This window comes from Gossypium raimondii, chromosome 4 (assembly GCF_025698545.1).
Source record: "Gossypium raimondii isolate GPD5lz chromosome 4, ASM2569854v1, whole genome shotgun sequence".
Lineage (NCBI taxonomy): Eukaryota > Viridiplantae > Streptophyta > Magnoliopsida > Malvales > Malvaceae > Gossypium > Gossypium raimondii.
Genome location: NC_068568.1, coordinates 2,712,286 through 2,842,671, shown reverse-complemented (window position 1 = coordinate 2,842,671; position 130,386 = coordinate 2,712,286). Strand labels below are relative to the sequence as shown.

At 33.1% G+C, this 130,386-nt stretch overlaps 11 protein-coding genes, 1 long non-coding RNA gene and 2 pseudogenes across 13 annotated transcripts; 4 read left to right on the top strand and 10 right to left on the bottom strand.

Moving 5' to 3' along the window:
* Positions 1-21,560: 21,560 nt before the first annotated feature.
* Positions 21,561-31,592, top strand: LOC128040625 (uncharacterized). The gene is made up of 2 exons (XM_052629882.1): positions 21,561-21,920; positions 31,398-31,592. Exons 1-2 carry the CDS (start codon positions 21,561-21,563, stop codon positions 31,590-31,592), a joined length of 555 nt encoding a protein of 184 aa, XP_052485842.1.
* Positions 31,593-40,538: 8,946 nt separating this feature from the next.
* Positions 40,539-41,755, bottom strand: LOC128040547 (BURP domain-containing protein BNM2A-like; annotated as a pseudogene).
* A 25,146-nt stretch (positions 41,756-66,901) lies between these two features.
* LOC105780433 (organ-specific protein P4) lies at positions 66,902-67,742 on the top strand. The gene is made up of 2 exons (XM_012604762.2): positions 66,902-66,999; positions 67,091-67,742. Exons 1-2 carry the CDS (start codon positions 66,955-66,957, stop codon positions 67,487-67,489), a joined length of 444 nt encoding a protein of 147 aa, XP_012460216.2. The 5' UTR covers positions 66,902-66,954; the 3' UTR covers positions 67,490-67,742.
* Positions 67,743-78,234: 10,492 nt separating this feature from the next.
* LOC105779538 (SWI/SNF complex subunit SWI3D) lies at positions 78,235-83,820 on the top strand. 2 transcript variants are annotated; one of them, XR_001129032.2, is made up of 8 exons: positions 78,235-78,734; positions 79,482-80,020; positions 80,450-81,112; positions 81,320-81,483; positions 81,561-82,249; positions 82,585-82,769; positions 82,863-83,314; positions 83,452-83,820. XR_001129032.2 is itself a non-coding variant. In XM_012603331.2 (7 exons), the coding sequence occupies exons 1-7, from the start codon at positions 78,305-78,307 to the stop codon at positions 83,235-83,237; spliced, it is 3,045 nt and encodes a 1,014-aa protein (XP_012458785.1). In that variant the 5' UTR covers positions 78,235-78,304; the 3' UTR covers positions 83,238-83,820. The 2 variants fall into 2 exon arrangements, 1 of the variants encoding a protein (XP_012458785.1); XM_012603331.2 differs by having other exon boundaries at positions 82,863-83,820.
* Positions 83,821-85,549: 1,729 nt separating this feature from the next.
* On the bottom strand, positions 85,550-86,331 carry LOC105779541 (dirigent protein 4). Its single transcript, XM_012603335.2, has one exon. The coding sequence runs from the start codon at positions 86,285-86,287 to the stop codon at positions 85,736-85,738; it is 552 nt and encodes a 183-aa protein (XP_012458789.2). The 5' UTR covers positions 86,288-86,331; the 3' UTR covers positions 85,550-85,735.
* Positions 86,332-86,624: 293 nt separating this feature from the next.
* LOC105779137 (probable CCR4-associated factor 1 homolog 11) lies at positions 86,625-87,833 on the bottom strand (annotated as a pseudogene).
* Positions 87,834-89,104: 1,271 nt separating this feature from the next.
* On the bottom strand, positions 89,105-89,893 carry LOC105779540 (dirigent protein 4). The gene has a single exon (XM_012603334.2). The coding sequence runs from the start codon at positions 89,819-89,821 to the stop codon at positions 89,270-89,272; it is 552 nt and encodes a 183-aa protein (XP_012458788.1). The 5' UTR covers positions 89,822-89,893; the 3' UTR covers positions 89,105-89,269.
* Positions 89,894-90,316: 423 nt separating this feature from the next.
* LOC105779138 (probable CCR4-associated factor 1 homolog 11) lies at positions 90,317-91,388 on the bottom strand. The gene is given in 2 exon segments (XM_012602883.2): positions 90,317-90,382; positions 90,579-91,388. Coding segments are annotated over 2 exon segments (876 nt in total).
* A 3,210-nt stretch (positions 91,389-94,598) lies between these two features.
* On the bottom strand, positions 94,599-95,903 carry LOC105779139 (probable CCR4-associated factor 1 homolog 11). Its single transcript, XM_052629881.1, is given in 2 exon segments — positions 94,599-94,715; positions 95,094-95,903. Coding segments are annotated over 2 exon segments (927 nt in total).
* Positions 95,904-102,056: 6,153 nt separating this feature from the next.
* Positions 102,057-104,450, bottom strand: LOC105779539 (eukaryotic translation initiation factor 4B3). The gene is made up of 2 exons (XM_012603333.2): positions 103,299-104,450; positions 102,057-102,391 (listed from the first exon to the last, which is right to left on the bottom strand). Exons 1-2 carry the CDS (start codon positions 104,369-104,371, stop codon positions 102,352-102,354), a joined length of 1,113 nt encoding a protein of 370 aa, XP_012458787.1. The 5' UTR covers positions 104,372-104,450; the 3' UTR covers positions 102,057-102,351.
* Positions 104,451-115,032: 10,582 nt separating this feature from the next.
* On the bottom strand, positions 115,033-115,884 carry LOC105780990 (peptidyl-prolyl cis-trans isomerase 1). Its single transcript, XM_012605545.2, has one exon. It carries the CDS (start codon positions 115,790-115,792, stop codon positions 115,271-115,273), a length of 522 nt encoding a protein of 173 aa, XP_012460999.1. The 5' UTR covers positions 115,793-115,884; the 3' UTR covers positions 115,033-115,270.
* Positions 115,885-117,130: 1,246 nt separating this feature from the next.
* LOC128040528 (uncharacterized) lies at positions 117,131-120,436 on the top strand. The gene is made up of 2 exons (XR_008195091.1): positions 117,131-117,498; positions 117,653-120,436. It is a non-coding gene; the product is annotated as an uncharacterized LOC128040528 (long non-coding RNA).
* Positions 120,437-121,934: 1,498 nt separating this feature from the next.
* LOC105779915 (peptidyl-prolyl cis-trans isomerase) lies at positions 121,935-122,730 on the bottom strand. Its single transcript, XM_012603913.2, has one exon. The coding sequence runs from the start codon at positions 122,652-122,654 to the stop codon at positions 122,133-122,135; it is 522 nt and encodes a 173-aa protein (XP_012459367.1). The 5' UTR covers positions 122,655-122,730; the 3' UTR covers positions 121,935-122,132.
* Positions 122,731-125,643: 2,913 nt separating this feature from the next.
* LOC105779914 (proline-rich protein 4) lies at positions 125,644-128,261 on the bottom strand. The gene is made up of 2 exons (XM_012603912.2): positions 128,053-128,261; positions 125,644-126,666 (listed from the first exon to the last, which is right to left on the bottom strand). Exons 1-2 carry the CDS (start codon positions 128,225-128,227, stop codon positions 125,861-125,863), a joined length of 981 nt encoding a protein of 326 aa, XP_012459366.1. The 5' UTR covers positions 128,228-128,261; the 3' UTR covers positions 125,644-125,860.
* Between the last annotated feature and the right edge of the window lie 2,125 nt (positions 128,262-130,386).

Below are 130,386 nucleotides of genomic sequence, written 5' to 3'. Positions count from 1 at the left end.
TTATTCTAAAGTCTTCCACATAGATCTTGTATATGAAAAAAACCTTCTTTGGTACCAGATTTCTTTCATAGAGCCTTTTTGGGACGTAACTACGACAGAAAAATTTGGGTCTTCCTCTTTAATCTGGATAAAATCCAACAACATCTTGAAGGGATGGAAACTCGACTTTAAATGGGCAAAGCTAAGCCGACTCAACGAGAGAGGCATTGCCCCGGCAAAAAATTGCATCGTTCGCACTATAAATTTCTGACATCGTGCTATTGTGCAGGTTTTATTATAAGAATCGAGGCATACCCTGGTATGATCATACAAAGACATCTTTGAACTCTAGAGGTAACTCAATAAGGTTTTGCTTCGTCTCTGTGGTTAGGTCAATTCTAGTCTTCACCAAGTTCACAAATCCTAATGATTCCTTGAGAGGTAGAACCTGTTTATCCTCTTATTCTACCATCCTCAACAAGTCCAAAGATAGACTACAATCTATGTCATCTTCAAAGGCGTGAGATCCCTCTAAACACATGTCTCGCTCAAAAGGAGATTCTAAGTCTGTAACAGTGTCATTCATGTCGTTGATATCCAGGGACCTACTGTAGGTGCAAAAGAATATACAAAGAATGTATGAATTTAAGAATAATTATTTATACAATATGATTATGAATGAATGGATGATGTGGAAGAAAATCCAAAAGAAAAATAATCAGACATAATTATTCAAAAAGAATGAAAGAATATTGGCTCAAAAGTGAATGCAAAGATGTATTTTATTAGAATAATAACGTTCAGACATTAGCCTATTTCACAAAGGAATTTCTATCGCTTTAGGCTAAAAACAACAAAAATGTTCTGAACATTACTCTAAATAAGCCCTGATAACTACAGGGATTTCTTCTGCAGTCTAATTGTTTAGAACACTCCCAGGGTTATAAGGGCGAATATCTAACAATGTCCCTTTTCCTTTTTGTCTTCATGTATGCCATTGGTTTGAACACTTGCCAACATTGCTTCATACATCCCATTCATCCCGTTGTCAACATGATTGGGTAGATGGTTTTTTGCACTAGATGAATCACCCAACTTGACAATACCCATGTTGATGAATTTTTCGACTAGCTTCTTGAAGGCAATGCAATTCTCTATTGAATGCCCCGTAATTCCCGCATGGTAGTCACATTGTGTGTTCATGTCATACCATTTGGGATACGGGGGTTGTAAAGGCTTCAAGTAGAAAGGGGAGACAACATGTGCGTCAAATAAACTCTGATACAGCTCCTGGTACGACATTGGGATTGGTGTAAATTGAGACTTCTTAATGCTTTGCTTAGTGCCAGATTTATGTCTTGGGGATATCTGATGGCCAGTAACAACCGACCTTTGCTGACCTGCGGTAATCGGCTTTGAATAACCCTCATTATGCCTACCAGCATTGCTCACCTCATTTTTCCTCTTCCTCGAGACCTTTGAAGTATTGTTTTGGGAGTTCCATTCTTGCCCTTTCCGTTTGTAATGATCTTCGAATTGTTTTGAAAGCTCTACCCTTGCCTGTTTTGTTCCCGCTAGATCATCAAGGACAGTAGAATTAGTTAGATTGCCCCTCAGATTGGAACCTGAACCTGTCGCGAAATTCACCGGTGTCGAGGTATTGGTCTGGATGTTGACAGTTACCCTTTGTGGATATGTGTTTGGTTGTACTTGGATGTCGGTTGGAGTAAAGTCTGGAAGATATGCAGGACCTTCATTATCATTCCCAAAGTGGACCACTGGGTTTTTTCCTTTCTCCAACCTCATATCCAACAACTGGGTTAACTGGCTCATCAGATTTCTCTGGACTTCTAGCATCTGATCCTTCACATCTTGTTGAAATTTGGCCAATTGCTCTAGCATCTCAGATTCGCATTCGCTCTAATCTCTCCAACCTTTGGTCCATTCCTTAGTTTCTATTCGGGTACCGCAAAAATGTTGGTTTTCCAGACTTTCTGAAATAATTTTACCTAATTAGGGTCACTTCGTGAAAATCTAATACATATGATGCAATGTAATGCAAATGCATGAAATGAATGCCTAAAGAGACGTTGATTCTGATTCAATTACATTTAGGAAACTTTTCTAGAAAGCAAATTCCCTTACACAAAACGGATACATGTACGACCTCACCCTCATATTCCAAGAAACAACATCGGTTTTTTTCTTCATCTGCATGCTTGAGGTAATCTCGCCAATAGATGCCATTGCTAGCTCATTTTCTTGATCTTGGTCGCGATCCATCATCTGCCCATCTTCATAAGGCTCATCAACTTGTCGAAGGCTTTTGGACAATCGTCTCAAACCCTTAGGCCACGAAGTAAAGATCACGAACTCTTTCATCACCCTTCTTGTGTTTCTCGAAATATATTTGGGAAGTCGTATTGTTTTCCACTTTATCAAGGAATTCGTATTCCATGACAAGCTTTCTAATTTAGTAATCGGACTTAAATCAATATCTCTTTCCTAAGATGCAGATGCAATGCAATCATAATCAAAGCACAATAAGAAGGGTTAGTACAAAAACAAACAAGGAAAACAGAAAGTATCTAATCGGGTGACTACTAAAGTTTGGAGTGGCTCTATCTAGGTTAAGTTCCTAAGTCCACTATATGAGGTTTAGTTCTAAAGTAAGGGTACCCGAACCAGCAGATTCCTCGATCCTCACCCATTATAGGCTTATATGGACCAAGTTTGGTTCAGGGGAATACATTTCCCTATGGCTGCATGGAGATGAAAATCTCACGAAGACATAGGTACGGATGTATCCCGAAAGCGATCCACTATCCTGCACGGAGGTGAAAACTTCACTAAGGAGTAGCTTCTCACTCCCACTTAAAAGGTGTCACCAGCGGTCATGCAATGCAATGCATAAAGATATAAAAATTTAAAATACAAAACATGATAAAAACTATAACTCACAACAAATGAAATGCAATGAGAGGATCGTATATTTAAATCAAATTTTCAACTTTCGACAAAAAGACAAGAAATAATCAACTCGTGGCTTGACTCTCTTATTTAAAGTCCCCAGCGGAGTCGCCAAGCTGTTGACACCATTTTTTTGATGGAAAACGGGGTCGACTTAGATTTTGAAAATGAAAACGGGAGTCGCCACCAATCATTTTTGGGGTGTGATTGGATCACCTTGAAAAGTGGTTGTTTTTAATAAACGATTTAATTTTATTAAAACAACGATTTTGGTCCACGAAATTCAAAAAAACGGGTTCGGGAGTCGGTTACGCACGAGGAAGGATTAGCACCCTCGATACGCCCAAAATTGGTACCTAGTTGATTACTTAATGTCTTAATGTCGAAAATTGAGAACTTTGAAGAATTTTAAAAAATACGATCCTTGTATTAAAATAAAAATAGAAAAGAAGCATATTTCACGTTATTCGAGAAAGAGAATCGTATCCAATGAGTTAGGACACAATGTCTCGAGTTCCGATACGCGAATAAAAAATGTTTATTTTAAAAATATTTTATCCATCTCAGATTAAAAAAACGAAATCACGACCAGTAAGTTAGGACGAGGTTTTTTTAATCCCGAGATCATTTAAAATTCGAATTTAAAAAGATTCGTGCATTTAGATTTATCGTGAAAATCGAAACCCAGTAAGTTAGGGTACGATCCTCTCGAATCTAAACACGAAATATTATTTGTTCAAAACAAATTTTGTTAAATAAAGTATAATAAAACACGAAAATCGTAACAGAAATGCGAAAGCAAATTACATTGTTGTTATGCATGGGAAAATTATAATGCACGCAAAAGTATTATAGCAACAATATAAAATAAGATCGAACCTACAACATCCAAACAAGTAAAATATAAAAACGAATAAAATTAAATCATTCATTCAAAATAAATAGTGAAAATGAAATAAATAAAGAGTAGATACAATAAAAAACAAAGAATTATATATGTGTATATATATGTATATGGACATAAATTAAAATATGTACATATATATTATAAGAAAGGTATACATAAATATTGCAAAATATAGGAATATATGCATATAGATGAAAAGATATATACATATGTGGAAAATAAAATAAAATGAAATGACATAATATATATAAACAACATACGTATTTTAATATATATAAAACATATATATATGCATATAAAATTGAGTAGGTATATTAAATAAGTTAAATATATATATATATATATATATATATATATACGTATATGTATATAAAAACAATTGTATAATAATAATATATTAAAACAAATATATTTAAAAATTTCATGAGTGAATATAAGAAAACATAATACTAACAATAGTATCAATAAATATAATAATAACAGTAAAGATAATAATGATAATGATAATAATAACTAAATAATAAAAAAATTGCTAAAATATGGACTGAATCGAAATAAAAACAAAAGTATTGGGTGAAATCGAAATAAGAAAAGGAAAATGGGACTAAATCGTGTAGCGCACTGAAAGAAGGGGGACCAAAATGGTAAATACCCCAAAGCCCCAAAACGCTGCACTTAGATGGGGACCAAAATGAATCAAAATAAAATTATGCAGCAAAATTAAAAAAACAAAAGGGATTGGATCGAGCTATAGCGCAAAAGCGGAGGGGCCTATTGCGCAAATAGCTCCTCCGACGAAAACACGCGGATCCCCAAGGCCATCGGGTCGGGTCGTCGTTTTGGTCTCTGAACCCTAAATCCAAAAACGGCGCCGTTTCATAGGGTTATTTAAACCCAAAATTTCTGGTAACCCTCATTTAGCCACCCTCTTAAAAAAAAACTTTCAAAAACTTTACTTTTTCTCTCAACCCTCCGACCACCACCGCACCGTCGCTGCAACCCAAGGCCGGCGTTGCGCAACACAGGCTTTGTAGCCTTCGTTGTGAGGCATCCTTGAGAGCCATAGCTCTCTCAACCCGCCTGACCGAAGAAAAAGGATTTCCAATCCCCCCAAGCCCAAATCGGACAACGGAGAAGAAAACCTCCGACGGTGAGATCGCGGCCGGCTCGGTAAGCCCCTTCTTTTTCTTTTTTATTATTTTCTTTTATATATATGTAAAACAAAAAAAGATGAAAAAACGAATAAAAAAACTGAAAAGAAAAGAAAGAAAAATAAAAAATCACCTTGAAACTTAGTTTATATTTTATTTCTTTTTGCTAATCTCTGTTTTTTTTTGTTACAAAGGGTACTCGAAAAAATGAAAGGTTACATTTTGTTGGCTTTTATAGCCGATCTTTGTTACTGTTTTCAGTCTTTTTCTTGCTTCTTTCTTCTTTGCAGATGCAAGTGGCGATGGGACGTGCGGCGGTGACAGAGCGGTGGCCAGCAAGTGGATGACCCTAGGTAGAGCGGCGCCAGAAGACCAAGAGTCAAAGCATGCGGCGCTAGAGACGGCGCCTAGGGTTTCAGACTGAAAACCCTAGGCAGATATTTTTTAGAGAAATCGGGCCTGAGCTAATGGACTCCGGGTTTGGGTTAGGTGTTGTAATTGGGTAGTTGGGATTTGGGTTTAGTCTAGTTGGGTATTGGTTTTTGGGTTTTGCATTTGGGCTGGTCCATTTAATTTTGTAATGTAATTGGGCCGTTTGGGCTGAGGTTAAAATGGGTCTGTACAATGGAGAACAACAAAGAACAACCTGATGGGAATGTGACAGTCACCTCATGATGATAATTTTGTGGATGTGGTCGGTGTGGGTGTCGGATATCATATTACTATTTACGATCACAAAATAGAAGAATTATACCTTTCCTTTTCTCTTCTTTTCGCATAAAAACATTATCCCCTCATTTTTTCTACATCTTTATCTTTAGGTTGTCGGTTGTGCATTATTGATGCAGTGGATCTTTTTAGAGTTTTTGACGGTTCTTTTTGGCTTATACTTTATTTAATAACTAAAGCCCAATAAATCTTAACGAAATTAGATCACTTTTAATTTGGACTAATCTTTATAATGGTAAATAATAACATGTAATTACTATTATTATATATGTGATGTCCATATTTTCCAAGATTGTATTCAAGAAATTTTCAAAAATTATAACTTTTCTTTCAAAGTTATCAATAAATTTTACTCCAAAATTTTAAGTAAACTTTCGACTCAAAATTTATGCGTATATAAACAAACACACATCAATGATAACATGAAATTAAGCTCAAATACGAGATCACAAATAAACAAACTAGAAATTTACATCACAACACTACGGAAATACAACACAACACCTCCACACACACATACATATATTGCCATATGACCCAATTTGTGACATATACATTGTTGCTTGTTAGGGATCGACCCGATTAAGCAACAAACAAGTAAAAATAGCAGAAGAAAATATTTACATTTTGAGGGTTCTTTATTTTTCGGGTTTTCGGGGTTTAGTTTTATCTCCACCTTTTGTACTCTTCGTTTTTTTGCCATTATAGTAAAATTATCTTTGCCCGTGGTTTTTTATCCTCTTTGGAGGGGTTTTTCCTGTTAAATTTGTGTGTTCATCTTCTCAATTTCTTCTGCTATTTTTACTTGTTTGTTGCTTAATCGGGTCGATCCCTAACATACATAATGCAATTTCAAAACATTTCATTTAAAGTTATCAATAAATTTCATTCAAAATTTATGTTTGCATAAACAAATATACATCAATGATAATAAGAAATTAAGTTCAAATACGAAATCAGAAATTAACAAACTAAAAATTTACATCACAACACTATAGAAATACAACACAACACCTCCACACACATGCATATATTGCCATATGACCCAATCTGTGACATACACATAATGCAATTTCAAAACATTCATATGTAGCACATAACTTGCAAGCCATATTCATGCACAATGCAACTACAAAGACCTATTCTTTATCTATCTATATCTATATATTATATCCATGAAGTCATGCACAAGCAATCAAATATTGAAATAAAATAATTATTGATTGTATAATGAATATAAATATTGCACAATTCATGCTTTTGAAGACATATCAAAAGTGAAACAATCTACAAATCCTGCAACATTCTAAGGCTATTCGCAAAAATAGTTGTTCCTAATTCCGAAATAGTTGTTAACGCTATAAATTTGTCTCCAAAAGTATTCATGCAAAGAATGACATTTCTCAAAATTATTATTGATTCAACAATCACTAACAAAAACATGTAAGCAAAAATCACGGTTTAAACAAAAATTGAAGCAGCGAAAAAATCAAACAGAAATATCTTCAGCAATTGTCCAAACTAAAATGTCAAAATCGAGACGTTGTAGCATCACTTATTGAGCGTGTAAAACAACGGACAAAGACGTCGTATTTAGCTATACGAAAACATAAAATTTGGAAAACACCAAAAATTACCAAAGCCTTCTAAGCACTCAAAAACCTCATTAGATGTAATTGTTTTCAAAAAATGTTTTTGGTGCATGGGGACAGGGGTGAAGCCAAAAATATTTTTTAGGAGGGGCCGAAATGAAATTTTAATTTTTAATAGTCCATATCTTTATAATTTTTAAATGATTAAATTAAACTTTTTATAATTTTTGGATAGCCAAAATACAAATTTATCTTTACTGATTTAAAATTTTAAAAAGTTTTCCAAGTTGCTACGCCAATCTAATCTCTGTCGTGCAAATAGTGAGAACAAATAAGCCTCCTTTTTTACTTGGATCTTATTCGTTGATGCATCAAAACACATTGATATCAGTACAACTAATATCGAAACTAAAAATAGTTTTCTGGGTAAAACACTGACTATACTAATATCCAATTTCCATAATTGCAATAATTATATAGTTGGGTCAAATCCAGGGGATTAAAATACATATTTCTCATATGTTGAAAGAAATCAACATTTTTGACAGATTCTCTCCCTGATTTGGTTTCTGTTTATGACAACGAAATCTGTCTTTTTCCCGAGGACCTAAATTATTGTGGATATAAAGACGAGATTTTGTCCAATTTATTAAATGATGGGATATTGTTGTAATAATTAGATCAATAGTTAAATTAATTTATTTTGATGAGATTTATTTTTTTGACATAGTCTTTTTTCAATCCATAAATAAGAGGATAATGTACATTTCAGCGTACTCGAACTCACGTCCTTCTGCATTGGTAACAATACACATGCCAATCAAGCTAAGATGCAATCAGTAATATAGACAATATTTTAGATATATATGATAGAGATTTTATATGGATTTAAAAGTTATACAAATATATAGATAAATTCAATAGTTGAATTGTTAAAATATTAATGGTATAAAAATTACAGAAAGTTGTAAAACCATTTAAGTTTTACATCGAATAAGTGAATTTTTCCCCATGTTTTAATAATTCGATTGGTAGTCAAATAGGTTAAACCATCTATTTTAGTTCAATTAGATTGACTAACGATTCAATAATTAATTAATTAATTAAAATTTTAAAATTATAAAATTATAAAATTATAAAATCAGTTCAATCTTTTTTTTTGATTTTGAATTTTTATAATTTTTAAATAGTTTGCTTAGAAATTGGCTCAACCCTATATCAAAATCAACATACAAATCAATTTCTGATCCGACTAATCCAACTAATCCATCTGATTCGATTGAAATAATTCTAATTATTGCTGATATATTTTTAAAACTTGTAATTTAAAAAAATGTTTATCAAGATTCACGTGTTATAATACATATATAAAATCTTTCATTAATTTAATATATTTTACATAACAATACAATTTTCTCATCAAATCAAATCTTTTATATCCCATTTCTCCCGTCACAGATCTGATTCAATTTATTCTCGTGTCATCAATTATAAAAAAAATTAAAAATTATAAAAACTGAGTTCTACGAGCATTTCGAGATATAAAATCATTAATGATAATATCAACATCAATATTCTTTAAAAAATCTTCTCAATTGATAAAATTACTTTTGATAAATATAGTTTTCACTACACCAAAACAGGCTTTTAGCGGCATTTTTAGCGGCGTTTGGACAAAAAACACCACTAAAAATCGAGCATTAGCAGCGCTTTTATAAAAACGCCGCTAAAGGTAGAGAATCAGCGGAGCTTAACAGAAAACGCCGCTAAAAATTAGCATTAGCGGCGTTTTCTGAAAATCGCCGCAAAAAGCCTAAGCCATACGACACCGTTTTCTGAGTTTTTGGGGCCCTTAGCGGCGTTTTTTAAGAAGCGCCGCTAATGCTCGCCTTTAGCGGCGTTTTGAGTAAGCGCCGCTAAAAAGAGATTAGCGCGCTTAAAAACGCCGCTATCTCTATCCTTTAGCGACGTTTTTGAAGAAGCGCCGGTAATGCTCTGGCCTTTAGCAGCATTTTTGAAGAAGTGTCGCTAATGCTAAGATCTTTAGCGGCATTTTTGAAAAAGCGCCGCTAATATATTTTTTATTATAAGTTGAAAAATTGATATTTCGTTGTATTCATTATATAATAGTCAAATTTACATTTAAATGATAACAAATAATATTGTTTAATACAAAATGTTTTTATTAAAGAGAAGTCCTACCTCCTAACTATTTATTATTATTTTCAATCATATAGTTTATTTAAACTACTTTACTAGAAAAATATATTAAATTATGAGTAAAATAAAATATCATAAAACTTAAATTGATAGTTCGATTAAATAAATCAAATAAAGTAAATATAAAACACCAAATATGGTGTTTATGGATTAGGGTTTATGGATTTAAGGGTTAGAGGTATAAGGGTTAGGTTTAGATTAATTAGTGTGTTTTAATTTATATATTAAATAATGTTTAGGGTTAGGGAATCTGGATTGGGTTGGGGTTTAGGGATTATGGATTTAGGGTCGGGTTAGGATTTAAGGTTTAGGGGTTAGGGCTAGAGGTTTAGGGGTTTAGGGGTTAAGAGCTAAGGATATATAGGGTTTCATGGGTCGAGTTAGGGTTTTGGGTTTAGATTAATTTTTTTATTTATATTTTAAATATGTTTTTAAATTTCATATATAATTGAAAAGGATAAGATAACAAATATTTTAAAATATTTAATTAATTATCATTATAGTTTAGGGTTTATATGGCTTAAGGTATATGGTTAATTTAAGATTGAAAGCCAGTTTAGGAGTTACTATTTTAAGGTTTGGGGATTATATATGGATTTAGGGATTATGGTTTAAGGTTTAGGGATTAGGAGTTAGGGGGTTTAGGGGTTAAGAGCTAGAGATTTAGGGTTTCAAGGGTTGGGTTAAGGTTTAAGGTTTAGACTAATTAGTTTTTTTATTTATATATTAAATATGTTCTTATATAATTGTAAAAGATATAATAATAAGTTTAATATATTGAAATTATGAGTATAGCTTATATTATTTAAGAGATATATAATAGATAGACTTTATATATGTATATTGAATGGTTAATTTAAGATTTAAGGTTTACTTTAGATTTGTTAAATGATACAATTTTATACAATTAATTAATGCTTTTATATTTAAAATATTTAATCTAAACCATTTGATATATTTAATACGGATAGATAGGTAATTATTTAAATTGGATAGGACCAAATTATAAGAAAAATAAAATACAAAAATAAAAATGGAATAAAAATAATTCTTTATGTAATTATTTAATTTAGATAGGACCAAATTATAAGAAAAATAAAATACAAAAAAAATGAAATAAAATTTTTCTAATTCTTTTAAATATTACTTAAAATTATAATAATTCTTTATGTAAAATTTATATGAAAGATACAATAATTGAATATAAAAAAATATGAAGCTTAAATGGCGTTTTCAAAGAAAAACGCCACTTCTATGTATTAAAATTTCCTAAAAGCGGTGCCGTTTGGGTAGAAAAATTTAAATTTTTAGTGGCGTTTTCAGCAAAAACGCCATAAAAGGTAGATATTACCGCGTTTTGTGAAAACGCAAATATGTATTGCAATTTTTAATAGGGTTGAGTTTAGGTAGTGGCGTTTTTCTTTAAAAGCATACAAATGTGGAAGAAAATAAAAGATAATTAAAATAGAAAAATAAAATGAAATTTAAACACTAAAATGTTAATTTTATCTAATTTATTATAAATATTACTTAAAGGAAACTAATAAATAAGTTAAAAAATTAATATATAACATTTGACAATTTAGGAGAGGACCAAATTAACAAATGGAATTAAATTAAAATAAAAAATAAAAACACTAAAATTTATAATTTTATCTAAAATTTATAAATATTAGTTAAAACACTAAAATTTATAATTTTACTACTATATATTATAAATATTACTTAACAAAACTATGGAATACCTAAACGGCGCCTTTCAATATAAAATTTGATTTAGTAGTGGCGTTTCCACTAAAAACGCCATAATAAGCGAGACATTAGCGGCGTTTGGAATAAAACGCATACAAAATTCTTAATTTTATAGACAAACGGCGTAGCTTTAGTCTGCGATTTTAATGGCTTTAGCGGCTAGGAAAAACGCCACTAAATGTGCGCATTAACACGCATTTATAAAAACGCCGCAAGGTTGGGCATGTTGTTTAAACAAAACGTCACCGCTTTTTGTGGGCATTAGTGGCGCTCTCAGAAAACGCGCAAATTTTCAATTATTTCGCTTCCAAATCCCTAAGCGGCCGTGCCTCTTCCTCTTCCCTTTTTTCCCAATCCACCTCCACCGATCCACCTCCACCGATCCACTTCGGTCCTCCACAGCTCGCCCAATTCGAAATCGAGGTTAGCTTAGAGCGGTGCTTCTACCGTTTCTCGTATTCTACCTTTGAATTTCAAAGGTATGTTAACTTTATTCCTTTCCTTACATCGTATTTCTTCCTCCTTACACTTGATCCATCAATTTTCTTCATCTCATCTTCCAATCTTTGAAGATAATCCGTAATCTTGGATAACCTTTGAAACCCATTTTAATCTTGAAACTTCTTTGAAACTCGATATAGTTTTCGTACATAAACCAAACTCAAATCCAAGCTTTGAGGACCAAATCCAAACTCAAATCGTCGATAACCAAACTCCTTTCTTACGCTCTACCATGCGTTTCATTTATTTATTTTTTAATTTTATTTTCGAGGTTTGGACATACATGGCGAATCTATATAAACAAACAAGAGATTAACGCACAGGTACTTTGTTAGTTGCCCCTTGCATTTTTTATTAATTAATAATTGAATAAATAGTTACGTTCCATTATTCAAGGCGATTTGAGCATTGTGATTCTTGTCATATTCTACCACTCTATAATTTGGTGATGAATCGACATTGTTTTTCGCTCATTTGATTTTTCATGCTCGACTAAACAAAAGGGTGTTTTTAGCCCTTTTTTGCTAACTAAAATGAAATATTAGGTTGCAAATGCTAGTGCTTGCTTCATTTTGACCTTGTACAGTTATTTTCAAATTTAAACTACAAAAATTTTAGTAATTGAAAATGCATATAGTTCTCATATGCTTTTCCATGTATGTCTGAGCATATTTTTCCTATCTTCATTCAAAGACTCTCTTGGTGCTTAGTTCCTTCCAAAGATATTGATTAATTGTAGAAGATAGTATAGTTTGGTCTTTTTGTTCTCTTCTTTCCTCCCATTCCTCCTTTGATTTTAAAGTACTCAAGTCGTATGTTGTTTGGAAAAACAAGGCGAGTATTTCTTGAATGCAAGTAAATGATTGATATTGATGGCGATGCTAGAAAGTTGCATAGCTTGGTTTGTAGTGCATAATGCCTATCGATTCCTTGGAGTAGTTCATTTTTGCCACTAATAATTTCTTCTATACCCTTCATTTTGCGATAAAGTGGGCCCTCAAAACATTCTTTTGCATATGTTGAATGGCTAAAAGAAGATGATGATTTTAGATATACTAGTTCGACATCTCCAGCGTTTAACGGGCATGCCTTTCCCAAACCGAAGTCGCGATATAAGCCTTCACTTGTACAAGTAAGCAATATGTTTATGTGTCGCATGTCGTCCTTGCATATTTGTTTAATTGTATCCAAATTTGATTTATTCCTTTTCTTTTCTGCTTTTTGGTCTTCATAATTGTATTGTGTTCTTTTTCGTGATGCGGTATACACATTTGCCTTTAGCTAATTACTCTTGTAAAAGGCTTACATATTAGTTGTAACTGCTTAACATAGAATTTCTTGATGGAATGTTTAACTGTTTTAATTACTCAATACTATTACACTCCTACCGGTATTTAAATCCTAATGGAAGAAGCATATTAATTGTAACTTCATAATTCATAAAATAGCTACCTTTAATGTAACCTTACTACCTTAGCATGCATGCTGTTGATATGCTTCATAAAGGATTCAACAAACTTAGAAAGATGAAATTAGGTGGAAATTACAGGATGAAAGGTACAAGATTCAAAGCTAAAAACACCCTCACCTTGTGTCTTCAACATTTAGGTGAACCTTATTTCAAGTAAATAAAGGAACACTATAATTTTTAGAACTTGGGACTTCAACTTGGAGGATTTGGATTCAGATCTTGTAAAGGGAGGCTAGGTATATGGAATGTGAAAGAGCCATCTTTTTTCTATGATTCAAGTCGACTGGCTTCCTAACATCTTGAAAGGATAAAATGTTACAGTTAAATCCCTATTCCTTGTTTTTCTCACAATATAGTTCAACACTTCAACTGGTCAACTTAACGGTATCTAATAATCCCTAGTTGTCCTACATATTGTAGCATAAACTTTAAAATTGTATTTGTGGTCTAACTTTATGGATCTGTGTTCTTCCAAATTGTTCGTAAGCATCGATTTCATATTAGGATTTTACTTATGTTTAGGATGGCACTATTTGTTGAACTTGCATTTGATGATTGTAACTATAGACAATTTTTCATTAATCTCATTGTTCTTTTGATGTTTGGGCATTTATATACCTTATTTCTGTCTCTCTTTTACTCATCCAATTCAGTTGAATATACACACACAAAAATGCTATAAATACTGAGGTTGATTGCAATTACAGCAAAGGCGGTTGCAGCTGATATGAACCCCCAAGTTTTGGTTGGTATATATGTTCAATAAAACTGTGAAGTATGAAATGGTAGTTTTGGATGACTTTTTAGTAAATTTCAAACAATTGATTATTGAAGACAAGTAAGCTTGATGCTTATGTTTTGTTTTTTTATTATAATGTTGTTTATTTCGACTCATGCTATTTACTTGGACTTTTACTTATGTTTTTTATTATAATCTTTTTGTATTATGTTTGTTATTTATTTGGAATCATGTTGTTTATTTGGGTTGATGTTGTGTTACTTTTATTTATTCACTTATTTACTTCAATTTTTGTTGTATGATTATGTTTAAAAACTTTAAAGAAAATTATTTTTGAAAAATTACATAAAAATAAACAACAATAATTTTATTTTATTTTTAAACTTAACTCGAACAAATAATTGATTCGATTCGATTCGATTTCTATCTCACTCGATTCGATTCGATAAAATTTCAAATAAAGTTAGGATGATAAAATGGGATTCGAAAACTCGATTAACTCGAAAATTTTCGATTCGATTCGATCGAATGCTCACCCCTAATAACAATCATATCATAACTTATATATACAGTTACATAATAAAATTTGATAACTCAAATTTATCAATCATATCATAACTTATATATACATTACATAATACATAACTTAAATAAAATTTTATTTATTCTTACATAATACATAACTTAAATAATAACCTACATAACTTACATAGAAACTTATATAGAAACTTGCATAACTTACATAATAACATAAAAACTTAGATAATACATAGCGTACATAACTTACGTAATACACCACTTACATAAATAACTTGCATAATACACCACTTACATAAATAACTTGTATAATACATAGCCTACGTAACTTACTTAACTTACATAATACACCACTTACGTAACTTAAATAACTTAAATTTATCAATCATATAACTTAAATAACTTACGTAATAATACATAACTTATATAACTTAAATTTATCAATCATATCATAACTTACATACATAAATATTAATCATATCACAACTTACATAACCAACATATATAATGACTTACATAATAACCTAAATAGTAACTTACATAATAATACATAACCGGATCAAATTAAATAAGTTACATAATACACAAAATCAAAAACTTACATAACTTACATAAGACATAAATTACATAACCTACTTAATACATAACTTACATAACTTAGATAATACATAACTTACATAATTTACTTAATACATAACTTACATAACTTACATAAATATCCCTTATGTGGTGGAACTCAAATAAGTTAAATACACTTATAAGTTACCGTGATATTTACTATACCTTAACTTAAATAATAACTTACATACCTTAATTACACTTATTCCTAAATCTTAAACCCGTGCAATTTATTGTCAATGTCGGACATACATAATTAAGAAATGGATCGCTCTTGGATGAATTTGTCAAGGGTAGCGGCGGTTATCGAAATGGAGTACAGACTTTTCTAAATTTTGCATTTCAATATGCAAGCCAAGAGAACATGATTCTTTGCCCGTAAGAAGTGTGTGAACATAAACCGGCATTATCGTGAAGTTGTATACGAGCATCTAATTGTTGATGGTTTTGTTCGGGGTTATAAACAATGGTTTTTCATGGAGAATGCCCGCCTAGTACTTCCTCCTCAAGGATGGATGTATCTTATGATGGTAATGCTTACCATCAGTCAGTTAGAGGGGATGACATGGAAGGGATGTTGCGGGATGCATTTAATATGCACAATCATGGTTTGCGATCGTTCGGTGACTTTGTGGCATCGATGATTGTAATCTCGGTGGAAATGCTTTTGCTTAAACAGGGAAGAAGTGTACCTCATGAAGAGCCGAATGGAGAAGCGGCGAAGTTCTATGTGCTACTTAATGAGATGAACTCGAACTATATGAGGGATCGAAATTTTCAAAACGCTCTTCTGCATTCGTCTTTTTCAGGTTAAAATGTTTGGGAGGGTGGACCGAACTCATTGACAATCTTTGTTAGAGTTTTTGAGAGAAATGTTCCGCTTGCAAAAATCCTCAGTCATGCAAAGATATGAAGAAAATGATAAAAGACTTAGGTCTTGGGTACAACAAAATCCACAGTTGCCCGAATGATTGCATGTTGTACTGGGGCGATCGGAGAAACCAACAGTGTTGTCATGTATGCGGCGAATCCCGTTGGATAAATAGAAACACAGAAGATGGGAACGACGATGAAAATGATGCACAACCAAGAAAGAAGCTGGTCAAGATTTTACGGTATTTTCCGCTGATACCAAGGCTTCAAAGGTTGGAGTACCGAGGGTCGTTATGCGTGCCCTTGTTGTGCTGCACAAACATGTTCGCAATGGTTATACAATGGGAAGAAGTTTTCTTACATGGGGCATCGTCGGTGGTTACCGGAAAATCATAGATTTAGATCTCAGAGTTCGACATTTGACGGTACTAAAGAGTTCAGAGAAGCTCCTTCGCAGACAAGTGGATCTGAAATCTTGTTAATGTTGGAAGATATGAATTTCAGTTATGGGAAGATGAATCAATCGGCAAACACGCAAAGAAATAAAAGATCAAATGATGAAGCTGATGATAACTCCGATGAAGAGGATGATCCTAATGAGGCGGACTTGTGGAAAAAAAGAAGTATTTTTTTTGAGTTGCCTTATTGGGAGCACCACCTTTTACGACACAATCTTGATGTTATGCACATTGAGAAAAATTTTTGCGAGAACATTGTCTGTACAATTTTGAATGTAGACGGAAAATCAAAAGACAATCTTGAGTCGACTTGATTTAGTTCGGATGGAATTGACCGATCTTCATCCGAATCCACTTTCGAATGGTAAATATCGGTTCGCCTTCTATTTTCTCAATGTTGAAGACAGAGAAAGAAGTGTTCGCATGGTGTTGAAGGATATAAAGGTTCCGATGCGTATGCATCTAATATATCTCGATGTGTTAGTGTTAAAGATTGAAGACTATATTCGCTAAAATCACATGACTATCACATCTTAATGCAAGATTCTCGCCAGCTGTTTCACGATGTTGTATTTCAAGAAGGTGACGTCTTGTATAATTGAACTATCCAATATAATGAAAGTTATTTGTGGCAAAGTTTTGGATGTTCAAGAACTTCAGAAGGTACAGGATCGAGCCGCTTTAACTTTATGCAACATGGAGAAAATCTTCCCACCTTCCTTCTTCACTATTATGGTTCACTTGATAATCCATCTCTCGCATGAAGCAATTCTTGGCGGACCCGTTTTCTATCGATGGATGTATCCCATAGAAAGGTGTTAATTACAATTTTTAAAATTTTCCTCCATTCACCTATATGCCTTTAGTTACAACTTTTGATAATGTTGTATACCGTGTTTAGGTTCCTATCCAAATTAAAGTCTTATTGCCGCAACAAGCGTTATCCAGAAGGATCGATTCTTTGAAGGCTACTTAGCGAGGAATGTATGACCTTCATTCAAGATATTTGGAAGATGTTAAAACAAGGTTGAATGACCAAATAGAAATCTTGGACTCACGGATTATAACTTTGCGAGACTTATTTGTTCCAAAGTTTTGGAGAACCAATCGGTAAAGTTGAAATTGCGAAATTAGATGATTTATCGTGGGTTCAAGCACATCGATATGTTCTGTTTCACCACGAATCAATCGAACCTTTACGCAAGTAAGTTCGAAATTTGATAAATATTCATCATTTAAAAATTGTTTATAGTCTAACAAAGTGAACATATTTTTAACATAGTGAGTACAAACAAATATTGAGATCACGTTCGCGCTCCCGAAGAACACAACATCGAGATATCAATAAGTTGTTTACAGAATATTTTCATGAATGGTTAAGCCAAACGGTATGTAATTGGAGCTTTCACCGACAAATAATAACATTTACTCAAAACATTTTAATTACTCGGTTTACTTTCCATTCAATAGGTTTGAGTGGGAAGAACGTCACCGACGAGTTAAATGGCTTTCCAAATGTCCAAATCGGGTGGTTAAAAGATATAGTGCGTTCTCATAAACGGATTCGATTTCATACAAAATATCGCGAGAGATTGAGGAGAACGCAAAATTGTGGAATAGTGGTTAATTCCTCAATTACAAGTTATGCTAGTGCTAGGGACAATAATCCTGTGGAGGAAATGTGGAATATTTTGGACTTCTTCGACATAATTGAGTTGGATTACTACGACAAATGGAAAGTTGTCTTATTTTGAGGTGATTGGGCGATGTTAATCTCGCACGTGGAATCAAGCAAGATCAATTTGGTTTCACAATGGTAAACTTTGCTCGATTGATTCACACAGATAGCAATTGATTGATGAGTCAGTATGTATTTTCTTCTCAAGTCAAACAAGTTTTTACTCAAAAGACCCAATGATGAGGGTTGGTACGTTGTACTCGTAACATCCCTAGAGACTTGTTTGACATGGGCAAGTGGAAGTAGAGATGACATTGACGACGAACACAAACTTTGCCATTTCGAGCGAACTTAAACGAAAACATCCCTAGTACTAGTACACAATTTCAATGGGTCCGCCAGATACGGATGAAGAGATTTACTAATTATAATGTAGTAAGCTTTACGATTATCTAATTACATCTACGAATGATGACATTTCAACTATTTTATATGTGATATTATTGTTGTAATTGTATACTAAGTTTTCAACTAATTTATTTGTATTGCGGATAAAACGCCTAGAAGAAAAGTGCGATCGCACCGCATTGTTCAAGGTACTCCAAACTCGGCGAAACAAACAAAGACCTTGAACAACAGATCGCTATTGGATCTTGAATGTTCGGTTACACGAGGAACCTATAGAAGTTCAAAGTAATTTAACATTTAATTTACATGTGCGTTGACTTCTTGTTTGTTTTTTTTTAATTTCGTATATTACAATACTTTTATTTTTCAGATGAAACTGGTCAGACGCGGAGAGGTCGCGGACGTACGGTACTGAGTGATTTATACAACCTAGATCCGGTCGAGCGTGTCCAAGTATCCAGTAATAGCTTCGGTCAGCCTGTTGGATCAGAAGCTCGCCTTTTAGCAGGATACATGGGCATTCTAGCACGGAATGCAAATATGTTACCCATTAACTTCGAGTCATGGCATAAAGTGCCCGAGAGTAACAAGAACCATGCTCTGGATAACATTAAGGTAACAAAACGTGTATTTCATTTATAATACTTGGGTTTAAGTTTCGTTTACATTTACTTTCTTAAGTTGTGTTTTTTGTAGGCGAGATTTGCTCTAGAGGTCTCCGATGCTTATGTAAAGAAGGCATTGGGAAAAAGATGGAGAGACCATAAGAGCACTTTAAAGAAAGACTGTTTTAAGATAAAAACAACACTCGAGGAGAGATTACAAAATGTCCCGCCGGGAATGCTGAGGTACCAGTGGGAAGAGGTCGTTAGATTTTGGACTTCGAAGAAAGGAGAGGTATGTGTAACTTATAAAATTTTGTAATTACTTTGGTGTATAGTATTTCCTAATTAACGTACTAATAATTTCATAATGTAGGATCGTGAAGAAGTTGGAAAAAAAAGTAGGCAGCAACAAAAATTCACTCACACAGCTGGGTCGAAAAGTTTTGCGTGTGTAGCTCATGCAGAGGTATTTTCAATTTTTTAATATTGGCAGATATTTATTACTTACTTACATTAATATTTTTACTATTGTATTGTAGGAATCGTAAATCCGGTCAAAAGTTGGACGCCTTCAACTTTTTGACATTACACATAGGAAGAAAGATGGAAACCCTATGACTCCTGAAGCTGCAGAAATTATGGTACGTTTGCTTAATTAATACAATTTAAATTGTTTTAATAATTTATAGTGTTTATTTTCTAATGATTTATTTCATTTATTGTAATGCAAATATTGTTAAGTTATGTTGCATTGGGTTTTTTTAATATATATTGCGTTCCTAACTATAGGATTTATTTTTTAGGAAAAATTAAAGGATAAAAAGGCGGAGTACGAAGCGATTGCTTCCAGTGATAGTTCTGTTCATATTGACGACATTGATAACCGGATTATCACTGAAGTTTTGGGTCCTGAAAGGTATGGTCAGGTTCGATCTCAAGGATCTTTTGTTAATCCATCCCAATATTTTGGATCTAGCTCGCAACAATATATGCCTTGGGAGTCGAGGTGAAGTTCGAGAGGTTAAGAGACCAGATGGCTCAGATGCAAGCGACAACAATTGAGCAAATTACACAACTTAAAACGGAGGCAACATCGAGAGAAGCTGAGGTTCAAAAAATATATGAAGAACTCCAGCTACAACTGAAAGTAGATGCAAGAATGAGAGAAGTCGAGGTTCAACGAAGTATGAAGAACTCCAATGACAGCTTAAAGCGAATCTGGCGAAGAGAAGCGAGGCGGCTAGAGAAGTCAAAGCTGCAATGAGAGAAGCAGAGGCTAAAGCGAGGAAGCGAGTAGCGTCAAAAGTTCGATGAACTCCAAAGCAGAGCTTCGAGCATGATGAAGATGTTTCAAGATGCAATGTATTACCGTCTTAGACTATCGTGTAAATATACTTGATTTTGACTTTTAATTACCATTTTAACTTTTAACATTTTTGTAAGAATAATACGAAATTTATTTTATTTATTGATATTTATTATTTGTTTAATATATAGATTTATTACTTTTGGCTGGTTTAGATATGATTTCTTTTGATTTGTTTTTACAGGAGGGCTGAAAATATAAAAAATTTTATTTTACAAATCTGCCAAATTTAGTGGCATTTTTTTAAAAACGCCACTAAAGGTGTTGGCCTTTAGTGGCGTTTTTGGTCAAAGCGCCGCTAAAGATAAGGGTCTTTAGCGACGTTTGTGGAAAAAGCGCCACTAAAGATTATGGTCTTTAGCGGCGTTTTTGGGGAAAGCGCCGCTAAAGATTAGGTTCTTTAGTGGCGTTTTGTGGTCGAAGCGCCGCTATAGATCAGGGTCTATTGCGGCGTTTTAGGGGAAAGCGCCGCTAAAGATTAGGTTCTTTAGTGGCGTTTGTGGTCAAAGCGCCGCTATAGATCAGGGTCTATTCCGGCGTTTGAGAAAAAAACGCCGCTAAAGACCCTGATCTATAGCGGTGCCTCTAGCACAAACGCCGCTAAAGATCAGGGTCTTTAGCGGCGCTTCCACTAAAGCGCCGCTAAAGGTCTTAGTCTTCAGCGACGTTTGTGCTAGAAGCACCGCATAGACCAACACCTTTAGCGGCGTTTATTTCTAAAAATGCCGCTAAAGTTAGCGGCGCATTCATTAGCGGCGTTTGTTGCGGCGCTTTTCAAAGCGCCGCTAAAAGTATCTGCGGCGCTAAAAAGCGCCGCTAAATGCCTAAAAAAGCGCCGCTAAAAGCCTGTTTTGGTGTAGTGTTTCATTCATTTCTTCATTGATAAAAATATTTTGGTATCAAATATAATAGTCTTATACCGGGTTTTGAAGGTCGGATTAAGTATAGAGGTGCTACAAGTTACCACATCAATGTTATTAAAATATTAACAGTTTAACATGTGGATATGAAGTTGAATTTCAAGAAGTTATCCGAGGAAGCAACAATATTGAAATTAGAATTACCTTTCACGTTGGAGGAGATTAAGGAAGGAGTATGGAATTATGATGAGTCGAAAGCTACTGGGCTGGATGGGTTTAACATGTGTTTTTTCAAAGGTTGCTGGCAATTAGTAAGAGAAGACCTGTTTAATATGATGATAGAATTCCTTGGAACTGGAAAGCTCAAAAAAAGCATAAATTCTTCCTTCATAGCACTTATTCCCAAAACTGAAATGTCGAATGATATTTCAGATTTTAGACCGATCTGTGTACAAAATAGTGGCAAGGTGCTGTCCCGAAGAATCAGAGAAGTTATGGGGGATATTGTGAGTAATACTCGATGCGCATTTATACAAGAGAGGCAAATCTTTGATGGGATTCTGATTGCAAATCAAATAATCCATTCGATCAAGAAAAATTCAGAATTTGATTTTTAAACTAGATTTTTATACGAGTTATAAAGGACTAAAAATATTTTTAATTTTTATATTTCAAAATTGAACAAAATTAAATTAAAATATTATTTAATATTATATTTCCAAATTTTAATTGAAAAATGGATGATGGGAAATTAGAAACCTAAAAGATGAAATGAAAGTAAAGTTAATAGTCTTCTCTTGTTCTCAGCCAAAAGTGGCTTTTAACATCTTATTACAACCCAAAATATTCCTAGACGCTATATTTTGATTGGGGTTGGTGTTGGATAAAACTACCATTGTAGTAAATTCTCTCCCCGTTAGGCGGTGGTATTACAACACCTAGACTTGATGTCGCAATACCCAAAATAGTAGCTAAATTGGGATCTTGGGGGTCTTGATGTCGTGTTACCCACTCCTCGATATCGTGATACCCAAAACAATAGCGAAATTGGGGTCTTGGTGTCGCGATACCCACTCGGTGTCGTGATACCACTAGACTTGGAGTCAATTTCTTCACTTCAACACCGCAGGATATCACGACTTCCATGGTATCGGTTTTGTGATACTCACTTTGAATGATGTTCTTGAGTTTGAGCCATTATCGTCTTTCTACACCAACTCAATCACATTGTTGGTTTCCCATGACACGCTTTTGCCAATTTGAGTCTCAAAAAGAGTGTAAAACTAAACAAAAACATTTATTAATGCTTAAAACTAAAAATTAACAAAAACATATAAAACACACTTAAAGTGCTAGAGAATAAGCTCCTTAAATATATTGAAAAACCTAATTTAACATATCAAGTTACGACAAACCACTATCAAATTACGTTATCTTTATCCTTTTCAATGGGAGAATGACAAATCAGATTTTCTTTTCTGATTTTCAGCTTTTTCCTCCAAAAAAAATTCAAATCCAGCTAAAAGTACTAAAATTTAGGAGGAAAAATTTGATTTGTCATCCTCTCATTAAAAAGGGATAAAGATGACGTAATTTGATAGTGGTTTGTCGTAATTTGATACGTTAAATTAGGTTCTTCAATATCATCCTACCAAATCCCAATCTCTTAGTCTCATTCAATCCAACTCATTAATATTTAGAGAATGGATTGTATGAAACTGTAATTCCACGTTATCCCTATCCCATTTCAATAGGAGAATGACAAATTAGATTTTTCCTCATGATTTTTAGCATTTTTAGTTGAATTTAAATTTTTTCGGAAAGAAAAAGTTGAAAATCAGAAAAAAATCTGGTTTATTATTTTTTAAAGATATTTTTAAGCTATGTAGGTATGTAAAGGAGATTATGTAGGCAATGATTGAGTGGTGATAGCTATCTGAAATCTTCCACATAATATACATACTCATACCATCTATCTAAAGGAGACTTCGAAGTGTGTGAATAATAATGAACATAATTGATACTCGCACTATGAAACTTTCAAACATTCTAAGGGATTATAATTTGCATGCAAATTTTTCTTCCTGATTTTTAGTATTTTTAGTTTGATTTGAATTTTTCAAGAGGAAAAGTTGAAAATTAGAAGAAAAATCTGATTTGTTATTCTCTCATTGAAAATGGATAAGGATAATGTGAAATCATAGTTTCATACAATTTTTCTCCCTTTAAGACATATTTATTAAGTTAAGATTGTTTTTTGGCTAATAGTTAAATAATTAAATAAGATTATATCAAAACAAAATTACACGTACGTCCCATGTGTCTTTATTTTTATTTTATTTTTACTTAAAAATTTTAAGAGGTGGATTTTATTATTTATATATTTTTCATTAAATTTTGACTTAAAAAATTCTTTAAAGAATTTGAGTAAGTGATCTGATAAATTCTGATGTTTACAAAATTAACTAAAAATTTAACTAAGTCAAATGCACCTATCAATTAATAGTATAGTTACGGTAAATAAAGATATCGTTCCCACGAAGATTAAAAGTACTAGTAATTACTGTCTTTCTATTATTTAACCGAATAATTGAGTAATTGATTAAAAACTAAAATTAAGTAAATTAATTAACTAATGAACACAACAAAGAATAAATCATGAAAATAAGCGATTAACAACTAAGAAGCGAAACAATACATAGGACAGAATCTGCCTAAATTTCATCTGTCACTATTAATCTAAATTATGTAGTTTCTTTACTTAGCATCTTGATTTGTAGATATCCATAAATTATGTGGGTTGATTAATTGAAATTTCTTTCTAATTAAAACCCTATTATTGTATTAATTGTGCTATGGATTCCCTTATTAGATTTGACTCTAATTCAGTAGATTTATGTTATCCTATTTTTAGGATTGCATACAACTCCACTCAATTACGCAAGATCTACTCTTAAACATGGTCTATTCAATCTAAGATTTAAGCACATCAAACATGGATCAATAATCTAGAAATATCAAACCAAGAATTAAGCACACATAACCGAGAACAAGAATTGAGTATTTATTGCGTAAAATAAAAATTAAACGACAGAATTCATCATAGGGTTCATCTCCCTAGGTATTTAGAAAATTAATTTATACTTAAAAATAAAAATATCCAAGAGACAGTATAACTAAAAGAAATAAAGAAACTCATGATAACTTCTTAAGAAATCATTTGGGAATCTTAAATCTTGACGGAAATCTGCTTCAGAGTCAGATTCAATAGTGTTTTTCGAGTTGTTTTCTTGAGTATTCTATGACGGCTCACTCTTATCTTCTTATTTTTGTCATCTATACGTTTTAGAATGCCCAAAAAACCTAAAAATCATGATTTTTCACAGTCCGATGCGCAATTCCGTGAAATCAACATGGCTTACCACACGCTTGTGTGGATCACACGGCCGTGTGGTTTGGCTGTGTGGAATGGTTTTGCTCGTGTGGCTCCTGCAACTTGTTTCGACGCTCTAGTTTTCACTCGTTTTTCATTCTTTTGCTCCCAAGTGCTTTATTAAACATTAAGACATGAATTTAAAGGATTAAGAATATAAAATTCACAATTAACATTGAATAATCACTCGAAAAAACATTAAGAATGAGATTAACACATATTACTTTTAACATTTATCAAATTCACGTAGACCAAAAGTCTATGTTATTGTCACAAGGGAATCCTTACACTAATTAGATCTAGGTCATGTACTATTCCTATCTATTCTCTATCTTGTGTCAAAGCCTAAAAGAATAATAAGGATGAAATGGATAAGATTTGTGGATTATTGTAGTGGGGTCATGTCACTAATTATAGAGAGAAAGCTATATATGTGTAATTGGGACCAAATATGCCTGCCACATACAGGGTTCTTATCACAATTTTCTATTATAATGTCACAATTCTAACATCTAACAAAAAAAATCTAATGCTATATGATGCATATTTGTCGTGCATGGTTCTTATCACCTGATTTGAAACATTGAGGTCCATTTAAGTTGTCCCCTAATCCATATAATCCATTTAACGAGCAAATATATTTTTAAATTTCTAATATTAAAAATAGTGTCGCTGTAACGTAACAATAAAGATACAAAGTTACCCCTACAAAATAGCATTTACATAATAATGAATATACAAAATTACCCCTTGAAAATAACATTTACCTCATTGTTATACATCAGTGATTACTAGCCCGAATCCTAAGTAGGACCCAGATCGTGGATCCCACTAGACGATTGAGTGTGAGGCAAATCACGAGAGGACAACGAGGGGAGTTTGTGGACCCAGCTCGCAATAAGAGCTTGCACGAACCAAGGGAAGGTCGCAGTCTCAGTTCGCATAAATTCAAGAAGCTTGCAGAAGGGAGATCGTGTGGTTTGGCAGGCAACCTAGAGTAAAACACATGTCCAGCATGCCTAAAGTCTGTTCAGAATGTCAGTCCTAGGAATAGTGGGGTAAGTCAATGAATAGTAGGGTCATGTCATGAATAATAATAGTATGTATAAATATTCAGATGTTTCCATTAATAAGATACGAGATAAAATTACTCAACAATTGGTGTGGTGAGCGTGGACAGACTTCCAATCATTAGATTTCTTCAGTTCAATTTAGTTTTCTTCAGTTTCAGAGTAGAAATGGCTCACCCAAACGAGAATTTCCCCTTCAATCTTCGGTCAGGACAAGCTGGATCATTGGGTTCCGATCGTCAGCATGGCGGAGCTAATTTGTTTCCCAGATAGTTCGCCGATAAACTGGAAAATTTCTTGATCATTTAGACCTAAATGTTCCCATCGGTCAGGGATTATCGTTTCCTCCTTAACGAATTAATTGTCTTTACACAAAAAAATTTATAGATGAAATCATCCTTAACCAAGGGAGAATCTATTTTTTTAGAGTGGAACAAAATTGAATTATAAACTTTTATGAGGTTTAAAATATAATTTTATTATTTAATTTTTTATAGAATTAACAAAAAATATTTTTAAGATAAAATGTAACTTCAGCGTATATTAATTTATCATTTTATTATTTTTGAATAAATTAAATTGTAATTTTTGTGGCAAAGCTCTATCTGTCCCTCAAATTCAACCTTATCCTTGACTCTGTTTCAAAACATTTATAAAGACAATGCCTAAATCCCTTTTATAAAGTTTCGAGCTTAATTCAATTGTCTCAGGTTTCAAAAAATCATTTCCAAGAGTAATTATGTCACAATCACTTGTCTATTCGATTAAGAATGCCTTTCTATTTCAAGAATTAATAATGCTATGAAAGCAATTATTTCCTGCAAAATTATTATTTAAGTTATTTAGAAATCTTTAAAATTTTAAATTAATAAAATTGAAATTACACTTTTGTTTATTTTAAAATTATAAAATTTGATTTAATTTTTAAAATTAAAAAGATATAAACTATTAAAATTAAAATTTTATTTCAACCCTTAAAAAATTTTCTGTCTTTGCACATGACCCAAGAATCACTGAAATTCTCACATAGCCAAATTCCTCACGTTTAACTAAATTTATGAGTAAATATCAATATATTAATCGGGTATCAATTTCTTCTTATCGTTTACACAATAACAATTTTGGGAATACTAATATTTTCAACAAAATTTTAATATTTTTAACAATTCATCTATAACGTATAACCAAAACTAGATCTTGAAAGGGTCTTGTTATTGCCGTTGAATCTTGGATTAGTAATTACATCAACTAACAATGGAATGAGTGATAGTTGATTAACTCGATTAGGTGAAGTTAGAGTTACAAGTCTTTAAAATTAATAGAGAAATTTAGAAATTTTCATTGTTTTAATTTAATAAAATATCATTAATTAGCTTAGTTTAATTTTAATAGTAATTAGCTTGTTTTTTGGGTACGACTTGCACTTGACTTACCCATCTCATGTCAAAAATGGGGTAGATTATGTCAACATCTAGTAGCTTAATTATTTTCTTTTTACCACATCCATTATATTCGGTTCAACCGTCTTTGTGCCTTTCAATTTGGTTTCATGTTTTCCTCCAAGTAAATCTTGTGTGTGCATGTCAAAAGGCTTATCCCTTTTAAGTCAAGAATGGTCCATAGCGCCTCCTTATAGTTTTTCAAGACTGTATCAAACTTTCCTCTTTGAGCTTGGAGAGTCTATTTGAGACTATGATCGAGAAGGTATTATCTTTCCTAGAAATGCATATTTAAGATGCTTGAGAAGCGGTTTCAATTTCAAATCTGGAGCCTGCATAATAGAAGGTAAAGGTTTAGTGTTCGTTGGAGACAATAATTCATTAACAGATTCAAAATCATCAAATATCATTTCAGGTTTATCTTCATAAGTCAAATCAAAAGTTTCTTCTACTAATGAGTCAATTATGTTGACACGATTTACGTTCAAGATTTCACTTGGGTGGCTAATAGCTTTGTAAACATTAAACTTTACGATCTTTCCGTCAAATTCCATCGTGAGAGTTCCGCTACGCATGTCAATCTTAGTGCTAGAGGTACTAAGGAAAGGCCAGCCCAACAAGATGTTTGAAGATACAAGAGTGTTATCTTCTTCTATTTTTATCACATAAAAGTCTGTAGAGAAGATAAGCCCATTGATTTTCACTAATACGTCTTGAGGACTCATTCAGATGCACAATAGACCATACGCTAACCTGAATGATAACACTTGTTTTCGTCAAAAAACTTGCATTAAGTGATTCATAAATGGAAAAATACATTACATTTATGGAAACTCCTAGATCACACATGGTTTTTTTAATTCCTAAGTGGCCTATTTTGCATGGTATTATGAACATGCCCCTATTTTTGTATTTTGCTGTCATCTTCCGTTGTAACATTACGGATACATTCTCACCAATACTTACCCTTTCATTACCAGTTAATTTTCGCTTATTGGTGCAATGTTCTTTAAGGAACTTGGCATATCGCGGAATTTATATAATGGCATCTAGTAGTGGTATGTTGATCTCGACATTTTTGAATGTCTCGAGGATCTCTTTGTCCTGTTTACTTTTCCAATGTTGGTGCAACTATTTTAGAAATGGATGTTGAATTTTAGGCAATGGAGGTTTCATTCGGACCTATTTTTCGTTCTCGTGCTTCTCTTGAGTGGAATTTTAGCCAAAATTTCTGTTAGGAATTAGTTCTAGTACTTTTCCACTTTGTAATGTCACTATATTTGTGTGTTGTCTTGGGTTCAGTTCTATTTGTGATGGCAATTTTCCTTGTGAGTTCATTCTCTCAATTGATGTGGTCAACTTACTTATAGAAGCTCTAGTTTTCTGTTGAAAATCCTTTGTTTCCTTTTGGAAATTAAGAGTTTGTCGTTGTATTCGCTGTTGGAAATCAAGCACATTAGCTGCTAATTTATTGACCATGGTTTCTAGAGAGGTACCTGAATCTCGTGGTTGTTGTGGAAACCGATTTTGGTATGGCTAGTTATACTGTGGGTTGACCCCATAACTCAAGTTAGGATGGTCTTTCCATCCTGGGTTATAGGTGTCGAAACCACTTTTTTGAAAAAACAAAAAAAAGTTTAGTTGTCGACTTAAAAATGAAAATTGGGAGTAGCCACCGATCTTTTATTGAGGTGTGATCGGATCACCTTGAAAATAATTTTAGGTCTGCGAATTTTAAGAAAACAGGTTCGGGAGTCGGTTACGCACGAGGAAGGGTTAGCACCCTCGTGACGCCCAAAATTGGTACCGAATTGATTGCGTAATGTCTTAATGTCAAAATTTGAAAAGATTTTAAAATACGATCCTTTTAACTTGAATAAATTGAATAATAAAACACTCTTATTTCAAAGAAATAAAATGTCACACCCAGTGAGTTAGGGCGCAACATTTTTAATCTTCAAAATTAAGTTTATCCTTTAACTTTTAAAACTCCTGCATTTGAGAAGGATATTTGATTATTCGGGTCAAACGAGAAAATCAAAACCCAGTAAGTTAAGGCTTGATTTCACAAAACTCCTAAATATCAAATATTGCCTTAATTTTCATTTATTTGAAAAATCCTCGCCTCGAGAAAACAACATGTCATATCCAATGCGTTAGGACACAACGTGTCAAATTCTCGAGAATGGGTTTTTATTTGAAATTTGTATGTTAAAAAAATTTGATTATTTAGATTCGACGAGGAAAATTGGAACCCAATATGTTAGGGCTCAATTCTCTCGAGGATTCCAAACTTCAAGTGTTTTGAAGATTTTTGAATAAATTGGTTTTGATACTTAAATGATATTAAACATAGTCTTTTGAACGAATAAAACGATGAAATAATAATGTAGAACGCGAAATGGTATTCGTGAATTAAGATGCACGCTAATGAACGACAAAGAATCAATAGATATGAGCAAACAATATAATACACGTAAGCAATTATCTCACATCACATATTACAAATACTAACATTAAAAGCAAATGAATTATAAGGAATATCAAGCAAATCAATACAAACAAAGTATAATAAGTTTTAAAGTAAAATAAAAATCATGCAAGGAAGAAGATTCAAAATTATCAATGTACAATAAATTATATGCATAAAATTTTGTCATAATAATGTATATATACGAGTTTGCAATAGATTTAAAGGAAAATAAAAGAAATACTATGTAAAAAATGTAATAACAAAACGAATATAAAGCAAATACATAAGAAAAATATATAATATACCAAATAATATACATACATAATAGTAATATACAAAAGGTTGAAACAAGTGAAATATGAAGTAGGGTTTTAAAAGAGAATAATTATATATATGAGAATAAGTAAAATAGAATAATATGGGATTAATAATATATCATAAATGGTATATAAATAGTATTAAATTTACATAAAAATATATAGAATAATACATAATAAATTTGAAGAATGATACATAAAAACTTAAAATAATTATATGATAAATTTAAAATAATATGTGATAAATTTAAACAACATTCATAAAGGATTTAAAATAATATTAAGCACAAATATAAAAAAAGTTAGATTTAAAATTAAATACATCAAAAAATAATGAAATATAAATACTTAAATGAGTTTTAAAAAACAAATTAAATCAAGCTAATAAGGATTAAATTGGTTTTAAAACAAAATTAGAAAGAAAAAACGAAAATAAATAAAATTGAAGGACAAAAATGCAGTGCGCGAATAACATGGGAGACTAATTGGGAAATATTCCCCATCCTCCCAAAATGCAGCACTTCGTTGCGGATCAAATCGAAACAAAAATAAAATAAAAGATTAAATTTAAAAAGGAAATAAAAATAAAAAGGGTATTGAATTGAAATACCGCGCAAAACAAGAAGGACTCGGCGCGCAATTACCCCTCCCTACTCCAGAACACGCGGATCTAACCGCCTCTGGGTTGGGTCATTGGGTCGCGGCCTAAAACGGCACCGTTTAAGAGCCATTGAGTCAGGCAATACGGCGTCGTTTCTCATCTTCCCACTTCACCCAACATTAACCCTATTACCCTAATCAGAAAAGAAAAGAAAAAGATAAAAAAAAAACTAAAAAATCTCCTCTCGTCTAGAGTCACGCCGCTCCAGCACCCTGTTCATCCAGCCCAGACTCCGATTGCGGTGGAGTGAGCTGAGATGTGGCGCTCCCACCTCCAAGGTAAGTAACTCCTCTCCTTTTCTCTCTTCTTTTTCTATATTTCTCCTCTAAAATGATTAATGAACGCGAAAAAAAAGAAAAGTAAAAAGAATCGCAAAAAATGAACCCGAAACCCAGGAAATCACCTTTTTTCTTTTTATTTTTTTATTTAATATCCGTGTAAAAGAGAATCCCTTTACAAAAATCAAAAACGGCTTTATATAGCCAGAAATACAATAGAAATTTACAGGTAATTTTTCTAAATTCCTGCTATTTTTCTCTGCTATTCTCCTTTTGCGTTTGTTGCATTCTCTGTTGCTTTGTGCGTTGCAGGTGTTTGTTGCATTGTTGCAGGTGTCGTACGAAGACGTGACACGGCGCAGCGCGTGGAGGCGTGGGGAGAAGGAGGTGCACGTGCAGGCAACGGCGGCTGAAGGCTTAGGGTTTTGGTCTCTAGGGTTTGTTGAAACTGATTGGGTCTTTTCCTGCACTGGGCTGGTGGTTATTGGGCTGGGGTGTATTGGGTAATTCAGTGTTGGGCTTGCTGATGAACTTTTGTAACTTTGGACTGTTTGTTGGACTTTGAATTTATATTTAGAATTCTTTTTTATTTAGGCGGGCCCGGGCCAAAATTGGGCCTTACAATAGGTACTAGCGTAGGGGTCATATCGCCTTTGTGGTGGCCTAGGAAAGTTCCCCACAACATCTAAATGGGCCATAATATCATCATACAAACTAGGACATGCATCAATTGTATGTTCAAGTGTTGCACAAATTTCGTATAGTCGGGCCGGTTTTACTTTTTCTGTAACAAAAGAATTCACAATATTAGTAAGTCTATCAACTTTATCTTCTAAGGTTGAATTACTTAGTTGATGAGCCCTTCTAGTGGATTCAGGATTGGCTCAGAATTGCTGAGTATTTGTAGCCATCATGGATATCAAGTCTCATGCTTGTTGGGGAGTCATGTTGACCAACACCCTTCCACTGGCGGCATCTACCATGTTCATTTCTATGGATTTCAAGCATTCATAAAAGTATTGGAGTAGAGACTGTTCCGTTATACCATTTTGTGGGCAACTTGCACACAATTTCTTGAATCGCTCCCAATAATCGTAAAGAGACTCCATATTTTTTTGCCTTATCCCAAAGATCTCCCTTCTTAATTCAGCTGCATGCGATGTTGGAAAGGACTTGTTGAGAAACAAACGGAAAAGATCAGTCCAAGTTGTAATAGATCTAGGGGGAGATAAAATAACCATTCCCTAACAAAAGCTGTTAGAGAAAAAAGGAAAGCATGCAATTTGATTTGATCCTCAGTTACGCCCTAAAGTTTCATACTGAGACAAACCATATGCAACTCTTTTAGATGTTTGTGTGGATTTTCATTTTGTAATCCGCAGAAAGTTGGCAGTAACTGGATTAGTCCTGACTTTAGTTCAAAATTAGTATCCATAGTAGGATAAGCAATGCATAACGACGGTTGTTCTGCAGGAGCTTTAGCCAATTGTCGAATCTTTTGATCCATAAGTTGATGTGCTAGATTCAGGTTTTCATTAACCCTAGCGTTAAACATTTTTTTTGGTGGATCGACTCCTATTCTTTCATTCTCTAGTGTTCAAGTAGGGTTTTCATTAACCTTAGACTCAACTTCATCGCGTGCTTTTATTTCTGGCGGTCTATTACTTTGAGTCCCTACCACCCCTAACTGCTTTTTACGTAGCTTTATTTCCTTACGATTAGCTCTCGCAGTCTTCTTTGTCTCTGAATCAAACGTAAGAATACCTGTAGTAGATCTGGTCATAAGAAACAAAAGAAACAAGATTAGTACGTTACTAGTCCCCGACAACGGCGCCAAAATTGGATGCGTTGTTGAAAGCACCAAAAATATCTTATCCCTATAAAATAACGAAAAGAATAGTATAAAAGAAGTAGGGTCAAATCCTCAGGGACTGGACTTGCACAAGTTCATGTTCCTCAAGATCCCAGGTAGAGTCGTGCCCAAGAAAAATGGCGTACCTAGAAAAAAATAAAAAATACAGAAATAAAAGTTTGGTTGAATTGAGATTGCGTAAATTGAAATTGAAATTGTAAAAATAAACAAAGTTGAGAAAAGAGAGTTTTTTTTTATGGAGAGATTCCAGCCTCCGATTATCTCGATCCTCCTTGGGTTCAATCCTAGGCTTTTAGGTGATCCTTCTTAAATAGAATAAGCCATTTATAGTGGAAGAGGACGCCTACGACCACCAGCTCCACTTAGATTTTAGACTTACGATTTAGAGGAACCTGGCTCTAGCCAACCGTCGCTTTTGTGGGACCGTTTTACACTAGATCATCACTTCTTAATGGCAAATGCCTCGCCATCTTGTGTTTTGGTCTCGACAACCCTTGGCCCAGTAAGCTAACGAATCGACTATGCAACCTTCCCAAAACATACAAAGCGGCCGCCTTTGCACAAGATGAAAAGATCACTTTTGAAGGGACATGAACGAAAGCGTCAGTCATGTAGTACGGAGAAACAATGAATACTCATTAAGAAGGCTAAGTGCGGATTCTAAGCCTTATGACCCTTTTTTGGGGAATCTCGACAATTTTTGGCTAGATGAGTTTAGTGGCTCATGCTTTTTGGGAAAAAAAGAAATAACTTTAATAAAATAGAATTTTATTGAAAAATAAAAGGAACAAAAAGCTAAAGCTTTTTGGGAGAAGGAGTTTTTCCAGAAAAGATGAGCGCAATTTGTGTCACTCTTTCCCCTATTTATAGGACTCAGAAAACCTAGTTTATTCCTATCTAAATTCTAAAAGATAAATAAAGATAAAAGCTAAAATTAAATCTAAATAATAATCTTAACAATAATCCTAATATAATTAAAATTTAAATAGAGTCTTGTGTTTATAAATCTCTTCTTTGAACTGTTGCCCCCAAGTCTTCCACATTATGCATTTTTGGCACCACTTCTTTTATCTTCCAATTTACGCTTTTTGCCCCTAAATTTCCTTTTTCCTTCAATTTAGTCCCTACAAGATAAAAAACCATAAATAGCTCAAATTAGTAGGATCATACTCAAAATAAATATGTAATTAATACATAAAAATATGTCATTCCAGAGTATTATCTGGAGATTACCAATGAGTGGAGGGTGGGATTAGTAGCAAAGAGGCAACCTCAACCTAGCAGGAATGTTTACAAGACATTAGAAGGAGTGAGGGAAAGGGTTGTGCACATACATATATAGTATAGAATAAACCAGTTGCTTAAGGCTAAAAATTTTATATTTTTGTATGTAATTGTTATTTTAAAATTTTAAAGGGATTAAATTTAAAAAATTATCTTTGGGAAGGTTAAAGTGCATTCTTACCATTAAACTCATTTATAATTTTAAAAACTTAAAGGGATTAAAATGATAATTTGCTATTTTGGGGTCAGGGCCCTTACTTGCTCCCTTGATGTCGTCCCTACCTAGATTATGAACTAGTTATTATGAACAAGTTTAAGTTGCTATTAAGCAAGTGAAAGTTGAAACTAGTATACATGCTTGAGACTTGTATAACCCCTCCTCAACTCTTAAATAAGAAGATAATGCGCTTCAACGCATTTGAACCCATGATCTCTTGTATTGGCAACAATGTCGATGCCAATCGAACTAAAACTTAATTGATAAAGTATTATTTTTTTTATCATTATAATTTTGGAGAAAACATTAACAATGTTTAAACCTATATCATCTAGATAATAAAAATGTAACTATTTTTAAATAAATTTAGAGAAATTAAAAGGTAAAATTAAGCAACCTTGATTCGCTAAATACAACAATCTATTTATTTCAAAAGCATTTTAATAGGCTAGAAGATTTACTTTTAATCTTTGTCTCAAAAAGAGATTTGCTTTTAACCTAACAAGTAATTAACATGATCGTGTCGTGTATATGTGATTATTCTTCACTCATTCGGTGGTTCATCTTTAATATGCATTCACCCAAAAGTGCTTTCCATATATGATTTTTCTTTTATTGAAACCAAATAATTAAACACATGTTCGTAATCGGAAGATTTATTATTATTATTATTATTATTATTATTATTATTATCATTATTATATTTGTTAGGATAATTATCATTATCAACTCAAAGCTCGAATAGATTTGGACTGGACCATAATGAGCTCGTAGGATCGGCTCGCAGATCAAGCTCGTCATCTTACGAGGTAACATGTGTATAAGACCTTATAAACACGTGTTGAGTGTAGAGTAATATACGTGTTTATATGCATGAAGTCTACCTAACATGTCATATCATGTCAATAAATAATATCTATATCATATAAATATATAGATATCGCTACCCAAGGAGATAAAAAAAAACACTCAACATTATTATTATTATTATTTAAAGGTGTAGAATTATTATGTATAGGGTTTAACAATATTGTACCTGAGGGGTTGCTTACAGAATTATCGCTTATGCTTGGGGTAAGACTGTTGAGCTTGCCGCATTACGGCATTACCTAATGAGTCTAAAGGAGAATGGGATTCTAGGAAAGAAAGTCAAAGATTTCTTTTGCAGAAATAGCATACCCAGAGGATAAACCTAACTCGGGTACGACTTATATTTCCAAGAAGGAGAATTACACTAAAAGACTTAATCGATAATTGCTAAAATAGGACAGCAGAGGATAAAAACTTAATCGATAATTACAAGTGAAATCGAGAAAGAATAAGGATGTAAACATATTAGTATAACAACCTCACTTTTGCATCTAAATATGAATCACTCTCGGAAGTTCAAGATAAGTCAAAAGTCTTCAAGATATGTTACCAAATTATCCGACTCAGTCTCCTTAAATCGAAGAATCTAATTGTTTATCTAATTCGATTCAATCTCCAAGATAACTTTTTTCAAAGGGATCGATCTTCAAATATGTATCAACATACGTCAAAGTTATCAGCAAACATTGTACCTAACTGCTTTGTTTTAAAATGTTGTTAATACTAAATAAGACAGTTATATGATTTATGTAATGCCAGATTCAATTGACATTGCTCATAGCATTACTCATCTAATTGCCTCAACCACTGTGGTGATAAATTATTTAATTTATGACTGCCTAAACTCACTTTCTTTCTTTTCACACCCTACTCAACCCCATGATCATTAAATTCTCCCTATCATTAGTGATTTAGTAGGTAGGCCTACAACATCCATCGGATGGTCTTCACTAAGACCCTTTAGGTGTATGTTTGGGGTTGATTTAGGTGTGTTTGTTGTTATGTTTTGATGTTTTCATTGAGACTTCAATAAAATTTTATATCTTTGCTGAGGAAAAAAAAAATCAATGGCCTGCCCTCCCAAGAGTCATTAGTTGGACTATCGTAGCTAATTTCCACCTCCTTGGGTGACACAAGCAAGCAGGTGTTGCTTTTAGGCTTCCAATCCTACTTGCCCAAATGGGTAAAATAAGGGAATTTGGGATTTCTAATTAATTTTGAACTCAATAATATTTTGACTCTATTAAAAATGCATGTGTAGTTTTATTCCAAATTATTAAAATTTATTATCTCTTAATTCAATTTTACTCTAGATCAATTATTTAATTTAAAATAAATATTTAGTCAATTAAATAATAATTAAAACATAATTTAGTACCTTAATTTGTTGCTTTTTTTCTAATGCTGTACTTATGTTTATGTCGAATGTGATTTTTGTATTTGACAAAAGTTAATACATTTTTAACAATTTTAGTATTTGATTTGAGTTTTAGGGTTGATTTCATAAAAATCATTATTAGCTAATAATATTAGCAATTAACTTTAAAAAAATCAACTCTAAAACCTGAATTAAATCACAATTATCGGGCTACGTTTGACAAATTAAATGCAAAATTAAACAAATTTCATAGTTATACTAAATTTATTCTATTAACAAATCAAGAAAATTTCAAACCTAATAATATTAACAATTAATTTTCATCAAATCAACCCTAAAACTCGAATTAAATACTAAAAAATTAACACTATTACTTTTGGACACAAAAATATATAACTTTTATCAAATATAAATACTAAATTAAGCAAAAAATAAAACAAATACCATATTAAAAATATCAAATTTAAATACGAAATGATATATAACTCCATTAAAAACTAATGATATTAAACTTAAATCAACCATGAAATCGAAAAGAAGATATTATTACAATATGTAAATTTAATAATTTTGCACAAACATTCACGTTTTTATACCACTCCACCCCCAATTTAAATGATCCACTAAGGTTGAATTCTGATTATTTAGAAATTAGAATAGGTTTGTCTCTAAATATAATATTATTTAAAAGTGTTGTGAAAGTTTTTGTACTAAAAGTCAGATAATCTTTCACTCTCAATTTAAAAAATGGACAAGTTAGTCCATGTACGTTAGATCAAAGAATAGTCATTCTGTTAAAAATTGGTCATTGTACGTCAGCATTAGGTACAAGTGGCACGCCACATATAACTGTTTGATTATCTTGCAAGTCACGCCAATTCTTAATAGTAAAGATAAATTGATTTTTCAATAAAAATGACAAATGAATTTATCATATAGAGATTAATTTGCCCATTTTTTAAGTAAATGAGATAATTTTTTTTTGGTAAATAAAATAGCATTAAGCAATTACAAAAGCAACCAGGAAATCAAAAACCCATAATATCATTTTGAACTAGCTCCCACATAAAATGTGGGGTTTTTTAAACACCTAGTTACCTGTGAAACCTGTGGCAGCATGCTTGGCTATGAAATCCGCAACTGTCTTATGAGCTCTAGGAATATGATGGATACGAATCCTCTAATTCCTTTATATCAATTTATAAATACCTCATAGTTTCATAAAATGACTATCAAGAACTTCTCCGACTAAAATTATTTCTACCAAAATGACATTATCATATTCAAAAAACAAAATAAAATTTAACTCCATATAAAGAAACCTTTATAATATTTTTACTATAATATTATTATATTAACATTCAATCAACTGACTTGTTAAATTAATGTCATCAAATCTAACATCTGACCCCAAATCGATTGTAATATGGTGGATATTTGTCCTACATGGGTTTTTTTTTGTTGTGACAAGCACTTAGATTCTGAAATTCATGCTGCATGGTAAGTCGATTATGCTTGATATTCATGTCTCGTGATAATTGCAATTTAGATAAAATAAATGCTAGTAAGGCACAATATTATTTAATGAATATAACCTTTTAAATTCAGAATTAAATTTTAAAGATTTAGTAAAATTTTTAAAAGTTTAGTGAGAATTTTTTAAAAAGAATTTGGGACTTTAATTAAAATTTTTAAAAGTTTAGTGAGATTAAAGAAAATTTTCGAAAAATCTAAGAGGGTTTAATTAAAATTTTAAAAAATTTCAAGAGAGAAATGAATTTTCTAAAAATTTTGAGGGCTTCATTAAAATTTTCTAAAAAGGGAGAAATATTAAAAATTTCTGCCACCATTAATTGTCAGCCTCTGCTTTCCGCCAAGTTCTCCACCTGAAAACTTAAGCTTCATTTTCTTGAAAAACACTCAAGAAAACATGTTTACTTAGAAATTTCAAAAATGGTTTTTTGAAAATGAAAAAAGATGTGAAAATTAGAAAACAATAAAATGTTATTTTTACTTTTTTCACTGAAAATACTTTGCAAAAATAAAAATGATAAAATCAAAGGTTTTTAGATCTAAATCAATTAGCACCGACTCAAACTCATATAAACGTAAAAAAAAAAAAAAAGTTCTTTCTTTTCAACCACTTTTCAGATATTAAATATGGTACCCTAGTTTGAAACTATATAAATGCATATTTTTTTTATTTTACTTCTAGTGATAAAAATAGGTACCAAGTTACTTGTCTACTTATAAAATGAACTCTTTGAAATAGGTTTTAATGAACAGATTAAATTTGAGTTTGGATGGGCGGTGCGTTTACCTGCGGTTAGTATAAAAACAGCAGTGGCGGTGAGATTAGACACTGTAACGATACTGTAGCATGAGACAAAAAATAAACTAAACGTACTGCACCGCACCCAATCGCCCATCCAAACCCACCCTAAGTGAAAACTTCAATACGTTTAACCTATTCAAGTCTCACATCTATAAGCATTTTTGGGGTTGATATAAAGATAAATTACAATCGTAATTCCCACCAAAATATCCACTAATACAAGACGACCAATATCCTAGTAAGTTCTAAGATAATTCAAAGATCTTTAAACTATAGCTTCAAAATATTCAAACCAACCTCCATGAAACAAGGATTTGATTTACTTGATTTGGATCAATCCAATCTTCAAAACCTTGTTCTTCTGTAATGTCGATATTTATTTATGGGCCAACATACGTCTACAACATCAATTAAGCCATGGGCTAACTATTTTAATTCAAAATATTGTCAACCCCTAATAAGACAAGTAATGAAACTTCACCCAAGGTCATTAAAGTATTATTAAGTTTACGTTTTGGTCACTTAACTTCAAAAAAGTTACAAAATGGTTATTGAATTATTCGAAAATTTTCATTTAAGTCACTAGGTTAAATAGCTTTAGACATCACAAATTTAGGAACCAAAATCCAAACAGCTTTCTTCTTCGATCTCTGACACTGACAATCTAATTGACTTAGATCTAAGGCATGTTTTTCTTCTTGCCAATGGGTATTGACCCATTGTACCGATCGTCAAATCGTTGCTTAGAGCTCACTAGCCTGGTTAAAAAAAAAAAACTTAACAACCCCATGACTTAAATAAAAACTTTTTTAGTGACTTAATTGAAAACTTTTAAATAGTTCAATGACCATTTTGTAACTTTTTAAAGTTGAGTGATCAAAAAATAAAATTTCTAATAGTTTCGTGACCTTGAATGTAGTTTACCCTTATTTTTATTTTATTAAAATACTCCAACAACCTGCTAGCATTGAACTTAATTAAGAAATAGTAGATTATTGTCAAGATTTTGAACCACCAATTAATTTAACCGAGAAATGATTGTATGAAACAAATATGTCACATAATCTTGTATCCCTTACAAATTATTTAATGTCATTTCAACATTTTTTTATATTATTGACACATCATTTTAGTAATTTTTTAAACCTAAACCCTGAACCTAGGTTCAGGGTCCTAGGTCCATGGTCCAAGGTCAAGAGTTCGGTGCGCAAGGTTGCAGGGTCTAAGGTTTAGGATTTCAGAGTCTAGGGTTCAAGATCTAAAGTTTAAGTTAAAAAAATTACCAAAATAATATGTCAGTTACATTAAAAAAATGTTAAAATATCATTAAATAATTGATAAGGTATACAAAATAAGGTGGGGTATATGTTTGATGCAATCCTTTACAGATAACACCATATTATTCAAAACTCATCAAAGTATTTTTTTTTTCTTCTAAATGGTTTTCCTCTCTTAAATTACTAATTCATTACTGAAATTTCCTTATTTTTACTCGATTTACCAGGAATCTTTTCTTCATAGAACATTGATTTCGTTACCATTAGAACAACATCCATAGATATAACCAGACATCAAACATTATTATTTATGACAACCCAAGTCTCGTATCCTAGGAAAGACAATTACTACAAATTCAAGGGTCTGGAACCAGAACGAAGTTATCCGCCGGGAAGAAATGGCAGACACCGGGCGTTCCTGGCTCAATCCCCAACACACGAAACGACACGTGGTTACGGTTCCATTGCGTAGTATCCTTGTGACAAACAGCCACCGCGGTCACCTTATCTCCGTTCTCACCGTCCAATGATACCTTAAACACCCTGTTTTCAGTCACTTGGCTATGGCAATACAGGATAGCATAAGGGTAAGGCACGGTGTGACAAGCCACCATCATCGGAGCTGGTATCTCTTCTGGTGTTGTTAAAACAGTATAGTTTTGGAAAAGGGTGCTTGACTTGGTAAGATGCTCCGTTGCGAGGGTCTTGAAACGAGTGTTGGATCCGAAGATACTGCTCGCAAATTCAAGCATGGATTCTAAAGAAGTAGCGCAGAATTTGGTCTCCCCTTTGATTGCTTGACTTTCGCATTCTCTAAGTGTAGCTTCCATTGCTTTAGCCTGCGGAGAGTCTCGCGAGAGAGAATAATCGAAGCAGGTTAGGGAGTTCTTTCAATGAGAAAGCAATGGAGTCGGCTTCTTGTCTAGGCAAAACCGAGGGATTTTGAGGAGTCTTTCTTACGAAAATAGATCGGCAATGAGTTCCCAACTTTGAGATCTTTCAAGGTGAAAAACACCATCACTGATAGATCCATGTGATCCATGCGGGATAATGGATCTACCCTTGATTGAACTGTAGTGCCATCATCTTCAGTTTGCCGATCATGATCCATGCTATGGAGTCTCAGAACACTGTTCCCTTTGGAGATTAAATCATCAGCCGTTTCCTCGGTTCCACTTCCATCGCCATGCTGCAAAAAGGTCAACTGAATAAGTTCTAAACATAAAACATCTGAAACTCCTTAAGTTTTAATGGATAAATATATTACCATGACAAGTAGGAGAAGAAGAAGGAGATGAAAGCTGAAAGAAACAGATTTCATGCTCATTCTTGTCTACAAATTTCTTCCACTTTAAGTCAAAGACGAAATGGAGATGGATATATAAAATTCAGACCATATGGTTCGTAACTAGTGATCAACCCAATGCTAGGAAAATCTTAACGGGTAGTACCTATTAAAATTTTTTTATTTTTAATAAATTAATATATACTTTATCATTTATAAATTAATTAAGTTGTAATTTTTGACCAAAATCCTTACGTACTCCGCCTTTGTCCCATTTATAGAGTTTAAAGCATAATTGAGTTGAGGCGTACAGTTTATCTTAAAACATTAATCATACATTAAAAACAAAGAATTTCATGTTATGAGAGTCATTTGCTTCGTATTTTAATATATATATATATATATATATGAAATACTTAAGAGTAGATGTCAAGCTGAGCTAATTTGATTGGCCATAGAAAATCGTGAATCATGCTGCATCTCAAATAAAAATATACTTATAATCACTGTTTAATAAATTGAAAAGTGTTAAATAAATTAAGTACGAAATATGATTGATTTGTTTGATAAATGTAGTTTTAAAATTTAAAATGAAAATATTTTTAAAAATATGTTAAACAAAATAATATAAAAATTAAAAATTCTACATTAAGGGGGATTGATAAACTAAAATCATCGTCTTTCGCTGAAGATTTCGAACCAGGACCTAACTTGCTGGTCTTAAAGGACACAGAAAGCGAAACAGAAGTACCATTGGCTTAGACCCACATCTTCCAATACTTTCGTCGTCAGATTTGAGTGTTGTACTCTTGTGTGTGAAGCAGCATTTTTATAAAAATAACCTTTTTTTATTAATTACAAAAATAACTTATTTTTTAATTAATTACGTAAATAATCTGAAATAAATAATGAGTATAATTAGTGCCAATGGAATTGGCGTGATCCTACCACGTCAGCCAATGATTGACCAGTAGAATTAAAAAACAATTATTTTAGGTGGTGCCAATGTATCTAGCTCACCCGTATAAATACCCGTATTTCATAAAAGACAAAAAAAAAATTGAGTGATGCCAAATAGATTGGCGTTACCATGCCAACTTTTTGATGGTGCCAATTAGGTTGGCGTCATCTATCCTCAACCTTTACTTCTCCGTCATTGATCCATAATAATAAAATATTATAGTTTAATCAAAATTAAATTATAAATTTTAAAATGTTAAAAAATAAATTTATCATTTTTAATTTTTTATTTCATCATTTTTTAAAGGATTCTAAACATTTTTTTAATATCAAAGTTTAACGTTACCATAAATTATAAATTTTCAATTTTGAGGATCAAAATCCTTACCTACTCCTCCTTTGCCCTTTTATAGAGTTTAAAGCTTAATTCAGTTGAGGCGTACAATTTATCTTAAAAAAATAAAATCAAATAAAATTTTCATTTGAATTTCAGAAATTTATATAAAATAAAATGAAAGAACCATTTTGATTATGTGCAAAATTGGTTGCATTTTGTAAAATGTCAAATCAAACAGTGGAACATTAATTATTGAGTAAAGCCAAAATGCATGCCTACCATATTATATTTCCACCTATGCATTTTTTCTATTTATACTTTAAGGTTTAATGTTGATTTTTGCTTTTAAATTATATTATTTTTGTTATAAAATAAAGAGAAGTATAGAATAAATAAGACAAAAGAACACAAAAAATAAAATGATAATTCAACTTTCACTTGAGATATCTAAAAAACTTGTCCATGCCCTCCATTTATAAGGTCTCAATTACCATAGGTTATAAAACTCTAATAAATATAATTTAAGGTACCCTTTAAATTTTTAGGGGTTACAAGAGTTCCAACAAAATGAATTCTTGGGGGTTATGGGAGATATATGGACATTCATTTTACAACACTCCCTCTTGGATGTCCATAAATGAAAAATGTGTCTTGTTAAAACCTTCTCAGGGAAAACCCTGTGGGATAAAAACCTAATGAAAGAAAAAGAGTACACAATCTCCTTTTACAAGTTGCCTCGTTAAAAAACCTTTACCAGGAAAACTCTATGGGACAAAACATTGGTTAAAGGAAAAGAGTGCAACGTGTTTTTGACTTTCCCTAAAGACAATATAACATTACATCTTTGAGTCGACTTATTCCAATCTCATGTAGTAGTATTTGAAACGTTGAATTTGTCAATGCCTTGATAAGAAAATCTACTAAATTATCACTAGAACGAATTTGTTAAACTTCTCTATCACATTCCTTTTCAAGATCATGGTTGAAGAATAATTTTTGTGAAATATGTTTCGTTCTGTCACATTTGATGTAACTACCTTTCAATTGAGCTATATGTTGCATTATCTTCGTATAAGATAGTTGATATTGTTGGATATGGTGCCCTGAGTGTAGTATATTCGTTTGTAAAACTTGTAATTTTTCAAAAGATTAATTAAAAAATTCATTGATTACATTAATATACTTTGTATAATTGTTCTCACATGGTTTTTGCACGCAAAGCAAAATGGAAGCAAATGTTGTTCATTGGTTGTCTAAATATTTAACTAATATTAAACGGTATTACATGATCGAATTGTAGTATAGAAAGACAATTTGTATTACTAAACGAATTTAAACATGTCCTTAGTCTAATCGAAAATGAGCAAATCGATTGAAAGACTAATATGTTTTCTATCAACTCCAATTTGAGAGATGTCTTGTCTTGGGCATCGGAGCAGATGACTCCTAAAAGATAGAGACATAAATGTGATTGACTAGACTGACAGTACATTGGATAAGACCCAAGCAGAATAGATCTTGAATCTATTTATAGATTTTTTCACTTGAGACTTTCATAGTGTGGCATACCTAAATTCTGAGTGGATGGCGGGGTATGTATGTGTGACTCGTACACTTTGATGTAAGTAAAAAGCTGAGTTCAAATAGATAAAAAGAACCAAAAACTGGTGCGTTGGACGTACGACTTCTATAGTACGTAGTGTCATTCACAACAATAAAATTCATAGCCCAAAACATGAGTAAATGATATTCTCTCATTGACATTACATGGTTGATGAAAAGTAAATGTGGCCACGGATCATTTGTTTTTGTGATGAATGACTTGACCACTATTTGATAGTAATTAACTTTTCATAAAGGAAGATATAATAATTAACATAAGATAAAATAAAATGAATCAACCATTTTAATCATGTGCAAAATTAGTTGCATTTTTATAAAATGTCAAATCAAACAGTGGAACATTAATTATTGAGTAAAGCTAAAATGCATACCTAATTGATTTAATGTTATATTTCCACCTATGCATTGCCTTCTATTTATGTTTTAAGGTTTAATGTTGATTTTGCTTTTAAATTATATTAAATTTTTTATTAAAAAAGATAGTATGAAATTGTGATATTTTATTTCTTTTTTTTATTATGCTTGAATTATCATTCTTTTAATTTATTTTTTCATCAAGTAACATGTTAATAATTTAAGTATTAAAATAAAAATAAATATAATTCAAAAAAGAAGAAGGAAAAAGCGAAAATTTTCGTGAATTCCTTTAAATAAGCTTTCAAATAAGTACAAGGAAGTTGATATTTAGCCATTAAAGTTTTTGCTATCTGTAAATATGTAAAATTGTTCAAATTCTATATCAAATGCTTACAAACTATTTATAGATTATAGTTAACCCTTTAAAACAAAAAAAAACTGAAAATATTAAAATCTAATAATAGCCATAAACCAATGACTCTTGACCTTTCATTCCCCTAAATAAAAAACTATTAATTTAAGCCCATTAAAAAAACAGAACTCTTGACCTTTCATTTAACATAACTCTTGACTTTTCATTGAAGTTTATTCAACAAAACTCCCCTGTAAACTTAAATGCTTCTGCCATCCTTCATGTCGATTAATTTATTGTAGTTGCCGAAGAGTACCATCGGTAGCGGTTTTGTGAAGATATTCGCGACTTGGTCCCAACTTGCCACATGCACTAATTTCACACTTCCTTCCTTTACATGATCTCGGATGAAATGAAAACGAATGTCAATGTGTTTGCTTCTCTCATGATTCACTGGGTTCTTTGCCAACTCAATCGTTGATTTATTGTCAACTCGTATCTCAGTTACACCGAGTTGTTGTTGCTCTAACTCGCCCAACAAATTTCTGAGCCATATAGCATGACACACACACCAAGATGCTGCCACATATTTAGCTTCACATGTCGAGAGTGTCACGATTGGTTGCTTCTTTGAAAGCCTAGTAAATGTTGTTTTACCCATAAAGAACACATATCCGGATGTACTTTTCCGATCGTCTAAGTCTCCGCACCAATCACTATCGGAATACCCAATCAACTTGTAATCTTCCATATGTGAATAGAATAACCCGAGTGACACCGTTCCTTGAATGTACCGTAGGACTCGCTTCAACGCCTTCCAATGTGAATAAACTGGCTCCTCTATGAACCGACTTACAATACCAACACTTAGCGAAATGTCAGACCTTGTGCAAGTGAGATAGCGAAGGCTTCCCACCAAACTCCGGTATTTGCTCGTGTCGACTCGTTCTCCTCCATCAAATTTCGAGAGTTTTACACATGGTTCCATTGGTGTTGGTACCGGGTTGCAATGTGCCATCTTATACTTCTTCAAAATTTCCTTTGCATATGCCTCCTGTGACACAAAAATACCGTCTCTTCTTATCTAACCTCCAAACCAAGGAAATACTTTATTAAACCCAAATCTGTTATCTCAAATTCTTGTGTCATTTTGCTCTTAAAATCTAGTATCATCTCACCATTGTTCCCCATAAAAATGAGGTCATCGACATAAAGAGCAACAAATAACATATTACCTCCATTCTTCTTCACGTAGAGGGCATGTTCATAAGGACATTGTTTGAACCCGTTCTTCTTGAAGTATGTATTGATACGAGTATTCCATACCCGCGGTGCTTGCTTCAACCCGTAAAGTGTCTTCTTCAATTTCAGCACCTTCTTCTCTTTTCTATTTTTCATGTACTCGAGTGGTTGTTCGATGTAGACTTCTTCTTCGAGCACACCATTCAAGAATACCGACTTGACATCCATTTGAAATATCGACCATTTAAATTGAGCCGCTTGTGCAAAGAGCAATACTTCGTCATAATCGATCCCCCTCCTTTTGCTTACATCCCTTTGCAACAAGTCATGCCTTGTACCATTCTAAATTGCCTTGAGCATTCATCTTTGTTTTGAACACCAACTTCACACCAATGGGCTGACTTCCTTTCGGTAATTCCGTTAACTCCTATATGTTGTTGCAATCAATTGCTTTAATCTCTTCGTCCATAGCAGTTTGCCACTTATTGTCTCGCATCGCCTCTTCAAAACTTATATTCTCGGAATCTGCCAAAAGACATACAATATGTACCTCATTCGTTAAATCATACAAATCTTGCAAACTTCACATTTTGGATTGTTGCGGTTCATCTTCATCATCGGTAGTTTCAGAATTTGTCGGTATGATTGTTGGTGTAGCGATTGATGATCCTCCATATTTGATAATAACCTCTGTTAGTTATTCCAATCCCACTCACTTGCTTCATTGAATCGTACATCATGACTTACCACAACCTTTTTACTTATCGGGTCGAGTAGCTTGTATCCTTTTGTTTTCTCATCATACCCAATAAATATAAACCTTTTGCTTTTGTCTTCGAGCTTCGTTCTTCGCTGATCCGGCACATGTGCATAGGCCTCACTACCGAATATTTTGAGATGAGAAACTGATGGTTTTTGTCCGCTCCAAGCCTCTTGTGGTGTTTGATCATCCAACTTCGCATGTGGATGTCGATTTTGCACATAGATGGCACATTGCACAGCTTCCGCCCAAAATTCCTTCAGCATCTTCTTGCTCTTGAGCATTGATCGAACATGTCAAGAACAGTCCGGTTCTTCCTCTCGGTCACACCATTTTGTTGGGGAGAGTATGGTGCGGTTAGGAATCGTCTTATGCCTTGCTCCTCACAATACTTCATGAAAGCCGTTGAAGTATACTCGCCACCTCTATCAGATCGTACAGATTTGATGTGTCTATCAGTTGCTTTTTCCACCATCACTTTAAACTTCTTGAACACCTCGAATGCCACAGATTTTTCTTTAAGAAAATAAACCCAAGTTTTTCGTGAGAAATCATCGATAAAAGAAATGAAATACCTTTTACCGCTAAAAGATTCAGGGGTGATTGGTCCACATATGTCGGTATGAATCAATTCAAGAAGTTGTTTAGCCCGATATTCTGCTTTCTTTTGAAACGAAATTCTCGCATGCTTGCCAAGCACACATTCTTCACAAAAGTTTTCCTCATAGTCTATGTCTGGTAGCCCATACACCATGTTCTTCTTCGCTAACTCGTTTAGACCACCATAATATAGGTGGCCAAAACAGAGATGCCCCAGCGACGCCTTGTCTTCAACGTCGACTCGCAAACATTTTCCTCGAACACTTTTCAAATTCAACTTGTACATGCGATTTCTCTTCATTTCAACTAGAGCGATCAAACGCCCTTTCTTGTCTTTCAAGTGTAACACCCGATCTTTCATAAATACCGAATAACCTTTTTCCATGAGTTGCCCCATACTCAAAATGTTGCTCTTGAGGTCTGGTACGTAATACACATCTTGGATTGACCCAACTAACCCATCCTGTTGTAAATAACAAACGGTACATTGGCATTTTACCTCAACCTTCGACGTATCTCCAAATGACACATGTCCCGTTTCAACCTTTTGCATCTCTTTGAATAGGTGCTTGTGCCCGCACATATGGTTGCTTGCACCTATGTCAAGGTACCATACTATGTTGTTGTTGTTGTTGACTTCGTTGTGTGCCATCAAGAGAAAACTTTCTTTTGCCTCCTCATTTTCTGTTGTTAGGTTGGTTGTCTCTTCCACCTTTTTTGAGACACGATATTCTTTCGCGAAATGTCCCGCCTTACCACAATTATAACACTTATCAAAGTTACAATCCTTCGCATAGTGACCATATTTGCCACACTTGTAGCACTCGACATTGGAATAATTCGACCATCTACCTCTTCCACGACCACATCTTCTTCCACGCCAGTTTTGTTGGTTTGATTGCTCATTCTCCTCATAATTCCTTTCTTGACTGCGACCTTTTCCACCACGACCATTTCTTCGATCTCCACGACCATGGCCTCTACCTCGAAAGCTTTGAGAATAGAGAATCTTTTCATCTTTGAGTGATGCCTTGGTTTGAAGTGCTTGCTCGAATTTCTCCTCTTTCTTCTTCTTCTTACGTTGTTTATGTGCCTCGAGAGAACCGGTGAGTTCATCGACTGTAAGCATTGCTAGATCCTTTGACTCTTCTATGGCACATATGACATTCTCGAAACTGTCAGTTAATGATCTTAAAATCTTCTCTACAACCCGTGCATCGATTAACGCTTCTCCGTTTCGGTTGAGTTGGTTCACCATGGTTTGAACACGCGTGATGTAGTCGGAGACACCTTCCGATTCCTTCATCTTCATGCCTTCCAACTCGCCACGAAGAGTTTGAAGGTGGACTTGTTTAACTCGGTCGGCTCCTTTGTACACCTTTGCTAAAATGTCCCACGCTTCTTTTGAAGTTGTCGCATTTGCCACGCTTCTTTTGAAGTTGTCGCGCTTGCAATCTTCTCAAAGCCCGGCTCATCAACTGCTCGGAATAACATGTACAATGCCGCCTTATCTTTCGATCGCATTTCTTTCAATGCCTTGTTTTGAGCCGCCGTATATCCCGCAGTAGTTGTCGGTTCTACGAAACCTTCTTGGACCACCTCCCAACCATCTTGAAACTCGAGAAGAGCTTTCATTTGGATACTCCAATTCTCATAGTTCACCTTTGTTAGTCGAGGCAGCGACACATTACTGGTCACGCTCTCCATAGCTCAGATACCAAATTGTAAAATTGTTCACATTCTATATTAAATCCTTACAAACTATTTATAGATTATAGTTAACCCTTTAAAACAAAAAAACTGAAAATATTAAAATCTAATAATAGCCATAAACCAATGACTCTTGACCTTTCATTCTCCTAAATAAAAAACTACTAATTTAAACCCATTAAAAAAACATAACTCTTGACCTTTCATCCAACATAACTCTTGACTTTTCATTTAAGTTTATTCAACAAAATAAAGGTGTTATAGAAGTATTTGCAACAATTTATGTACACGTATATTTGCAAATTGTTCATATATCAACCAACTTAGTCACATTAGGCGTGTTTGGTTGAGTGGAAAAGTGAAAAGAGAATAAGTGACCATTTTCAATCGTAACGCATAAAAATCATTTCTCCCAAATTAAAATTATAAGAGAAGAGAAAATGAGATTGAGGTGTAAAATAATTCTACATTATGCATTTTTTTAAAGCTTCATTTTTCTCATTTTTTAACTTTATCAAGCAATAGATGCAAACAAAATTACTTTTTCTTTTGATTTAAGGATTAGGTTCAATTGGCATGAATATTATTACTAATGCAAGAGGACGTGTATTCGAATATGTTAAAGTGCATTATTTTACTATTCATTATTCGATTTAACAGTCATTTCGTCCGATGAATGATAAAATGGACCAAATTTCTTAAATTAATAATGCCATAATCAGTTATTGCCTTTATATTTGAAGAATTAATAATCCTATATGATAACAATTATTGCATAGAATGCGACAAAATCTGTCCTTTGCTCCAAATTTAACCAAATACGTAGATTACCAGCCGAGGTATAATATTATTTTACTACATAAATATGCAAATTAAGAATCACTGGTAAGATATATTATAATTTTAAGGAGAAAATACGAGTTCAAGTCTTAGAAATTTTATTATTGAAAGGGATAATTATAGATTTCCAAAAGATTAATCTTCATCTAGAATGTGTAATTGAGACAAACAATTTCCTCCTTCGATAATTTTGACCAAAAGTATCAAGCTAAGTTAAATGCGAAATTAGTTGTTTTTATAGTAGCATGTCAAATCAAAACATGAATAATTAAAGTTGAATATGCAAATTAACAATCACTGGTAAGATATATTATAATTTTAAGGAGAAAATACGAGTTCAAGTCTTAGAAATTTTATTATTGAAAGGGATAATTATAGATTTCTAAAAAGATTAATCTTCATGGATCATATTACAGCATCTAGAATGTGTAATTGAGACAAACAATTTCCTCCTTCGATAACTCAACAAGAGAATCAAGCTAAGTTAAATGCGAAATTAGTTGTTTTTATAGTAGCATGTCAAATCAAAACATGAATAATTAAAGTTGAATGAATCCAAAATGCATAACCTGGTTGAGGCAGTCGTCTCATATTTATAATTATAAATTCAACAATGATTTTAGGTGGGGGAATCATAACAAAGAAAACAAATAATTGAGATTTAAAAACAAAATCATTTCCCCATACTTGTAGAAAATTTATAAACCAGCTTGAATAAAATTTGGTTTTTATTTAGAATAAAAATTTTATTATCAAAAAATATTTTACTATTTATAAACTTGGTTTCAACCTGACTCAATTCAGGCTATTCAAATAGGCGCGGGTCAGTTAAACAGTATTCTTATAGCAATTGAGGTTATGGATTTTCAATTTATGAGGGAGAGTATGGGATCCGTACTAGTAGGCGAGAAAACCATCCGTTTGGTCGAATATGCTACCGATATTTTATTTTTTTTGCCTCTTATTTGAGATTAATACAAATAACTAAAATATCTTCCACTTTATATAATTATCAATCAAATAAAAAATTATTTTATCTATCAATTATTACATCTAATTTACCACTATATCAGTCAACTTTTTAATTTGTTTACTTTATAAAATTAAAATCAACCATAATAGCAAAAGTTGATGTACTAGAAAACAAGACATTACAATCAAATGAGTTGTTTATCTATCATATCATTGACCATTTTATTGAACAAACTTAAACCATTAGCTCTACACCTTAAATCATGAACCCCGGATCTCAAACCTTAAATCATACACACATAACCCTAAACCCTAACAATGACCTTGATCCCCAAACCTAAACTCGAAACTCCAAATCTTAAATCTCAAATCCTAAACTAGTTCAAGTTTGAGGGGTCATGTTTGGAGTTTAGGGTTCATGATTTTGAGTTTGTGGTTCAAATTCGAGGTCCACTATTCGAAATCAGGGTTTAAGTTCGAGGTTCAAGTTTAAGGTCGGGGTTCAAAGTTCAGGATAAAAAAATTACTAAAATTATGGAAAGAGGCCATGGATGATGTGTCGAAACCATTTTTTTGTAAAAGGGTCGACGTTGGTTTGAAAATGAAAAATAAAAACAGGAGTCGTCACCAATCCCTTTTTTATGAGGTGTGATCGGGTCACCTTGTAATAAACTATTTTCGTATATCAAAACAGATGATTTTGGTCTACGAAATTTTGAGAAATCGGGTTCGGGAGTCAGTTACACACGGGGAAGGGTTAGTACCCCCGAGGTGCTAAAAATTGGTACCGAGTTGATTACTTAATGTCTTAATGTCGAAAGTTGAAAATTCGAAAAAGAAATTTAAACTACAATCCTTTTTATTAATGTCAAAAAAAAACTCGAATAAACCGAAAAAAAGTTAAAGACTCATTCGTCTCAAGGTAATGAAATATCACATCCCGTAAGTTAGGACGCGATATTCGGGACTTTCGAGAATGAACTTGCCTTTAATTTTTATTGAAATTTTGTATTTTGAAATTTACAAGGATATTTTGCTATTTAGGTTTAACGAGAAAACTGAAACCTTGTAAGTTAGGGTACGGTTTCTCGAATTTCTAAAATGCAAAATATTTCTTTGTCTTGGAAAATTTTCTTTTATTTTTGGATTTTGAGTAAAAATGGACAAATTGCTTGAGAGATACACGTTTAATTCATTATGCTTTCAAAAAATCATTTGACACACAAAAGGAATCATACATGGCTATACAACACGCATTTAAATAACCGTGGCATAATATGCATAAAAAATACAAATATTTTGATATTTAAAAGTTCTAGTGTCCACATGCATGAATAATAGTTATGCAAGCAACAATATAATAATAACAATAATACAATAACAATAAATGTAATACAAATGGGTCTAAATTTTGAAACTATTTGAAAATAACAAATAAATAAATGATAGGATAAAATTGGAATGATAATGGCAAAAATAGAATAAACAAACCAAATTCTCAAAAAAAAGAATAAATAAACCAAAATAAAATTATTGTAATTTTGACCAAAAATATAAAAATAAGTAAATAAATAACCTTAAATGAAATATTAAATAAAACTGATTTTTTAAAAAAATATAAAAAAGAAGAAAATTCAGAGGTTTAATAGGTCGAGGATCAAATTGCAATCGGGCTAAAATTTCGGGGTCAAAATTGTAAATAAAAAAATAAGGTTGAAGGGACTGAACTCAAACGCGCTCAAATCGTGAGGGACTTCCAGGGAAATATTCCCCAGTCCTAAAGCGCGACGTTTTAGCCATGGAACATCACATGGTCTAAGGACCAGATTAAAACAAAAGCAAAAATACATGGCCAAAGTAAAAAAAAACTAAAAAAAAAGCACATTGAACACGCCGAAGAAGCGGGGGGCCGATTAATGCCTAGGCTCAAAACGACGCCGTTTAATGAGCCTATAAAAGTTAAAGTTCAGAAAAAAAATTCATTTTAACCTTATCTAAAAAAAAACCCCTCTTTCTCTCCTCTAAATCTGGCCAAGGTTTCCGGCCGTAGCACCGCCATGGCTCCGCTGCGGGCGGTGGTTGGAGCCACAAAAAGAATAGGGCTTTCAACCCCGTTTCAAAAGTCGATTGAAGGCCGAGCCTTCTTGGCCCAAAGGCCGGAGGAAAAGACCCCCAATGTCTTCTTTCTGTTCGATTCGGCGACCAGAAAAGGGGTTCCGGCGACGGGGCTGGTCAGGAGATCCCAGGTATTTCCCTTTTCTCTTTTTTTATTTGTTATTTTTTTTGTTAAAACTGATTTGTAAAAGAAGTGAATAAATAAGTAAATAAAAGAAAAAAGAAAACAGAAAAACAAGAAGAAAAATGATCAAATTTTTCAACCTCTTAAGATCTTTGTTCTGTTTTGATTAACTGATGTGCGTAAAAAAAAGTACAAGGATCCGATTTAGGCTTTTATAGCCCCTTTCAATAACTCATTTATTTCTCTTTTTTGTTTTTTTCCATTAACTATTATTATTGCCTGCATGCTTCTCTGCTATTGCATTCAATTTTGCAGGTGTTTCGAGGCCGACGATGGTGGCAGAGGCATGCGCGAGGAAGCTGGTAGAACATGCGGCGCTGGAGGCCCTGGCTAAGGTTTTTTTTTTTTGAAAAATTTTTAGTTTGTGGGTTGTTCTTATTTTGGGCTTGGGGTTTTAGTTTAGTTTGGGCTTGTAAAAGTTTTGGGCTTGTTGGGTTTGTATTGGGTTTTTATTTTTGTTTGTTTTTGTCTGGGCAAAATTGGCCCATAACATTATGTATGGAAAAAGGTTCATAAAATAATTTCTCCTCTTTAATACTAGATTAGAGAGTTTTAAGTAGAATTAGGTTATTATGTTTTTAATATATAATTATATATTGCATAGAAGGATTCTTGAAGAGGTTGGTCCTTAGAACAATTACAAACGTTGTTTCACATCAGAAAAGATCACATGCATTTTCAAAGAGTAATTAATCTTCTTCTTCAATTATTAATCTAGGGTTTCTCAAGGCGACTAACATCCCTCAGTTCAACTTTAGGTTGTCCAAAAGAAAAAGAAATTCTAGGTTACAAAAGAGATAAATCGTGGTGAATTGATAAAAGCAAACCTTGACGAACTGAATTCACCAAACTAGTTAAAAACCCACCCATTTGCTCAATATTGCTGCTGCCAGTAAGGGTTTCTCACTGTATTTTAACTTCAAAGTATTAGAGTATTATAGGTTGTTAGTTAGTTATGTATCCGGTGAAGGTTGTTACTCAATATGGAGCGGTTACTCATGCCTATAAATACTGAACATGTGTATTCAGAGGGAAAAGATTTTGGAATAAAAACAAACAAAAAAAGTTTTCCATTTTATATTTCTCTGTTTGGCTGGATATTTCTCTTTATTTTTACCAAATTCTTTCATGGTATCATTCGCCAGTTGATTCTGGTTTTGCTTAGTATGGCTTCCGTTGATTCTGAGTTTGGTGAACCTAGCTCCGGTGTGTTTGCTGCCGATCGTGTCACGAATGTCTTTCCTTGGCATAAAGTCATTAAACTTGATAAAGGTACTTATCTTCAATGGCGTAAACAGGTAAAATTGATAGTTGATGGTTATGGACTTACAGGCTTCTTAGATGGCACTATTGCTCCACCATCACGTTTCAATCTTCTACCCGATGGCTCGCGTGCTCCAAATCCGTGCTCGGTGTTCATGCAGCAAGATCGACTTCGGCGTCCGGCTTTTATCGACGATAAGCTCTTCTCATCAATCTTCCTTTGATGATACTTCCACGGCTTATGATGATGGAGTATGGTAGTTAATGCTTTTGCGGCGATCTGGCGCCAAGCGATCGAGACTTGACATGAGCTTCATTCTTTGAAGAAAGGTAACCTTTCTATTAAAACTTATGTTGCTAAGATTAAAGATCTCTGTGCTATGTTAGATGCGTCCGGTTCGCGTATTTCTGATGAAGAGAAGGTTGAAGTGGTGCTTGCGGGATTGCCGTCAGAATATGAGGCAGTCATCTCGTCTGTTTGATTGTCGACTGGTGTATTGCCGTTAAAGCGTGTGGTTGATGTGTTGGTTGATTGTGAGAATCGTCAAGTTCAGGTGTTACAGGAGGTCAATTTGAATGTAAATCTTGTTGAAAACGAGCCGTCGGTGGAAGGGGCTGGTCGTGGTGGTCAAGCGCCTGTTCGTGGTCGTGGCAGAGTCTTCAGATCTCGTGTGCAATGCCAAATCTGCAGTCGTTTCGGGCATGTGGCGCAAAAATGCTATTATCGTTATCACCGAGATTCGAATGAGTTCGGTGTTGAAGGTCCTAATTCCGGGGGGTTTGTGCACCATGGTGACGATCATTTTGTGGCTCCTCATCAGAAGAGTCAAAGAACTGTTTATGGTCAAGGGATTCAAGGAAGTTATGCAGGTCAACAACGGTATGGTGGTCAAAATGTGTGTGCTGGAATGCAAAATAGGCCATTGGCACGTGGGCCACAGGTGTCTCATGCTCAGCATGATTCTGGCCGAATGTGTTTAGATGTTTACAAGTCTAATGCGTGCAAATTTGGTTGTGATGATGGACAAGGCTATAGTGGCAACACGCCACATGGGTTTAATGATGTAAATGGACATTGAGGGCCGCATATTCAACATACATCACGTGGGTCTAATGTTAAAAATGTTCATTTTAATGATAGGCCGAATATTGTACCATCATCTAATTTTGTTCAAGTGGATCAAACTGATCCTGGCTCGCCTGAACCAATTTGTGATGGACTAGATTTTGGGGATTCAGGCCTTCGACTTACCAAATCGTGTGCTCGGGTTTATACTGGGTCCGAACAGTGTATTGGGCTTCTTCGGCTCGGGGACCTATGTGCGTCTGATTATTCTGAGTCGTCAGAATCTTGTTCACATGTTCATACTGCTCAACTTGGGTCTAGTACTGGTGGTGATGGTTCGTTTGTTCAGGTAGGCGGTAGAACTAGGCTAGTCATCATGTGTGTCGTGATGTGTCCGCTTTACGTGATGTCAAGCCATATTCAGGTACGTCATCTCTTTTAATGGGTGATGGTACTCCTGCGATAATTTCCTCAATTGGTACTGCTATTTTACCGACTAAGTCTAAGTAGTTACAATTGTCAAATGTTTTATGTGTGCTGCGTATACGGAAAAACCTCTTATCTGTCTCACAGTTTGCTCGTGATAATGGTGTGTTTTTTGAGTTTCACCCTACTCATTGTGTTATTAAGGATGCTGTGACTCGAGAGACATTGCTGATGGGCCACATTCGTGATGGACTATATCAATTTTCTGTGCTGGCGGTTTCTCATTTGTCCAATGTTGATCCATTTGTTGCTCATTCGCAAGTTCCTCGTTCCATTGATGATTGTTCTGTGTTTGCTTTATGGCATAATCGTTTAGGCCACCCGTCTGCGTCTGTGGTCAAGACTATTCTAAATAAATGTAATATTGTTTCAAATAGAAATGGATTTGATGGTGTATGTACTGCATGTCAAAAAGGGCGGTCACATAAGTTGCCTTTTTCACCTTCTACTACTAGTTATCAACCCTTTGAGTTAGTTGTATCTGATCTTTGGGGTCCCGCATCTGTTGCATGTGATAAAAAGAGATATTATGTTTCGTTTATTGACATGTGCACTAGGTTTACCTGGGTTTATCTTATACGTCAAAAAGCTCAAGCAATAGAGTGTTTCACTCAGTTTCAAAAGTTAATTGAGACACAGTTTGGTAAGTTTATTAAGCAGTTTCAGAGTGATTGGGGAGGAGAATACCGTGGTTTTACATCTGTTTTGGAATATCAGGGAATTATTCATCGATTGACGTGTCCGTACACTTCTGAACAAAATGGAGTGGCTGAGCGTAAACATCGTCACATTGTTGAAATGGGTATTACGTTATTGGCTCATGCAAGTTTGCCTATGGAGTACTGGGGGTATGCGTTCTGTTGTGCGGTTCATCTGATCAATCGACTTCCTACTGTTGTGTTTCAGGGCAATTCTCCGTTTAAGGCACTTTATGGTAATGATCCAACCTATGATCATCTTCGAGTTTTTGGCTGCTGCTGCTATCCTTATTTACGTCCGTTTGTTGGTCATAAATTGGATTTTCGGTCTCAGCCGTCTACATTGTTGGGTTACAGTCCTCGTCATAAGGGGTACCAGTGTCTTTTACCGGATGGTAAGGTTATTATTTCGAGACATGTCGTGTTTGATGAGCAGAGATTTTTGTTTGCTGAGTCTAGCCCTGATAAGTCTATGACGAAGACCAGTCAGACTAGTTCGAATGTTGTTCCCATTATGTGGCCCACTGTTTCTTCTTCGTCGTCTCCTGTGCCTTGTGTTGTGTCACCATCTCTTCAAGGGTTCCAGTCTCAGCCTAATGTTTCTACTTCAAATACAGATTTGGTGCAATCTCATGCTCCTTCGGATGATGTTAGGTCTGGGTCGGATGCTCTTCCAATTTTACATGAGTCGGCTTCACCAGGTGATTTTACTGATCATCCTCAGTCTATCTCAAGACTGTCTGAAGGCATTTCGTCTTCATCTGACAGTCAAGTTAGTAGACCACCTGTGGGTAATACTCACCCAATGGTCACTCGAGCTAAAGCGGGAGTTTCCAAGCCTAAGGTTTTACATGTTGAGGCTAAAGAACCTTCTACAATTGAAGAAGCTCTTGCTACTGCTGAGTGGCGTGCTGCTGCGCAAGATGAGTATGATGCTCTTATGCGCAATTCCACATGGGAGCTAGTTTCAGCTCCGTCTAATCGTAAGATTATAGGATGCAAATGGTTGTTCAGGATTAAGAGGAATTCTGATGGTACTATTGCTCGCCATAAGGCTCGCTTAGTTGCGAAAGGCTGCTCTCAGGTTCCAGGTTGTGATTTTAAGGAAACGTTTAGCCCGGTGGTAAAACCGACTACTATCAGAGTTATTCTGTCTATTGCTGTGTCTAGGGGGTGGTCCCTTCGACAGGTGGATGTGAATAATGCGTTTCTAAATGGAGATCTTGATACTGAAGTCTTCATGCATCAACCTCCTGGTTATGTACAGTATGGTTCCGATGGCAGACCTCTGGTATGTCGTCTGAAGAAAGCATTGTATGGTCTTCGTCAGGCTCCTCGTGCCTGGTTTGAGAAGCTAAAAGGATTTCTAGTATCTGTGGGCTTTGTAGTATCGAAGTCTGATGCTTCCTTGTTTGTTCGGGTCGTTTCCGGTTCAACGTTGTATGTTCTCGTGTATGTTGATGATATTATTGTGACCGGTGATGTGCCATCTGTTATAGAATGGTTTGTTAAATTGCTAAATAGGGAGTTCTCGGTTAAGGACATGGGCGATCTTCATTATTTTCTTGGGATAGAAGTTACTCGTTCTTCATCAGGTTGTCTTTATCTATGTCAGAAGAAGTATATACGTGATATTCTTATTCGGTGTTCGATGGAAAATGCAAAGAGTGTTAATACACCGATGGTTAGTTCCTCTTTCTTAACTAAAGATGGTGGTGAGTGTTTAGAGGATCCAACTGAATACAGGAGCCTTGCTGGGGCACTACAGTATGTCACTCTTACGCGACCTGATGTTGCATATGCTGTGAATCGAATATGTCAGTTTATGCATTGTGCCACTTCTGTCCATATGACGGCTCTAAAGCGTATTTTGAGGTATCTAGGTGGAACGATTGAATTTGGGATTGTGTTTCGTCCGTCAACTAATCTGTCCTTAGTTAGGTATGCTGATGCAAACTGGGGGTTAGATTTTGATGACCGGAGGTCTACTACCGGGTACTGTGTTTATTTCGGGTGTAATCCTGTGTCGTGGTGTACAAAGAAACAACAGGTTGTTGCTCGGTCTACTGCTGAGGCAGAATATCGGAATCTTGCTGCGGTTACTAGTGAGGTTACATGGCTTTTGTCGTTACTTCAAGAGTTACATGTTCGGTCTTCTAGTATTCCAAATATTTGGTGTGATAGTTCTGGTGCGGTTGCAGTTGCTACTAATCCTGTTCTTCATTCAAAGTTTAAGCATGTTGAATTAGATTTGTTTTTTGTTCGTGAAAAGGTTGCTGATGGTACTGTTGCCGTTGGCGAGGTTCCGGCGTGTGATCAAGTCGCTGATGTTCTCACTAAGCCACTTTCACTATCGATTTTTGCTCGGTTTCGGAATTGTCTACGGGTTTTGCCTGTGGGGAAGATGGATGAATATTAGAGTATTATAGGTTGTTAGTTAGTTATGTATCCGGTGAAGGTTGTTGCTCAATATGGAGCGGTTACTCATGCCTATAAATACTGAACATGTGTATTCAGAGGGAAAAGATTTTGGAATAAAAACAAACAAAAGAAGTTTTCCATTTTATATTTCTCTGTTTGGCTGGATATTTCTCTTTATTTTTACCAAATTCTTTCACAAAGTCAAACAACCAAGACAGGTCTTGGCATCGACACTGCCAGTAAGGGCACACACTTAGACTTACAGTATTTGACTAATATGCAAACTGTTGGTCTGAAATAATGTCGAAAACTGTAAGCTGAAGTAATGGAGATGATTGAGCAAAATGACGGGCTTTGTTTAACATCGTCAACTTTTAACCTGCAAAAGAGAGCCAGTCTTTGACTGTAATTATGAACATAGCAAATAATAGAGAGAAAAACGTTTCAAGTTTAAAAGAATGGAAACTTCAGCACACTTTCAATTGTTGCTGCTGGTTGATGCTCCAACATCCACATTGTTGTCTCTAGTGAATGTGAATTGTTTAATGGTAGATAGTTTTTAAGGTTGGATGGTTTAATTATTTAATTATTTTACTATTTATATTATTAATAAAATTTTTGATTGAGTTGGTGTCATGGGGTAATCGAGTGTCAACTCCGTTAGAAAATTACTATTATACCCTTTTATTGAATGTCTATGATTATCATTTTGATGGTTTTTTTTTTGTCTTTTCATACTCTTATACAGTTTTAAAATAAAAGAACTAAAAATTAACATGTCTAAGGATAGAACCTATGTTTAAATTAAAATTAATTCTTTATCACTACACTAATAATAATTTTTTATAAAATGGCTTTATAAATATATTTATAAATCTCAAAATAAATAAAAAAAATTTAAGATAAGTTTTCAAATCAATCAAACTAATCTCCACGAAACAAGGGATTCGCTTTGCTTGATTTAGATTGAATCAATTTTAAAAATTTTGTTGCTCCATAAGATGGATATTCAAATATGAGTCAGCATATGTCCACAAAATCATCTAAGTCATTACCCTTTAACTCTAAAAATGACAAGATATGTTGCCTATCACATTAATGTCGTCTTAGTACAACCACTTAAAAAACTTGCCTCAACCATAGAACATATACCAAGATTGAACAAGCATTTCATATTTTAAGCATAAGCCCATCTTTATAAAGTAACATTTAATTCATCTTATTCTACCCAAATCTCATTAAGGGTTAGTTCTCTATTGTTGTTGCAGTCGAAAAATGCTTTTCAAAAGTGTGGTTGAAAGTTAAAGTATTCTATTTAGCCATGATAATAGAAAGTAAAAATTTAGGTGAGGTATATGATATTTAAATAATTTAATATAATGATATAAAACATAAATTAATCTAATTTTTATATACATTTTAAATAGTTAATATAAATAAGAGTATTTTGATCATTTTCACTCTTAGACGCAAAAGCCAAAAACACTTAAATCCTAGCTTTTGCTTGTGGGTAGAAAAACACTTTCCACTGCACTTTTGATTACAAAAATTAAATATTCTTCATTGCTTCTGTGGTGTTAAAAGTATTTTTCCACCGCAATGGAGAACGCAGCCTCAAATCAATTATCCTTAATATAAGGATATAAAATATTACAAACATATCAAATAAGAATCCTTGAAAAGTAATCTTACTTAATTTAATCTTTTCTTCAGTAATAAACACAAGATTGACTGCACAAAATCCTCAAAAAGATGCAAACAAATAATTAAAATATTTTGATTAAACATGCCAACAAATAAGCCATGTGTGGCACAGTGATTATCGTAGTGTCACTTGCATTTACACATAAACAGACACTTCAAAAACTTGGCTCAGCAAAAACAACACAAGAACGATTGACTAAGATGCTCAAAAGCACAATATCTTATCTATAAGTCTCACCTTCAAATTTTTGATAAGCATCCCCTTCAAATTGTTTTTTTTTTTGAACAATCTCATTATAAATTCTAATCATATTTGCTTTTTTGATACAATGTTTAGAACTACCCATAGCCCCTCCCCAATCCATAAAAGAAGGATAATGCACTTCAGCACACTTGAACCCACATCCTCTTACATTAATAACAATGTTCAAACTAATCGAGCAAAGACCCAATCAACTCCCCTTCAATTTTAAATTAAAACAATTTCAGTCAAATTTATCAAATAAAAATCTCCATTATCCTCCTTAAAATTAAAATCTCAATCATATCTAGTTCCATTTACATACGAAATTACCTACAGATGTTACCTACATACACTTTATGAAATAATTAACTCAAAAACATGATTCAGCAGTTAAAACAATAGTAAGTATTTGTTTGATAACCTATTATCAATTGCCAATAAAAAGAATATCTTTTCATGAAAAATGACACTAAGCTAAAAACAAAATGACCCCCTATCAGGTTTTCAGGAACATTTGTCAATTTCCACAATTACCAGGAAATATGTTTTTCTTTTTTGCTTCATTCGATCTATTCTGTTGTAAAAAACAAACAGAACAGCGTTCAAAAGTTTAACATTACAACATTCTAAAAGAAAACACATTCAATCACTAACAGGCTTACATTTACATCAAAGCAATAGCTCACCACCAAGCTTTAAACATTTCCTCATGAATTATACCTGCAATCGCCAAGGAAGATGCCATTTCGTTTCCATTCTTTTTTGCCATCGAAAAAACAACATTTCCTACCTTCTCAATGTCTCTTTCAATATCTGCGAAAGTTGCTTGAAGAGACCATAGTCTCATCGACTTATTTGTACACCAATAAAACACCACTAATGAACCAAGTTCTATAAATAGATAATCATTTAGCTTCCATTTCATATCTAAAAATACATCCAACGCTACCATCACCGCGCTAATCTCTGCCAAATTAGTATCATTTGTTGCTACTGAACTTGAAAATAAAGTTCTTGCGACTCTCTCATTATCTCTCAAGACACCTCCACAGCTTGCTCTATCCTTGTTTATAATTCATTAAAGTTATATAGTTTGACTTATGGTAATACCACTGAGTATGAAATACTCAGCGTACGGTTGTTTTCGTGCACAGGTCAGTAGAAATCAAAGGTCTCGATTTAGCATCCAGATCAATCCTAATTTTAGAGACAATTTGGTGATGAAATCTTTCTTTTGGTAAAAGTGGCATGTACTTAGGTGTTATATAAATTATGTACTTAAGTCTTGTAACTTTGGTTGTAAAATGATGTCTAATAAGGATTATAAGTATGAAATGAAATAATATGGCATATTTGGTAAATGTGGCATGAAACTAAAATGAAATTATTAGTTCAATTAAAAATTATTTATGAATGATCAAATAGATAAATTGTTAAATTAATGTTGTAGGCATAATTAGGCATGTTTGATTGTGGAGATGTATAGGTTGTTGTATTGGTTGCAAATTGGTTGTGGTTTGAAATTGCAGGGAAAGTTAGATAATTATAAAGGGGATTATATTGAGTTTTAAAAAAAAATTCGGAGCACTCGAACAAGTCCCGATTCACTTCTAATACATGCTCTGGGCCTCGAAGGTCCATGAAAGAGACTAAATCATTAAATTATAATATGTATGTTACTTATTTGTGAATTTAATCGTAATTTATCTGATATATTTGGTAATGCCTCGTAACCCTATTCCGGCGACGGTATGGGGTTAAGGGGTGTTACATTCTCAATGTCTCTTTCAATATCTGTGAAAGTTGCTTGAAGAGACCATAGTCTCATCGACTTATTTATACACCAATAAAACACCACTAATGAACCAAGTGCTATAAATAGATAATCATTTAGCTTCCATTTCATATAGAAAAATACATCCAATGCTACCATCGCCGCGCCAATCTCTGCCAAATCAGTATCATTTGCTGCTACTGAACCTGAAAATAAAGCTTTATCCCTCAAGACACCTCTGTGGCCTGCTCTATCCTTGTTTGCAATCCCACAAACATTGAACTTTAAGCATCCATGCAGAGGAGGGCGCCATATCAATGTAGCTGGTTTGGATTTAATTGAATCAATCCTACACCTATTCTGACATATCCACCAAAAGTTCTCCTACAACATTAATTCATCATAAACAGATCTAATCCACAGCAGTGCCCTCATCTTTGATTGAAAAAATAAATTTTCCATAGTCATCATCCTTCTTTCAAAGACTATACCATTTCTTGCTAACCATACTGTCCAGCAGGTTGCCAAAATAGACATCAACCAAAAACTTTTCCTAATTTCAGCCATTTTCATGTTATTACACAATGAATAGAAATCCTCAAAACCATCTACCTGATTCCAACAAACCTCCCACCAATTGAATATTTTAACCCAAAACCTTCAATAAATTTACATTTGAAGAACAAATGGTTTGCACTCTCTGGAACTCTTTCGCACCATGGACAACTAATCGAGAATGTTTTGAAGATTCACCCTTCTTTTGACCAGAAATTCCTTTATGGGAATTCTGTTAATAGCGAGCATCTATAGAAAACTTTGCACTCTTGGTGGCACCTTAAGTTTCCATATTTTATCAAAAGCAAAATTTATATCCTCCCCTCCATCCATTATCAATAATTCAGAACATTTTCTTACCGAAAATTCCCTATTTCTATCGTGTGCCCAACAAAACTTATCCTCCACATCTGGAACTAACACCATGCTACTCACCCTCTCTACCAATTTGCTAAGCATCACCTCCTCTCTTCCCAATAACGATATTGTAAAGAGGTCGTTCCATTCTTCTATACTAAACCCATATTTTCTCATAAAATCAGCTGTCGTTCCTTTCTTTTGTCTTGCAAGGTGAAATAGCCTTGGAAATTCTTGTTTTAATGGATGATTACCATACCATATGTCCATCCAAAACATCGCCGTCCTACCATTCCCAATTCGCCAACAAAAAGAATCCATTCCCATCCATTTAGACACATTGGCATCTTTAGAATTCTCAACAATACCTCTCTACACAGTTGACATATCTTTTGGATGAGTCGTCCTAAAACACTATCGTTGCACTTTCGACCCATACTTAGCTAAGATGACCTTACACCACAACGCTTCTTTTTCGATCTCAAATCTCTAGCTCCATTAGCTAATAAAGCTCTGTTTTTTATTCCTAAATTTACCACACCTGCTCCTCCATTCTCCTTTGGCTTACATACTATATTCTAATTTATCTTAGCCATCTTCTTTTTCCCTTCCATATTTCCCCAAAGAAAATTCCTCCTTATCTTGTCAATCTTTTTTATTACTGTCACCGGAGCTTGGAATAATGACATGAAGTAAATCGGTAAAGAAGACAAAACAACGTTGATTAACACTATTTTCGCAGCCCACGAAAACGTACGCCACTTTCATCCCGATAATTTATTTTTGAATCTTTCTACAATAGGGTCCCAAGTGGCTATTCTCTTCGGGTTCGCTCCTAAAGGAATCCTCAAGTAATTGCTGCCATCCGAAATAATGTTTCTTGTTTCACATCGAAGCCCACTAAGCAAGATTTTTTTAAAATTAATACTAAGACCCGAAAAGATCTCAAAACACCGTAGAATATACTTCGCATTGCTCACCTCTTTTTCATCCGCGAATTGTAGATGAGTAAAAATCAGACCAGAAATAACATTTTGAAGGCCTTCGATTAGCCTCATCTCCTCAGCTTTGTCCAAAGCTAAATGAAGAACTTCTGTCACTAAAATAAATAAGAATGGAGATAGCGAATCTCCTTGACGAAGACCTCTACGGAATCTGAATTCATTGGTAGTTGACCCCTTAATGATTACCGCTGCTCGCACCGTAGATATGCATTCCATCACCAAATCCTATCTTGAATAACACCAACTCCAGAAAATCCTATTGAACGCAGTCATAAGCTTTAGAAAAACCTAATTTAAAAATTAGATTGCCCTCTCTTCCATCTTTCTTCTTGATCGAGTGAATTATTTCATTTGCTATTAAAATCCCATCAAATATTTGTCTTCCTCTGATGAATGTCCTTCGAGACAACACCTTTGACACAATCTTGTACAAAGAGCTCACCAAACAAATTGGCCTAAAATCTGATATTTCATTTGGATTTTCTACCTTAGGAATGAGTGTGATAAATGATGAATTGATACTCTTCTCAAGCTTGCCCGATATGAAAAAAAAAATCATACATCAATCCAAATAGATCCTCCTTTAAAATCTCCCAACTTTTTCTAAAAAAAACACAAATTAAAACCATCCGGTCCAGGTGCTTTTGATTCATTGCAACTCCAAACAGCCTCTTTAGTCTCTTCCATCGAAAATGGTTCCTCCAATCTCAAAGCCCATCTCCTCATTAAGCATTTTGAACTTCAAATCCAATTCCATTCTCCACTTTCTTGCAGGGCAATTAAAATAATTTTTGAAAAAATTGTACAGTCCCTCTTTCATCTCTTTAGGTTCCTTGTACCAGTGACCCCCAATTTTCAAGCTATACACCATCTTTCTTTTAGCCTTGATTTTAACTGCTCTATGGAAAAAAGCACAATAAGCATCCCCTTCTTTTAACCATGTCATCCTTGATTTTTGATGCCAAATAGATTCTTTAAATTTTATTGCTTCCCAAAGTTCGACGTTCAACTTTTTTAATTCCTCCGTTTCCTGCTCCGTCAATTTTATGTGTTCGCTAGCTTCATCAATCTCCTTTATCCTACTTCGCTTTCTATAATTCTTTTTTCCAAAACATTGCCAGCATCCACATTCTATTTATTGAGAGCTCCCTTGAGTTTTCGCAATTTGCCCTTTTAAACTATCCATTTCTGACCATTAATCCTTCTCAATTAATCTCTTACAGTCTTCCTTTTTAAACCATGCATTAACGAACTTGAAAGGTCTTGGTCCCTAGTCGATTGTTTCATTTACTTTATGTTATGTTAAGTAACTTATTTTTTAGAAGTTTAATAAAAGTATATAATCATAGTGAAATATTGCAGTTCACATCATCTTTCAAACATTAATCATACCTTCAAAAACAATGTATTTCATAAAAACTTTTATATATAAGATACTTAAGAGTAGATGTCAAGCTAAGCTAATTTGATTTTCCATAGAAAATTTTTAAATAAAATTTACAACAACCAATTAATAATATAAGAATAATAATACTTTATCTCATTACTCAATTATTAAGTAAGGGACAAAGGAGATAATAAAAAATAATTTCTCTACAGAATTATGATGTTAGTGAAATATTAAAGAATTCGTGATTTGTTTTCTATATATAGGGAGGGTTATTGCATATTGAGTCGAAGTTGATATCCAACTATCACTCTTTAGGTTTATTGCATTAAATAAATCATGAAATCTTTCCTTCCTTTCTTTGCATTCCTCTCACTTCTCCTGGTAAGCTCTTGCAATTTCGTATGTATTTGTACATACATATATATATTGTTAATTTGTATGGTTAATTACATATACTTTCATATGGATTCAGTTTGTAGACACCATTGCAGCAGCTAGGAAAGACGCTGGAGAGTACTGGGGAGCTGTAATGAAAGATCAGCCTATGCCTGAGGCACTCCAAGAACTTGTTCGGATTGAGGCTGCCGTTGCCAACCCCGATGAGAAAACCAAGTGCCATACATCAGGTAACATTGAGCTTAAGGAAGAGAAGATTATTGTTAATGAGGACTTCGAACCAAGGCCAAACATTTCAGCTTACGGTGATGACGCTAATCTAAAAGGAGATAAATCATCATCTTTTGCTGAAGATTTTGAACCGAGACCTAACATTTCGGCTTACGGGGGCGATGATGCTGGTCTTAAAGGACAGAAAGAATCATTCACTAAAGATTTCGATCCACAGCCAAATATCTCCGCTTACAATAACTAATTAAAAGCGAAACCCAAGTACCATTGGCTTAGACCCACATCTTCCATTAATTTCGTCATCAGATTGTGTGTGAAGCTTTATGTTTTATATTTGTGAAAAAAATAAGTGGGTTGTTATGAATATCTATGATTCTGTGACCACTATCATTACATTAGAATGGCAAAGGAACTGTTGGTGTTCGTTGTAATCTCAGCTTGTAACATCTCTTTCAGCACTCAATTTCATTTAAGGATATGCACTTTCTTTTTCTTTCTTTTTTGATTCAACATATTGGGATCTTTGTGACGTTAACTCTTTGGAACATCAAATCAACTATTATTGCAACAATTATTCCATGCTGATTGTCAATTGAGACAGAGAGAATAATTTGCAGGTCTACAGGATATATAAAAGAATAAGTATAAAAATAATAATATATATTTACAATACGATATTACATGTGACAATTAACATGGCATATTATTATATGTTTCAACTACTAAAATTTAGGTGAACTCTATCCATTATCGTTGTATATAATGGTAAGTTATATTATGCTCTTAAAAGTGATATTATAAGTTCAAACTTTGGAGACGACATTATTAAGAGGGATCATGAACTCCGAAATAGAAAATAATAATAAAAAATTGAGGTTTACTCTACCAACTCTTGCAATTAATGCCATCCTCTAAAAATGGTCGGGCTATCCGCTTAAATCCAAAAGTTTGTGCAAATTTTGGTAAAAATATTAGGTTAAAAAAATGTGTTTGAGCAAAAAAATAAGCTCGTTTAAAATACGTGGAGGCTCGAGCCCGGCCCGACCAGACCCATTTTCTAAATTTATATTATATAATATTATTTTAGATATTAAGTAATTTCTACCACTTAAAAATTAAATTTATAGTAATAAACAATACTATAATATAAACATGCTAAAAATGTTAAATTGCCTACATATAAAATTTTAATTAATAAAAAATAAATTATTAAGTATTAATTTAAAGTAACATAAATATTTATAAAAAATTAAAAATAATATGGGTGGGCCTAAAATAGGCTTGAGTTAATCATTTACAAATATAAATAGCCTTGGTCAAAATTTAAGTCCATATTTCGAGTCAGGCCAAGTTTGGACAAATATAAAATATGCTAATATTATATTCAAAATGTAACACCCTATACCCAACCCGATCGCTAGGTCCGGGGACTAGATGCTACACTAACCTGAATGACTTAATAAGTACTTTTGTTTCTAATTTAATTACAGACTAAAACATTTTAAAATTTGAAAATCTAACTACTATTAAAACTCGTACAAAACTGGTGAATAATTCTTACGACCTTGGTTCCAACGTCTACTTACAATCTTTAGATTAAGACTCGAAAATGGATATAGTCAACTTAAACCCTAAGGCATGGACTTTACGAGTGCCCCTCTATATACTTGAACAGCTACCACGCACCACTTAACTTTGGTGGAGTCTAACATGGTCTCTCTTGATTCTCAAGTCTTTTTCTAACATGCATTCAAGCAACAATTTTATAAGTTTCGCAAAACTTAGTGAGATTTGCACATAACTTTATGTAAATCTGCATGTATCTTAAGAAATTAAAGTGTCTGGCTCAAAATTAAACTCCCTAAATTTCGTAGGAGGATTTGTGAACTCAGTTGGCAAGACTAGTGCCTTAGTTACTTTGAGTCATTCATTGGCGGACATAATCTCTGATTTGGCCATGACCTTGATTTCTCAATGGGGTCTCACCCCATCTATCGCTAATCTATATCCTTAATATTCATATTCATTACTCATGATTGGCGACGCTCAGTGTTTACCCAAATAATTGCAGTAAACGTGGGTCCTTACCGAAATACGATCCCTTTCTAATATTTTGTTTTCCTAGGGGAGCGAGCACTTCCAATGCAACCCCCATAGCACCTGTTTTCTCAGTCTATTCCTTAGAGAGACTACATTAGGCTTACGGTTTCTACCTTTGGTAGATCAACAAGATCCTTACCATCTTCGTGGTCCTGATGGACCTCCATTTTTCATTATTATCTGACAGACTTTACTGGCCATTCAGCCTTAAGCGTGCATTTTCTCCCACATCGATTCTTATCGGCCCACCCAATTTTTCGGCTGACATTTTGTCAACTTACAAATTAGGATTTTATCCTTTCCATCCTCCTCTACATCTTCTTAACCAAAATGAATTTTGTGACTTCTCAGGCGGACTCTTATTGAAGAAAGTCATGATTACTATCTCGTTTAAGGAATTTCTCCCTCATTTCACACATGGCTAAGTTAGGACGCTTCTTAGGCTCTATTCGTCATTGCCCTTGGCGAATCCCCTAGGTATCCAGATATCTTGTGTTCCCAAATACGCCAGTCCATCTTGTTAAATGTTTGGTCACTCAAGTCCCTTTGCGACTCCTCCTTTATACCTTGGTAATTTTTTTGGTTAATAAGTTACGGACTTTACATGCCGCCATAACTAAGTTATGTTCTTACTCAAGAATTCCCAAGTCCATCATGTTAAATGTTTGGTCACTCAAGTCTCACATTTTATATCCCGGTAGACTATCTCGTGTTTACTGTCCCTATGGACTACCCCTTATTTACTATCCCAGTAGACTTTACTAGTTGCTATAGTCGAACTATGGTTTTACACCTTATAATTCTCGTGTTTATTATTTCGAAAGATTCTATTAGTTGTCATAGCCGAGCTATGGTCTTACAGTTTAAACCTCTTTGAGGTGTCACCTCAAAGGACTTTACCACTGTCGCGATGTCGCCCCATAAAGCTTGTTGATTATCACTGCGGTATTGCTCTATGGAACCTAAAAACAGTTGTCACGGTGTCACCCCGAAAGACCAGTCGATATCATTCCATTCCTTATTTAACCTTGATGCTCGAACACCACAGTGTCCCCTCCGCAAGGCTAGGAGTTTCGCATATCATGACTTGCACCCAATAATAGCGTATGGTGAAATATTAACGGAATTCCATTTCCTTGTCCATTTGCCCATTCCTCCAGTTCGCCATAACTACTTTAATGCTTGAACACCGAAGTGTCCCCTCTACAAAACCTAGAGCTTCGTACATTACAGTTTGCACCCAGCGACACCGTATGGCAGTATACAGAGTGTCCATTCCTAGTCCTAACTTCATCTAACCCACTAATAATCTCTCATTCATACCCCACCGTTTAAATATGCAATACATGACAATCATGAACGTATTATCATAGAGTACGCTACTTTTCAAACATAAAATCTCAACCATTTCATACATACTGACACACTAATGGATATTCATATACCTACTCAACCTTATGCATGCTTAGCATTTACAACCAGTAGAATTCATACATCATCACAATACTCAACACATAATCATGCCAGCATACAACATTTCAGGGATGGAGTACAGATACTCGCCTTGCTTTATTATCCTTGACAGTTTAGCTTGTCCTGACAGCTAAGCATGACAACCATTTACCGGTTAAACTAAAGGTGTTCAACCCTTAAAACCTAGAATCCATAATTATTCAGAAGCTTTTAAGAGTTCTTACTTTACTTCTCTTTTCAATCTGCAAGTACAGAGAGGTAAGAAAACTTACTAGTTGTTTAATTTCTCTACTGCCAGACTTCAATTTACACGATTACTACGACATACGGAGATTTTTTCAGTTATATCCTATTCTTCTTCAGAGAGATTGAAGAAGATTATGCTATGGTGGGATAAATTGGTAGATAGAATTGAGAGGATTATGTCTCTACACACACCTATTTATATACTTCTTTGGCATGATCTTCATCGACCGTCACAACATTTCATCCATAATCATTTTGTCTCCCACTATAGAACCAGATGGTTCTCACCTAACTAAATTAGAATTGAAGTCCAACTAGTCACAATTCAACCCTTAAAAATTTTAAATTTCTCAGTGGGGTTCAAAAATTTGCTAATCCTTTCAATTTAGTCCTAACCTTCCTTAAATCTTGGGTTAATAGTGTAACACCCCTTACCCAGTCCGATCACCGAACCTGAGTAATAAGATGCTATAAAAAAACCAAACAATTACATACAAATTATAATTCAAAATCTCAATTAATTATCAAACAATTCATAAATAATCAAGTTAACATGTGATTCAAACAATTTCGGGTTAATATCAAGCTTACAAAAGCTTAAAACCAACTCAATAACAGACAGGGATCATTTTGAAACTAAAACAAAAAGTTGGGAACAATCTGTAAATAGAGGTCACACGGTTGTGTCCTTTGGCCGTGTGGAAATGCTAATGCCGTGTGGGATGGGATACATGGCCGTGTAGATAAACCATGCAACAAACTGATGTCATGTAGAGTTAAAGTCACATGGCCATGTGAACAACCGTATACTCTCACTAAGGTCGTATGGGTCAAAAGTCCAAATATTCTAAAATGTGTCACACAGCCGTGTCGTTGGGTCGTGTATCAGACTGTGTCTGTGTGCACCAAAATCACCTAAAAACTTATAAACCATAGGGTCGTGCCATAGGTCCGTGTATGGCACTCAGCCGTGTGTACTTGGAATTACCTTTTAATGCAAGATTTCTACCTTAGCTCACTTAAGCAACAAGCAATCGTTCTAAACCACATTCAACCAAATCAAAAGCATCTAAATCAAACCAAAATCATCATTTAAAATAACTACCCTGAGTACCTAACCAATATACCACAATTGGCAACTCAATTCACAATTCAAAATCAACCAATTTATCACATTCATCCATACCAATATGCCTTCAAGGCACCTCAACAAGTTCAACCAAACGTATGCCATTAAACCTTTTTTAATACATAATGAACCACTCAAGTTCAATCACAAATCATACACCAAAATTTACCATTCAATACAAAATCAACAATAGCATACCATTATTCATCACTTTCAACTAAATACCAATCGACCACATCACCTAACATATTAGCAAATCAACCTTTAGACCATGAATCACATATACCAAATTAATTTAGTAAGACATTAACAACATAACCTTTCTCATCATATACATAATCTCCAATTACCAATAAAATACAAAAGGATCATTATAGCCATAAAACATCCTAGGTACATGCCAAAACCAAAATGAACACATCACTAACACTTGAGTTCAAGATTACCATTGGATGCTAAGTCGATGATCAAATCGTAAGGTACCTAACCTGTGTACGAAAAATAAAATCGAGCGTTGAGTATAACTTAGTGGTATTTCTATAATCCAAACACTATAACATAACATAAGACATTTGAGTAGCATAAGTTAAAAATGCATGATGTTATTCCATTTAATATGTCATCTAACCATTTCTCGTATTCTTGGATCAAAACAATTATAACTTAGCAATATCTAAGCATGACCAACAACTTGAAATACCACAAATATACATTCATTTTCACATATCACTTCCATTTACTAACTATTTGTCATTTCAATATAAATTTCATATTTCTATTGATCATTCAATCACTTGAATTTTGAAGACTTATCCAACATCAACATTCCAATTATAAATATTCCGTTTTTATCATTTATTCAAATATATGATAGCATTGATAAACTCAACATGTCAATTTTTTATTTATATAAATATACACATTTCTTCACATATGTTCAATTTAGTCCACATGAACATAAATCGACTCAAATTAATCCATTACATCTCATAATCACAAAGTGTCTCACCTTATGTTCTTACCATGCACAAACAATTCAATATGTAGTAATTTAGAAGTAGTTCGGGTTATAGAAACTCAAACTGTAAACTCCAAGCTATTCGTTGACGACTTTGCCTTTTCCTTTCTTTTTTGAGGAATCTAGGTCGATGTTAATAAATTGAGGGACTAAGTATTGAAACCCTAGGAAAACCTCTCCCACCCGTTGAATTCCTTGAAGAATTTAGTGAAGGATAGATTTTGAAGAAGATAATGCCTTTTCTTTCTTTTTCTTTTCACTTTCAACATGTTTTACCTTATTTTACCTTATTTTATTATATATTTATTATATTTTCTTCAATTATAAGATACATTGTTGTCCACTATAAATCCTACAATGGTTTAATTGCTTTATAGGTCCCTTAGTCTTTTTCTAATTAATGATTCCTTAAAAATTACACTTTTGACACTTTTATGATTTAGTCCTTGTACCCTAATTAAGCACTAATTCGATAAAATTACTTGACCAAAATTCAATTAACTTCTAATATACCTTTATAAATATTAAATAAAAATATTTAAAGGTCCATTTATGAAAACAGGGTCCTAAAGCCACACTTTCTGATACCACTGACTTTTGAGTCGTTACACTTGTACCTTAATTAACTATCAATTAAAAAAATTATTAAACAAAAATTTAATATATTTCTATTCTAGCCTTGTAAATATTAAATTTACGAACAAGTTTACAAAAATTACGTTTTCGAACTGGAGTTTCTAACACCACTGGAAACGGGGTTGTTACAAATAGAAATAGTCGGGTGTTACACAAAACCCGATTCAGTCTAACCCATGAACATCTTTACTTGGAAGTAATAGTTAAGGCACCCAGTCACGAAAAAGTTAGATTGAAAGAGGGAGATCCCTTGACCAATTATATTGTAACATCTGTGTTATGCCTCAGAGTTAGGTACAATGATATATTGGGTTAGGAAATAGTAGGGAATTTTTGAAATAGATAAAATAAGAATTTTAAGTGTCAATTTAGAAAACAGTTAGAGTTGATAAGAAATTAGGAAATGCTTATTAGGTGAGAAAACTTGATTTAGGACATTGACTAAATTATAGGAAAATAGAAATTGATGGGGCAAAAGTGAGAAAATCAAAAGTTTGAAATAATTACATGGAATTGGTGGAAAAGGAAGAAGGACTAGGGGTGAAATTTTACAAAAAAAAGGTATGATTCACATATTATGAAAAAAGGTAAAAGACAAAATGGTAATTAGCTAAGTTAGATAATTATGAAAACATATGATTAAATGATGAAATTGTTTTGAAATGGGATTGGTGGATTAATTTGTAAATTAATAAAAAAATTATTAAATTAAGAGATATTTTAGTGGAATTGTGTAGAAAATTGAAGAGAAAAGATGAAAATCATTCATCTTTCCCATTCCCATGCCACAACCATTTTTCTCCACCTTTTGGACTTTTGTTTTTATTACATTTAGGTCCCTCTACTATTTTTGAACCTTTCTAAGTTTATTTCTTCAAGTTTCTTTCATGTTTCCTTAGCAAAATTAATATAGGAGTTTACTGGCTACCTTAATTTCATGAGAAGAGTCTTCATAGATGTATTGAAGGAGAGAGAAAGTAAGAATTAAGTTGTGATTTCAAGTGACTAAGGTAAGAGATGATGAAATCTTCATGACATACATGTTTATTTCAATAAAATAGCATAATAAAGTTATTTGATTATGGTTTTAACATGAATATATTATATGTTTTGATATGAAATTGAAGAAAAGAGAAGAAGTGTGAGGATCAAATTGAAGAAAAAGGAAAAAAGGTGATCAATGAGTAAGAAGAAAGGAAACCTTATTATCTAAGCTTTGGTTGTAAGTACTTTAAGAATTTTGCCTTGTTTAGTTTTAATTTAGCTAAAATTATGCTATTTAGATGTTTTAATTACTCGTGTTATATGAATTTATGAAATAATTGTTGATGGAAATCTCTGTAAATTATGTATATTCTATTTTATAATGTGAAAATGAAGTAATTCATACTCTTGGTGAAAAAGTGACTAAATTGAAAAGAAAGCAAATATATCATAAAAATTTGAAATGCTAAAATGGGGTTTATATGAAAAATATTAAAGTTATGATGTTATGAATATTAATTATGTGATGAAATCTACAAGTTTGGCATATATATGATAGAGGACTAAATGGTAAAAAGTGACAAATTACAGTGTATCTTTTGAAATGTATTAAATGCTACAATTCTTGGAAGTAAAGCCCATGTAGACGAGATGTGAACTATTAGGATAAAATGACATGCCATTAAGGATATTTAGTGCGCCCTTTGTTCTATTAGCATTTTAGTGTCCTCTGTTTCAATTGCGCTACTGTGCCCTCCGCTCTGACATTACACTTCGGTGCACATATGTTCTGTTAATACACTTTGATGCAACTTTGCATTTGTTTCCATATGTTCTAAATGTTCTATTTAGTCTACAGTGGGTTATTGAACAAAATGTGGTCTAAACGAACAGAAATGTAACATGGTAAGTTATTGTAAATGTTTGAAAGGAAAAGATTGAATTAATGATGGTGATGAACAAAAATTAATATATATAAATGTAATGTGTAGTAATTTATATAACTAATATTTTTTAAAATTCTTGATGTACTTACTAAGCTTTCACCGGCTTAATGCGTTTATTTTTAAGGCGTAGGTTAAAGATAGATTTGGAAAGTTAGAACTGAGGTCGTGATCAGCTCATCTCATCACATCGCCAAGCTTGGAGAAGAGTATGACACTAAATTTTGGTTTAGTTTGGCATGTACATAGGCTAAATAGTGTGTGAATGTGATAAGTGTCAAAAGTAACATATTTTAGCCTAATTCTATGTATCTTTGGGTGATTACGTGGTGTTAGTTGTGAATTATATGCTCTTAATCCTTTAAGTTCATGTTTTGAAGCTTGATAGAGCATTTGGGAGCAATAAAAGCAAAAAAAAGAGTGAAAATCAGAACATTGGAGAAGTCCGGAAGTTGCACATGGGCAACAGAGTTTTACACGACCATGTAGGCCACATAGGCTTGTAGGGCATGTGGATTTCAGGAACCATGTGTGTTGATAGCTAAAAGTTCTATTTTTTAGGTTTTTGGCACTTTAAGAAGGTATAAATAAGATAATAAAAAGGAAAGGCAGCAGCCGTCATAGAATAGCACAAAATTACCCAAAAGAACACAATTAAAAGGGATTTCCAAGCAATTCGCCATCAAGATTCAAGAGTCTAAGTTGATTTCTAAGAGAGTTATCATGGGTTTATTTTATTTCAGTGGTAATATTATATTTTTGGTGTTTCTTCTTGCAAGTATGAACTAAATTTCTAAATACATAGGGGAGATGAATCTTAGGATGGATTCTATTGTTTGATTTCTAGTTTTATGCAATAAAACCTTAGTTCTTTATTTTCGATTATGAATGCTTAATTGTTATTGGGTTGATAATTCTAGAGTATTAATCCATGTTTCATGTGCATGAGTTTGAGGTTGAATAGACTCTTTTTATGATTAGATCTTGCATAATTGGACGGAGTTGCATGCAATCCTAGAAATAAGACGACATAAATCTATTGGATTAGAGTCAAATCTAATATGGAGATCCATAGAGCTAATTAATGCAATAATAAGGGTTTTAATTAGAAAGAAATTTCAATTAATCAAGCTAGAGTTAGTTGCTCTTATGCTTGAAAGAGATATTAACATAAATTAGGGATTTCTATGGATCAAAGAACTAAGAACAAAAGTTGCATAAATTAGATAGAGAATTATATATGAAATCTAGGTAGATTCTTAACTAGGAATTGTTGTCACTTGATTGACATTTGATTATTTTGTGATTTATTTCTTTGACGCACTTGCTAGTTAATTTAGTTAGTTAAGTTTAGTTTTAATTAATATTTTGAATTATTAGGTTAAACGATAGGAAGACGATAAATACTAGTAATTGTAGTCCTTAAGGGAATGATATTTGTGCTCACCATAACTATACTATTAATTGATAGGTGCACTTGCATTAGTCGATATATTAGTTAGTTTAGTGGACATTAGAATGGGTATGAAGGACCAAGATAAAAACTTTGCAAACTTTATAAATTCTGAGAACTTAAACAGAAACTCAATATGCTTGTGGTGTATAATAATAAGTGAGTGATATGAATAATTTATATGCTTAAATTTAAATTGGTTTGGTTGCATTTGAAAGTTGTAGCAGGGACTTAGAGGTAAAAGTTATAAAATTGGCAAAGAAAACTTAAATTTTCAAATAAGGACACGATTCTCGAAATTTACTCAGGCCAACCACACGGCAGTGTGGCAGACACGGGCTATGACATGGTCGTGTGAATACTGGAAGCAAATATTTTTGGAACCGCACGGTTCCCGAGATCCACATAGCCCGAGGACACAACTGTGTGCCCTATTTTTCACAATAATCCTTATCTAACCTTAGAATATTATATTAAATGCAAATATGTTTTTAAAAGAAATTATTGAGCTCATCCCTAATCTTGGCAATTAATTAAAAATATTCAATAACTGATAATTTCACTTTGAACAAAAAATCAAAGTCTATTATTCTGACAATCAATGTAGCATTCCTATACTTGATTCGATTATAGTGCCGAGTACAAGGGTGTTATATATATGATGATTAAGAGATGTTCAATAATCTTAAGATATCGTTCAAAGAGAAACTATTGGGATCCATCGTTATGTCACAGACAACAAATGATTCTTATCATTGTGATTGGCGACACCATAAATAAGGTTATTAGGATTGATTATAATATTGATAGTGGCTCTAGAGGCCATTTTGTTCGAATGGAAATTTTCAAGAAGTGAAATATGAAGCTTTCAAAATTCAAATTAACAATACAGGGTCTAATAGCAAAATTTGACCAAAACAATAACAATAATGGGCCACAGCTGAGCATTTCAAAATGCGGCCCAATTTATAACTACAATAATGCACACTATTATGCTTTCGGCTCAAATCAACCAAATTTTACACTGAACCGACTGAAAACCCTTTTCCCCATAGAACCAAACCCCGCGACCCGTGATGGAGGAGAAACGCCGGGATGCGGTTAACTCCCCGGCGGAACCGGAGCTGGCATCAACTCGCCGTCGGGGTGGAGCGCTGAAGAGAAAAGTTAATTCGCTTTCCGGGTCTAGTTCTTCATCAACTCCGTCGAAACGGGTTACTCGGGAGAAGTCAAACTTGATCTCCCACTCTCCCGTTAACCATTACGGTCCGTTAACCAGGGCTCGCCAAGGGGCCCCTAGTGGAAACCTAGCCTTGGGTTCGAGTTCGGGATCGGGTGGCGCAAAGCTTGAGGAGACGAATTTGGTGAAACAAAGTGTAAAGGCGGAAGATTTGGAAGAATTAAAGGCAAGTGAAGAGTTGGAGGCTTTGGAAGCTAAGATTGAGGCTGATTTTGAGGCTATTAGGTCTCGTGATAGTAATGCGCATGTTGTTCCTAATCATTGCGGTGAGTTTTTTCTTTTCCCCTTTTTCTTTTCCTTGTTTGGTTGATGGGAAAATGGGCAGGAAAGGGAATGAAGGGTGAACTTTTTGTTTTACAGCTTTAGTGATGTGAATTCTTTCTTGGGAGGTAGTGAATTGGAGAAATTATGTGGAAATTTTTTTCGTTTTCTGTTGATTTAGAGCTCAATTTAGTTTGTATTGTAGTTTTTTTGTCTCAATTGTGGAAAACAAGAAAAAAAATATTGAATGTGTTTTCTTGAATAGTTAATTTGAGAGTTTATTTCTTTATTTTTTTCTATATGCTATATGAATTCCAAGTCTTTTTTATGGTATTCACAATGAAATGGTACATAAGTATTCATCCAGTTTGTTCTGCTCATTTCTTATCAGCCATGCATGAGAATTAGACCTTGCAATATTAGACACGATATGCAAAACATAAGTAAAATATTACACAGAACCAAAAATAAAAATAAAAAATCCATACTACACAAATACATGAATGTCTCAGAATCCACTTAAACATGATTATGACATAGGAAAAAACACGATTAGGTCACAGTACTCAAGCTGCAATGAAAATGATGATCTTATTTTCATTAGCAGAGAGCAAACTAGGGCTAATAATTGACTTTATTGGAAGCATCTTATTTTGAAGCTATAAAGATTGAAAAAGAAGAAACTGAACTATTAGATTCTTTGGTGTTTCCTCATGTTGGTTTTTGTATTCATCTTCTCTTTGTATTTATAGGATGGTTTTCATGGACAAAAATTCACCATCTGGAAGAGAGTATCTTGCCTTCTTTCTTTAATGGGAAATCCCCAAATCGTACCCCTGATGCATACAAGGAGATTCGCAATTGGATTGTGAAGAAATTTCATGCAAATCCAAGCAAGCAGATTGAGTTGAAAGATCTGGAAGATCTTGAAGTCGGTGACTTGGATGCAAGGCAGGAGGTATTGGAGTTCCTGGACTACTGGGGTTTGATTAATTTTCATCCATTCCCTCCAGCTGGTTCTGCTGTGCCTAATCCCAATGGGGATGGGGATGGAGATGGGATGACAGAAAAGGATTCTTTGCTTGAAAATTTGTTTCACTTTGATGAAATTGAATCACGCCCACAAGTTGTTACCAAGCCTAACCTTTCAAGCCCATCTCTACCATCTGGGCTACTTCCAGAATCTGCGGTCGCTGAGGACTTGATGAATCCGGAGGGGCCATCTGTTGAGTACCATTGCAACTCTTGTTCAGCTGATTGCTCTAGGAAACGCTACCATTGCCAGAAGCAGGTTAGTTACTGAACACTGACTAATAAATAATTGTATGAGCCTCAAATTATTTAGATCACTATGAAGAGAAAAATAACTGCACTAATCTTTCTAAGTATCCTTATGGTGGTAGCCAATGTTTCTACATTTCCTGCATTGAACTCATACATGCTTACTTCTACGAAATCAATTTGTATGACATCTTCAGCTCAAGCCAAGTGATAAATAAAACTGGAAATCCACGAACTTTCTTTGCTATTGATCTTTGTCCAACAAATAAGAAATCAGCATAAATGGTTTGCGCCACCTGCACGATCTGATATGCACGGCTTTCAATCTTTGAATAATGTGAATGATTAAAATGGAAAGAATAACTAATTTAGTAAATCTGTTTTATTTATTGACTTATTGTTCCGTTCTTTATGATCCAAGTATGTTTGTATTTGGCAGGCAGATTTTGACTTATGTACTGATTGCTTTAACAATGGGACATTCGGTTCTGGCATGTCTTCATCGGATTTTATTCTCATGGAACCTGCTGACCCTGGTCTTAGTGGCGGCAAGTGGACAGATCAGGAAACCCTTCTCCTTCTTGAGGCACTTGAACTTTATAAAGAAAACTGGAATGAGATTGCAGAGCATGTTGCTACGAAAACAAAAGCACAATGCATACTGCATTTCGTTCAAATGCCAATTGAGGATGTATTTTTTAATTGTGATGATAATAACATAGACACGAATTCAAAAGAAACTGCTGGCCCAGCTGCCATGAATGATGAAACAACTGTCCCTAAAGATGTCTCGGAAACAACAGAGAGTAAGACTACTCAAGAAGATCAGGCCCAGACTACGCCGATGGAAACTTCAAAACCTGAAGATGAAAAAGAAGTCAGGGGTAGTGAGGAACCATCAGAAACCAAAACTGGAACTGATGCAAAAGGTGTTAAAGAAACATTAAAACCAGAAGATATGAATGTACGAAAAGATGGACTAGAAGCAACTGAAAATTGTGCCCTTACAGCAATAAGGGAGGCATTTGAAGCTGTCGGTTATAATTTAACATCCGAAAGCAAACTTTCATTTGCTGATGTAGGAAATCCTGTCATGGCATTGGTAAGTTGAATGCGTAAGTATTTAGTTTAGGTTTTATTGATTGATGTATATGAAGGGAAAACTGAGTTCATTTACAGATCTAAATTTATCCATTTTGTACATGGCTTCTGAAATAGTATTCTCATCTTCGACTTATTTCACCATTCATCATTTACCTCATCTATTTGTTGGTGATATGGTACAAACATAGTGTTGCTCCATTTGCAGGCAGGATTCTTTGCACATCTGGTTGGACCCAACATTGCTGCTGCTTCATCCCAGAGTTCACTTAAATCATTATCTGGTACTTGTCCGAACATTCAACTGGCTGCCAGGAACTGCTTTGTTTTGGAAGATCCACCAGATGAGAAGGAACCAACATGTTCTAAGAGGTATGTTAACCTATGCCAAGCTTATATTTACTTAGCAATTTTGTGAACGTTATCTGATGTCAGTTAGAGACACACAGTGTCGCCAATGATACGGGTAATCGGGGTGCTCAGAATGTGAAACACTCGGGAGACGAAAGCCTCAAGGGGGATCAGAAAAGTTCATTGAGCCACCATGGTGACGAAAACACTGAAGTCTCTCTTCGTGAAGAGAATGCGACATCGCCTTCACCCAATGACCTAACCACGGATAAAAAAGAGTCAAGCAATTTTGCCACTAATGAGGAAGATAAAAAAGCTAATTTGAATGAATCCAGCATTATTAATCAATCAAAGGATCATCAACCAAGTGTAACAAGGGTATCAAATAACTTAACATCCCAGGTTCTACCAAGTTCTCTAGAGGAGACAGGTGGGAAGGAAACAGCTAAAGAACCTTCTCAGCCTCCAAAAGCAGTGAAGGAAGTAGATATGTCTGGTTCTGTTCAACTGAAAAAGAATGAGCCTTGTGATGCTGCTGCATCAAAGCCAGTGGGAGAGCTATCGGAACCAGCAAATGCATCAGAAAATCTAGAGACAGCTTCCTGCTCTCCATCCAGATCAAAGAATGAGCAAAAAACTGTTAAACCAATCCCTGATGGGGAATCTACGGAGCCTGCAGATGCATCAGATGATGTTCAACTGGTGTCTGTTTCACAACCATCTGAAAGGAGTGAACCTCCACAGCCAGTCACATCGAATTCAGTAAATGAAAATGGAGTAACGACAGGTTTCTCTCTTTTCTTCTATAAATATCTTGTTAGAAAGTGGAAGCCGCATTAACAGAATCTAACTCTACTGCAAAATGCTTAGCAATATCTTATGGGAATATGTAGGGATAGATAGCGTCTGATTTAAAATATACAAAGAAGGCTAAAAGGAACAGTTGGTTCTATAAGGTTGAGCGTTTGCTATCTTTATTGGTTTTACATAGAGCAGCTAGGAAAATTGAAACTTGATACATAATGTTGTTTCTACTAGGTTCTGTAGAAGTATGTATTCTAAGAACCACCTGCTGGCAAAATGCATAGATCAATTTTGGGTGTATCTTATTGTTCTTTGCAGACAAGATCGAAGAAGGTAAAAGCAAGAACCATGACTCTACAGAGAGAGAAGATAATAGTAGCATTGATAAATTAAAGAGAGCTGCAGTTACAGCACTCTCAGCAGCAGCAGTGAAGGCAAAACTTCTAGCAGACCAGGAAGAGGACCAAATCCGACAACTTACCACATCATTAATAGAAAAGCAGGTAGGTTAGTTGCTAAATATATGCACTCTGTTTTTCCTATGCACATCCAACTGGAGCAACGTCTAACGTTTTAGAACCTTTAACTCAATCTAGTTACATAAGATGGAAGCCAAATTATCTTTCTTCAATGAGATGGAGGGAGTCGTAATGAGGGTGAAGGAGCAATTGGACAGGTCAAGGCAAAGGCTTTACCATGAGCGAACGCAGATAATTGCTGCTCGACTGGGCTTACCAGCTTCCTCCTCTAGAGCAATGCCGCCACCAAATGCTGCAAATAGAGTTGCAACAAACTTTGCAAACTCGGTTGCAAGGCCTCCAATGAGCATGAAAGCCCCAAGACCACCATTGTCGAGACCCATGGGTTCTATGACCCCTACCCCTTCCAACCCATATGTATCCAATACAGTTGCAGGGAGTTCAATTCGACCTGGTAGCCAAGACAATCTTTCCTCCGTTGGAACCAAGTAGTCTCTATTCATATTACTTGTGAATAGAATTTTTCAATCCATTCTTATACAAGGGTCATCCATCTTGAGATGCATCTGGTTAGTACCCCCTTTTTTTATTGTTGCAGTTTCTGTTCTTAACGCTGCCAGTCATCTTGGGTGCATTTAAGAACTTGAGAATATACTCAAGCTGAACTCATGGCATATTCATATCTGATGTTTTCTGCTAATTCCAGCCACACCACTGATTTATCTCCGGATACTGCGGCCTATATTACATAATTGACTGGCATCATATCATCATAGGAGGAAGGAGTAGATGGTTATTGTTCTCCCTTCAATCCTAATCTAGTCAACAACAGTCTATAGCCTATGTCTAACTTGGAATTTTCTTCAATGCTTTTGTCTTTTTGTAAGTCTAGTTTGTAGTTGATATTTTGAGACCTCAAATGAAGAATTTAGGTACTGCAAAGTTAAACATCCGTAACCATACCAAATTCTTAGGTCATCTTTAAGGTCAGATATAACCAATGTATTCTATATTTATGGATGAACAGATGTGTTTTTGTTGTTACAAAATGGCGTAAATCTCTTGGTTTGAAGCTCCCTTTTCTCACCTGTAATGTCTTTCTTTAGTGTCATATATCCAACTACCCAAATTGCATAATATGCCTCTCCAAGAACACCACACAGCAGAGGCGGGAAAGTTATATCTGCTGAAATCAGGCTGCAAAATAATTTTAATTTTCTGAAAAACTGATATTTTCTTATGTTTGATTGTATGAAAAATATCCTTTGATAATTTTTTCTAAAATAATTTTTTAAATGTTTTTTTTTTTGTAAAATAAAATCAACATAAGTATATTTGTTTTAGAAAATTGATTCTATAATAAGATAATATTTTGTAATAATTAATATATTATATAAATTTTAGAGAATGAATGGTGATAGTTTATTAATAAATATTTATAAAATGTAATATGTTTTTTATTAAAATATTAATATAAATATCTTTCAATAACATATTAACGATTTAAAATTCAAAATTGTTGGTAAAATGTATTATTAAAATAAAATTTGTAATATTAAATAATTGATTAAAATAATAAATTATATTAATTATATAAATAATTTAATATGCATGTTTAATAATAATTGAATATTATACAATTTATATTAATATTTTAGTATTTTAAAAATTAAAATAAAAAATTATATTAATATATTAATAAAAGGCATGATTCAAGTAAACTATTATATAAAATAAAATTACTTACAAATAAATTCTTTGCAAAAATGACTTATGCTTGAAGTCAATTATCAAGAAAAATAGTTTATTTTCATTGACTTGTAAGTGATTTTGTTCTCCATAAAACAAATATATGAAAATAAAGAAAATATTTTCAATAAAACAAAGGTATTCAAATTATTACAATTAAATTAATGGTTGGACCCAGTCAAACCACTTATTTGACTGGTCTAACAAATTGATTTAATTTAATTAAATAAATTATTAAAAACTCGTTAAAAATAAAATAATAATAATTTAGTCGTCAAATCATGCGATAGGTCATCTTTTTCCAATGCCCAATCAAATAGAAACTTTTTCCAATATTGCTGAGTTGAAGGAGATGATTGTGTAAAGCAAGATGCATTGTTACAAATCACAATTCTTCAACACAATCAATAGACAGATTAACAACTGAACCAACCTTTATATTCAAGCACAAGAAAAAATTATTTTAACTTAACACTAAATCAAATGTATAGCTTAGTATGAGACTCAACCTATAAGGTAAAAAAAAAACTCTACCTATAATTTTGAAATTATTTAAGAGAATACACATTTTAGTTTTTTATATTATTTATGTTCGTTTTATGATCTATATTCGAGGTATTGTCTTCAAAATTAAAACTGCATCTTTTCCTTAAAAGTGCAACATATCTTATCATTATACCTCACCACTTATTGCTCTTGTTTTGCTGAAAGTTATTAAAAAAATGTGTTTCATTACTGTATCTCCTAGTATTAAAAAGTCTAGGCATTGTAATAGTACAAAATTTTATTTTAATTATTAATTTTAATATTTTAATATTATTTTCAATAATGAATTAGGTAAGGAAAAAAAAGCTTTGGGGTTGTTACTAATTGGCTCAAATCTAGTTTATATTACCCTTAAAAGTAAATTAAAATAATAGTTAAAATTCAATAATGTTGACGTTTATAATGATTTAAATTAGATGATGTCTCTATTTCACCTTCTCCATTTTATAACCAATATGGATTACAGATGTTCATATATATATATATATATATATATATATAGTTAAACATACTTAAATATAGATCCTTTTATATATTATAATAATATTGATATCTACGTAATTTATTACAATCAAGCCCCTAAAATCTGGCATGGTTCCAACTTAACGAAAGCAAAAAGGGGGCAACATTATTGATGGAATAAACAATCACTCGTAATCCATAGAAGAAGATAAAAAGCTAGCAAGATAATCATCTTAATCGTGAATTACAGTCACATTATACTCAACAATGGCGTCGCCAGTCTTGAAATTCACGGAATAAGTCTTGAGTTGTGCATACCCTTTTGCCATCCTGAACTTCCCTTTCCCTCCGACCACCGCAAGCTCACGCTCCGATTCGGTAATTGGATTCCTCGACAAAACACTGATAGAGCTGCCGTTGAATTCACCTTTCGTAAACCCCATGTCCAAGTACGCCATCAGAGTCAAAACGTCTTTGCCTGTCGACACCCAGAGGCCTTGAGCGTTCCCTATGACCTCTGATGTTATGTCAGGGCCAACGGTGAGTGGATCATCGAAAGCTATCACGCCGCCGAAGCCCGTCGAGGTGGTGGTGTTTGGACTGACTATGGGGACTGCACTAGGATTGTTGCCGCTCCTAGTGTCGTGTAAAAAGAAGTGGAGATAGGTTACTTTTTGGGGAGGTGGAACGTATGGTCCGGCATGGGAGTAAAAATCTTGGCAACGAGCTACTGTCATGGCGGTGCTGAGACTCAAAATCCAGGCTAATATCATATTTCTCTCCATTGGTAATGGTCAATGGGATTTCACTACTGCGTATATTGTATTATGGCACCTAATTCATAGGTTCCTTAGTTTATATAGAAAGATAAAATAAAACAAAACCATAAATTTAGTTTTTAATATTTATATTTTTATCATTTTATTTTTTAATTAAATTTAATCATTAATTTTTTAAAAATAAGATAGTTTTCTTTTATCAAAATACTAATTAAAACATTAATTTTTAATCATGTCAACGTGATAACCAACGTGATAGTTCACGATATTTATCCTAATATGATACTATTGTTCTAATAAGTAAAAATTTTAAAATTCAAAACAAATATAAAAAGTTAAAAAATTAGCATTGATTACCATATGACTGTTATATTTAAATATTTAACAATTTAGTAAGTATTTATGTTTAAAAAAGTAATTAAATTTAATGGTAAAATTAGGTTTAGAATCAAATTTAATTAAAAGAGGATCAAAATTGATAAAAATATATAAATATTAAAAGTCTATAGGCCCTTCCGTTGGGTTAATTAAGATTCAGTAATACTAATGTATTTGTGCTATGTACAAATATACAATTATAATATTATTGGTGGAAAAAAAACGATAATACTAATGTATTTTATAAAATTAATATAAAATAGATAAGTAAAATTTAGGATAAATTCATAGATCTATCAATTTTGAAATTAAAATAACTTCAATTTATGAGAAATAAGAATAATTAACAAATTATACTTCTAACTCAAACTAGTCCGTACAATGCTAAGGCTGGCAGCTTTTGGTTACATTGCTTAAAAGCTTTCGCATTCTTAATCTGCATAAAACAACGGAGGATGAGAAGACTATCAGATCCTGCTTGGTGGCTTAATCCAGCAACACGAGCCACGTTTAAAGTTTTTGCCACCTTTTCTAGTCCACCGTGTAAGTTAAAGATCTTGAAATTGTACTTGATGTCAAAAATCATACAACCAAAGTAATAAGTCAAATGTCGCATGAAAGACTTGAGATCAGGCGGTAATAGATTTTGAGACAAAATCTTCAACAAAAATCCAAAATCATAAGCGCTGTGAAAAGTTACCCAAGTCAATTCACCGAAACCCAACCCGGAAATCAGAACCATCATGCCAAAATCTCTTGAACAGATGCCTTTTTCCTTATTTCTTGTAAAATCTATACCTTGTCGTTTAAGTAACTCAATAGACTCTTTATCGTAATGATCTTTTTCAATATCAAAATCTTTAAAATTAAACTCCCATATATAACAAAAAGGAGTTCCGAAATCTGGCAAATTACCTTCAGAATCAGAGAGTGTTAAACCGAGTTGAATGATCTTCAAAGCATCGACATTAACTTTCATGAACCTGTAATTGACTTCGGGATTTCCTAATTGAACGAATCTTTTTTCTGGTTTAAAAATTGTACCAGGAAATTCAGTATCCATAGAAACAAAAGAATAGTTGTGGAGTGCACTTCGAATTAACATAAACTCATATTCCAAATTATTAGCAAATACTTCCCTAACAATCACTGGTTTGTTGACAAAAATCGACATTTTTTTTCTTGACTTATACTTTAAACTGAAACTATTGAACTCGAGATATACTTTTAGTGATCTTAAGTCAGTTCTAACTAAGATATATATATAAATATAATTTTCATAATCCTAATTCAATTCTAACTAATATAATTTTCGTAATCCTAATTAAGTTCTAAGATAGTGTGTTAATATATAATTTCTTAATTTGATTTTTTTACTAAATTCGTTTTAGAAAAGGAAAAAGAAAAACTTGTGGATTTTACTAATTTGCCCTTGAAAGTTACTGCAAGTTATATGTTTTGATGGGTGAGATTTAGGTTTAAGGTTTAGCGTTTACATTTTTAAGTTTATGTTTTATTATTAATAATAATATAAAAAGTGTCACAATTATATATTTCAAAAAATATAATTTAATATTTAGTTACACATTTAAAAATAATTATAATTTAATTAACCCCAAAGGCAGAATGATCAGTATCGAAAATATCCCATTGGTCGCGAAAACACGCGGACCCTAGGTCGGTTAGGGTCGGTCGGATCGGGTTGTATCAAAATGATGCCATTTTAGCATCGAAAATTAAAATCCAAAACAACACTGTTTTACAACTCCTATTTAAGTCAAAAAATTTCATTTCAGCCTTCATTTAAAAAAAAACCGAAACCTTCTTTTTATTCTCAAAGCTATCTTAAGCCGGTCATAGCTCCGGCGATCACCGCTGTACCGGCCACCTGTCACCGGCGAGGGCTCCGCCGTACACTGAGCCTTTAGTTTTTATTTATTTATTTGGGCTTGTTATTATTATTAATTTTTATTTTAATTCTTGGTTTATATTTTGATGGGCTCGGGCAAAAATGTCCCATTTCAGAGTAGATGGTTATTGTTCTCCCTTCAATCCTAATCTAGTCAACAACAGTCTATAGCCTATGTCTAACTTGGAATTTTCTTCAATGCTTTTGGTTTTTTGTAAGTCTAGTTTGTAGTTGATATTTTGAGACCTCAAATGATGAATTTAGGTACTGCAAAGTTAAACATCCGTAACCATACCAAATTCTTAGCTCATCTTTAAGGTCAGATATAACCAATGTATTCTATATTTATGGATGAACAGATGTGTTTTTGCTGTTACAAAGTGGCGTAAACCTCTTGGTTTGAAGCTCCCTTTTCTCACCTGTAATGGCTTCCTTTAGTGTCATATATCCGACTACCCAAATTGCATTATATGCCTCTCGAGAACACCACACAGCAGAGGCAGGAAAGTTAGATCAGCTGAAATCAGGCTGCAAAATAACTTCTAAAAATGGGTTAACTTTTAAATATTATAACAATTAAGTCCCTTAAATCTGACACGTTTCAAACCTAACGAAAGCAACAGGGGGCCAACATTATTGGTGGAATAAACAATCACTCCTAATCCATAGAAGAAGAAAAAAAAACTAGCAAGATAATTATCTTAATAATGAATTACAGTCACATTATACTCAACAATGGCGTCGCCAGTCTTGAAATTCACGGAATAAGTCTTGAGTTGTGCATACCCTTTCGCCATCCTGAACTTCCCTTTCCCTCCGACCACCGCAAGCTCACGCTCCGATTCGGTAATTGGATTCCTCGACAAAACACTGATAGAGCTGCCGTTGAATTCACCTTTCGTAAACCCGATGTCCAAGTACGCCATCAGAGTCAAAACGTCTTTGCCTGTCGACACCCAGAGGCCTTGAGCGTTCCCTATGACCTCTGATGTTATGTCGGGGCCAACGGTGAGTGGATCATCGAAAGCTATCACGCCGCCGAAGCCCGTCGAGGTGGTGATGTTTGGACTGACTATGGGGACTGCACTAGGGTTGTTGCCGCTCATAGTGTCGTGTAAAAAGAAGTGGAGATAGGTTACTTTTTGTGGAGGCGGAACGTATGGTCCGGCATGGGAGTAAAAATCTTGGCAACGAGCTACTGCCATGGCGGTGCTGAGAATCAAAATCCAGGCTAATATCATATTTTTCCCCATTGTTAATGGTCAATGGGATTTCACTACTGTGATTATTGTATTATGGCAGCTAATCGATAGGTTCAATTTATCCTTTTTTTTTTAATTAATTTTTTTCATTAAACTTTAAAAGGAAGTTAAATATTTTGTTTAACGAAGTACTACCTAAAATATTAATCTTTTAATTATGTTAGTGTTACAGTTAATATGATAATTTATGTGTATTTTATCTTATAAAAAGTAAGTAAATATTTTGTTTAACGAAGTACTACCTAAAATATTAATCTTTTAATTATGTTAGCGTTACAATTAAAATTGAAATTTATGTGTATTTTATCTTATAAAAAGTAAGTAAATTCTTTCTAAAATTTTAATGGTTAAATTAAATTACTTTTAAAAAATTTAGGGATAAATTTAAGTATAAAAAGGATAAATAAATATTAAAGAATAAATGGATGATTATGCAATTTAATTATAGAGAAGGCAATCTCTGCCCGAGCTCTCACTTAATTGAAGTCATCGTAATGACATTGTTATAGCAAAACGTAAGCAACCATCTATAGGCCCCTTCCCTAGGGTTAACTAAAATTCAGTAATACTAATGTATTTGTGCTATGTACAAATATACAAATATACGATAATACTAATGTATTTTATATAAAATTAATATAAATTAGATAAGTAAAATTTAGAATAAATTCATAAATCTATTAATTTTGAAAATAACATAACTTCAATTTATGAGAAACAAGAATAATTAACAAATTATATTTCTAACTCAAACTAGTCCGTACAATGCTAAGGCTGATAACTTTTGGTTACATTGTTTAAAAGCTTTCGTATTCTTAATCTGCATAAAACAACGGAGGATGAGAAGACTATCAGATCCTGCTTGGTGGCTTAATCCAGCAACACGAGCCACGTTTAAAGTTTTTGCCACCTTTTCTAGTCCATCGTGTAAGTTAAAGATCTTGAAACTGTACTTGATGTCAAAAATCATACAACCAAAGTAATAAGTCAAATGTCGCATGAAAGACTTGAGATCAGGCGGTAATGGATTTTGAGTCAAAATCTTCAACAAAAACCCAAAATCATAAGCGCTGTGAAAAGTTACCCAAGTCAATTCACCGAAACCCAACCCGGAAATCAGAACCATCATGCCAAAATCTCTTGAAAAGATGTCTTTTTCCTTATTCCTTGTAAAATCTATACCTTGTCGTTTAAGTAACTCAATAGACTCTTTATCGTAATGATCTTTTTCAATGTCAAAATCTTTAAAATTAAACTCCCATATATAACAAAAAGGAGTTCCAAAATCTGGCAAATTACCTTCAGAATCAGAGAGTGTTAAACCGAGTTGAATGATCTTCAAAGCATCGACATTAACTTTCATGAATCTGTAATTGACTTCGGGATTTCCTAATTGAATGAATCTTTTGTCTGGTTTAAAAATTGTACCAGGAAATTCGGTATCCATAGAAACAAAAGAATAGTTGTGGAGTGCACTTTGAATTAACATAAACTCGTATTCCAAATTATCAGCAAATACTTCCCTAACAATCACTGGTTTGTTGACAAAAATCGACATTTTTTTTTCTTGACTTATACTTTAAACTGAGACTATTGAACTCTAGATTTACTTTTCGTGATCTTAAGTCAGTTCTAACTAAGATATATATATAAATATAATTTTCATAATCCTAATTCAATTCTAACTAATATAATTTTCGTAATCCTAATTAAGTTCTAAGATAGTGTGTTAATATATAATTTCTTAATTTAATTTTTTTACTAAATTCGTTTTAGGAAAGGAAAAAGAAAAACTTGTGGATTTTACTAATTTTCCTTGAAAGTTACGGCAAGTTATATGTTTTCATGGGTGAGATTTAGGTTTAAGGTTTAATGTTTACATTTTGAAGTTTATGTTTTATTATTAATAATAATATAAAGGTGTCACAATTATATATTTAAAATATATAATTTAATACTTAGTTACACATTAAAAAATAATTATAATTTAATTAACAATTATTAATTAAAATAATTGTGTTAATTTTAAAACAAAGTTCTATCAGAATAAAATTTTAAACATAAAATGTAGGAAAAAGTTGTAATAATTATAATTATAAGTTAAATCACAATTATTAGTTAAAAGAGTTTGATGTAAACAAAAGTTGCACTAACTTTATTGAAGTAGAATAGAGTTATTACTTAAATAGAATTCTAATAATCTTAATTATCACTTAAATTAATATTAGGGTTAATTAGTTATTGTTTTGAATAATGTTATTTTAAATTAAGCGAAACTACGTTACATATTGAATATGTTAATAATGCTTTAATTATGATTTGAAAATTTTCTATTCTAATATTTGAACTGATAATTTTTTTGAAATAAAAGAAACACAAATTTGGTAATAATGTAATTAAAAAACAACATTATAATGGATCCGAATTTAACAAAATAATTCTAACAGTGTTAACAGTTGGACTTGAGTTTTGAAATCTAAAAAATAAATTCTAAATTCTAATTTTAGATTATTTAAACTCTAAAAAATAACATTGTATTTGCAAACTATGTTTATTAGATACGAGCATGTGTCTAATACGAAAATAGTCAATTATTTGAACTCCGAGTGACAAAATGGGATTAAAATAGTATCAATTTTCTGCAAAGAAGTAACCCTTTTATGACCTTCATTTGCGTTATACTCTGCTATCGAATCCACCATCGGCATTGAATTGCATTTTTTCGTTTCATCCGTAAAATTGGACTCCCCATGAAAGACCTTACGACATGGACCTCAATTGATAGTTTGTTCATCATGTTAGGATCTGTCCGATTAAGCAACAAGTAAAAAAATAGCGAAATAAATTGAGAAATCGAACACACAAATTTAACGCGGTAAAACTCTTCTAGAGAGGATAAAAAAAAACCACGGATAAAGAGTATAAAAGATGGAGATAAAAACTAAACCCCGAAAACCCGAAAACAAAGAACCCTCAAAACGTAAACACTGCAAAATTCTCTAAATGTGTTATGAGTTCTAATCTCTAATGGGTGTATTTTCTAATATTGTAAAAGAACCTATTTATAAGGCTAAATTAGTAGCTCAAATACACTATGCTAATAAATGCTAAATATATTATACTAATAAATACTAAATCTTCTAGAAAGAAAATATATTTTGTTTAACTTGACTTGAAAACAATCTCTTAAAATTTAAGTCATACAACTCTAACACATAACATTTTCACAATTCATGTTCCAAGTTTGGTCACTTCCAATTGGATCTTTAGTACAATTATTGAACTCTATAACCCCATATAGTATAAGAGCATCCTTATTAAAAAGCCTTATATTATCTGTGCTCACAAAAATGGCTTCTTGGATCCTTTTATCAACCCGATCCCTTCGAAGAAGGGTCTATGTATCACCGTTTACTTCAAGAAATGCATTAGGAATTAATGGGACATGGTTGAGAGTGAGGTATTTGAGAATTGAAGTTGAATCATAGTTCTCAAACTCGTCTATATTGACATAGAAAACTCTTAAATCAAGCCAAGATAATGGCTTGTAAGGAGAGTGGGGATTGACCATTCAATGATGGTTCATAAACCCTATCCATCAAAGAGGTCTTAGAGATTATGAAATTGAAAAGAGAATCAGACAGCAAATTCAAGCATTGGGTTTATATAGACAATATATATATATACATGATAGGTGTACAGAATTATATTAATATAAAGTCATCAAAAACAAATTATGTGTAAGATAATTAAGGAAAGAGTGGAGTTTTTGGTGTCTGTTTTTGGAGAAAGGATCAAATGAAAACAATAATAACTCAATTCTTGGTCACAAATACACGAACGAAAACAAAACTTTAATAATAGAACTCTAATAACATGAGCAACTATGGAAAAAAAAAACTAGAACACTGCTACAAACAAGACCATGTTTAACAAAATCCAATGCCAAGTAATACTGCATTTGACAGTAATAACAATCACAACAAAACATTAAAAAAAAAAAAAAAGTCTCATCTAAAACTCAACATCTGGAAGACATCCAAAAAAGTTCAAATGAAGCTCTTCTTCTCCCTTTCTATGGACCTATGCTTGGCATTTGTCAGTGTCTATCTTCAATTCTCTGCAACATGGCCATTCTCCGATTTCTCGGCACTGGATGTCATAAGGGAAACAAGATCATAATTAGCAATGTCATTTTGCTGAGACACAATTGACAACTCAAGCAGAACTCAACAGAGGGATCTAACAGGCATGGTATTTCACGGGGTTGAAACCAAGCAACGTTTACTTACTTTCTAAAGCTTCGTGAATATAAAGTAAAATAACTACCAAGTTCTCAAACTCTTCCATATACAAGGGACTTTTGACACAAGAAGTTCTCGGACTCTTTGGCAAACCGCATTCTCCATACTTTGGACTTGGTCATGTAGGTCAAACAGTAAGAGCAGGCTGCAGGAGAGATGAAAAAGATGCATGGTTATTGCTCGAGTTAAATCACTATGGGGCCTGAACTAACTGTATCACATCGGGGGCTTGAACTTTCTTTTTGTCCAAGTTAATCCCTGAACTTGACAAATATATATAAACACTTTATAATGAATCAACATGAGAAAAACAACAAATAAAGCAATATTCTAAAATTAACCAAGCAATGAAAATCCAGTTAATTGAAGAGACCTTTGGGTTGATGATCAGCATCAGCTGTAGCTTCAACAGGGTCACTCTTCCTCAAGCTCTTGTCATGGCCATTACCGAAGCTTGCCTTTGCTCATCTCTCTTTCTCTGTAACAGCTACTGTCCCTTTAATCTTCATAGCTTCAAGCTTTTCATCAATCTCCTTCCAGTCTTTCCCCTTTTCCTTCAACACCTCCTCTCTCGGCCTTGCCTCGCCGAAAGAAGGGAAATCGGAGAGTAATTAAAGGCATCCTCAATTGGCGGAAAGAGAAAGCAATCTCTGCCCAAGGTCTCACTTAATTGAAGGCATTGTAATGACATTGTTATAGCAAAACGTAAGCAGCCATCTATAGGCCCCTTCCCAAGATTTAATTAAGATTCAGTAATACTAATGTATTTGTGCTATGTACAAAAATATACAATTATAATATTATTGGTGGCCAAAAAAATGATTATATTAATGTATTTTATATAAAAATAATATAAAGTAGATAAGTAAATTTTAGTATTTGACAAATCTATCAAATTTGAAAATAATATAATTACAATATATGAGAAATAAGAATAGCTAACAAATTATACTTCTAACTCAAACCAATCCGTACAACGCTAAGGCCGGTAAATTTTGGTTACATTGCTTAAAAGCTTTCATATTTTTAATCCGCATAAAACAATGGAGGATGAGAAGGCTATCAGATCCTGCTTGATGGCTTAATCCAGCAACACGAGCCACATTTAAAGTTTTTGCCACCTTTTCTAGCCCACCATGTAAGTTAAAGATCTTGAAATTGTACTTAATGTCAAAAATCCTACAACCGAAGTAATAAGTCATATGTCGCATGAAAGACTTGAGATCAGGCGGCAATGGATGTTGAGTCAAAATCTTCAACAAAAACCCAAAATCATAAGCGCTGTGAAAAGTTACCCAAGTCAATTCACCGAAACCCAACCCGGAAATAAGAAACATCATGCCGAAATCTCTCGAATAAATACCTTTTTCCTTATTCCTCGTCAAATCTATACCTTGTCGTTTAAGTAACTCAATAGACTCTTTATCGTACCGATCTTTTTCAATATCAAAATCTCTAAAATTAAACTCCCATATATAACAAAAAGGAGTTCCGAAATCTGGCAAATTACCTTCAGAATCAGAGAGTGTTAAACCAAGTTGAATGATCTTCAAAGCATCGACATTAACTTTCATGAACCTATAATTGATTTCAGGATTTCCTAGTTGAACAATATTTTTGTCTGGTTTGAAAATCGTACCAGGAAATTCAGTATCCATAGAAACAAAAGGATAATTGTTGAGTGCACTTTGAATTAACATAAACTCGTATTCCAAATTGTCAGCAAATACTTCCCTAACAATCACTGGTTTGTTGACAAAAATCGACATTTTTTCTTTTTCTTTTTCTTTTTCTTTTTCTTTTCTCTAACTTATGCTTTAAACTGAAACTATTGAACTCTATATATAATTTTCGTGATCTTAATTCAGTTCTAACTAAAAAATATATAGATATAATTTTCCTAATCCTAATTCAATTCTAGCTAATATATATTTATAAAATATAATTTTCATAATCCTAATTAAGTTATGAGTTCGGACTAAGATATTGTGTATTAATACAAGGAGGGAACTACGTTATTTATAATTTTCTAATTTAAAATTTATTTTTTTAATATTATTTTTTTACTAAATTTTACAGGTGGACTCTAATCTTATTTGTATCCTTTAAAGACATAAAAGATAATGGAGAGTGGGTCTTGACCGTTTGGCCCTTCAACGATGGTTCATGAACCCTTTCCATTAAAGAGAAACAAACAGCAAATTCAAGCATTTGAATAGGTTTTATCGACTTTTAAAAAATTAAATTAAATTTTTATCATTTTTAAAAAGACTAAAGTATAATTTTATCATTATTAATTTAACATTTTAAAAAATTTAAAGAACCTAAATAAAAAAGATTTCATTTTAAAAGAGGTCGGGGCCTGCCACCCCCTCCCCCGGGGCTACAAAATTATATTAAAAACAAAAGGGCTGTGTAATATTTAAATAAAGCCATTGAAAACAAATTGTGTGTAAGATAATCAAGGAAAGAGTGGTGTTTTTTCGTGTCTGTTTTAAGGGAAATGATTGTATGAAACCGTGATATTATCATTTTTCAATGGTTTAATGTCATGTCAGCAATTTCATCTTAAATTTCAAGATTTTCATTTGGATTTAAATTTTTTTAGGGTAAATATGTTGATACGACATTAAACTATTAAAAAAAGATATAGATGACGTGGTATCCCAATTACATACAATAATTTCCCCTATTTTAGCAGTTTTCGTATTTGTGACTCTCAATGACTTGGCCAAAAGTGATCCATTGTCTTCTTTATGTTGCTTTATAGGACTTTTTGGAGTTCTCTTTGAGGAGTTGATAGGTTCATGTTGGATGATTTTGTATTGGTGCTTGTTTGCTGCAGCTGGCCTGATCAGACACAAGCCTTCAGGAGAGGCCACAACAGACGTGAAACCCAAGAGGAGACGTCGGAATCTCTATGGTGTCGAAGGCCGAATCATCACCCTTTAGACATTGATCATAAAAATAACATTTTCAATCATAAAATTTAAACTCGAACTGTTTGAAGTAAACTAAATCCGAGCCTATAATGTTGTACAATGAGAGTTAGTCTTCACACATACGACATGAATATACCAACACCACACAAGCACACATTACATTCAAAGAGAACTACTTAAATAAAAACTTACCATTTACTCTCGAAAAATAATATGGAAGCACAAAAACACAAATAATGTCTACATTACCATGTGAAAAGCACATGCAGCAGCACTCCCTATTTACAAAACCCACATGTCGTTACTCTTCTTAAAGATAGACCCGTGGACAAGAATATTATTTAGTGGGATATATGTAAGGGCCCAATTTCATCCGGTCCAACAAAAGTCAAACAAATAAATAAAAATAATAAAAAGTTTGTTTACAAAAAAAATAATAGCCCAAATACAAAAAAAAATCCTAAAAATCAAAGCCCAACCCACGACCTAAACTCTTTTTTAGAAAAAAAAATTCTAGACCCCTACGCGCCGTTGCTCCTGACCACGTCAGTAGATGCATCGCCCGAGGACTGCCTCCCTTGTCATCGTTTCACCGAAATGGCAAGGGTGCGACTCCCATCGTCGTTGACCGCCATGAGTACCTGCAAAGAAGAAAGAAAAGCAAAGAAATGGAAAGCAGAACAGAAACAAAAAGAAAAGAAAAAATGAAATACTGTAATGGCTGTAAAAGCCAAACTAGTGTAAGATTCAAACAAGCAATCAAATAGAATACAAAAAAGGCAGACACCAAAACGGCGTCGTTTCAAGCTAGATTTGCCGACCCGATCCGAATCCCTTAAGATCCGCGTGTTTTCACGAAAAGGGTCTAATTGCGACCCTAGTCCTTCCTCTTTTTAAACACTTTTCAATACAGTCCTATTTCTGGTTTTTTCTTTCTTTTTTTAAATTTATACCATTTAATTTTAGATTTTTTTATTTTGGTCCCTCTTGGAAACGGTGCGTTTAATGGGTTTGGGAATAATTTCCCATTTGATCACTACTCCTTTTCGCGCGTTCTATTTTGGTCCTTTATTCTGCCTTATTAATTAATTTATATATTTTATTATGATTTATGCTTTTAATTTCATTTAAATTCCAATTCAATCCTTTATTTATTTAATTTCACCCTTTTATGAACTGTTTTTATTTATTTATGTATTATTTCTTTACCTTTTTAATACTTAAAATTTATGTTATTCATATTTCCTTTTATTGTGCATTTTTGCCCTCATTATTATTATTTCATTATTCACATGACATGATATTGTTACCACAAATTGAAGTTTTACTTTCATTATATTTGTATTATTATTGCTCATTAGCATGGCACTTTTATTTTACCTTTTATTCGTTTTTCTCTTTATTCATTTATTTTTTTTATTATTCTAATATTATTTTGCTTTATTTTCATTAATTATCATGCCATCATGTTAAAATATATTTATTCATTTTTACGCTATGCATAAATAAATTAAATGTATATCGTTTTAAAAAGTTACCTTCGTTTTATTTAACATATAGAAAACACTTAAAACCGAGGCAATGTTCATTATTCTTGGAATTCGAGGAGTTGTGCTCCTAACTTACGGAGTATGACATCTTCCTAAAACCGAAGTAATCAAATATCCTTTTTAAAATAACGAGAAGCAAGATTCAGGTAACAATCAAATGGCGATTATTCTGATTTTCGAGAATTAGAGGCATCGTCTCCTAACTCACGGGGCATGGTCCTTTTTCTCGATTAACTCAAAATAAGGCCTTTTCCATTGAATTTAATTTAGTTAAGTAATATCTTAATCAAATGATATTATACAAAGAGGGATCGTGTTTTAAATTCTCTTCAAATTTTCAGTTCTCGACACTAAGATATCAAGTAATCAATTAGGTACCAATTTTGGGCGTTATAAGGGTGTTAATCCTTCCTCATATGTAACTGACTCCCGAACCTATTTCCTGGATTTTGTAAGACTGAAAATAATTTTAATAAATCTAACATTTTATTAAAATGATAAAGTTTTGAGGTGATCCAATCACACCTAATTAAAAAGGATTGATGACGACTCCATTTTCGTTTTTTGAAAATAAAAGTCGATTTCACAAAAGGTTTCACAATATACATGCACTAATTAATACCTACCATACACAGATTTATTGTCACAATTTGACATAAAATCAATGACAATATGGAACCGAAATAGGATAGTAAAACTCAAACATTTTATAAATTTTCGAATCAATCCGTTTCGAGTGGAGTAATTTTTTTCTTTTTGAAAATGAATGTGGGATAAGGTGGATTTTTTTTAATAGTGAGTATGGAGCGGTTATGGTAATAACTTATCTCACCCCGCTCCATTATATGAAATTACAAATTTATCATTGTATTTACAATTATTAAAAGAGTAAAAATGTACTAATGTATTATAGAAAAACCCATATTTTTATGTTCAAATATGTTTTTAAGAATTATGTTTAAATAATTATTTACCTCAAAAAAGCTTGAAAATATTAAAGATAAGTATAAAAAATTAGATTGAAGCGGAGTGAAGATGGATGCATCCAACATTCATGAACTGGTAGTGATTTTTAAAATTCTACATCCATGATAGATCGGAGTAGATGGTGGAGCAAGGCATGCCAACTATGGAGTAAACATAAGTTTCGCAAAATAATCTATGACTTTTTTTATCACTATAATGAAATCTCGAACATGTATGTTTATGTTTTCTACAGCTAAATCAAAATCAAACCTTGCAAAGTTTGATACTAGTAAAAATGATCACATAAATAGTATATAAAAATTAATAATAAATGCGGAATTAAAATAAACCAACTTATTGATAATGAAGTTGTTTGTGGTGATTCTTGTGACTACTTGGCTGATTAGGTTTCTGTCTTAGTTTCGTTGGTAATACGTTAAAATAATAAATTTGTATTACTCATGTGATAATATATTTACCGCATCGAAATTTATAAAGTAAGTCTTAGTTTGTATGTACCCTTTTCCATCTTGAATTTCCCTCTCCCTCCAATCACCGCAAGCTCACGCACCCGTTTCGGCATTCCTCGAGAATATATTCATAGAGTACCAGTGTTAAAACATCTTGGTCGGTCGACACCCAGAGGCCCCGAGCATTCCTAACAACCTTCGATGTTAAGTTGGGACCGACGGTGACTGGGTATCGGGATGTCATTGAAGGCAGTCATCATGTTGGCACGGGCTACAACGACTGCACTAGAGTTTCCGCCGCTCATTGTGCCGTGTAAAAGAAGCGGAGATTGGTTCTTTTTGTGGAGGTGGAACATATGGCTTACTCTGGGAGTAATAAGTTTATAGCAAACCTTGAAATTTAGTTTAAATTTTATAGCAAACCATCCCCAAATCTAACTTTTTAAATAAAAAAATTTATTCATAAATATATAAATAAAGACAACATATAATATAAATGAATGATGAATATATATTATTCAATCAATAAGTGTAGAGTGAATGGTAAGACATTATATTTTTAAGGAGAGAATTTGAGTAGGAAATTGTTGAGAAGAACAATTACAAACTCTAAAAGAATGAGTATTTTATGAATCATAAAACATATATATATATGGAGGATACATTGATTCACAATAAAAAAGAATATATTCAGTTTTCAGACTTTAAATATGTTATTTTCAAAATATGTTCTTTTTAAGAATATCTTGATAACCATGATTGTTGAGTTGGGTGTGAATGTTAACGCCGCCAAGTTTCCTTCTTGCCTTTTGAATGAAGGTAATTATTATGATATGATTATTGTACCTCAACATCTATAGGTGTCAAGTTTATTGTGAAATATTTGAAAATCAAACAATAATAATTTTTAATAAATATATTTGTTACACAATTTAATATATATATATATATATATATCTCCCATACCATGACATGAGTGTGATACAATCTAATATACTAATATTTAATTGAAAAAAAGATGGAAGCAGTCTCTTTAGGAGAAGTATTCGAAATGTTGCCTATCAAGTAGTCAACGATCCCCTAACAATCGAAGGTATTGTCTCTCGAGAGATTATCCCCTGTACTTTATTGAGAGCCAGCATGTTGTGAACAGCTTTCCTAAGAGCTTGGTTAACAGAACCGAGAGTGCTTCAGCCATACGTTAGCATACAATCATCCACCAACAGAACGTTAACATCGAAACTAAATTTATTATTATGTCAATCAAATTTATGTAAAATTGATAATAATAATAATAATAATAATAATAATAATAATAAAATATTAACATTGTAATTAAACGATCTCTAATTGCCCACTTTCAAATTTTCCCATTCCTTTTAGAGGGATCAAATTGATCTGTTAAAATTGAGATGGATCAAAAAGTCTTTCACTTAAATATTATTATAAGTTAAAATATATCACAAGTCGATGTATTCTTCAAAAGGTTGATTCTTGTACCTTTATTTACATTTAGTCCTTCTATTTTCATGTTTCGAAATTCAAATTCAACTGTTAACACTATTAAAATTATTTTGTTAAATTTAAGTTCGTTACATCATTTTTAATTACATAACTACTAATATTTTTTATTTCAAAATATTACACCAACAAATTTAACAGATTAATAATTAAAAGTATTCAAAGTACAAAAACCTGTAACATATTTTAATCATTATTAAATAAATAAAATCCATGCAAATTGATTTTGCAATACAATTTAAAGAAGAGAGATGTTAACACCAAAACTAAAACCCTAGACATTGTATTAAGTAATCAATAAACATAAATGTATTATATCATGTCATGCTTGTATTAAGTAATCAATAATCACACTTGCATGTATCCTCCCCCCAAAAATTGCCATATCACAATCATACTTGTATTATGTTATTGCGTCCGTGTTCGCATGTATCCACAAACAATTCTTGGTCACAAATGAATGAACACAAAACTTTAACAATAAAAAATTAATAATAAAACTCTAAGAAAATGAGCAACTATGAAAAAAATAACAAAAACACTGCTACAAACAAGACCATGTTTAACAAAAGCCAATGCCAACTAATTCAAGGCCTATCAAAATTGTTCAAATACTGCATTTGACAGTAATAACAATCACAACAAAACATTAAAAAAACATAAGTCTCATCTAAAACTCAACATCTGAAAGACATCCAAAAAAGTTCAAATGAAGCTCTTCTTCTCCCTTTCTATGGACCTATGCTTCGCATTTGTCAGTGTCTATCTTCAATTCTCTGCAACATGGCCATTCTCCGATTCCTCAGCACTGGATTTCATAACGGAAACAATATCACAATTAGCAACGTCTTTTTGCTGAGACACACAATTAACAACTCAAGCAGAACTCAACAGAGGGATCTAACACGCATAGTATTTCACCAGGTTGAAACCAAGCAACGTTTAGTTAATTTCTAATGCTTCGTGAATATAAAGTAAAATAACTACCAAGTTCTCAAACTCTTCCATACACAGGGGACTTTTGAGACAAGAAGTTCTCGGACTCTTGCGCAAACCACATTCTCCATAATTTGGACTTTGTCATGTATGCCAGTGGTCAAACGGTAGGAGCAGGAGAGATGAAAAGATGCATACTTATTTTTCGAGTTAAATCACTATCGGGCCGAAACTTGACAATTACTCCTACATTTGACAACAACTCCAACATTGGGGCCTAAACTTTTTTTGTCCAAGTTAGTCCCTGAACTTGGTAATTATTCCCAAATTGAGGCCTAAACTAACTGTTATCACATTGGGACTTGAACTTTCCTTTTGTCCAAGTTAGTCCCTGAACTTGGCAATTGTTCCCATATTGAGACCGAATAATATCAGGGCTAACTTGGACCAAAAATTAGTTTAAGCCCCAATGTGGAAATAGTTGCAAGTTCAGGCCCCAAAAAGTGATTTAACCCTATTTATTCTTTAGCTAATTAAAGCCTCTATTCCATTCCCTATAATCCCTAGCCTAAATGAATTCAAATACTGCTATATGCATAAGGAAATTTGTTCTATAATGCAATTGTGGAAGGCAAAAGAATTCACATACACTACTATTCTGTTTCTAAAGAACCAAGCATATATATAAACACTTTATAGTGAATCAACATGAGAAAAGCAACAAATAAAGCAATATTCTAAAATTAACCAAGCATGAAAATCCAGTTAATTGAAGAGACCTTTGGGGTTGATGATCAGCATCAGCTGTAGCTTCAACAGGTTCACTCTTCCTCCAGCTCTTGTCAGCCGGGATATGGCCATTACCGAAGCTTGCCTTTGCCCCTCTCTCTTTCTCTGTAACAGCTACTGCCTCTTTAATCTTCATAGCTTCAAGCTTTTCATCGATCTCCTTCCAGTCTTTCCCCTTTTCCTTCAACACCTCCTCTCTCGGCCTTGCCTCGCCGAAAGGATTTGCCCCTTTGGGCTTGGCCACCGTCGAGTCCTTTTTACACTCCTCCATCACGGGAACCGTACGTGGTTGAAGCACAAGCTTTGGCCTCACCCCACCACCACCAGCACTGTTGATCTCTTCCTTTTTCTTTCCCCAGTTATCCAAATCCCTTGGGGAATCCCTGGATTGAAGTGAATCGAAACTGCTTCTTTTCTCAAAACCCCCACCAAATCTCCGAGGCGGCGGTGCTCCATTAGGGCTTTTATTACTCTTACTAGCTGCCCAGTTATCTACTTCATCTGCTTTCGATTGAGAATCGAAAAACCCTCTATCTCGCCTCTCAAACCCACCGCCGAATCCATTCCCGGTAGGAGCCGATTTCTTAACCGACGCCCAATTATCGATCTCATCAGCGCGTGAGGGAGCAATTTCTCTATTCGAATCTCTATTCGAAACCCTAGAAGATCCCCATCTACTATTACTCGACGAATCATCCCCGTTAGAATTGTACCTGTTCGACCCGTACGATTTAAAACCGCCGCCGAGCTGGTTACGATCGAGCTCCTCGGAGGAACGCTGGCGAGGACCGGTCGGTAGAACGAGCAGGTCCTCATGAGTGCGCCCTGTCGGCTCGCTCGGCTTAGCCGAACCGTGAGTAAATTCAGCAAGAGATACGGTTTGGCCCTTCTTTTTCCTGGTTTTGGTGGCCGCGGCGGCGGATAAAGAAGGGAAATCGGCGAGCTTTCCGGTCGAAGAATCTACGCCGCTTTCCTGTTCTTGTTGGAGTTCAGCTTCGTGCTCTTCGGCGTCTAGAGCCCACGCGCCGGCTTTGCCCCAAGGTGACGAGACAGTTGCCGCCATGATCTTTTGTTTCTTTTGCCTTTTTAGTGCTTTGGCGCCGTTTCGAAGCTTACGTTTTCAGTTGTGCACCGAAAGGAGAGGGAAGGGTTTTTTTATATTGTGATATGATCGGCCTTCATCGGACGGTGTAGAATAATTCATAAATAAAAGAAGTTTTAACTTAAAAAATATACTCAACTAAGAGTTGGATTGTATTTTATCTTCTCTATTAAAAAAATTAAAAAATTAATCCTTATATTTTAGACCAAATAGCAAACTAGTCATCCACTTTTGGTGTTAAAAACGGGTCATCGTACCTCAGCATAACACGACATGTGTCACTGTTTGGTTATACTATTAATCACGCTAGTTTTTAACCGTACAAGCAAATGAAATTTTTAACAAAAATGACCAATTTACTCTTTAATCTAACATACATAGACTAATTTACTTATTTTTAAATAGAGGGATAAAATACAATCGACTCTAACACAAAGACCTCTATGATAGTTTTACCAAAACTATATTATAACTTACAAGAATCACTAGTAAAATTTATCAATTTATTTATTATATCTAAATTTATTTTAATAAATATATAGACAATAAATATATGAAGTACTTGATAAATAATCAATTTTTTTATTAATTTAATAAAAGATAATAAACTAAATATAAATAAAATGTGTTTTTTATATCATTGAAGAGGAGAACGTGATTACTTAGGATACTTGATATCGAATCCAAACTCTTTCGTATCCACAACATAATACTCTTATCATTGAGTTAAAAATTGTTTACATAAAATATATTATTTTATTTACAAATTTTAATATTTATCTGATAAATGATATAAAGGTAGTCTTATATCTTTCAAAATAGTATAATTAATAACCATTTAGGTATTATCATTTTACCAAAAATAATATATATACATATATGTTTAGCTGTATTTTGCGATAAAAGTACTATGAAACCTTTATGGTAAGAGGTGGATTGCATCATGTCTATTTACTTAAAAAAATGGGTAATTAGTCTTTGTATGTTAAATTAAAGAGCAAACTGATCATTTTTTAAATTTAATTTATTTCTACGGTTAAAAATTAGTCTATATACATTAGAATAAGGTACATGGAACACCACATGTAACTATTTGGTTATTTTATCAATCACATCGATTTTTAACAATAGAAATAGATGAAAATTTTAATTGAAAGGATCAGTTTACTCTTTGATCTAACGTACATAAACTAATTTAAATATTTTTAATTATTTATTTAACTTCATTTTATTGTTTATAAAAATAAATTTTGAATTATTTGGAAACATATTGAATTATATATTTATAAATGTATTAGTTTAATTTAATGGATATAAACATAATTTTAGAAATTTTAAAGAGAAATTAAAAATAATCCTAAATTTTAATCATATAATAATAATAACAATGAAAATGAAAATTCTGATTCGGTAAAAAGGTCATAGCAGTTGGTTCTAAGCCACTCTTTTGAAAAAGCTGCTTATTACTAAAGCTGAATCCAAAGGTCTGAACTTTGCAACGTTATGGACAACGTAACCAAACATAACCAAGATATTCATGGGATTCCAAAATCTAAATAGTTTAAAAAAATAATAATAATAAACAGGTCAAGTTTCGAGTAAGGCTTTTTACTACTGGCCCAACTCGATTTTGCAAAACCAAAAAGTTATGTTGTTTTCTTCTTGTTTTCTGCTACTTTGTTGTTGTTTTCTTACTACTTTCTCATTGGCTTCTGTCATTTCACTATTATGTTGTTACTATTTTGTTATTATTATTTGAATGTTGTATAACTCTTATTTTATTTTAATTTTGCTATTATTTTAAAGACATTTATTTGTTAAGTTGCACATATCTTAGTGTTATTTAGTGTATATATATATTTTTAAAAATTCAATTTATTGGAAAACATTTATTTTAATGTTTTTAGTGTTTTTGATATATTATATATTTTTTAAAAATCATATAAAAATTTAATATGGGTGGGTCAGGCCAAGTTGTTGCATATTTTCGGGTCGGGCTTGGGTAAAATTTTAAGCCCATTTTTGGGGCTAAGTCGAGCCTGGGCCTATCAAACGAACCTAAATTTTGTCAAGGCTCAACCCATGGACAAGTTTATAAATTTATTTCAACATATAAAATTTACTTATTAATAAATTGTAACACATCTAACCCGAATCCATCGCCGGGGTTACGGAGCATTACCGAAGTTTATAAATCAAACAAACAGAAAATGCAAACATTTCATGTCATATAGCATTCAAGTCAAAAACCAATCAAAATCATACATATTATCCTTTATACGAGCCCTCAGGTCCCAAAATACACATTAGAAACAAATCGGGACTAAATTGGAAACTCAAAAAAAATTTCGAAAAACTTTTAAATTTTTTAAAAGGTGCGGGGGACACACGCCCATGTGACCAGGCCGTGTGTCTCACACGGTCAAGAGACACGCCCGTGTCTCAGGCCATGTGGATATTCGAAGTAGGGACACACGGCCGTGTCCCAGTCTGTGTCCAAAATTAGGTGCTTACTGACTTAGGTCACACGGACAAGCCACACGCTCGTCTGCTAGGCCGTGTGAACATTCTGTTTTGCTCAATTTAATAGATACAGAGGACACACGATCATGTCACCTGGTCGTGTGTCACACACGGCTGAGACACACACCCATGCCTTTGCCCAAGTGGACGAAATTAGGTCATTTTTAGGCTACATTTCTCACCCCATTTGTCATCAACCTAACTCAACACTTTTACACATCAACAGTCTATATCATAGCATTCAAATCAAGCTAAATCCAAGTTTTATACATATATTATCATCACATGTACTCTAGTATTCAAACTTATCAAATTGACCAAATTCACATGTATGCATACTTGTACTAAGTATTAACATATCTATAAGATTATCATCATTCAACTATACCAAGCACTCACATCTAACATGATATAGCCTCTTATATGCACATCAAAACATGTTCATCACAAGTCATCCCTATGGCTAGATATAACAAAACATTAATAAGCCAACATTGGCCAAATTAACTTATACACGCCATTATAATCAGAATCAAATCATCCAAAATTACCGATAGAACCAATGGATAATGTGATATAACTCCAACAAGCTTCCAACCAGTTCGAGCTTCCGATAATCTGTAAGGTAAATAAAAATAAATACGTAAGCAATGAATGCTTAGTAAACTCATGTAATCTTTAATCATATTAATTCATTTCAAATATGAAATCTATACATATCAAGAATAATCCAATTTTGATACCACAATATTCATGAAATTATATTCATCAACTCGCAAGGTGAATAAATCCACAACATCACTTATACATATTATCCCAAGCTTAGTAGGAATTTATATAACTTTAACTCTTCCAAATTTCTTTATTTTCATTTGCATTTCTTTACTTTCCACACTTATTCCATATGCATGACACACAAGTCATAAACATATTATTCAACTATGGCCACAAGTTAGTGTATTTAACCAAAGCCTTTTTCGAATTGATCACATGGTAAGTCATTTTATAAGAAATTGCATAATTTAAACCTTACCACTTTTTCATGAGCACTAGCATATTTTTGCTTAAATACTTACCAATTCAATGCATCATATAAATAAACATATTACCATTCAACCAATAGCTTGGCACTTGCCTAAGCATCAAGCAATAACACTGGTTAGCGTAATTGCACATATTACATATAAATTCAACATTGTTAAACTTATTTTCTCGGCATGTCACACTTGAGTTTATTACTCATCTCAACGTACATAATTTCCTTGTATCAACATAACAAAAATAGTCACATATTTACATATCATGATACATATCATTATTTTTTCGTTTCTTCATAAATATATATCATTCATTTCATTATATTAATATTTCATGTACCATCATTTTCATGAATTTCGTGTATATTTATTCTGGTAATAGTTCATAATTATCGGCAAGTTTCATATACATGTATTTTCTATGTTATATTTCAATATATCAAATAAATATCATTTCCATGTATTTCAGGTATATATCGGTAATAGTTCATTTCAAACTCATGTTATCTCATATTAGAACTTTACTCGTTAAATCATTTAAAATATCGATGGATACAAGGGTAGTACACATGAAGTGTACGAATCTGAAATCCGCCAATTCATATTCAAGAGTACTCCTTAGAGCAAATAATTGGGAAGCCATCTCTCGAGCCATATAATGGGAAGCTCATGTGAGCCATGTAACTGGAAGCTTAACCGGGATGTATAACGAGAAGCTCATAAGAGTCATATTCAGGAAGCTCATACGAGTCAATAACGGGTAACTCCGAAGAGCCATTAATAGGAAGCTCCAGATAGCCATATATTGGGAAGTTCAAGCGACCCAATATCGGGAAGCTCCGGAGAGCCATTAATTAGGAAGTTCACAAAGAGCCTTTAATCGGGAAGCTCATGAAGAGCCATATAACGGGGCGCTCATAAGAGCTGTAGTGTGCCCACAACACATGCAGGATCACAACCGATCCTGATGCTCCGAAGAGCTATTAACGGGAAGCTCATAAGAACCATATAACGGGAAGCTCGAGAGGGCTAATATAGGGAAACTCTTTCGAACTGTGGTGTGTCCGCAACATATGCAGGACCACAACAAATACGGGAAATCCGGTATCCATCGAATTTCATTTATTCAAACGGGACTTGACATTTATTGGGTTTATCAGATATGTGATTGTTTTTATATGCATGGCACATATACATTTCAAATACATAACATTCAATTTAAAACATATAAATATACAATTTAGTTACACGAACTTACTTGGCTAAATTGCAGAAATACCAAGATTCAGGGGCATTTTGGTAATTCTCTATTTTCCTATATTTTCCACCCGATCTTGATCTAAATTAATAATTTCATTCAGTTTATTAATTTAGATAATAAAACAATTCATTTCATTCAATTTGGTCTTTTTACATTTTACAAAATTACTCCTAAAGTTTTACTTTTATTCAATTTAATCCCTAAATTCAAAATATGCAAATTAACCATTTTTATACAAATTAAAGCTATCCAAATATTCATGGCATTCAATACAGCCCATTTTAGAATAAATTCACAACAAACTCTTGTATTTTTATTATTTCAACAATTTAATCCTTAATCAAAAATTCATCAAAATCACTTAACAAAATACTTTTAAATAACAACTAATATCTCAAATTAATCATTTAACATCAAGAATCATATATATTCATCAATTCTAACATCCAAAACCTTTAACAAAATCAAAAACAAAGGTAAAATTTAATTGGACTAAATTGTAATAATCTCAAAAATATAAAAATTACAATAATCGGGTAAAAATTGAACTTCCATGAAGTAAAATTAAAAACCCAACTTAAGCTCTCTTCCATGGCGTTTTTTGAGCAGAGAATTGAAGAAAGAAATGTCTAGAAATCTTTATATTTAATTTGTTTCCTTTTAATTTTGCCGAAATTACAATTTTGCCACCCATGGCTTTATTTTATTATTTTTCTCTTATTATGCAGTCTCATCCATTAAATTTAGGCATATTTGCTTCTTAAGTCCTCTCTCATTTGTCAATCAAGTCATTTAATCACTTAAATATTATAATTAATAAGTTTTGCACCTTTTCAATTCCATTTTAATTAATTAACTATCGAAACGTTAAAATTTTTCAATGAAACTTTAATACTACCTTAATGACACTCTGTAAATATTTATAAAAATATTTACGGCTCGGTTTAATAGAAATGATGTCTAGATACCTCATTTTTAAAACTACTTAACCGAATAATTTTTTATAAAATACAAATTACTAATTCAAAACCTTTCTAAAACTATATTTGACTCTTAAATATTAAAGAATAATATTTACTGAACTTACTTGCCGAATTTGGTGGCCTCGAACCACTATTTTTGATACCACTGAAAATTGGGTTGTTACATAAATAAATTGTAATAAAAATAAAATAATTATTATAGTTTAACATAATTTTATAGAAATTGAGATTAAAAAAATATTAAAGTAATTGAACTTTTAAAAAAAATTATTCTATAACAATAACAATTTAGTAAAATATGTCATAGATCCTTATAGTCTTCACAAATTTAAATTTTAGTCTCTGTATTTTTATTTCCAGTAATTGAAACCCTTTAATTTTTAGATTAAAATACAGAAAAACAGAGACTTATGACATTATATAGAAAGTTTTTTTTTTTTGAATAATTTCCCTCCCCAACCCATAAATAGGAGATCAATGCGCTTCAGCGCACTCGAACTCACATCCTCTTATATTGACAACAGTGTTCATACCAATCGAGTTAAAATTCAATTAGCGAAAATTTTGTTTTTTAAAAGAAAATAAAAAGTTTACCCTTGACTTGTCCTTTATTACTAGTTTAGTTCTTATCCATATCCAATGTTTTAATTACCAAGTGTGCAACTGGTTTTTTCCCCCACAATTGAATATGACATTACAAACATAGCTTATCGCACCCGTTCGGCGTTCGGTGTTCGGTGACCCAAAATCAACACCACCGATCGAGTAGTCCATAGAACATGCGTTGATATTCCACTATAACACGGCCAAGATTTAGATTACGTAGCCAGGAGAGAGCTTCTCTGGTAACATATGCCTTGTCTGAATGAGGTGCCACCAAAATCCTAGTATGACCTGATAAAATTTTATGGTTATAATCAGAATGTAAAATAGTAGTATAAGAAGTAGGGTCTAGGATGTGTGATGGGCAGTTTTCATGTCTACGACGCCTGATAATTTGTACGATAAATAAAAAAGGATTAAATCTGGCTATAATAAAATAAATAAATAAGCCGTAGAATAAGTAAAACGAAATTAAATTGAGTAAATTGATAAGACAATGGTCTAGCTTCATAGCTGATTTTGGTTCCAATTTCGAACTAATCCCGGACAATAGATTTTTTCCTCCAATCAATAAGTCAGTTGTAGCCTCAAACCATCAGCCTTTCTGTATGTAAATTAATTGTAGGAACAGTCCGACAATTAACTCTTACCAAACGAACAATCTTGAAACCAGCACCCATAATTTAATTTCTTATCAGCCTTGCAAACTAAAAGGACTCGACTCGAATCAACGACCTTAACTGCGCGAGTCGTTTAAGCTCAATCATTAATTTCTTTGACAAATCCAACCACTCACGCAATTTGTTATGTCAATTTGTTATTCGAGATCATATCGGTTTTCCAATTATACGTCGCAAGAACTCTTTTTAATTTGATGCTATAATGACATTGTGAGACAACTAAGTTTATCTCCTAAATTGAAAAATTAATAAATACTGAAATGAAGAATTTAAGTACAAAAAAAGAAAATTCAATTAATGATAATGAAATTTTTAATTCACTCTAATGCCAAAGAAAATTGTGAAAATTTTAATTTAGTAGTCGCATTTGGGTAATATATATTGTAGTTATAGATATATAATAAATATTGAGTTTATATATAATATTAGACTTATAGCAATATAATATATATTATTAATTTCGATTAATCCGTGGGTTCAATTAATTATCTGTTTTTGAACTAAATTAATCAATAGTTAATTTAATTAATCAAACTAACTTAATTTGATTGGTTAATTTGATTTTAATAGAACTATACACGCCTTTTTTTGGTCTTCTTATAAGTTATCCAAAGTGTGTACATATATAGGAAAACATGTCAATTTTGATGTAAATTAAAAAATTTAAATATTTGTTTTAAATAAAAAATTCAACCGTTGCATACATGACAAGTAAAATCATATTAATAAATCTAACGGTTGCATCGTTAAAATAGTAATAGCAATTATATTGATAAATCCAACAGTGTAAATAGATCCCTCCCGATATATATTATATTGACTTTTTTACCTAAATAATACAAAAAAATAAACTTAATAACTGAAATGGCATGCCCATTAGATTATTTACCAAAATAGTATGGTTTTACTGGCGGCACCGAACTGAAATGTAATGATCTAAAGTATTCAGGGACCTGATATGCAAATTTACCATGTTGATTGACTGCTGAAAAAAGAGTGAAAGGGTGCCGCTTGACAGTTTGGCGGCACCAAAGCTTAAATGTGGCTAATTGCCTTCTAAGCCCTCATTATTTATTATTTTATTTTTATTCTCTTTCATCTCACTACATTGTGTTTAAACAAGCCCTCAACTTATTTTTGTAGTTAAACACAATGTAGTAAGTTGAAGAGGAATAAAAATAAAATAATAAATAAGGAGGGCTTAGAAGGCAATTAGCCACATTTAAGCTTTGGTGCCGCTACACTGTCAAGCGGCACTTTTCACTTTTTTTTTCAGCAGTCACTCAACATGGTAAATTTGCATATCAGGTCCCTAAATACTTTAGATCATTATATTTTAGTACGGTGCCGCCAATTTGACAGGCAACACTAATAAAATCATACCATTTTGGTAAATAATCTTATGGACATCTCATTTCAGTTATTAATTTTATTTTTTGTATTATTTAGGTGAAAACACCTATTATATTTATATAAGTAAAATGGGAGGATTTTGGTTTTGAGATAAATATACAAGTTTTTTAAAGTAAATTATTATATCCTTTTTAAAGTTTTTTAATATAGTATATTCATAAATATAATACAAGTATAAATATATATTTAAGTAATTTAAATTAGAGGTGTTTATGAGTCGGGTCGGGCCGGACTTAAACATGATAGTAACATATTTTATGCTTGTCTAAGTTTGACTCGGCCTGAAATCTGTGCCTAAATTTTTGCCCAATCCTACCCATATTTTCAAAAGACTAACTCAAGCCTATTTTAGACCCACCTATATTATTTTTTTAGTTTTTAAAAAAATATTTATATTATTTTGTTTTAATATTTAGTAATTTTATACCTTTTTTATTTATTGAAAATTTTTATATAGGCATCTTAATATTTTTTTAATGTTTACATTAGAATAGTATTATATATTTAATATAGTTTTATTTTTTTAATGTGTTCTAAATTACATAATATAAAATATTATAAACTTAAAACGGGTTGGGTCAGGCTGGACTCGGGGCCTAATTTTTTGCCCAAACCCATTTTTTGAGCCAAATATTTTTACCTAAACCCTCTCGAATTTCGGACAAACCTTCGAACCTAGACAAATAGCCCGACCCATAAACAGGTCTAATTTAAATATAAAATACAATCAATGAAGAATAGAAAATAATCAAATAAAATTCATCCATAATATATCCATGCATATACTAAGATCGGACACCCATACATCATGATTATATATATATATAAACTAAATATTAAAATCCACCTAGGTAGTCTTCTTTCTCTTGCAAGGAAGCTTCATATCTCCAATTACATAGAGGAATAAACTAAATTCCCAATGTAATTATCAAAGGCTTTTTTAATTTTCTTTTTAGGGTTGGATTGAAATCCTTGTTAAAAATCAAGAAATCCCATGAGATCAAATGTTTTTTATTGAAATTGTTTTCTTTTCAACCTTGGGTTGTATTTTTCTTCAATTTAGTCCTTAAATATAATACGTTTTTTTCAGTTTTAGTTATGTGATGGCGTGCACGTTAATATTATGTCACATTATTATCAAAACAACCATAATTTTAATGAAAATTTTAAATAATGATGTGACACAATAACATAATATTGTTTATTTTCAATTAAAAATGTTAACTATTTTTTAATCATTCAATAAGAACTCACACACACAACTATATTACACGTAAGTTAAATTTGCGAATCGATAGCATGTGTTAAAGATCGGGTAAACTCAATGTTAAAATTCAAATGTTAACAATCTCAATTCATTTAAAATATAATTTATTATAAAATTAGAGTAAAATAAATAATTTATTAACTTCAAATTTTATTTATTTAAAATTATATATTTATTAAACATAAAAAAGTATATGTATATATATATATATATATAAATTCACAAATATGACATACATCGTATTCTGTTTTTACTAAATAAGAATATTCTTAGTAAATTATGTTTTATAAAAATAGTGGATTGCGATTAGATTTGTTTATGGGTTGGGCTGAGTCGGGCCTTGAGAAAAATTTTAGGCCCGTTTGATATGTTCGGGTCCGATCCAAAAAATAGGTCTAAAATTTTGCTCAGCCGGGCCCGCCTATATTAAAAAAATGTTTCCCAAAAAATTTAACATAAATTTAAAAAAAAATCTTTATACTTAAATAACACTAACATAAGTACAACTTGACAAAACAAATGCCTCTAAAATAGTAACGAAATTAATAATAAAATAAGAGTTATATAATATCCAAATAATAACAACAAAATAATAGCAACATAATAGTGAAATGACAACAAAATAGTAAAAATAAAAATAAAAAGAAACATCAGAAAAGCAACAAGATAACAACAGGAAAACAATAGCTTTTTTTTTTTTTTTTTGCAAATTTGGGTCAGGTCCAGACCAAAAAAGTCTTATCCGAGTCCCAACCCATTTTCTAAACGGGCCTTATTTTTTTTATCCAAGCCCATTTTTTGAATCTATATTTTTGCCCAAACTCTCTCACTTTTCAACCAGTCTAGGTATCCCAACCCATGGATAAATCTAATTGCAATTTAATTTTCTTACTTGTTTATGTTTTATTACACGTAAAACCTCTTTTTATTTACAAATAGATAATTATGTTTTATTACAAGTAAAACCTAATTAACATGACTTTAGAAACATAGCTGAATACTAAGGAATACATATAAATGAAATTTTAAGACATGAAACACATTCAAGACCAAAGGCAAACATAAGCAAATTCCTACTTTTTGTTGTTGTTTTTTAAGTACTCTGTCCACAATCGGCAATAACAACCGGCTTCGTAGTCTTTCCACGGCTAGAGCCAACTTTCTCAATATCTCTAACCACCTTCATGCCTTCGACCACTCGTCCGAAAACAACGTGCTTTCCATCGAGCCACTCGGCTTTAGTGGTGCAGATGAAGAACTGAGATTTGTTAGTACCCGGTCCAGCATTCGCCATGGATAGTACGCCGGGTCCAATATGTTTCTTGATGAAGTTCTCGTCGGCGAAGTTGGATCCGTATATAGATTCACCTCCGGTGCCGTTTCCAGCTGTGAAGTCACCTCCTTGGCAAATAAAATCAGGGATCACACGATGGAACTTCGAGCCTTTGTAGTGGAGTGGTTTACCGGAACGACCGACGCCTTTCTCGCCGGTACAGAGTGCACGGAAGTTCTCGGCAGTGCGAGGGGTAACATCGGCAAAAAGCTCCATCACAATCCGACCAGCCGGTTCGCCTCCGATCGTCACTTCGAAGAATACTTTAGGATTGGAAACCATTGCTGAATATTGGATTTTGTATTGTTTTGATAGGTCAGTAGGGTACGTAAAGGGGAGGGACTATGTTTATATAGGATGAGGGGAGGCTCGAAAGTTGACGGCATAGATTCTAAATCTAATTCTTTCGGTTTAGAATGATCAAATGCGAGTTAAAATTGAATTCCATTCACATTTTGTGATAAATACGAATATATATAACATTTTAAAATGATAAAACAAAGGTGGCTGTTTCTGGCAAATCTATTGGCTGTCTCTACCACCATATTTAGTATTTAAAGTGTGTTTCTGTTTGAGACACTTTCTGCTTTTCTCTATGTATACCATGAGAAGTTATTCTTTGCTTAAAGGAGCTTACATAGATGGAATATGGTATAATAATTTTTTATGCAAGATGTTGGGCAGGTAAAGTGATGTTCACATTGTAGGTGGCGTGTACAGCTATTAACCATGAAGGTTTTGAATTTGTATTTGAATAGAGTGAGGGTTGTATTATATATCTCGTGCCTTGGTGCTGGAGGATATTATTTATAAACGAAGGTTGGTTTGGTATGGGTTTCAATCATCTATTTTTGTATTCCATAGATGTAGGTAGTAGAATGATCAACCAGGAGTTGATATGAGGGGACTTTGTGAGGTGACTGGTTATAATATTATCTAGTTCGAAGAGGTGATAGATAGATGGGTGTTGATAGGAACACTTATCCATGTATATTCTAGGGATTGTGTGGGATCATCTCATTTGATGCGGTGTTTGGTGAAGCGAGATTGGGACTATGCTTCTAGCAAGGTCGAGCTTCATCAAATTTTACCTTCAAGTATAAGCATCAGGTGTTTCGATGAGAGGTGATATGGTGAGGGTATAATAATTGCCCCTAAATGAAAGGCAGGTTATTGACCTACCTTGAGTTAATATCTAGTGAAACACTAAAACGACTTTTGAAATGTCATGATTAATGTCCAATCATTGTGCCCTTTCATTAATTACTCTCTGTTAGCTTTGATTTATAAAATTTTTGATATAACAACATTTAAGATATTTTTTTTCATATTATTGCTTAGGTCATTTATGTTTCAAAACAAAATAAATATTTTAGAAAATATTTTCAAATCCAAAGCAAGCTTAAAGAATGCTTGTTTAAATTGATTTTACTCATATCTTGTGCTCTTAAGTTAACTGAAAAGCTTTGAAAATATTTTAAAGTGTGTTTTTGAAACAAAAATAACAATTTTAATAGCTAAGTGTCGATACCCCTAGGCTAGTATCCGTAGGCCTTTCTAGAGGGGTAAGATAATACTTGTTCTTGAGGCACCGATACACACCCAAGTATCATATTTTACGTAAAGTATCAGTCCCAAGTATCGTATTTTACGTAAAGTATCAGTGCCTTGAAATGTCAATAGCCAAAGCTTTTTTCTAGATGGGCAAGGTATCTATACCTTGATACCTGTTATTGAGGTATCGATACCTAACCCAAAAAGTATCAACACCTCATTATTTATAATGACTATTTTTTTTAGAAGTATGGATACCCTCTTCATAGGTAATGATACATTAGGATGTAGGGTTGTTTCAACTTGCATTTGTAATGCCTCTAACGGCTCTTTTTCATCCCCTACGACCATAAATAGCTAGAATTCACTTCATTGACATAACGAGAGGTCGATGAATGAAGAGATATCAACGCATTCAAGCAAGCAAATTTTTAGTTCATTTCTTTCCTCTTTTCTTGTTTATTATTTATTGAGCTTTATTGAAAATCATTATGATTAAATGCTACAGTTACATATTTTATATAATTAAATTGGTTAATTTATGAGAATGCACCACTAATTTTGCCATATTTATTGAATTTTGTGCAGGAATGCAATTTGGGGCTAAATAGAAGAAAAAGGAAACAATTGGGCTAGATTGAAGAAAGAAGCAAAGAAGGAGGGCCAAAGAAGATTTTTTCCAAGATTAATTAGCCGAAATTGTTGACTTAGTGGGAGATTATTTTGGGATATTTTTTATATTATGGAATATTTTCCTTGATTTTCTATACTAGTTGACTCTTAATTTAGCAAGGCCACTAGTATAAATAGATGCTACATTGTTCATTTTAATCATCAATTCATAAATCAAGCTTTCAATTAAGTCTTTCATTAAGTGTTTTTCTTTCTTCAAGTATTTTTCATCTAGTTCTTTTATCAAGTTTTTAATTACCAAGTTTTTTTTTATCAAGTTTTGCAGCAAGTTCTTTTTAAAGTTTTTCATCAAGTCTTTTCATAAAATTTTCCATCAAGTTTTTAATCATTTCGTTTTTAAATTAAACTTTTATCTCTTGCAATTCAATCTTTTCTTTCTTTTTTTTTGTCAGCAATTAATTTCCAACCTTGCGTCACCTTCACCACTCACTTTCATTTTTTTCATTTATTCAATCTTATTTAATTATTCCAATACCAACATGCCCCAAACCTTAGCCAACTAAACCCATTTTCAGCTTTAGGCCGAAATTAGCCTCGTCAAAACCCGTGAGTTACGAACCCGAGCCATTTAACTCCTAATATTCCAGTACTTATTACTTCTCTGGATTAAGAGTATGATTTTGTCAACTCACAAAGTCAGATCAACACTAAGTCAAAAAAGATGTCGTTTGATTTAGTGTGATTAGACGTACAGTTGGAATTCCGAAAGGAACATTTCTAATCGGTTTTCTGTGAACACATTGGCGTGCCAAGTGGAGATTGCTGTTTGGTTCCGTCAAGGGAAGTAGTAACCGGATTTAAATGTCTCACGCGGTTGAGGGCATTGGTTCGAGCTAGGCTCTTCTAGAACACAAAGCTGCCGGAGTTCTAAATCACGAACGTTTCGTGGTTGTTCGATCGGTAAGGGTTAGTTATTGGACGTTCCATAACTAATTTACACAAGGAAGAGTTGGTGTCCAAGGCGTCCTTGGTAGCTATAACTAGCTTATTGGAAAAGAGGAGTTCATCCAATTTCGAGGATCGGTTCAAAGACGAGGAAAATTCGTGCCTAAAGCTGAGCTTATTCTAATTAATTTTTCTTAATATTTATTTCACTGTTTTTATTATCCTGTTTTCAACTTTTACTTTTTACGTTATTTTTCTGTTTATTTTAGGTCATCAAATTTTATCCCCCCGAATTTCTTGGGCACGACAGATGCCCCGACATAAATCTGGTCAAGATAGCAACAATTTACAGTAAACCAGTCTCTGAGGGATCGACCCTACTCCCTATACTGCATAATTTGCAAATTAAGGCATAGGTTTATATTGGTGGATTCGACACCCATCACATTATACAAGGGTTTATTGTACTTTTAAGAGCTTAATTTTGTAAACACTCACTTACTAGAGGTTGATCATTTGTTTGCCCAAATATTCTCTTTCTATTAAAAAGCGAACTTTAAGATTTTTAGGCAGAAAGCATTAATGGATTAGAGGTTCTTGTTTAGCCTTGAATGCTAGGAGGAGAAGGTTTTTGCCTAAGCCTTATTAGATTATACTTGTCTTTGAAACGTATCAATTCAAGTTAATGAATTTGGAAAATTCTTATCGGCAAAGATAAGGAGGTAGCCAATTAAGGCCAAACCATTGAGTCAATATTTTCTATCCTTTCTCACCTTAGTGAAAACAAGTTAGATTACCAATTCACTCCTCCTCTCGGTAGAATTCTTTAAGACTTTACACTCCCAAAACAAGCGTTGATTTTTTATTGGGGCTTTTCTATTTCTTGATTTCCTACTTAGATACTTATAAGTAGGGCTCTTTTGTGATTTCTGAGCTTGTATCTTCTTCTTCTTCTTCAAGGATAACGGCTTAGTAAAGCAAATAACCCAACCTCTTGGCATGGAACAAAATATTGCTCAACAATCAGTGGGTGAAGGAGGTGACAAGAACAAAGGCAAAATGCCTTTCAAGAAAGAAGGTGCACGAGCTTTGTAGGAAAAATAAAAAACCGGGGTAGCTCTATGCACATTTCTCTCAAGACAAAGGGAGAATACTCTGTCAATGCTAAGAAAAGTGATGTCATGTTAAGCACATGAAAAAGCCTAGGCACCAGGAGGAAACATCGCGATAGATTCCCTCTTTAAATCTCCTTACTGGAACAAGAATGCCTAATAGTGCTTTGGGAAGTGATTTAGTGGGATAAAAGATCATCAAAAGTGAAGTCAGCTTTCTCGATACAATAAAATGAAGGCCTTCCTTGAATAGGAGATGATTACGTTTTTCTAGACATGGTGGCTCTTCAGATCTACTTACTGTATGTACTTGTCACAAACACTACATCTTATCATCGCCAATTAGAATGACACGAGAAGAGCCAAGCCAACTAGGTGGAAGCAAGACAGCAGTTAAAATAAGAAGAAGAGCAACTTGTCTTACTAAAAGTTTCATCCCGTATCAAGTTCGCATATGCAACCATTTGACACAATATCTTATTCTTGCAAGAGCGAGTAGAAAAGTTTCAAAAAGTTGGCGTATGACCAAATTGCCATACTGTACTTTTTACCCCTAGTCAATTATTTAGGGTTTCTTGGTGACAAATGGTACTGTACTTTTTAGATTGAAAGAACCATGGAACCTGTCTTACTATCCCCACAAATATATTCTTATCGAGGACAAGTTGGAGGTTTATTTTTATCCTCAAGTGGGTTATTCCTTCATCCCTTTAGCTTGTTTCAGGCCGCGATAGGGAGCCATTCTGTCGTTTAAGGATAGAACTAGTGAAGTTTAGCGAGATATGGTCCCTACATGGTTTTTGGCGATTCTATTTCGAAGAGCATAACCTAAATGGTGCAACTCTAGCAGAAATAGCATTGTTTTGTTATGTGACGAGTTTTGGTGCTTGGTCTTCATCATACAATGCTTGGCCTTGGAAGAGTGGAGATCCTTTAGCAAAGTTAATGCTCGAAGAGGAGCGGTAACCTCCATATTTCGTTTGCCAATATGTGCATAAACATTTGACTGCTAAACTTCCTGTCACTCAGCCCAAAGAATGAGGGAAACACGTCACTAAAAGCCTTACGAAGACCCTTGATACATGTATATGTAGGCCTTTCTCTTGTTTGCAACATTTCGTGCCTTCTATTATTCTGACATCTTTCTTATTAATGCTTCCTATGCCTTAGTGCTGATGGAACCGTCTTCATACCTAATTATGAGGCTTGTACAACTATCAGCAAAGGCTAAGCGGTTGAAGCAAATCAATTAGAGGCTCTCTGAGGGATCAAAAGCAAAGAGTTGCTAGTTGGAAGGAGGGATAATGCCAATAGCTATGCTTATGTGAAGAAAGCTCACCTGGTTGAAAATTAGGTTCCATATCTAGAGGTCGAGATAAAAAATTTGAAAGGTAATCTCATGAAGTTGCTAGAAAAATTGAAAGTAAAGGAATCTTAGCAGTATGACGGAAGGTCTAAATTTTTGAATACTTAAGTTAGAATCTCACCATATACAAATATATATATATATATATATATATAAATAGAAAAAAATAGAATAGAATTCGCATCTATTATATCATGTCAATGGCAATATAAAAATAGAACTGAGATCTAGATGGAATATAATGAAATAGAGCTATTTTGAGGTTCATTCTGAAATGAGACATGGAACGAAACTACTATAAATAGAGTCATTTTTGAGATTATGAAGGAAATTTTGAGTTCATATTGGTCATGGGTTGAGAACAGAAATTACAATTACTATATATGAATTTTCAATCTCATAAATATGCATACATCATGTGTAAATTTCGTCTGATTCTTTCTAATCATTTGTCATATATTTTACTTGCACTGATAGTATTGAAATCACTTATGCAGTCTTGTTTCTCCAAATATAGACAATATTTTTTTAAACAATCTCATTATAGATTTAGATCTTTCTCAACTCGTGCTTCAATATACTTGTATTGACAACAATACTCATATCAATCATTAAACCATAAATTCAATCGGTTACACAAAACATTTTCTTTATCAGTATTTAATAATAATAAAATTATTAAGCAGTTTTCTTTTGACTTTTCTTTTGACTTTTCCTTGTAATATAATAAAATTATTAAGCAGTTTTCTTTTTGACTTTTCCTTGTAATAAAACAAGAAATAAAGATTGTATTGCAAAAACAACAAAAAGGGTATGTAATAACTCAATTATATGGTCAAATAAGATGATAAATAGCGCACATTATTTATGGCAGTCATGTTCTTAGAGAACAACCTAAGCCAAATCCAGCAACCAGCAAAAGAAAACACATAAAAATGATAAATTTCAGACATGAATCACCATTCATAGACCAGAGTCAACATTATTCCATTTCTTGTTCTTGTTCTTGTTCTTAACAAAGCTGTCCACAATCTGCAATAACGACAGGCTTAGCAGTCCTTCCACTGCTAGACCCAACTTTTTCAATGGCTTTAACCACATCCATACCTTCAACAACTTGACCAAACACCACATGCATCCCATCGAGCCACTCGGTCTTAGCGGTACAAATAAAGAACTGAGATCCATTCGTTCCGGGACCGGCGTTCGCCATGGATAGTATGCCGGGTCCGGTGTGCTTCTTGATGAAGTTCTCGTCGGCGAACTTAGACCCGTATATCGATTCACCTCCGGTTCCGTTTCCGGCTGTGAAATCACCTCCTTGGCACATGAAATCAGGGATCACGCGGTGGAACTTAGAGCCTTTGTAGTGGAGTGGTTTACCGGAACGACCGACGCCTTTCTCGCCGGTACAGAGTGCCCGGAAGTTCTCGGCGGTACGAGGAGTGACGTCTGCGAAAAGCTCCATCACGATCCGGCCGGCCGGTTGACCTCCGATCGTCATGTCGAAGAAAACCTTGGGATTTGAAGCCATAGTTAAAAAAAATTGAAAATTGGCTTATTTTTTGGATTTTGTTTTGGTGGGTTAGTGTGAGATTTAAGCTAAAGAGAGACTGGTTTATATAGAGAAGATGAATGAGGGTTGACCTGCAAACGGGTCGGGTTGATTTTTTAATGGATCTAATTCGGGTTGAATTGTGGTCATCCATTTTCTTTTTAGTCCTTCAGTTTTACTTTAATGTTCAATTTGGTACTTATGTATTTTTTGGTACTTAACTAAGACAAAAAAAAAATCAATTTTAAGTACTTAATTTGAATCAACAAAAGCCAAATTCAAGAATCAAACTCATCAAAAAAAAATTAGATACCAAATTAAACATTAAAATGAAACTCATGTACCAAATAATATATTAACTCTTTTGTAGTCAAGCTAGAAATTTAGGTAGGTTCTTTTATAGAAAAAAAATAGGTAAATCAATTGAGTCTTAACTCGATTGGCATGGTATTATTGTCAAAAAAAAACCAAATATAATTAGAACCTAATTATGGGTTGGAGAGGACTATGGGTAGTTTTAAACATTATGTCAAAAAGAACAGATATGATCAAAATCTATAACAAGATTAATAAAAAATTGAGTAAAGTTGGATTTCACAAATTAAAACTTGAAAATTATTATATAACTTAATTTTATTGGAAAATTATTATATGATATTTAAATTATTTTAAATATCAATTAAAATATATCATAATTATTTAATTCATATATAGAATTAAAATATTTTCCTATTGATGTACCAAATAATTAGGTTATACTATTATCTCTTTAAAATGACAAATTTAATTAACATTAAATATAAGATAAATACCTTAAAAACTCTCCTACGAAATAATTATATTTTATATTTAAAAATTAAATGATAAAATGTGGGTCAAAATTGGATTCGATTCACATTAAATTTGAAATAAATTCCATATACGAAAAATAAGAATAATTATTTTTTAGAAAAAAAGAAGAAGCATCAGATGCGATACGGCAGAGTTTTGTTGGACCATTTTTCCACTATAAAATAATTTTAATAATAAAGTAAGTTATAATTATTGTTAAAATGCATAAATAAAGTTACATAAATGTTGATTAAGACCGAGATGCCCCTTCTAATCTAGCGTTATACACACGCACGCTAAATGCGGTCCATTTTTTTTTTTTTTTGAGATTTTTTTTTTTACTCCACGTTGAATATTATAGAAATTCGAGGCAAGTTTAAATAAAATTGATCATGACCCACGTGAAGTTAAGCCCAATCAAAATCTTAGGTTCATTTGTTAGGTTTTTGTTCGGCTTGGGCCCGAAAAATAGGTTTGAAAGAATTTGCTCAAGTTCAATCTAGATAAAAAATATTAATTTTTTAAAAAAAAATATAATACATCAAAAATACTAAAAGTATTAAAATATACGTTTCCTAATAAATTGATAATAAATTAAAAAATATATATACACTTAAATAACACTAATATAGGTGCAACTTAACAAGTAAATGCCTCTAAAATCAGAGGTGAAGCTAGGGGGTTGACAGGGGCCCGACCCCCCTAAAATGAAAAAATATTATTTAGGCCCTTTAAAAAATTTTAAAATTATTAATTAGTAAATGTAAAATTACACTTTAGTTCCCCTAAAATTATAAAAATTTAATTTAATCCTTTAAAATTTATAAAGATATATTATAGACTATAAAAAACTAAAATTTCATTCGGCCCCCTAAAAAATTGTTCTGCCTTCGCCCCTGTCTAAAATAGTGACAAAATTAACAATAAACCAATAATTATACAATATCCAAACAATAACAACAAAATAGTTACAACATGATAGGGAAACAATAACAAAATAGTAAAAAAACAACAACAAGAAGAAAACAACAAAAACACAACAGTTTTTTTTTTTTTTTTTTTACAAATTCGGGCTAGGTCGAGTCGAGTTCAAGCCAAAAAAGCATTACTCGAGACTCAACCCATTTTCTAAACAAGGCCTTATTTTTTGTTGCCCAAGCCTATTTTTTGAGCCTATATATTTATTCAAACCCTCCCACTTTTTGAGTCGGGCCACAAGTCTAGGACCAAGCTACTTTGTTTAATTTTTTTTCTCTAGTATAATGATTTATTTTACCTTTTAATTTAATTTTAGTCCTTTATTTTATTTTTTACTTTTTAATTTTATTTTTAACCTTTAAACTTGTATTATTTGTTAAATCACCCAAAATAGATGGAAAATTAACATCAATTAAAATTTTAAGTTTTAAATATTTCAAAAAATTAGTAAAATTATTAAAATATATAAAATATCTTTATTTAAAAAACTAATTGCTAACATGGCAATCCACGTGTTTGCCACATTAGCAAAGTTAACAAACGTTAACTTTTTCATACATTTTGGGGTGATTTGACAAATAATAAAAATGAAGTGCTAAAATGTTTTTTTTGTAAAGTTAAAGGGTCAAATAAGTTATTATGTCTTTTTAAAAAAAATTAAATAGAGTAAACAACCTTACTTGTTAACTCAATCGTTAAGGCACTTTCATTTGGATCATATAAAAAAAAATTCTTTCAGTTTCATAACGGTTGTTAGAGAAAATTTTTATTTTAGTCACTCAACCATTAACTTTATTACAACTTCCGACTTAACCCTTAATAATTGAGTGAATAAAATAAAATAAAAATTCTAAAGGGGATGACGAAATCGAAAGGATTTATTTATGAGTGGCTAAAATGAAAGTGCCTAATATATCTTAAAATTATTTTAACACATAATATTAATACATTTTGTTGGATTGTAGTAGTTTTTTTTTTTTTTGAATAATATCATTATAGGTTCTGATAATATCTGTTCTTTTAGACATAATGCCAAGAACTACTCATACTCCCTCCCCAACCCATAAATAGGAGGATAATGCGCTTGGCTACACTCGAATTCACTTTCTCCTACATTGACAATAATGCCCATATCAATCGAACTAAGCCTCAATCGGTATTTATATTGGCCCTAACATAATATTATTATTTCAATAAAAATGACATAGTTTTATAATCAGCAAGTAAAGAAAAAGATTCAACAAACACGTCCAACTTAATTAATTTAAACATTTACTTAATTTATCTCCCCTACGAAGATAGACCTTTTTTATTGCATGCAATGCTTCATTAAATATTGCATATAACACTTCATTTTACAGTACACCCTACGTACTTCAAGGATGATGTGGAGCAAACGGCGGCAACGGCGGCCATTTTCCGAACTTGGGGTGGTGGAAATACTTGGGAGGAAGCTTGGGAAGCGGAGGGCACGGCTTCTTCGTAAATGGAGGAATCTTCGGAAGAGGAGGAAGTGGCTTGTGAGGAATAGGAGGGAAGGGTTTCGGTTTGTAAATAGGAACCGGCGGTGGAAGCGGCTTCTTATAAACCGGCACCGGATGAGGCTTATAAACCGGTGGTTTGTAGACAGGAACCGGCGGTGGAAGCGGCTTCTTGTAGACCGGCACCGGATGAGGCTTATAAACCGGTGGTTTGTAGACAGGAACCGGCGGAGGGAGTGGTTTCTTGTAGACCGGCACCGGATGAGGCTTATAAACCGGTGGTGGAAGAGGTTTCTTGTAGATGGGAGGGTGAGGGTAATGATGGTGGAAGTTTTTCAATGGCGGAAGTGGTGGAAGCTTAGGCAATGGAGGGAAGTTGTGGTGGTGGTGAGGCCAAAAGGAGGCTGAGACACATGTTATTGGTGAGAATTTGAGGTTCTCTTTTAACCCAAACTGGTGTTTCTGGTCGGTGGTGGATTTGAAAACTAGCTTAGAGGATTCTAAGCCATTAATGGAAGGGCAAGGTTGAGGTGATGATACAGTGCGAAGCTGTGCGTAGCAATGTTCATTCAATTTGCCATCTTTGAACAAGTGTTGTGGAAGAGAGACTTTGAAATTGCCTTGTTTGTCAAGCTTTCCAGACCCTCTGGTTTTGAAATGGTCACCATTTTCTGGCTTGCAATCTATGGTTACACGAAGACCTAGAAAGAGAAAACGCCATTATCATAACATCATAAATATTGCTTCAAATTAAAGAAAGGGAGAATACACCATTAACATAACATCATAAAGTTTAATTCTCTAATGTTAACAAAATGTTAGTGTGATGGTTCACTGGTAGATTTATACACTAATAATGAATCAAATAAAAACCTCTTTTTACTATTTTTTAGAGCTTTTGTCTTACTCATGACTAAATTTTTTAAATTTTTGGGGAGAAGTGTATCTATATTTAAGCAGCTTTGCAGATTTATCCCTATCATGAGTACTTGAGTATCAACTCTTTAATTGACCATTGTCAATAAAAAAAGTATGTACATATAATTGAGTTTGAACTCAAATACGTATGTATATCAATCTTAGTGTAATATGTGTGTTGAGGAGAGTTCGCGCTTTGGGCCAATCTTGGACCCTCAATGAAGGTATTGTTCTCTAGATTTCTATATTCGGTTTTAACTTTGAGTTTTTGTTTCGTAACTTTGAAGGGAGTTCAAAAGGGTTCACGAAGTTTGATGGAGCGCCTAATCCATCAAAGAAATGTTTAACATTTGGCCTTAATGGGTTTTGAACCTATGCCCTTATATGGCATTAGTGGGTAAGAACTAGACCTGTTCATGGATCGGGTTACCCACCTAAGCCTAAAGGCCCATTAGAAATTTCAAAGGGTTTGGGTAAAAAATTAGACTCGAAAAATAGATTTGGACAAAAAAAAATAGGTCAATTTATAGTATAGGTCGGGCTCGAGGCTTGAACATTCAAGGCCTGAGCTTGACCCAACCCATTTTTAAGTTTATAATATTTTATATTATGTTATTTTTATATATTATATAATTTAGAACACATTAAAAAAATAAACCTATACTAAATATATAATACTACTCTAATGTAAATATTAAAATAAAGTTCAGATGACTATATAAAAATTTTCAATAAATAAAAAAAGTATAAAATTATTAAATATTAAAATAATATAATATAAATATTTTTAAAAAATTTAAAAAATAATATAGGTGGACCTAAAATAGGCTTAGGTTAGTCTTTTGCAAATATGGGCTTGTTTGAGTAAAATTTTAAGCCTATATTCCGGGTCGGACTAGGCATGGACAAGCATAAAGTATGTTAATATCATGCCTAAGCCCGGCTCGAACCTATGAACACCTCTAATAAGAACATTACCGTGAACTTTCTTAGGCTCTCCTTAAAATACAAGTGACAAAACTCAGATAATCAAACATAAACACCCACAAACAATACTTCTGAGGATCCGGAACCGACCCAAACAACTAACTCCCCTCAGCAATATAGGCCACTACAACATGCAAGGAATGGCCTCGAAATTAATTGAGCAGCTTAGATGAAAACAATACCTGAAAATGCTTGGGTGGTGTCCAAGTTATTCTCTTTGCAATCTGTGCATTCACCAACCCCGACCACTTCAACTGTTTTACCATCACCGTTAGCATTGCAAAATGTGGTCACAAATAATAATGACCATACTGTGAACGCCACAAGTGCTCTTCCCCGAAACTCGAGGTTCTCCATTGTTATTGCTTCTGAGGTAGTGATATGATATCAGAGATTGGATACCAAAGCCTTATTATATAATGGTGTTCAAAAGGGATCATGGGATCACCATTTTCAATGGCTTACCGACACCACACTTAAATGCCTCACATAAGGTTAGGGAACGGGACCCTCACCACCTCTTTGAGATGACTTTGGTGTAGACACGTAGCTTGAATTTGAAAATTTCACTGATTAATTTCAATTTAAACTTTGGTTTGATATCATCATAAAAAAAATTAATAATTTAAATTTGAGATGATTTTGTTGAGTATTTTTATTGTGTATTCTCTTAATGGGAGAATCAGATATTTATATGATTCATGGAATTGACGTTCTAGGTAAGCTCAATGCATATCGACACGTATTCTACTCTAGACTTAACACGTGTTTGTTGGTCCAGGTGCTCGCCGGTTCATTCGTTTGGCTTTGTACCCTGTGCGAACTGGGCTCGCAAGCCCTCCCCGTGAGCCCCTCAACGACTCCACCTGGTGGGGTCCAAACTCGGGTCGCAGGTCGGTAGCTCGGGTTATATTCGAGTTTCAGGTTGGCAATTGGATATCCCACAATAGATCTAATTCGAAAATTGAGCTTCAAATTTAAATGATTTGAACCCAAAACAACCCAAAATTGAAATGGCTCGAACTTAAAACAAGTTAAACTCAAAATGATTCAAACCCAAAATTAATCTGAAAAATCGAGTTAACTCAATCTAGACTGATTGGTCTAAAACTGATCCAACCCACTCAATTTATAGGTGAATTCGGTGTAATGGTTTGAAAAAGATTGTGATGTTACCCGAATGACCCGAACCCAAAATAACTGGAAATTAAAATGGCTCGAACTTAAAATTATTCGAATCTAAAATTGATTCAAACCCAAAATTAACATGAACTGAAATGATTTTAAAATTTTAAAATTCGAATTAACCCGATCTGAATTTGTTTTGATCTAAAACTAATCCCACCCACTTAAATTACTAGTGAATTTAGTGTAATAGTTTGAAACCAAAACAACTTTAAATTAAAATGATTCGGACCTAAAACAAATCGAATTCAAAGTAATTTAAACTCAAAATTAATCTGAAAATTGATACGATTTAAATTAATTTGATCCAAAACTAACCCGACCCACCTAATTGACAGGGTGTTTAGTGTAATGGTTTGAAAAAGATAGTAATGTGCCACAACCCCACAACTCGACAACCATTTGTTGAATTAAGCTAATGATAGTATCTTTCATTGAATGAGCCCTCAACTGCACAACGAACAGCTAAATTATGCTTTGTGTTTTCTCATATGCATTTTAAAACCTACTTACTAACTTTCATAAATAATTTTATCTATATTTACACAATTCTTTGTTGAATTACAAAAATGGTCCTTCAATATTCATCTTAATTTGGATTATTTAAATTGTGCAACATATGAATTTCAAATAAATCAACCACACAAATGCCAACCAATTTAATTATTACTCAAAAAAACCACTTGCTTTCTAAGTTGTTCTTAGCCATCACTATCATAATTAAGCTCATTTTGTGAGACAACCCTTTGACTATTTTTCATCTAATAAATATGGGGTTCATCCATGTGGCCATGAATTTGCAAGTCCCCCCCCCCCCTTTGATCCAAACTTGGGCCAAACCCTAATCCTTGAATTTTACTTTTATTATTGAAAGCACATGGTGGAGGTGGACCCTTTCTTTGACCATCAAAGATAATCTAGTAACTTTGCCAAAAGAGGTCTCTAGAAATGAAACCATTTGTTGTAGATTGAAGGTAGATAGGGTAACCTCAAATAATATTATAATTCACCCTAACGGTGTAAAGAAAATCATTATACTTGAATTTGATTTTCAAAGCATACTCCGAAGCTTAAGTGAGAGTCGGAGAGAGAATATCTTCTTCATTTTTGTGAACCGTCTCATTTTACTCTAAAACATAATGTCAACTAATAAGGATGTGACACGTAGCACGTTTACATTAGACGTCATACACTTTTAGGGTAAAATGAAAAGAAATTGATAGTTTAGATATCACTTTTGATTAAAAAAATTAGGTACTTAACTGAGGAAAACGATATAAATTGAGGTCAATTTTGTAATTAAGCAAAAAAAAAACATCTTTCACATAAAT

Bases quoted from the DNA above. Each gene is read 5' to 3' on its own strand.
- LOC105779540 (XM_012603334.2), bottom strand. From the start codon at position 89,821: ATGGGGAAAAATATGATATTAGCCTGGATTTTGATTCTCAGCACCGCC.
- LOC105779541 (XM_012603335.2), bottom strand. From the start codon at position 86,287: ATGGAGAGAAATATGATATTAGCCTGGATTTTGAGTCTCAGCACCGCC.
- LOC105779915 (XM_012603913.2), bottom strand. From the start codon at position 122,654: ATGGCTTCAAATCCCAAGGTTTTCTTCGACATGACGATCGGAGGTCAA.
- LOC105779538 (XM_012603331.2), top strand. From the start codon at position 78,305: ATGGAGGAGAAACGCCGGGATGCGGTTAACTCCCCGGCGGAACCGGAG. The intron at 81,113-81,319 runs GTAAGTTGAATG...CTCCATTTGCAG, and splicing joins GAAATCCTGTCATGGCATTG to GCAGGATTCTTTGCACATCT. The intron at 82,250-82,584 runs GTTTCTCTCTTT...TGTTCTTTGCAG, and splicing joins TGAAAATGGAGTAACGACAG to ACAAGATCGAAGAAGGTAAA.
- LOC105779539 (XM_012603333.2), bottom strand. From the start codon at position 104,371: ATGGCGGCAACTGTCTCGTCACCTTGGGGCAAAGCCGGCGCGTGGGCT. The intron at 102,392-103,298 runs GTCTCTTCAATT...TATGAAATCCAG, and splicing joins GCTGATCATCAACCCCAAAG to TGCTGAGGAATCGGAGAATG.
- LOC128040625 (XM_052629882.1), top strand. From the start codon at position 21,561: ATGAAGTTGAATTTCAAGAAGTTATCCGAGGAAGCAACAATATTGAAA. The intron at 21,921-31,397 runs GTGAGTAATACT...TGTGCGTTGCAG, and splicing joins GAGAAGTTATGGGGGATATT to GTGTTTGTTGCATTGTTGCA.
- LOC105780990 (XM_012605545.2), bottom strand. From the start codon at position 115,792: ATGGTTTCCAATCCTAAAGTATTCTTCGAAGTGACGATCGGAGGCGAA.
- LOC105780433 (XM_012604762.2), top strand. From the start codon at position 66,955: ATGAAATCTTTCCTTCCTTTCTTTGCATTCCTCTCACTTCTCCTG. The intron at 67,000-67,090 runs GTAAGCTCTTGC...ATATGGATTCAG, and splicing joins CATTCCTCTCACTTCTCCTG to TTTGTAGACACCATTGCAGC.
- LOC105779914 (XM_012603912.2), bottom strand. From the start codon at position 128,227: ATGGAGAACCTCGAGTTTCGGGGAAGAGCACTTGTGGCGTTCACAGTA. The intron at 126,667-128,052 runs GTATTGTTTTCA...TTCTCTTTCTAG, and splicing joins CACCACCCAAGCATTTTCAG to GTCTTCGTGTAACCATAGAT.